At 43.9% G+C, this 121,896-nt stretch overlaps 5 protein-coding genes across 7 annotated transcripts; 2 read left to right on the top strand and 3 right to left on the bottom strand.

Annotated features, from left to right (window-relative positions):
* Window positions 1–1,063: 1,063 nt before the first annotated feature.
* LOC139563070 (leukotriene B4 receptor 1-like) lies at window positions 1,064–2,562 on the bottom strand. The gene has a single exon (XM_071381340.1). The coding sequence runs from the start codon at window positions 2,344–2,346 to the stop codon at window positions 1,288–1,290; it is 1,059 nt and encodes a 352-aa protein (XP_071237441.1). The 5' UTR covers window positions 2,347–2,562; the 3' UTR covers window positions 1,064–1,287.
* Window positions 2,563–2,692: 130 nt separating this feature from the next.
* Window positions 2,693–4,269, bottom strand: LOC139563069 (leukotriene B4 receptor 1-like). Its single transcript, XM_071381339.1, has one exon. The coding sequence runs from the start codon at window positions 4,242–4,244 to the stop codon at window positions 3,153–3,155; it is 1,092 nt and encodes a 363-aa protein (XP_071237440.1). The 5' UTR covers window positions 4,245–4,269; the 3' UTR covers window positions 2,693–3,152.
* Window positions 4,270–7,354: 3,085 nt separating this feature from the next.
* LOC139563279 (E3 ubiquitin-protein ligase AMFR-like) lies at window positions 7,355–21,313 on the top strand. 2 transcript variants are annotated; one of them, XM_071381825.1, is made up of 14 exons: window positions 7,355–7,620; window positions 8,202–8,589; window positions 8,695–8,787; window positions 9,145–9,309; window positions 10,464–10,616; window positions 11,319–11,359; window positions 13,858–13,990; window positions 14,582–14,715; window positions 14,965–15,075; window positions 15,255–15,457; window positions 15,647–15,753; window positions 17,611–17,745; window positions 18,023–18,210; window positions 18,739–21,313. In XM_071381825.1, exons 2-14 carry the CDS (start codon window positions 8,302–8,304, stop codon window positions 18,887–18,889), a joined length of 1,902 nt encoding a protein of 633 aa, XP_071237926.1. In that variant the 5' UTR covers window positions 7,355–7,620; window positions 8,202–8,301; the 3' UTR covers window positions 18,890–21,313. The 2 variants fall into 2 exon arrangements, with proteins under 2 accessions (XP_071237926.1, XP_071237925.1); XM_071381824.1 differs by having other exon boundaries at window positions 7,355–7,769.
* A 123-nt stretch (window positions 21,314–21,436) lies between these two features.
* Window positions 21,437–41,262, top strand: LOC139563280 (dipeptidase 2-like). Its single transcript, XM_071381826.1, has 11 exons — window positions 21,437–22,627; window positions 28,993–29,138; window positions 29,485–29,611; window positions 29,885–30,014; window positions 31,474–31,615; window positions 34,333–34,402; window positions 35,302–35,478; window positions 38,751–38,835; window positions 39,014–39,089; window positions 39,291–39,426; window positions 39,752–41,262. The coding sequence occupies exons 2-11, from the start codon at window positions 28,996–28,998 to the stop codon at window positions 39,974–39,976; spliced, it is 1,311 nt and encodes a 436-aa protein (XP_071237927.1). The 5' UTR covers window positions 21,437–22,627; window positions 28,993–28,995; the 3' UTR covers window positions 39,977–41,262.
* LOC139563278 (solute carrier family 12 member 4-like) lies at window positions 40,972–104,775 on the bottom strand. Of its 2 annotated transcripts, none has more exons than XM_071381821.1 (24): window positions 104,411–104,775; window positions 74,640–74,734; window positions 73,990–74,121; window positions 73,229–73,375; window positions 72,769–72,823; window positions 72,441–72,571; window positions 71,760–72,001; window positions 71,194–71,408; window positions 65,586–65,750; window positions 65,338–65,436; window positions 65,065–65,122; window positions 64,684–64,858; window positions 62,989–63,107; window positions 57,345–57,443; window positions 47,872–47,991; window positions 47,646–47,750; window positions 47,283–47,451; window positions 46,829–47,024; window positions 46,383–46,552; window positions 46,004–46,135; window positions 45,619–45,726; window positions 43,831–44,018; window positions 42,749–42,882; window positions 40,972–42,399 (listed from the first exon to the last, which is right to left on the bottom strand). In XM_071381821.1, the coding sequence occupies exons 1-24, from the start codon at window positions 104,547–104,549 to the stop codon at window positions 42,308–42,310; spliced, it is 3,285 nt and encodes a 1,094-aa protein (XP_071237922.1). In that variant the 5' UTR covers window positions 104,550–104,775; the 3' UTR covers window positions 40,972–42,307. The 2 variants fall into 2 exon arrangements, with proteins under 2 accessions (XP_071237922.1, XP_071237923.1); XM_071381822.1 differs by lacking the exon at window positions 104,411–104,775 and adding an exon at window positions 76,100–76,254.
* Window positions 104,776–121,896: the final 17,121 nt, after the last annotated feature.

Raw genomic sequence — 121,896 nt, 5'->3', positions numbered from 1 at the left:
ACAGATGTTTCGTGTAGACCGGAACAACAGAACTAGAGGATTTATACTTTCTGACTGAAAAAACATTTTTGTAACACTTATAATTAAGCAATAAGGCACGAAGAGGTGTGGTATATGGCCAAGATACCACGGCTAAGGGCTGTTCTTAAGCACGGCGCTTTGCGGAGTGCCTGAACACAGCCCTTACCGTGGTATATTAGCGATATATCACAAATCCCCGAAGTGCCACATTGTTATTATAAACTGGTTACCAACGTAATTAGAGCAGTAAAAATAGATGTTTTGTCTTACCTGTTTATAATGGTCTTTGAAACACTCAACACATTTTTTTAAGTGATTTTTTTTTTTTATAAGTATTTTTTTATTTAATAAACGCATAAAGGGCTCCCAAGTGGTGCAGCGATCTACGGCACTGCATCTCAGTGCAAGAGGTGTCACTACAGTCCCTGGTTCGAATCCAGGCTGTATCACATCCGGCCATGATTGTGAGTCCCATAGGGCGGCGCACAATTGGCCCAGCGTCGTCCGGGTTCAGCCTGGGTAGGCCGTCATTGTAAATAAGAATTTGTTCTTAACTGACTTGCCTAGTTAAATAAAGGTTAAATAAAAAATATAAATACATTTGGCATGGGGTACATACACATGTTCATTGACTTCAACTATAACAATGAAATGATCAGTATGAAGACAGTTGGAAAGCTCAGTATGACAGGAAGAGGCTGATATCTGTGGTTGCCATTATCATGAAGGCTAAAGCTGTGGGTGAAATATATTCTATCCAGATCAGGAGGGTCTAAAATAAATGTTGTGAGGCAAGGCTTCAAGATAAGCAGCTGAATACATACAGTACACTCAGTCAGAATACATACAGTACACTCATACAGTATACTCATATCATATAGCTTCAGACAAACATATACAGTGACACTATGTTCTTTTTTCTATGAAGCTCTTTTTTCTGTGGCACATGGAATATAAAACATTTGAGCATGAAATTAGCATTATACCACAACTGAAGAATGTGTCTAACACAGTGGGGCCTACATAGAAATATGTGTATATGTTAAAAAGTATTTCAAAAGTTTATTAAAATTCACTACAGGTAAAATTATATACAGAACCTATTTTAATGTTTTTATATGCATTATGTTTGACATAAACATTACTAACAATTGCTTTTCTACATTTTAAGTTAATTAACATATAGAAACAATGTGACAAATCAAACTTTGTAATTTACACACAAAAATCTTTATCAAAAACATATGATAAACATCGTTTTCAATCTCAGGAAGAAACATTTTCACATATATTTATAAGTACATCCATTTGTTCCTTAGGCTCTGTGACACACTGGGAGCTGTGGCTCTGTGTCTGAGAGATGCTTGGTCTCTTGGTCACAAAGGACAGTTCTTTAGTCCCCTCTCCAGGAGCTGTGCTTGAGATGTGCCGGAACAATTTCTGAATGCCTGTCTCCCTCAGGGAACTCCGGAACGTACGCGCCACAAACACATAGAGCAAAGGGTTGACCGAACTACTGATGAACACGAGCGCTCCAGCGATGAAAGTCATGGTGGTTCTGGCGCTCTCTATGCTCTCTGCAGCCTCGCGGTGGGACCCCTTGATGGTGAGGATGACGAGGGAGAGCACGTTGCCGACGTGGTGAGGGGTCCAGCATAATGCGAACACCACTACCATGCTTGCAATCAACCCCATGGACTTACGCTTGGACCTAAAGGTCATCTGTGCGATGCGGCTGTAGAGACAGCTGTAGCAGACGACAAGAATGCAAAAGGGGACAGCAAAGCCCACCAGCGTCTCCAGTAGAACACACACTGCCTCCTGGCCGTCTGAGGTGTAGTCCCTGTACAGGCAATGCTCCTCCCCAGGGTCCCCCTCCACCACCTGGGTGGGAAAGACCGGGGTGCTGAATAGGAACGCAGCAGCCCACAGAACAATAAGAACTTTATTCAAGGCCTTCTTCCTCTTCCAGCCGGCTGAGGCAAAGGGGTGTCGCACAGCGACAAAGCGCTCGACGCTCATGAGGGTGATGAGGAAGACGCTGCTGTACATGCAGGTGTTGATGACGTACACCATGGCCTTACAGGATGCCTCCCCAAACACCCAGGAGCGGGCCAGGGAGTAGATCCACAGGGGCAGGGTGATGAGCACCAGCAGGTCTGCAGCAGCCAGGTGGAGGATGAGCACCACGGTGTGGGAGCGCTGCTGGACGTGCCTCAGGATGGTCCAGATCACTAGCAGGTTCCCCGGGACCCCCACCAGGAACGACAGGCCCAGGATCACACAGGCCACCACTGTCCCGCCAGCAAACTCATCAGGAGCCATGGTGGACTCTGAAGCTGAAGACAGCTGATGATCGAACGGTTCTGGTTGATGCTGCCGATCGCCTTGCCTCACCTCGCCTTACGTGCCTTCTATCTGGTGTACATACTCAGACAGAAAAAAAGTGCTGCACCAGCAAGCTTTCACTTCCCTTTAACTTTGCTGAGGAGAACAGGAAAGAGGTTGGTTTTTCACAGAGCCATCATTCTGTGAGAGACATAGCACTGAGTCATCCAGTGGGTCCTTATTGTGGCACTGTCTGGAAAAATATATCTTCTGAGATATTTTAAGAGTTAAAACAATTGTATTGACCACAAATTACTTTTATTGAAGTGATATGAACTTGAGATCAGATTTTTTTCTTTTATTGTGATCAAATAGAGTAAGGCAGTATGTTATTTTATGTAACATGAATTTCAATACAAAATAAAGGTTAAATCAAATAAATCAAATAATATTCAAGGAATTGTAACATGACCATGAATAAATGTTATTTAAATTATACCACTTTGTGAGCAAATGCAATAGCTTTATTGTGTTAAATAGTCACAATTGAATTACTTGTGTGAGCTTTTCTCACCGTATTTCACAAGGACCACAACAATATCTACATTTTGTACCATGATCATAAAAATACAACTTTTAATCAAACTTCTAGATTCTAGACATATTTATTTCTCATCAATGCTGACATCTGAATCAATGATCAGGTCACAGTTTTCATTTGACATTTTAGTCATTTAGCAGGCGCTCTTATCCAGAACGACTTATCCAGAATGCTCTTATCCAGCGCGACCATCTCTGTAGTCCTACACGGTAGTTATGTCTGTGGTATTGTTGCAGTCTGGCCTTACTGAGGACATTATGTTTTCCGATCCTATTGTGTTGCCAGATCCTATTGTGTTTTCCGATCCTATTGTGTTGCCAGATCCCCTTAGCTTGGAGGAGGTGTGTGAGGAGAGTTCCTGGAACAGCCTGACCATGCGGGACTCCTGGAGACTGCCCTGGAAGTTCCTTGCAGCGAAGGAATAGAACACAGGGTTCACAGAGCTACTAATGAAGGCCAGCGCTCCAGAGATAAACACTATTGCAGTCTGGGCCACAGAAACAGGCACAGCATCATCTGGATCCTCTGTCAGGATGCTGACTAGGTCTACAGTGTTGAGGACATGGTGAGGAAGCCAGCAGAGAACGAAGGCTACCACCACACTACTGATCAGAACTGTCGACTTCCGTTTGCTGCTGCCGAAATGCATTGTCCTCAGGTGTGTTGCTACTAGACAGGAACAGACAGCCAGGGTGGAGAAGGGGACCACGAAGCCCACCAAGGTCTCCAGGCATAAGAACACCACCTCTTGGGCCACTGAGCTGTACTCCCTGAAAAGACACTGCTCAGTGCCATCGATCTCATCGATGGAGCTGGTAAGAATGGATGGGATCCCTAAAAGGAAAGCCAGAACCCAGATAGCCACTAGAGCCTTGTCCATAATTGCCTTGGTCTTCCAGCGCAACATCTTGAACGGGTACCGGATGACAAGGAACCGCTCGACGCTCATGAGGGTGATGAGGAAGACGCTGCTGTACATGCAGGTGTTGATGACGTACACCATGGCCTTACAGGACGCCTCCCCGAACACCCAGGAGCGGGCCAGGGAGTAGATCCACAGGGGCAGGGTGATGAGCACCAGCAGGTCTGCAGCAGCCAGATGGAGGATGAGCACCACGGTGTGGGAGCGCTGCTGGACGTGCCTCAGGATGGTCCAGATCACCAGCAGGTTTCCCGGGACCCCCACCAGGAACGACAGGCCCAGGATCACACAGACTACTGATCGCCCTACGATTGACATTTCATTAAACAATGCATCATCATCGTCTGAGATGGAGGAACCCGAGCTCTTCATTTTGCACTGCAGTCAACTGCTGTTTCCTAAGAAATAATGATTTTGTCTGGGGAGTACTTCCTTATATCACCCTTGGCCTCGAAAGCAGTAACAGTCACTTTACTTCTGTAATAAAACAAGGGTTTCTGTCTGAGTGTGACAGGAAAGCAATGTGGTTAGCTAGATGTGACAAAGAAAAATGAACAGGTTGTTAAATATTTGATGTATTTTTTATTGTATTTATTTTTTACAGTAGATTATGGATGCCTTCCCCATTACTGTTTATACAATAATTATTTTTAGTGCATGTGTTGGGCGCATTTTACAGTCGTGGCCAAAAGTTTTGAGAATGACACAAATATTAATTTTCACAAAGTCTGCTGCCTCAGTTTGTATGATGGCAATTTGCATATACTCCAGAATGTTATGAAGAGTGATCAGATGAATTACAATTCATTGCAAAGTCCCGCTTTGCCATGCAAATGAACTGAATCCCCCCCCAAAAAATCCACTGCATTTCAGCCCTGCCACAAAAGGACCAGCTGACATCATGTCACTGATTCTCTCGTTAACTCAGGTGTGAGTGTTGATGAGGACATGGCTGGAGATCACTCTGTCGTGCTGATTGAAGCTTCCAGTCTGTTATTCAAACTCAAAAGGAGGGTGGTGCTTGGAATCATTGTTCTTCCTCTGTCAAACATGGTTACCTGCAAGGAAACACGTGCCGTCATCATTGCTTTGCACAAAAAGGGCTTCACAGGCAAGGATATTGCTGCCAGTAAGATTGCACCTAAATCAACCATTTATCGGATCATCAAGAACTTCAAGGAGAGCGGTTCAATTGTTGTGAGGAAGGCTTCAGGGCGCCCAAGAAAGTCAAGCGCCAGGACCGTTTCCTAAAGTTGATTCAGCTGTGGGATCGGGGCACCACCAGTACAGAGCTTGCTCAGGAATGGCAGCAGGCAGGTGTGAGTGCATCTGCACGCACAGTGAGGCAAAGACTTTGGAGGATGGCCTGGTGTCAAGAAGGGCAGCAAATAAGCAACTTCTCTCCAGGAAAAACATCAGGGACAGACTGATATTCTGCAAAAGGTACAGGGATTGGACTGCTGAGGACTGGGGTAAAGTCATTTTCTCTGATGAATCCCCTTTCCGATTGTTTGGGGCATCTGGAGAAAAGCTTGTCCGGAGAAGACAAGGTGAGTGCTACCATCAGTCCTGTGTCATGCCAACAGTAAAGCATCCTGAGAGTATTCATGCGTGGGGTTGCTTCTCAGCCAAGGGAGTGGGCTCACTCACAATTTTGCCTAAGAACACAGCCATGAATAAAGAATGGTACCAACACATCCTCCGAGAGCAACTTCTCCCAACCGTCCAGGAACAGTTTAGATATTTTGGGTCTATGGCCAGGAAACTCCCCAGACCTTAATCCCATTGAGAATTTGTGGTCAATCCTCAAGAGGCGGGTGGACAAACAAAAACCCACAAATTCTGACAAACTCCAAGCATTGATTATGCAAGAATGGTCTGCCATTAGTCAGGATGTGGCCCAGAAGTTAATTGACAGCATGCCAGGGCAGATTGCAGAGGTCTTGAAAAAGAAGGGTCAACACTGCACATATTGACTCTTTGCATCAACTTCATGTAATTGTCAATAAAAGCCTTTGACACTTATTAAATGCTTGTAATTATACTTCAGTATTCCATAATAACATCTGACAAAAATATCTAAAGACACTGAAGCAGCAAACTTTGTGGAAATGAATATTTGTGTCATTCTCAAAACTTTTGGCCATGACTGTACATTGACCCCCCTCCACCCCCCCTTTTTTTGCACTAACTCTTGCACTGGCTCTACGCACACTCAGTAGACTCTACCCACACACACTACACTGACACTCCAACACATACACACACACACACACACACACACACACTACATACGCTCAAACACACAAAACACACACACACACACATGCATATTGACACCACACACTCACACACGCACACACACACTACATATGCTCACACACACAAAACACACACATGCATATTGACACCACACACTCACACATAGACACACTTTCACACTTTTTCACTCTCTTCACATGCACTGTTGCTACTCTGTTTATTATCTATCCTGATTGCCTAGTCATTTTTACCCCTACCTACATGTACATATTACCTCAACAACCTTGTACCCCTGCACATTGACTCGGTACCGGTACTCCTTGTATATACTGTAGCCTCGTTATTGTTAATTTATTGTGTTACTATTTTTCTTTTTTTCTTTAGCAATTTTTTTTCTTTTTAACTCTGCATTGTTGCAAGTAAGCATTTCACTGTAAAGTCTACACCTGTTGTATTTGGCTCGTGAAAAATAGCATTTTATTTGACATAGGGTTGACTCTTTTCATTGTTATTATTGATTTTTCTACTGCATTGTTGAGGAAGCTAGTGCATAAGCATCTGACTGCACCTTTTATACCTGCTGTAAACAGGGTTTGTCATGAATTAATCCAATTTTATTTTTTGATTTTTTTTGGATGGGTAGGTTACGTTCTAAATGTAATGTATTACAAACTTGTGATCAGTAATATAACTAGGATAACACAAACTCAGTAACATAATCGGATTACTTTCACAGTTACCAGTTACCTGTCCAAAACTGTAATCCTAGTTACATTACTTTTGGATTACTTTTTCAATAGAATAAAGATTAAAAGGATCCATCAAACTCATTTGGTGTGTCAAACTTAAACTTGCACCTTTTTTTTAATGTTGAATTTAAAGTCATTGAGAAACCAGAAAGATGTCAGAATTAATTTTTTGCAAACATCCTTTCTGAATAAAAAAGTAATCCAAGAAGTAATCATCTAGTTGTTCAAAAGTATCTGTAATCTGATTGCAATATTTTTGCTGGTAAAGTAAGTGATTACATGTAATTGTTTTTCCTAATTAGACATGTAATTGATTGCGTGTAATCAGTTACACCCCAACCCTGATTTTACTGGACAACTTTGCACTTGATAGACTTTTATTTTGAAAGTTGTTGTGATGACGCTCAGAATTTCATGTCCTGGGTCTCCAACATAGATTGTATATCTCCAGCCAGTGAGAAATAAACAAGATGTCATCAACATATGCCGCGTTCACACACTAGACGGAACTACGAAACTCGGAAATGTCCGACCTGCTTACTGGTTGAAGGTATACACGTGCCGCGGTCAACGACTTAGCAAAATGGAAATTTCCGAGTTTCCTAGTTCGGACAAGTGTATGAACGCAGCAATAACCACGGATCGGGGAATTTTAACGTAGTCTACTGTCAACCTCAACAAGAGGAAATTGTATTTTGGACATGAAGTTAGCTAGTTAATGTCAAATTGATTAATTTGTAAGTTGAGTGAAATGTCTTTGCTCAAATTTTAACCAGATTGGTTCGGTGAATTTCATAATCACCAGCTAGCTAACTAGCTAGTTGCTAATGCTAGCTAGTTAGCAACCTCTGCCGAGTACGGAAACATCAGACAGACTCTGGGACAGGTAACGTTAGCTAGCTAGAGAGTTTGGACTTTTTTAACTAGACAGCCAGCAAGCTAAAGTGCTAATTTATAAGCAATATCAGGTCCTCTATAGGAGTTTGTTTTATTTGAACTATACAACATTGGGTAGCTAACAGCTAGCTAGCTTCCATGCAACATTAGTCTAGCACTCACTAGGTAGCTGGACCAAAATGGGCGTTGTTTTGATAGCGGTAGCTAGTTAGAAAGCTAGCTAATAACAATATGAACTTAACTAGCACGTTTAGCTGCTCAGCTAGCCCTCTACAACTGTCTCTGGCCAGTGAAACAACACTGGAAACTAGTACTAGACAGAGAGGGCTTGTTGCTCAGGCTTACCGTTACACTAGCTAGCTAGTTCCATGCATTACCATTACCTACAGTAGCATTACTGATTTGTTTTCCTTCCCTGCAGGTTGTTGACAGAGCTAAAGTGTGGTGGAAATCAGTGTCAAGCCTATTAGGCCTAACTTCACAAGTCTTGTGTGTGAGACACCTCCAACATTAACATTCCAATGCCTCTGCTATTCCTGGAGAGGTTTCCCTGGCCCAGTCTGCAGACCTACACAGCGCTGAGTGTGGTTCTGCTGGCTGGAAGCATCTTCAGCGCCTACACTACTGTGACTGAACAGGGGTTTGGGGTTCCAGACATGGACGAGCCTCCACCACCTGCACCCTTAGAAGGGGATAATAGAGGCGGCCTAGGCCTAGAACATGTGACTAGCAATGATGTTGTGGGTGCAGATACAGAATTGGCGACCACTGTTATGTGGTACCTGGTCACTGACAGTCTCTTTGTATGGGTAAGTCTTATTCAAGATTGGCTCAATTCAGCCAAGCAGCAAATTTTGTTGTTACGTTACTTAGTTGTTACATGGTTGCTAAGTTGTCTGCTCTTCTCTACTCAGGTGTTGGTGAATACAGCTTGCTGTTCTCTGATGTTAATTGCTAAGATGATCCAGTACATGGTTTTTGGGCCCCTCCGAGTCAGTGAGAAGCAGGTGAGGCTTGGAGTTGTGGTGGTAACCTAATAACTGATATTTGGGATAATTTGATAAGCCTTGTGTGTACTCGCATGTCGACATGGTACTTGCATGTTTTCTCAAGTGTTTGCTTTTTGGTATGTCACCTTATTGAAGGTCAGGCATCTAACTGTGTTTATGTAAACTATAGTACAAACAAATGTCCACAAATAGTCCGCAAAACAAGATCTTATCATTGAAATCCACACGGGTGGTTTGAGTTTATTAGTGTAGTCTGACCACTCCATCCATGTTCTAATGTATTGACCTCTCCTCTCTCCACCCCTCTCTCGTCCCATCTTCTCTCTACTCCACTCCCCTCCTCTCTCTCCTCAGCACCTTAAGGACAAGTTCTGGAACTTCATCTTCTATAAGTTCATCTTTATCTTCGGGGTGCTGAACGTTCAGATGGTGGAAGAGGTGGTCATGTGGTGTCTGTGGTTCTCTGCCCTGGTCTTCCTCCACCTCATGGTCCAGCTGTGCAAGGACCGCTTTGAATACGTACGTCTCATCAACTTCTAACAGTACATTTATTGTCATTTAGCAGACGCTCTTATCCAGAGCGACTTACATTGGTGCATTCATCTTAAGATAGCTTAACACTTTACTGTTGGTGTCTTTATGAATGCATTCATAAAGCCTTTATAACAGCTATATAACAACATTTGTCATAAGTAGTTTTAAATAATTATGAGTAACGGCATGATATAAAGGTTCAATTCAATTTTTTTTTTTTAAATATATGTTATAAAACTAGTTAAATTGGGTAACAAGTGCTATTGCACAGTATGCATGACAACTTATTAGAGTACTGAATAAATAACTGAAATAAGGAAATTACAAAATGTAGATGGGCCCACCCACTGTACTGTAGAGAGAGCGACCTTGTTGACTTGTTTACACTGTAAACATATATACCTATGTTAGATGCCAGTGATATGACGCTGTTGGCTATACATTCAGTCACAGTGACTGCCATAGACTGGGTCTCTTTCAGGTCCAGGCCAGACCTATTAATAAGCCTAGTTCTTGCTGTATGTATGTAGGCCAGGGTCTTAGGTTTAGCTAATGTTTCAGTCACTTCATAGACTCAAACTACAGAGTGAGGGACTACAAAAAAACTAAGATGAACATTTAGGTAGTGTGCTGTAGCTATAGGAAAACAGAACATCACACCACATTGTGAAGAATGACATCTGTCTGAAATCAATGGGTGTTAGGTTTTCCCCGTATCATATCAGCTGACATGGCACCTGTTGGAATGCTGTACTTTGTTGCTGCTGTCTGCAGTAAAAGTTGGATGAAAGGCTGCATAACAAGCCTGTATGTGTGTCACTGTAGCTGTGTCAATATTGTTGTGTGTCACTAGACATGTTATTTGAGCATGTGTTAGTAGTACAGTATGGGGCTGCAGTGACACTGCCCAGATAAAGCTTACCTCTTGACCAAAAACATGCTCAACGGGAAAGTCTATTGAAAGAGTAGCCATGAAGTCTGCAACCACCCCTAAATTGTTATTGTGTGTGTCGGTCAGTCTTTGTATGAAAGTACAAGTTATATGTAGGTGTGCGTGTCTGTCTACATCTGTGACTAGTAATCTCTCTTTCTGAATGAGTGTATACAGTAGGTTAATGTGTACCTGTTCCCCCTTGCAGCTGTCCTTCTCCCCCACTACTTCTATGAACAGCCATGTGCGTGTCCTTACCCTACTGGTGTCCCTGCTGCTGGGCTGCTGTGGTCTTGCTGTGGTCTGTGGTCTGCTGGGTGCTGCACATGGCATGCACACCCTCTCCTTCATGGCTGCCGAGGTGAGGACCTGACCCTAAAGAGCTCACCAGCTTGTAGTCCTAATAAACGGAAATTAGTTACCTCTGGTTCATTCATAAATTCCTATGGGGAAAGAATAGGGTTTTGGAATAGACACCGAAAATAAGGTCTGAGGTTAACACAGACTTAGGATATGTTATACATTTTGTTCTATGAGAGAATATCAGTCAGTTAACATGACCTTTATGAATTATGAAGCCTTTATGTGCTTTTTCTGATGACATAAATGTTTAAAAATTCTCAAAAAGTGACGTTAGCTGATGAAGATTCTAATAGGAGATCTGATACGTTTTGTTCTAAGCCAATGTGTTTACCACAGACCTTATTTTAGGCGTTTATCTAAAAACCCTACGAAAACTCTGTTAATTTCCCCATAGACTTTGTCCAACGAACCATGGCAGAGTTAGTGCCTACAAAAAGACCGCCTTACTATTGCTCTCTATTGGGCAAGGAGTATTGGTGTAGACTAGAGCAGGGTTGGCTAAACCTCCTGGGGAGTTGGGACTACCATCCTGCAGGAGTTTGTTCCAGCTGTTTTTTTTTAATTGTAAGTTACAGTAACAAGGAGGTTTACTCAGTCACAAATGAGTATTACATCATTGTCATCAGTTACATTTGTTTCCCACAAAAAAAAGGATGTATAAAATACTTATGTATAATTCATGTCTTTCTCTGTCTTTCAGTGTCTGCTGGTCACTGTGCGGACTGGACATGTCATCATGAGGTAAGACCCTTCCTTGCAGAATGCAGACCCTCTTGCATTGCAACACAGATGACATAGCGGATCTAGAATGAACCAGTTCTAATATTATCATACTATTAGATGTGTTACCATGAGCACCTGTTGAAAGACTGCTTTGTGCTACAGAGGGTGATCATGATGACTTGCAGGCAGCTGTATTTCTTGGAGTGGTTCATTAATTAGTTATGCTAAAACATTATACAAAAACCCTGTAAACAGTAGCCAAGTGTATGAGTTGTTGCTTTGCTTTGTGTTGTCTGGACACCCATAGCATTAACCGCCTATCAGAGTCCAAAACGTGTACGCACAGTGTTCTAGAATATTGGACCGTTGGCTTTTGTACTTTTTGAATTCTCAACGCTGCTCAATCAATTTCTCCAACTGTCAACACATTAAAATGAATAGAGGAATGTGTGCGCAGAGCTGCGTTGGTTGGGAATTTTGGGGAGGTGCGCGTTCGGCCTGGCCCAGTGAGAGTTAAGCTAAATGATGATCTACAACTACTGATTAGCGCAAGCAAAAATAAGTTGATGTTGGTCTGGCCTTAATGACTATGGACTCTTATCCCCATCTGGCACAGTCGAGGACTGGTCACCCTATAGAGCCTGGTTCCTCTCGACAGTGGCAAGAAAGTATGCGAAACATTTGGAATTACCTGGATTTCTGCATAAATTGGCCATCAAATTTGATATGATCTTCATCTAAGTCACAACAATAGACAAACATAGTATGCTTAATCTAATAACACACACATTTTTGCATTTTTCTTGTCTATATTGAATACATCATTTAAACATTCACAGTGTAGGTTGGAAAAAGTATGTGAACCCCAAGGCTAATGACTTCTCCAAAAGCTAATTGGAGTCAGGGGTCAGCTAACCTGGAGTCCAATCAATGAGACAAGATTGGAGATGTTGGTTAGAACTGCCTTGCCATATAAAAAACACTCACAAAAATTGAGTTTGCTATTCACAAGAAGCATTGCCTGATGTGAACCATGCCTCGAACAAAAGAGATCTCAGAAGACCTAAGATTAAGAATTGTTGACTTGCATGAAGCTGGGAAGGGTTATAAAAGTATCTCTAAAAGCCTTGATGTTCATCAGTCCACGGTAAGACAAATTGTCTATAAATGGAGAAAGTTCAGCACTGTTGCTACTCTCCCTAGGAGTGGCCGTCCTGCAAAGATGACTGCAAAAGCACAGCGCAGAATGCTCAATGAGGTAAAGAAGAATCTTAGAGTGTCAGCTAAAGACTTACAGAAATCTCTGGATCATGCTAACATCTCTGTTGACGAGTCTACGATACGTAAAACAATTAACAGGAATGGTGTTCATGGGAGGACACCACGGAAGAAGCCACTGCTGTCCAAAAAAAACATTGCCCCACATCTGAAGTTTGCAAAAGTGCACCTGGATGTTCCAAAGTGCTACTGGCAAAATATTCCGTGTACAGATCAAACTACAGTTGAGTTGTTTGGAAGGAACACTATGTGTGGAGAAAAAATGGCACATCAACCTCATCCAAACTGTAAAGTATGTTGGAGGGAGCATCATGGTTTGGGGCTGCTTTGCTGCCTCAGGTCCTGGACAGCTTGCTATCATCGACGGAAAACTTTGGAATTAATTTTATCAAGACATTTTTCAGGAGAATGTTAGGCTATCTGTCTGCCAATTGAAGCTCAACAGAAGTTGGGTGATGCAAAAGGACAACGACCCAAAACACAGAAGTAAATCAACAACGGAATGGCTTCAACAGAAGAAAATACACCTTCTGGAGTGGCCCAGTCAGAGTCCTGACCTCAACCCGATGGAGATGTGGAGCATGACCTCGAGAGCAGTTCACACCAGACATCCCAAGAATATTACTGAACTGAAACAGTTTTGTAAAGAGGAATGGTCCAACATTCCTCCTGACCGTTGAGCAGGTCTGATCCGCAACTACAGAAAACATTTGGTTGAGGTTATTGCTGCCAAAGGAGGGTCAAGCAGTTATTAAATCCAAGGGTTCACATACTTTTCCCACCCTGTACTGTGAATGTTTACACGGTGTATTCAATAAAGACATGAAAAGGTGTAATTGTTTGTGTGCTATTAGTTTAAGCAGACTGTGTTTGTCTATTGTTGTGACCTAGATGAAGAGCAGATCAAATTCTATGACCAATTAATGCAGAAATCCAGGTATTTCCAAAGGGTTCACATACTTTTTCTTGCCACTGTAGGTTTCTTCCTAGGTTCCTACCTTTCTAGGGAGTTTTTCCTAGCCACTGTGCTTCTATATCTGCATTGCTTGCTCTTTGGGGTTTTAGGCTGGGTTTCTGTATAAGCACTTAGTGACAGCTACTTATGTAAAAAGAGCTTTATAAATACATTTGCTTGATTTGTGGTGTGTACAATTCAAAAGCATAGGTGCAAAAATGTCAAAATAAAAAGGCATTATTGTGACCAGGGCAGGGTTCTGACTAAGTCTGTTTCTCTGCAGGTACACCATTCACCTGTGGGATCTGAACCACCCAGGCACCTGGGAGAGTAAGGGCTCCTACGTCTACTACACTGACTTCATCATGGAGCTGTCTATGCTATCCCTGGACCTTATGCACCACATCCACATGCTGGTGAGTGACAGAGCCGGGTCACTACGGGCTGGTATTAGTAAGGGAACTAACCGACTGGGTAATAGCACCACCGAGAGGCCCACAAGATGGCTGACTGAACTAGCCTGAATTTAAAATAAGGGCTCTATCTCAATTTGTCTTTCTTCGATTCCTTGCATTCTATCTCCTCGCCTCCTCAACTGTATTGGAGGAGAAGGTCCATGGTGTCTCCTCTCAGATGATGAGAGTAATCGAGATGAATTGAGAGAGAACCACAGTATTCAGTTAGATGAGAGCTGAGTTTGATCTTAGAGCTGTTTTAACATTTGACTCCCCTCAGCTCTTTAGTAATATCTTAGAGCTGTTTTAACGTTTGACTCCCGTCTCCCCTCAGCTCTTTAGTAATATCTTAGAGCTGTTTTAACATTTGACTCCCCTCAGCTCTTTAGTAATATCTTAGAGCTGTGTTTAACATTTGACTTCCCTGTCTCCCCTCAGCTCTTTAGTAATATCTTAGAGCTGTGTTTAATGTTTGACTGCCCTGTCTCCCCTCAGTTCTTTGGTAATATCTTAGAGCTGTGTTTAATGTTTGACTCCCCTGTCTCTCCTCAGCTCTTTGGTAATATCTGGCTGTCTATGGCCAGTCTGGTGATCTTCATGCAGCTGAGGTATCTGTTCCATGAGGTGCAGCGCCGCATCCGACGCCACAAGAACTACCTCCGTGTCATCAACAACATGGAGGCCAGGTCTGTCTACTGACCAGCCTACTGATGGCTCTCACTGTCTTGTATTTAATACATCCCTACTGTTACTTATTAGGTGATGGGTGGTGTTCTTTCACTCTTAGCTGAGACTCAGTGTATGAAGCTGTAGCAGTGTGTGTGAATCTAGTCTCTCTGCTTTCTTATGACGGGCTATCTAGCTGTTAGCTATTTAGCTATTCATGAGACTAGTGCAGTTGTTGATCTAGATTTGTTATGCTCTGTACCTCTCAGGTTTGCAGTGGCCACAGCCGAGGAGCTGGTAGCCAACAATGATGACTGTGCCATCTGCTGGGACACCATGCAGACAGCACGTAAACTGCCCTGCGGACACCTCTTCCACAAGTAAGAGACTGACCCAGCCACCTTGGCACCTCTAAAATACCAGGAGTCATTATTTCCTCACACTTGATTGAATGTGGCATTATGTGGGTGATGTTTTGATTGACACTAAGAGTGTTGTGTCTGTACCTGTGTTTGCTGCGTGTCTGTGTACATTATCGTTCCTGTTTGCTATTCCTCAGTTCCTGCCTGCGGTCGTGGCTGGAGCAGGACACGTCGTGTCCAACATGCAGGATGTCCCTGAACATCAGTGGTGATGGAGGCCCGGCCAGAGGCCAGCAGCAGGGGGCTGGCCTCCCACTGGAGAACAACCTGGGCCCTGGGGGCCCCGCTGCAGACGCCAGACCACACCTCAACCAACACAATCACTTCTTCCACTTTGATGGTAAGGCCATACAGACTTGTTTTACAACACAGGTGATCTCACTGAATGGACTACTCTATTGAGTATGGTTGATGATGAGTTCTGGCATATAACATGTTGATAGTCACATAGACAGACATCACACTGTTAGAGACATTTCTTATAGTGCACATTTCAGGTAGTAATTAATGTGGTGATGTCTCCTCCCAGGCTCCCGCATCGCCAGCTGGCTGCCTAGTTTCTCAGTAGAGGTGATGCACACCACTAACATCCTGGCTATCGCTCAGCAGGCCAACAACTCTCAGCTCAACACCATGGTGAGTCACAGCCTTACTCTAATCCCCTCCCGGGACATCAGCATGTTTTTTAGTCCTGGACTAGGTTTAATCCTTCCAAGAGGTCTCGCAAGCATCATCTCACATACACATGGTTAGCAGATGTTAATGCGAGTGTAGCGAAATGCTTGTGCTTCTAGTTCCGACAATGCAGTAATAACCAACGAGTAATCTAACCTAACAATTCCACAACTACTACCTTATACACACAAGTGTAAAGGGATAAAGAATATGTACATAAAGATATATGAATGAGTGATGGTACAGAACGGCATAGGCAAGATGCAGTAGATGGTATCGAGTACAGTATATACATATGAGATGAGTAATGTAGGGTATGTAAACATAAAAGTGCATAGTTTAAAGTGGCTAGTGATACATGTATTACATAAAGATGGCAAGATGCAGTAGATGATATAGAGTACAGTATATACATATACATTATATTAAGTGGCATTGTTTAAAGTGGCTAGTGATACATTTTTGATCAATTTCCATCAATTCCCATTTTTAAAGTGGCTGGAGTTGAGTCAGTATGTTGGCAGCAGCCACTCGATGTTAGTGGTGGCTGTTTAACAGTCTGATGACCTTGAGATAGAAGCTGTTTTTCAGTCTCTCGGTCCCTGCTTTGATGCACCTGTACTGACCTCGCCTTCTGGATGATAGCGGGGTGAACAGGCAGTGGCTCGGGTGGTTGTTGTCCTTGATGATCTTTATGGCCTTCCTGTGACATCTGGTGGTGTAGGTGTCCTGGAGGGCAGGTAGTTTGCCCTCAGTGATGCGTTGTGCAGACCTCACTACCCTCTGGAGAGCCTTACGGTTGTGGGCGGAGCAGTTGCGGTACCAGGCGGTGATACAGCCCGACAGGATGCTCTCGATTGTGCATCTGTACAAGTTTGTGAGTGCTTTTGGTGACAAGCCAAATTTCTTCAGCCTCCTGAGGTTGAAGAGGCGCTGCTGCGCCTTCTTCACCACGCTGTCTGTGTGGGTGGACCAATTCAGTTTGTCCGTGATGTGTACGCCGAGGAACTTAAAACTTACTACCCTCTCCACTACTGTCCCGTCGATGTGGATAGGGGGGTGCTCCCTCAGCTGTTTCCTGAAGTCCACAATCATCTCCTTTGTCTTGTTGACGTTGAGTGTGAGGTTATTTTCCTGACACCACACTCCGAGGGCCCTCACCTCCTCCCTGTAGGCCGTCTCGTCGTTGTTGGTAATCAAGCCTACCACTGTAGTGTTGTCCGCAAACTTGATGATTGAGTTGGAGGCGTGCATGGCCACGCAGTCGTGGGTGAACAGGGAGTACAGGAGAGGGCTGAGAACGCACCCTTGTGGGGCCCCAGTGTTGAGGATCAGCGGGGTGGAGATGTTGTTACCTACCCTCACCACCTGGGGGCGGCCCGTCAGGAAGTCCAGGACCCAGTTGCACAGGGCGGGGTCGAGACCCAGGGTCTCGAGCTTGATGACGAGTTTGGAGGGTACTATGGTGTTAAATGCTGAACTGTAGTCGATGAACAGCGTTCTCACATAGGTATTCCTCTTGTCCAGATGGGTTAGGGCAGTGTGCAGTGTGGTTGCGATTGCGTCATCTGTGGACCTATTGGGTCGGTAAGCAAATTGAATTGGGTCTAGGGTGTCAGGTAGGGTGGAGGTGATATGGTCCTTGACTAGTCTCTCAAAGCACTTCATGATGACGGAAGTGAGTGCTACGGGGCGGTAGTCGCTTAGCTCAGTTACCTTAGCTTTCTTGGGAACAGGAACAATCTGAGCTTTGAAGATTGTTTTTACACCTGCCCTTCATCAACAGCTTTGGATAACATAGTGTTCTACTCCCCACAGGCCCATCAGATCCAGGAGATGTTTCCTCAGGTTCCCTACCACTTGGTGCTGCAGGACCTGCAGTTGACCCGCTCTGTGGAGGTCACCACCGACAACATCCTGGAGGGACGCATCGTGGTGCCCTTCCCTGCTCTGGTAGGTCCTCCAGTTCAGTGCATTGGGTATTTTGACCATGGTGGTCCACATATAGACCCCAGAAGGCCTACACTTTCCCCTTGTGTGTGATTGTACTGCCTCTTTCTGAGGATTAGGTAGAACAATAGTGAGTTCAGGATCTAGTCAAATGTGTTTAAAGGTGTATACATTTACATTTAAGTCATTTAGCAGACGCTCTTATCCAGAGCGACTTACAAATTGGATACTGTGGTGTTAACTGGTGTTGATTAAAGATGTCTTGCCTCTCCCCCTCCAGGCGGCTGAGCGTTCCCCCGTGCAGGTGAACCCAGGCCCAGAGGGGGCAGGAGCCAGTGGGGGGGTGGAGACTGCTCCCAGCGAGCTGAACAACCTGGAGGTCAGAGGGAGCCGCTTCTCCAAGTCTGCAGAGGAGAGACAGAAGATGCTGCTGCAGAGGAAGGATGAGCTGCTGCAACAGGCACGCAGGTACTGTACTGTCACCACCGGCAATACTAGACCAGTCTGTCAAACGAAACGGGTGTATTCAGTGAGGGGAAACCTTACCAGCTTTGCAGATAGAAATATAGCCTACCCTATTCAACTTGGCAGACAATCATATCTTATTACGCAATCAATTTCTGTCTGAATGTTTTGCAACGTGACCAGGCATCCTGAACAGGCCTCAGCTGACAATCTTTTCAAAATAAGAGTCTTCTTAGATAAGAGCAAACACCTGTTGCTGTCTTGGTGGTGGTTTCTTGTCTGTTAGGTCAGGGTTCAGTCACTGGCTCTTTTACTGAGTAACTACAGTAGCAGAATAGATCTATTGTAACTAAATGACTGAGATCACTGTCATGTTTATAAGGACACACCATAGCAAAAGTTTAGCAAAATTAAAGTTTCTTATCTGACTAGTTCAGACAGTTTCTCCCTGCCACTCTGTTTCTGAGCATTTCCTTCTGTTTCGTGTCTGCTGAACACAGCCCACATTGACCTCAATTCATTTCCCCACAGGAGATACTTGAGAAAGAGCCCAGAGGACGAGGAGGACCTGCCCACTCTGGAGGAAGACGCCCCTGTCTCAGACATGACCATGCTGAGACGCAGGACCATGGCAGCAGCTGCAGAGAGACGCATGCAGAGCCAACCAGACCCTGCTCCCTGAGACTATACTGGACTGTAAACTCCCACCTGGACAGTCTCACCTCGAACCCACACCTAATGCCCTTGGAGTGTCCACAAACTCCTCACGTCCCACCTAAGAGGCACCTCCACCGAAAGAGCTCTCTACGTTATATGATCAATGGAATTACCTAAATAAAAGCATTACATTACAAAGTGTTACAAGAAGCATGGGCTTTGGCTGCACATGGCACAGGGGCTCTGCTGTTTTAGGCTGCTCTAGTGAGATATGAGAACTGGGCCTTGGGAATGGTACCAGCCTCCCCTGAACTTTCACCAGGCACCAGAGGCTTAATTGGACATGGATCACCAGCGTTTTAAAGGAGTGGTGGGTGTCTGTCTGTTGAGTTTCTGAAGTGCACTGTAAAACGCCACCTCGCACACCTGTCATCACATAGCTCTAGCCCCCAGCTTCACTAGACTTACCTGTCATTCTCTTTACTGGCCATGATGGAGAAGGAAAGAGCATGGTGTCACAGTCCGAGGATGCTGCTGAGGTTAGTTAGGGTTTGTTAAGGTGCTGTTGCTACATACAGCTTATAGTGTAATGGAGTGGGACATAGTTTGTATTGGTTTTATTCAACAACAAAAATATTTGTGTTGTAATGGGCTGAGATTGATATTGATATCATGGGTTGGGTTGATAACAAACTGATGTTATTTTATAAAAATGGAGTGAAAACTGAATTAAGAGTAGGTTTAATAGATTAAAACATTGAAGCTTTTTTAAAATTTTAATTAAGAGAATGTCACTAGTATTACAGCCTCTTCGAAATATGAATGTACTTTATCCACATAATGCTGCAGAGAGAGAGTAGAAGAGTTTAAATTCTGGCCGTTGTGGAGACCTGGTTGTTAATGTGTTAAATGTCAAATATCCACCCAAGAAAGAACACTATCTAAATAGGAAGACGGAATAGTTTTGTATCCAGACAGACAGTAAAACTCACCAGTACAGAGTTATAGAATAGTGGATCCCTGACCTCTAGGTCAACCAGTGGTTTCTATCTGCAGTCTGTATACCTCTAAAACTTCCCAAAGTATACCTACACTGTATTAAACATCCATTGATAGAGGTACAGAAGACTGTATGGGCACAGAGGAGTTGGGGTTTGAATACTGTTGAACCTATCTGATTCACTCACTCACACTCCATTCCTACACTCCATGTACTGGTAGGTTCATTCTTGCAGACGATATGTAGACCTATGTGTTGGATTCTTGCAGACGATATGTAGGCCTATGTGTTGGATTCTTGCAGATGATATGTAGGCCTATGTGTTGGATTCTTGCAGACGATATGTAGGCCTATGTGTTGGATTCTTGCAGATGATATGTAGGCCTATGTGTTGGATTCTTGCAGACGATATGTAGGCCTATGTGTTGGATTCTTACAGACGATATGTAGGCCTATGTGTTGGATTCTTGCAGACGATATGTAGGCCTATGTGTTGGTTTCTTGCAGATGATATGTAGGCCTATGTGTTGGATTCTTGCAGACGATATGTAGGCCTATGTGTTGGATTCTTGCAGACGATATGTAGGCCTATGTGTTGGATTCTTGCAGACGATATGTAGGGCTATGTGTTGGATTCTTGCAGACGATATGTAGGCCTATGTGTTAGATTCTTGCAGACGATATGTAGGGCTATGTGTTGGATTCTTGCAGACGATATGTAGGCCTATGTTGGATTCTTGCAGACGATATGTAGGCCTATGTGTTGGATTCTTGCAGACGATATGTAGGCCTATGTGTTGGATTCTTGCAGACGATATGTAGGCCTATGTGTTGGTTTCTTGCAGATGATATGTAGGCCTATGTGTTGGATTCTTGCAGACGATATGTAGGCCTATGTGTTGGATGTCTTTGATAACTCTCTAAAGGCTTTTTAAAGTTGAGTGAGTGTTATGCATGAATCACAATGGAATGCTTTAGTTTTATTTTTACCCCAAAGAACATTGATCCCATGAACTTCCACATGATGCAGATTTCTTTCTTTGAGATGTGCATATTTCTGTGTGTTTGGTTGATGCAAAAGATTTCTCTCTTTCAGCTTGTTTCGTCTGTGGGATTGTAAGAAGTTTCTACTAACTGTGTTTCAGAGATGCACCTCTTGTCGAAAACAAAATACACTAGTCAGTTTTTCATTGATTCAAGCTATTGATCAACTCATATTTTCATATCCATGTCATATTTTTATATTCATAAGGGGTTATTTTTGAAACAATTGTATATTTGATCTAATCAAAAACATGAATTAATCTTTTGGACTGAGCTTTCCTCATATTTTGTGCCTAAATCAAGAATAGTTATATGGTTTGATTGTGTAAATAATGTAGTTTTTGTAAGGACTGCTCAAGTAACATCAACAAATGATCAATAATAAACAGCTTCTCTACAGCCAAACTAGCTTTTCTTTGCCTCCTGTTGATAGGCCAAGTACCCCTAGGGGTCCTAATACCCTAGGTTGGGAACCACTGCTATGGATATTGAGTAATCTCTTTCTAGACAGATGGGTTGCCTCCCACAATGTTACCACTGAGGGAGTTTGATTCAGCTGAACCGCAGTGCACCGGGCAATGCATCGAGGGAGGAGCACGCTTCTCAAATGGAACAGTAATCTGCTCCGCTCATGTCAACAAGGCAGCATGATGCATCGTTCAGAAACCTACATTTTCTTTAACCAATTTTTTTGCATTTTCTAACTTTTTCATTGGGAATGCATATAAAGTGTTTTTTTTATCAAAAGCAATACTTTTTGCATGTGAAAACAGAGTCCTAAAATGTACTCCACATTGCTTAACCTATGGCCACTTTTGTTTTGAGCCGACTCTGCCGTCGGCCAAAATGGAGCACCTGGCTCACGCCCGGGAGGCAGCCGGTTCCAAAACTAATGCAATCAACGCTAACCCGGTTTACCCGGGGCAGTCCCAGGGCATTGATCAAATACCCTCAGTGTTCCAGCATACACACACAGCTAGGTCTGGGATTTCTGAGATTAGGCTATGAGTACAATACTTAAAGGGGCAATCCTTAGTTGAAACAATAACAAAGTGGTCGCCCCCCTCTGTTCCGGTATAAAGCTCAAGGATGGGCCTAGATAAATGTAACCACTCTCAAATTCATAGACAGCTGTGGATGCAATATATGAAAATTATAGTTTTAAGCATGTTTTGAGGCTATACAGTGTTTTACATTTACAATGTTTACAGACATTGGTGTAAAGCAAGCTTATATTTTGGGTTCTGATGGGGTATGACAGTTGAATTAAGCTCATGAAGCATACATTATATATTATTTTTTAAATCAATGGGTACATATTAATTTATATGTACACCAAAATGTATGTGGCAACTGCAGATTGCCCCTTTAAATGGCTGGCCTCCTGGACACAGCTGGACTAAAAACATGACCAATGGGGATTTCCATTTAAATCATTTTTATTTCTAGGTCTATGTTTAGGCTAATCTGTCTCTGGAAAACTGGCCCATAGTGTTATTAGTTAGATTGGACAGTAGATGGCAGTAATCCCATCTCTATGACCGCACTGCGTAATGTACACGATCTATTCTATGCGTTACAGTACAATGTATTTCAGTTACTCACGTAGCCTACATCTGGGCGGAGGGAGCTAGAAAGTTCGCATTATTGAATTGTGATGTTCGGATTTATGCATCATTCGTTGTAAAAACCCGACCAGTTGTTCGAACAACTTGCACAGTGAGTTTTGTGATGCTAAAAATACTTTACTGTTTAAATAATTATGTTGCCTGGAATTACTGAAATATTATGTTTTTTTTATAGAATTTCCGTTATTTGTAGGCCTATTTGCATAATAGTTATAGTTGCCTAATGTTTACGTTCACTCGTTAAAACTGTTGACCCATTTACTGTAAAAGTTACTTTAATAAATATATGTTATGTTCAACTTTAAACGAACTACAATTTTTAAGGATTAATTAAGCCTTCATAAACCCGTTATTAAGCCAATAGGCCTATAGATGTTTAAGAAACCATTCCTGAAGCGAAAGTCAGCAGAATAAATAATAACTAAGCCGTCATCCCGCCTATGTTGCAGTAAAAAGCTGAGGGATACAGCTGGAGAAATGTAACCACTCTCTTATTCATAGACAGCTATGTATGCAAGGACTGACCATCCATGAAATCAACATTATACTTAAACAATAAGGCACGAGGGGTGTGGTATATGGCCAATATACCATGGCTAAGGGCTGTTTTTAAGCACAACGCAATGCAGAGTGCCTGGATAATGTAGAGTGCCATGGTGTATTGGCCATATACCATAAACCCTGAGGTGCCTTATTGCTATTATAAACTGGTTATCAACGTAATTAGAGCAGTAAAAATAAGTGTTTTGTCATACCGTGTCTGATATACCACGGCTGTCAGCCAATCAGCATTCAGGGCTCGAACCACCCAGTTTACCATGTAGTTTTAACCATGTTTTGAGGCTATATAGTGTTTGTTTACATTTACTCTATTTACAAACATTGGAGTACAACAGGCTTATATTTTGGGTTCTGATGGGGTACGACAGTTGAACTAAACTCATGAGGCATTCTATAAATGATATTCTTCAAGAATCAATCTGTACATATTGTAAAATCTATTGGTCGCTAAATCCGGAGAAATTACAGACCATGTAAAAAACTGTTGGTCACTAAATCCATAATGGGCTCCCGAGTGGCGCAGCGGTCTAAGGCACTGCATCTCAGTGCTAGATGCGTCACTACAGACCCTGGTTTGATTCCAGGCCGTATCACAACCGGCCGTGATTGGGAGTCCCATAGGGAGCGGCACACAATTGGCCAAGCGTCGTTCGGGATTGGCCGGGGTAGGCTATCATTGTAAATAAGAATTTGTTCTTAACTGACTTGCCTAGTTGAATAAAGGTTAAAAAAAAAAAATTTTAAATCTTTTTTTTAAATCTGTCTAGAAGGACCAAGTTAAAACGGTTGGCTGGTATGCCCTCACCCGTCTGAGCGGTCGGCTGTGAATGCCCTCACCCAACAGATTGGTTCGGTTCTGTCCTCTATGGTGCTGTCCAGTTAGAACCTGATTTTGAGGCCCATCACAGTACTCTTGACAGTCACCACCATACACACACACGCAGACACAGCTGTTTCCATTTGAAGAGGTTTATATGGTTTTCGTAATCTGATTGACGTGGAATCTTATTGTTGTGGTTCTATAAGACAAAGATTTGCACACATGTAAACAGTATTAGTTAAGGGTTATAACTATGCAAAATAAATGGAAATGGCATTACACATACAACATGTCTATAAAGGGCTATAAACATAGCATCACTATAAATATAAACTTAAACATTCACCTCTTGGAAAGAGAGAAACCAATTACTTGGCACAACATTCAGACATTCCTGTTCCCGTCAACAATACAAAGTTCTCCGAAACATGCGTCTTCTCTCTTCGGATGACGATAACATTCTGACCTGAGTCGGTGGGTACGGTGTTCAGAGTCCAGATGCACATTTCCAAGATGCAACACCTCGTACTGGTTGAAGATTTTTACTTTAAGGAGTCGGACGCCAATGATTTACTTCAGACACCGGACAAGGCCCAAATCCCCATCACTCGCATGAAGAAGAGACAGAGATATCGGGGGCGTAGGTCGTGGTGCCTTGTAAGGATTCGACGGCAAGTGGGTAATCCGCCTCTACCATCAGCCCTATTAGCCAACGTGCAATCATAGGATAATAAAATGGATGAGCACCGATCAAGACTAACCTACCAATGGGACATTAAAAACTGTAATATCTTATGTTTCACCGAGTTGTGGCTGAACGACGACATGGATAACATACAGCTGGCTGGGTTTTCCGTGCATCGGCAAGATATTACAGCTTCCTCTGGTAAGAAAAGGGGTGACGGTCTGTGTCAATATGTAAATAACAGCTGGTGCACGAAATCTAATATTAAGGAAGTCTTGAGGTTTTGCTCACCTGAGGTAGAGTATCTCATGATAAGCTGTAGACCACACAATTTACCAAGAGAGTTTTCATCTATATTTTTTGTAGCTGTCTATTTACCACCACAAACTGATGCTGACATTAAGACCACACTCAACGAGCTGTATAAGGCCATAATAAAGCAAGAAAATGCTCATCATGAGACGGCGCTCCTAGTGGCCGGGGACTTTAATGCAGGGAAACTTAAATCCGTTTTACCTCATTTCTACCAGCATGTTACATGTGCAAACAGAGGGAAAAAAACTCTAGACCACCTTTACTCCACACACAAGGATGCGTACAAAGCTCTCCCTCGCCCTCCATTTGGCAAATCTGACCATAACTCTATCCTCCTGATTCCTGCTTACAAGCAAAAACTAAAGCAGGAAGTACCAGTGACTCGCTCAATACGGAAGTTGTCAGATGACGCAGATGCTAAGCTACAGGACAGTTTTGCTAGGACAGAATGAAATATGTTCCGGGATTCATCCGATGGCATTGAGGAGTACACAACATCCGTCACTGGATTCATCAATAAGTGCATCGATGATGTCGTCCCAACAGTGACCGTATATACATACCCCAACCAGAAGCCATGGATTACAGGCAACACCCGCACTGAGCTGCCGCTTTCAAGGAGCGGGACTCTAACCCGGACGCTTATAAGAAATCCTGCTATGCCCTCTGATGAACCATCAAACAGGCAAAGCATCTATACAGGACTAAGATTGAATTGTACTACACCGTCTCCGTCGTTCGTCGGATGTCGGATGTGGCAGGGCTTGCAAACTATTACGGACTACAAAGGGAAGCACAGCCGCGAGCTTCCCAGTGACACAAGCCTAACAGATGAGCTAAATGACTTCTATGCTTGCTTCGAGGAAAGCAACACTGAATCATGCATGAGAGCACCAGCTGTTCCGGACGACTGTGGGATCACGCTCTCTGGAGCCGATGTGAGTAAGACCTTTAAACAGGTCAACATTCACAAGGCCGCAGGGCCAGACAGATTACCAGGACGTGTACTCAGAGCATGCACTGACAAACTTTTTTTTTTTTTTTTTTTTTTTTTTTAATTTTATCCCCTTTTCTCCCCAATTTTTCGTGGTATCCAATCGCTAGTAATTACTATCTTGTCTCATCGCTACAACTCCCGTACGGGCTCGGGAGAGACGAAGGTCGAAAGTCATGCGTCCTCCGAAGCACAACCCAACCTAGCCGCACTGCTTCTTAACACAGCGCGCCTCCAACCCGGAAGCCAGCCGCACCAATGTGTCGGAGGAAACACCGTGCACCCGCCCCCTCGGTTAGCGCGCACTGCGCCCGGCCCGCCACAGGAGTCGCTGGAGCGCGATGAGACAAGGATATCCCTACCGGCCAAACCCTCCCTAACCCGGACGACGCTAAGCCAATTGTGCGTCGCCCCACGGACCTCCCGGTCGCGGCCGGCTGCGACAGAGCCTGGGCGCGAACCCAGACTCTGGTGGCGCAGCATAGCACTGCGATGCAGTGCTCTAGACCACTGCGCCACCCGGGAGGCCTTCACTGACATTTTCAACCTGTCCGTGACCGAGTCTGTAATACCAACATGTTTCAAGGAGACCACCATAGTTCCTGTGCTCAAGAACAGAAAGGTGACCTGCCTAAATGACTACCGACCCGTAGCACTCACGTCTTTAGCCATGAAGTGCTTTGAAAGGCTGGTCATGGATCACATGAACACCATTATCCCAGAAACCCTAGAACCACTCCAATTTGCATACCACCCCAACAGATCCACAGATGACGCAATCTCTATTGCTCTCCACACTGCCCTTTCCCACCTGGACAAAAGGAACACCTACGTGAGAATGCTATTCATTGACTACAGCTCAGCGTTCAACGCCATAGTGCCCTCAAAGCTCATCACTAAGCTAAGGACCCTGGGACTAAACACCTTCCTCTGCAACTGGATCCTGAACTTCCTGATGGGCCGCCCTCAGGTGGTAAGGGTAGGTAACAACACATCTGCCACGCTGATCCTCAACACTGGGCCCCACAAGGTTGTGTGCTCAGTCCCCTCCTGTTTTCCCTGTTCACGCATGACTGCATGGCCAAGCACGACTCCAACACCATCATTAAGTTTGCCAATGACACAACAGTGGTGGTCCTGATGGTCCTGGTCCTGATAACCAACAACGATGAGACATCCTATAGGGAGCAGGTCAGAGTCCTGGGAGTGTGGTGCCAGGATAACAACCTCTCCCTCAACGTGATCAAGACAAAGGAGATGGTTGTGGACTACAGGAAAAGGAGGGCTGAGCACACCCCCATTCTCATTGACGGGGCTGTGGTGAAGCAGGTTGAGAGCTTCAAGTTCCTTGGTGTCCACATCATGGTCCAAACACACCAAAAAAGTTGTGAAGAGGGCACGACAATGCCTATTCCCCCTCAGGAGAATGAAAATATCCTCAAAAGATTCTACAGCTGCACCATCGAGAGCATCCTGACTGGTTACATCACTGCCTTGTATGGCAACTGCTCGGCCTCCGACCACAAGGCACTACAGAGGGTAATGCGTACGGCCCAGTACATCACTGGGGCCAAGCTTCCTGCCACCCATGACCTCTATACCTCTATACCAGGTAAGGCCCTAAAAATTGCCAAAGACTCCAGCCACCCAAGTCATAGACTGTTCTCTCTGCTACCGCACGGCAAGCAGTACAGGAGCACCAAGTCTAGGTCCAAAAGACGTCCTAACAGCTTCCACCCCCAAGTCATAAGACTCCTGAACAGCTAATCAAATGGCTAACCGGACAATTTTCATTTTTACGCTGCTGCTACTCTCTGTTTGTTATCTATGCATAGTTACTTTACCTCTACCTACATGTACAGTACCAGTCAAAAGTTTGGACACACCTACTCATTCCAGGGTTTTTCTTTATTTTTACTATTTTCTACATTGCACAATAATAGTGCAGACATCAAAACTATGAAATAACACATATGGAATCATGTAGTAACCAAAAAAGTGTTAAACAATTCAAAATATATTTTATATTTGAGATTCTTCAAAGTAGCCATCCTTTGCCTTGATGACAGCTTTGCACACTCTTGGAATGTCTTTGTGAGATGCAGAGTAGGTGAACAGATGATCTTTACATGTGTGGGTCCCACCGTGAAGCATTAAGGAGGAGGTGTGATGGTGTGGGGGTGCTTTGCTGGTGACACTGTCTGTGATTTATGTAGAATTCAAGGCACACTTAACCAGCATGGCTACCAGAGCATTCTGCAGCGATACACCATCCCATCTGGTTTGCGCTTAGTGGGGCTATCATTTGTTTTTCAACAGGACAATGACCTAACACACCTCCAGGCTGTGTAAGGGCTATTTGACCAAGGTAGGAAAGGGGTGAAGTGCTGCATCAGATGACCTGGCCTCCACAATCACCCGACCTCAACCCAATTGAGATGGTTTGGGATGAGTTGGACCGCAGAGTGAAGGAAAAGCAGCCAACAAGTGCTCAGCATATGTGGGAACTCCTTCAAGATGGTTGGAAAAGCATTCCATGTGAAGCTGGTTGAGAGAATGCCAAGAGTGTGCAAAGCTGTCATCAAGGCAAGGGGTGGCTACTTTGAAGAATCTGAAATATAAAATATATTTACATAGTTTTGATGTCTTCACTGTTATTCTACAATGTAGAAAATAGTACAAATAAAGAAAGACCCTTGAATGAATAGGTGTGTCCAAACTTTTGACTGGTACTGTATATATTACCTCAATTAACTCTACTGTGCCCCCGCACATTGACTCTGTACCGGTACCCCCTGTATATAGCCTCACTACTGTTATTTTATTGTTGCTCTTTAATTATTTGTTATTTTTCTTAAAAAAAAAAAAATACATCTTCTTAAACTGCATTGTTGTTTTAGGGCTTGTAAGTAAGCATTTCACTGTAAGGTCTACACCTGTTGTATTCGGCACATGTGACTAATACAATTTGATTTCATTTGATAGAGTGTTTATAGATTGTAGTTTGTTTAAAGTGGTAGCAAAAGTTAAAAGTACTGAACTAATTGAAGTTACCACGTCTTAAAATTATTTTATTTATAGAGTATGATATCGCGGATACTCCATAGAGGTGATTTTCTCAACCTGGGGACGAACTTGATGCTGTGTTTTCTCTGTGGGATGACATCGGGAGATCCTACAACAGGAAGTGCATTTGGCTTGATGACAAAATATCCTTTGATTGATGGGTAAGTAACAGAGGAAAGTTGTCTTAGTTATTCTGGTTTTCCTAAAATAGAGACAAGTTTATCCTACAGTATCCCTTATTATTGGTTGATGATATATCTGTCTGTTCAGAGATACATAGACATTTTTTGCCATACCATATGCAGCCTAAAATATGAATAGCTCATGGATTTTCAACAGTAAACTTTTAGAACTTCACCACCAAGTATCCAAAACAAGTGTGGTTCCAAATACAAATAATTATCATCTCATACTGAGTAATTTGATATATAAAAATGTCTCCTTCCAGCTCCACCTTGAGTCCCTCGCCTCTATTACATCTGACTGCCTCATCTCTCTCTCTCCTAGACATAATGACCTAGCTTTGATGCTGAGGATTCTCCACGACAACAGACTGAGTCAGGTTGACCTGCACAACATCAGCAAAGTGGCCACGGACATCAACAGACTCACAACGGGACATGTCGGCGCTCAGGTAGGTTAATATATGGTTAATAGTAGCCTAAGTGTGTGTGTGTGTGTGTTTGTGTGTGCGTGTGTATGCGTGTGCATGTTTGTGTTTGTGTGTGAGTGTGTATGTGTGTCCGTGCATGTGCACACTGAGTTGTACTAAAGCCATAATACCCTTCTAACTCAAGTGTTGCTCTCTGACCCCCTGCTTTGTCTCTGCCCCATCTGCTTTGTCTCTGCCCCATCTGCTTTGTCTCTGCCCCATCTGCTTTGTCTCAAACACCACTCATCTGATCAGGTGTTTGCAGCCTACGTGTTGTGTGGCGCCCAGGCGAAGGATGCTGTGAGGCTCACACTGGAACAGATAGATGTGATCAACCGTATGTGTACAGAGAACCCAGAACTGGAGCTAGTTACATCTGCCAAAGGTACAATATACCAGGGGTAGGCAAGTAGATTCAGCCGCGGGCCGATTTTTTAGGTGAGAATGGTTGTTGGCCCGTAACATAGTTATAATAATTTGTACACTGCAAATGGACCACAAATAGGCCCAATAAGAGATAGCATTTGAAAATAACAATAGTTTCATACTTTGATTACATTGAGACATGATCATGTTTCTTTTTTTATTTGTGGGAATACTTGGGAACAGATTTCTTAAGTTATTATATATTTCTTTCTGAATTCCTGGTGATTTTAGTATTTTTTCCCCCTCTGTGGTGCTTTGCCTTTGCCATACCAAGTGATGATGCAGCCAGTCAAGATGCTCTCAATGGTGCAGCTGTAGAACTTTTTGAGGATCCGAGGGCACATACCAAATCTTTTCAGCCTCCTGAGGGGGAAGAGGTGGGTGTGTGTGTGTACCATGTTAAGTCCGTAGTGATGTGGATGCCAAGGAACTTGAAGCTCCCGACCTGCTCCACTACAGCCTCATCGATGTGGATGGGGGCGTGCTCTCCCCCTTTTTCCTGTAGTCCACAATCAGTTCCTTACTGACATTGAGGGAGAGGCTGTTGTCTCTGATCTCCTCCCAGTAGACTGTCTCATTTCCGTCGGTAATCAGGCCTACTACCGTCGCGTTGTCAGCAAACTTGATGATGGTTTTGGAGTCGTGCGTGGCCACGTAGTCGTGGGTGAACAGGGAGTACAGGAGGGGACTAATCACACACCCCTGAGGGGCCCCTGTGTTGAGGGTCAGCATGGCGGAGGTGTTGTTGCCTACCCTCACCACCTGGGGGGCGGCCTGTCAGGAAGTCCAGGATCCAGTTGCAGAGGGAGGTGTTCAGTCCCAGGGTCCCGAGCTTCGTGATGAGCTTGGAGGGGATTATGGTGTTGAACGCTGAGCTGTAGTCTATCAACAGTATTCTCTCATAGTTATTTCCCCTCTTGTCCAGGTGGGAGAGAGCAGTGTGAAGTTTAATTGAGATTGCATCATCTGTTGGAGTGGGTCCCGGATGTCTGGGATGATGGTGTTGATGTGTGTCATGACCAGCCTTTCAATGCACTTCATAATTACAGATGCGAGTGCTACTGGATTATAGTCATTTAGGCAGGTTACCTTGGAGTTCTTAGGAACAGGAACAATGGTGGGCAGCTTCAAACATGTTGGGCTTCAAACATGTTGGGCTTCAAACATGTTGGGCTTACAGACTGGGCAAGGAGACACTTGCCAGTTGGTCTTCTGGCCCATAATTTACGCTCTCTGAAGTAATTTTATGGGTTTTCCAAATGGATCTTTCCACCAATATATGGAAATGCGTGGGTGCCTAAGTGGGTTGATGCCTGGTAAAAACATATTTCTGCCCAAATTACAGTAGTATGATGATAATGATGATGATGATGATGATGATGATGTGTGTGTGTGTATCATGTGTGTGTATTCAACAGAACTAAATGACACTAAGAGGATAGCGTGTCTGATCAGCATTGAGGGAGGTCATTCAATAGACAGCAGCCTGCCAACCCTGCGTATGTTTTACCAGCTGGGGGTTCGCTCCATGGCCCTCACACACACCTGCAACACGCCTTGGTGAGCACACGCACGCACGCACGCACGCACGCACGCACGCACGCACGCACGCACGCACGCACGCACGCACACACACACACACACACACACACACACACACACACACACACACACACTTATGACTTCCTCGCAGTCATCAAACGAGCAAAAGGACAATATAGGAATAAGGTGGAATCATATTAAACAGGCTCTGACGCCCGCTGCATGTGGCAGGGGCTACAGTCCATTACGGATTACAAAGGAAGACCAACCGTGATCTGCCCAACGATTCCTTTCTACCAGACGAACTCAATGCATTTTATGCACGCTTTGTCAGCAACAACATCGAGCCGGGGGTGAGGGCCGTCACCGACCCAGAGGACTGGGTGATCTCGCTCTCCTAGGTCGACGTCAGAAGAGTCTTTAATCAGGTCAACACCCGCAAGGCCACGCGCCTCGATGTTATTCCAGGGCGCGTTCTCAGAGCATGTGCAGAACAGCTGGCAGGCATATTCACAGTAGTTTCCAACCTCTCCTTGTCCCAGTCTGTAATCCCCACGTTTTGAGATGACCACAATCATTCCTGTACCTAAGAACTCTAAGGCTTCATGCCACAATGATTACCGCCTTGTAGCACTCACTTCTGTAATCATTAAGTGCTTTGAGAGACTGTTTATGGCACACATTATATCTACCATCCCAGCCACCCTAGACCCACTCCAATTTGCATACCGCCCAAACAAATCCATAGACGATGCAATCTCTATTGCTCTCCACACAATCAAATCAAATCAAATGTTATTTGTCACATACACATGGTTAGCAGATGTTAATGTGAGTGTAGCGAAATGCTTGCGCTTCTAGTTCCGACCATGCAGTAATATCTAACAAGTAATCTAACCTAACAATTTCACAACAACTACCTTATACACACAAGTGTAAAGGAATGAATAAGAATATGTACATAAAAATATATGAATGAGTGATGGCCGAACGGCATAGGCAAGATGCAGTAGATGGTATAGAGTACAGTATATACATATTAGATGAGTAATGTAGGGTATGTAAACATTATATAAAGTGGCAGCAGCCACTCAATGTTAGTGATGCCTGTTTAACAGTCTGATGGCCTTGAGATAGAAGCGGTTTTTCAGTCTCTCGGTCCCTGCTTTGATGCACCTGTACTGACCTCGCCTTCTGGATGATAGCGGGGTGAACAGGCAGTGGCTCGGGTGGTTGTTGTCCTTGATGATCTTTTTGGCCTTCCTGTGACATCGGGTGGTGTAGATGTCCTGGAGGGCAGGTAGTTTTCCCCCGGTGATGCGTTGTGCAGACCTCACTACCCTCTGGAGAGCCTTACGGTTATGGGCAGAGCAGTTGCCGTACCAGGCGGTAATACAGCCCGACAGGATGCTCTCGATTGTGCATCTGTAGAAGTTTGTGAGTGTTTTTGGTGACAAGCCGAATTTCTTCAGCCTCCTGAGGTTGCCGAGGAACTTAAAACCTTCCACCCTCTCCACTACTGTCCCGTCGATGTGGATAGGGGGCTGCTCCCTCTGCTGTTTCCTGAAGTCCACGATCATCTCCTTTGTTTTGTTGACATTGAGTGTGAGGTTATTTTCCTGACACCACACTCCGAGGGCCCTCACCTCCTCCCTGTAGGCCGTCTCGTCGTTGTTGGTAATCAAGCCTATCACTGTAGTGTCGTCTGCAAACTTGATGATTGAGTTGGAGGCGTGCATGGCCACGCAGTCGTGGGTGAACAGGGAGTACAGGAGAGGGCTGAGAACGCACCCTTGTATAGTGTTGAGGATCAGCAGGGTGGAGATGTTGTTACCTACCCTCACCACCTGGGGGCGGCCCGTCAGGAAGTCCAGGACCCAGTTGCACAGGTCTCGAGCTTAATGACGAGTTTGGAGGGTACTATGGTGTTATATGCTGAGCTATAGTCGATAGGAATAGGAATACCTATGTGAGAATGCTGTTCATTGACTACAGCTCAGCGTTCAACACCATTATCCCCTCCAATCTCGCCAACAAGCATATGACTCTGGGTCTGAAAACCTCCTTCTGCAACTGGATCATGGACTTCCTGACGGGCCGACCCCAGTTGGTGAGGGTAGACAACATAAGCTTCTATCCCCAAGCAATACAACTGATAAATAGCTACACGGACTGAGTTTACCTTGTATCTTTATTTACCTTTTTTTTTCATATTTTTGCTCTCACAGAGCCCTACACACTCACACACACTGTCACTCCAACACACACACACAAACACTCACTCCATAATTTTCTCACTAACATATACATATATACTGACTCTACACACCTGCACACTCACTCACATGCAAGCTGCTGCTACTCTGTTTAACTTATATCCTGCTGCCTAGCGCCCTTACCCCTATACATATCTACCTCTATCACTCCAGTATCCCTGCACATGGAAGTATGGTATTGGATATTACTTTTTAAGTATTTATTGTACAGTATATAGTATGCTTACTTATTTACTTTATTGTGTATTTCATATTTCTTATTCTTATTTCTTGTGTTTTTTTGTTTTTTTAAAACATTGGCATTGATTATTGCATTGTTGGGTTTTGAGTTTGCAAGAAAGGCATTTCACTGTACTTGTGCAAAACTTACAGACTCATGCACAATATTTGTTATATTTTGGTTTGACATCTTAGGTTCTTGCTACTGGGCTATAACACAGTATTTTTTTATTGCTTCAGGGCTGAGTCCTCCTCAACAATTTATGATGTCTATCAAAGAGAAAATGACAGCCTAACAGACTTCGGTAAGGTAAGGTGAACCTTTAACACTAAGTCTGTGTTCAAGCCAATACTTGTAGCCTACGCTGGTCACTTCAGGCGTCATACTGGAGCGTAATGACATTTCGGCACACTAACGTCTTCAGGGACACCTGAAGTCAACAAGCTGGAGAGGTTAGAACAAACTTTGTACAGTCAGAGCAGGTGGATCAGAAGCTCCGCCGGGGCGGTCCCTTCAGTCCTCTGATATACTGCTACACAGACCAGTTATATTTGCATGATTTACATGATTTATTATTCATCATTGGCTCCTGCATGTGATGGACCAATACCTCACGAGGCTTCCTCTCTTCAAGTTGAGACCTTGAAACTGAAATACCTGAAATAACTGAAACACCCAGAGCAATGTTCTGGGCGTACTGCCAAGTTACTTCTCAGTGATAGAGAGGATTCCTCCATACACGATCAGTCAGTCACCCACATGAACCCATCCAAATGGTTATTAGAAAAGCAGCATTGATTTGATACACAAACATAACATTTTCCTTCACAGTCTCTAGCAGTTGTACACAAACATTCTTGATCCTTGACGATTTTTAGGGAGCTGTGTAAGACTGATGTGATCCCCAGTCCCAACTGAGCGTTTTACTGTTTGAAGTGTTCACTGTTTGTAGATAATTGGCGCAAAGTGTTGTATGTTTTTCACTGTCAGCAGATATGCCCAATGGCGTACATAGAGCACGTAATATATAATTACTGGGAAACCTCACAGCAAGTGGTAACATGATCTTTCTGTTCTCTCTCTCTCTCTCTCTCTCTCTCTCTCTCTCTCTCTCTCTCTCTCTCTCTCTCTCTCTCTCCCTCCCTCCCTCCCTCCCTCCCTCCCTCCCTCCCTCCCTCCCTCTCTCTCTCTCTGTCTTTCTCTCTCAGGATGTGGTGAAGGAGATGAACAGATTGGGGATGATAGTAGACCTGTCCCATAGTTCCTGGGCCACAGCCAGGGCAGTACTGCAGATCTCTAAGGCTCCAGTTATTTTCAGCCACTCCTCAGCCCATGCCGTGTGTAACCACAGCCGCAATGTTCCTGATGACCTGCTCCGCGAACTGGTGAGACCCCTGGCAAGAACTCTCTCTCTCTGTCTGTCTCTCTCTCTCTAACACTCCTCCATCCCTCCTCCCTTTCAACCACCATCGGCACGGTCACTCATTGTGGGTGGCCTGTGTTTACTCCTTATCAGGAGAGTCTTTTGGAATTATATTTTGATGTTTCTTTAATCCACTTGTCCTTTATTTGCATTTCCTGTTTTACAGTGCCTTCAGACAGTGTTCATACCCCTTGACTTATTCTACATTTTGTTATGTTACAGCCTGAATTCAAATGGATTAAACATACAGTACCAGTCAAGAGTTTGCACACACCTACTCATTCAAGGGTTTTTCTTTATTTGTACTATTTTCTACATTGTAGAATAATAGTGAATACATCAAAACTATGAAATAACACATATGGAATCATGTAGTAACCAAAAAAGTGTTAAACAAATCAAAATATATTTAATATTTGAGATTCTTCAAAGTAGCCAACCTTTGCCTTGATGACAGCTTTGCACACTCTTGGCATTCTCTCAACCAGCTTCATGAGGTAGTCACCTGGAATGCATTTAAATTAACTGGTGTGCCTTGTTAAAAGTACTTTTCTCGAATTTCTTCCTTCTTAATGCGTTTGAGCTAATCAGTTGTGTTGTGACAAGGTAGGGGTTGTTTACAAAAGATAGGCCTATTTGGTAAAAGACCAAGTCCATATATGGCAAAAACAGCTCAAATAAGCAAAGAGAAACAACAGTCCATCATTAATTTAAGACATGAAGGTCAGTCAATACGGAAAAAGTGCAGTCACAAAAACTATCAAGTGCAATGATGAAACTGGCTCTCATGAGGACCGCCACAGGAATGGAAGACCCAGAGTTACCTCTGCTGCAGAGGATAAGTTCATTAGAGTTACCAGCCTCAGAAATTTCAGCCCAAATAAATGCTTCACTGAGTTCAAGTAACAGACACATCTCAACATCAACTGTTCAGAGGAGACTGCGTGAATCAGGCCTTCATGGTCAAATTTCTGCAAAGAAACCACTACTAAAGGACACCAATAAGAAGAGACTTGCTTGGGCCAAGAAACACGATCAATGGACATTAGACCGGTGGAAATCTGTCCTTTGGTCTGATGAGTCCAAATTTGAGATTTTTGGTTCCAACCGCCGTGTCTTTGAGAGACGCAGAATAGGTGAACGGATGATCTCTACATGTTTGGTTCCCCCCGTGAAGCATGGAGGAGGAGGTGTGATGGTGTAGGGGTGCTTTGCTGGTGACACTGTCAGTGATTTATTTAGAATTCAACATTCTGCAGCGACAGGCTATCCCATCTGGTTTGCACTTTCAACAGGACAATGGCCCAACACACCTCCTGGCTGTGTAAGGGGAGTGATGGAATGCAGCATCAGATGACCTGGCCTCCACAATCATCCGACCTCAACCCAATTGAGATGGTATGGGATGAGTTGGACCGCAGAGTGATGGAAAAGCAGCCAACAAGTGTTCAGCATAGGTGGGAACTCCTTCAAGACTGTTAGAAAAGCATTCCAGGTGAAGCTGGTTGAGAGAATGCCAAGAGTGTGCAAAGCTGTCATCAAGGCAAAGGGTGGATTTGTTTAACACTTTTTGGTTACTACATGATTTTTTCATAGTTTTGAAGTCTTCACTTTTATTCCACAATGTAGAAAATAGTAAAAATAAAGAAAAACCCTTGAATGAGTAGGTGTCCAAACTCTTGACTGGTACTGTATATTTTTTCCATCTACACACGATACCCCATAATGACAAAGTGAAAAACATGTTTTTAGAAATGTTTGCTAATTTATTGAAACTGAAATCCAGAAATATCTAATTTACAAAAGTATTTACACCCCTGAATCAATACATTTTTTAATCACCTTTGGCAGCGATTACAGCTGCAAGTCTTTCTGGGTAAGAGCTTTGCACATGTAAAATATTTGCACATTATTATTTTTTAAATTCCTCAAACTCTGTCAAGTTGGTTGTTGATCATTGCTAGACAGCCCTTTTCAAGTCTTGCCATAGATTTTCAAGCCGATTTAAGTCAACACTGTAACCAGACTACTCAGGAACACTCAATGTCGTCTTGGTAAGAAACTCCAGTGTATATTTTGGCCTTGTGTTTCAGGTTATTGTCCTGCTGAAAGGTGAATTTGTCTCCCGATGTCTGTTGGAAAGCCGACTGAACTGAGTTTTCCTCTAGGACTTTGCCTGTGCTTAGCTCTATTCCGTTTCTTTTCATTCAAAAAACTCCCTAGTCCTTGCCGATGACAAGCATACCCATAACATGATGCAGCTACCACCATGCTTGAAAATATGAAGAGTGGTACTAAGTGATGTGTTGTTTTGGATTTGCCACAAACATAACGCTTTGTATTCTTTGCCACATTTTTTGCTGTTTTACTTTAGTGCCTTATTGCAAACAGGATGCATGTTTTAGAATATTTTTATTCTGTACATGCTTCCTTCTTTTCACTCTGTCACATAGGTTAGTATTGTGGAGTAACTACAATGTTGTTGATCCATCCTCAGTTTTCTCCTATCACAACCATTCAACTCTGTAACTGTTTTAAAGTGACCATTGGCCTCATGGTGAAATCCCTGAGTGTTTTCCTTCCTCTCCGGCAACTGAGTTAGGAAGGACGCCTGTATCTTTGTAGTGACTGGGTGTATTGATACACCATCCAACATGTAATTAATAACTTCAGCATGCTCAAAGGGATATTTAATGTCTGCCTTTTTTAAAAACCTATCTACCAATAGATGCCCTTCTTTGCGAGGCTTTGTGGTTGAATCTGTGTTCGAAATTCACCGCTCGACTGAGGGACCTTACAGATAATTGTATGTGTTGTACAGAGATGAAATAGTCATTCAAAAATAATGCTAAACACAATTTTTGCAATCCGAGTGAGTCCATGCAACTCATAATGTGACTTATTAAGCACATTTTTACTCCTGAAATGATTTAGGCTTGCCATAATAAAAGGGTTGAATACTTATTGACTCAAGACATTTCAGCTTGTCATTTTTTATTCATTTGTAAAATTGTCTAAAAACATAATTCCACTTTGACATTATGGGGTATTGTGTGTAGGCCAGTGAAACAAAATCTCAATTTAATCCATTTTAAATTTGGGCTGTAACACAACAAAATGCGGAAACCGTCAAGGGGTGTGAATACGTTCTGAAGGCCCTGTATCTACATGGATGGAAGGTCACTGGAAGTGTGGAATGTTTTTTATGTTCTATTCTGGGTGTTGTTGTTTCAGAAGGAGAACGGAGGACTCATCATGGTTAATCTGCACAGTGGGTTTGTGGTTTGCCATGGCCAAGCCAATGTCTCCATCGTGGCTGGTGAGCAGTTGCCTTTGACTAGTGTTTATTGGCATCAAACAATTAAGCGCAAAATTGGCTGCCTTGTTATCAATCAAGACCTGTTTAGAAGACCAGTATCAAGAACATCAATAACATGTGTACACATGATTTATCTTATGATTATCTTATCTTCTGATATTCCTCTTACTTTTTGCAGACCATTTTACCCACATTAGGAAGGTGGTTGGATCTGAGTCAATAGGAATAGGAGGGGACTTTGATGGAGCTTCTAAGTAAGAACTTTTACCTCAGAGTAACAGCAGCACATTCAGCGTTAGTTCATTAATACAGCCATGTTATGCTCCAGCTTGAATGCTATTAGAATGACTCACTTTTTTGTAAGTAGGCTGGTAACAGATAGCAGCTGCATTTTAAGTGGCCTGAGGGTTTGAGTAATACATAGCCTGAATAGCCTTATGTTCTACTGTCTGAAGGTTTCCTCTTGGATTAGAGGATGTGTCCAGGTATCCCACTCTGATCCAGGAGCTGCTGAAGAGACACTGGACAGAGAACGAGTTGTCCGGGGTCCTCAGACACAACTTCTTACGTGTGTTCAAGGAGGTCGAGAAAGTGAGTGCTAAAGGAACAAGAGTGCGGTGTTTTTGCTGGTTATAAAGGCTCACTGCTACAGTGTGAGTATTGTATCAAAGCCCATCAAAAACACCCGCAGTAGTAACATCAAAGGAATGACAGGAATGAAAGGCATCTCTGTCTGGGACTGAATGTCCATCTGAGTACTTTGTGGTATGAAGGGAACTGAGAACTGGAAAAAGAGCCTTGTATAGTGCATGGAAAATCCCACTTGTTTTTTCTTGTTCAGTAGAATCACTGTCACAGCATCATAATACAGTGTAAACTTCTCTCTCTCCCTCCCTCCCCTCTATCCCTTCCCCAGGAGCGTGACAGGCAGAAAGCGAAAGGAACTCTCCCCAGTGAAGCTCAGATCCACTTGGCTGAGGTTCAGAACCCCTGCAGACTGGTACTCAGGCGACCTGACCACCAGACGACAAAGATGGAACAGATGTACTCCAAGGGCCACAGTGAACTGGTGGTCCCCAGGAGTCTGGTCTGGACCATGGTTATTCTAATCTCCTGCCTCTGTGTCCTGATGGACCATTAAGACTATAATATGGCCTTGATTCAATCAGATCCAGTGGTAACCCGTGTTGACCGATATCCCCATAGTGGATGTTTTGGCAGTATTGGAGGTGTAGCTGCAGTGTGAGCTGACAAATAAGTGTGTGGCTGCTCTTTTGTGTCACCAACCACTCCCTTCCTTATTATCCCTACGCATTAGATGTTCAAAAGGACAAAAGAAAGTGCAGGCTCTATCGACAATAGATATTATGAAATGCAATCCAAATGTTTTCATTTGGATGGGGGGGATTTATCAGTCTATGTAGACAAACGCGTTAGAACTTGTAATGTGGCTACATGAATTTCTAACGCGGCTGCATGGGATGGATATAAAGTCGGTGTGGTTTCATTGCATCCAATGACAGTGTCCCCGATAATGTAACATAAGGAGCAGTTCTAACACAGTTCCACCTTTGACACTGCCAAAACAACCGGATTTCGGCTAGCACGGATCTGATAGGAATTTAGGCCTTAGTGTTACTAAACTAGCAGTGCTTGACTTGCGCAGGAGCCCACTGGAGCTGAGTACCGGCACCTCAAATTCTCTACTGCTTGAGCTCGTTTTACTCTTATAGAATATTAGCTCAAAAATATAGTGGAGCTCCTGCACCTAAATATAAACAGTACTTGCACCCAAAATGAGTACCGGAACCTATTTAGTAGTACTACTAGTGTTGTATTACAATACACTATCCACTACAAACATGTTTCTCCGACAGTGACAAGCCTAGCTTTAACGTGTTTACTGTGTCACTTGCTTACATGTGATCTTCCCTACAAAGAACTTTACCAAATTTTTTAGTTTTCGTCATTTTGATCTTGAAGGAGTTGTATATTTACACAATGCTCTGCACGCACTTTATACTATATTACATTGAGTTTCATGTAACAATCACTTTTAACTCTTTTTACATATCTCATTCTAAAAATATCTCTGTGTTATGTTTGTTTAATGATACAGTCAAGGCCACAAGGTCATACTGAGGCATTTACAAACTATCTTTATTTCTCTGAGGACACAGACCTTGATGTCCATCACACAAACCTGGGTTTCACAATGAAACTGCTTCATAGAAAGACCATTTCATCTTAAAATTAACATTCATGTAACATTTTCTCACAAGTGTGTACAGTGAAACAGTATGTAACATGTTAATATACTGTAATGCCTCCTACAGTCATCTCAGGAATGTTGTATTCTGTATTCATAGGTTATATCGTATTTATTTTGCCTTTCTCTTAAGTAAATAATGCTTTGAGTTTTCTGTTTTTCTACCATCTTATTTTATGAACACATTGATATATCTGAAGTCAAGATAGTTCAATTCTGGTTGAATAGGGAAATTAATCATGATTTTATTGCTAAATTCAGATAAATACTGTTCGCCTTTACAGCACTTGCAGTCTACAGGCAAGAAAAGGAAATGTGTGCATCTGCTACTCTGTTCAGGTGGCCCTGTAAGTAGTCTTCATGCCTATAATAATGACTTTTGTACAGAAATAGCAGATTAAATGTAATGTATAATTGTCAATGAATTAAAACCTCTTCTCTTTCAACAATTACAAATCATAATCCAGTAAAATAATGTTTCAATACAATCTCTGGCCTCCACATTTACAAGCACTCTCTGCGCCATCTGTTGAAATACCCCAACTGGCATTTCATTATCTACAATCCGAAAAATCTTATCCTCATCGGGGGAAGGTTGAGAAAATAAATAAGAAAATAAATACAAACGTTTTTATTCCACCAACCATAAAAAGGTTGTGAAAAAAGAACTCAAATTGGCACTCTACACAGAGGCCTTCATACGGACCACCCAAGACTGTGCTATCTGGCAAGCTAATCCTTGATGAGGGAAAGCCCACCATAATTTCTTTGCTGCAAACAATACAAAAATACTGACTCAGTCGACATAGAAAATTCATGTTCGATGGATGTATGTGTAAAAGAAGCAGTTGTTAATGGTCTCCTATTGCAGAAATAGGTTTGTGAATGACCCAAGCTTTAGTTGCCTTGGCAATAAGGGATTCATGAGGGAATTATAGCATGTAATCTTTAAAGGCTACTGTCCTCATGGAAGGCAATACATTCCGCAGAAATGCCAGGCAAATTATTATTGCTTTCTGTGGTCCTCAAATTCCACAATAAAAGTCCTCTTAATTCCATCATTAATTGGCACAGTTTGTATGTACTGTATGTTGAGGATCGGCTGGATGCTGCTGTCGGTGCTGCAGTGCCCCCGGTGGTCGGGGTGGAATGTCTCCTTTCGAGGCAGTGTCGTGACCTGTGACCCGAGTGGTTTCTGATAGGTCAGGAGTAGATAGTGATGACCTCTCGTCCTCCTCCTCTCACCAGAAGCACTCTCTCCAGACCTTCCGTCAGCACCTCCAGAAACTCCATATCTGGTCCAGAGTTAAGCACTGTTATAACCAGCAACTCTGCATCACTGCACCTGTGATTACATCTGCAAATCTGTGTACGCAACAGATTTGATGTTCAGCTTAAAAGCCAGTAGTCTTTAATCTCGGGTCACATTGCCAAATCTTTCGTGTATGCTGGCTGGCCATCTACTCCTACTCATTCTTTCACCTTTAACACAACTCATGCTACACTCAACCCCAAATTACACTCCCTAACCCCATAATGAGCCCTAAATCATCCTAAAAAATGAAATATTGTACCACACAGACCACACGACCTCTAAGACCAGTGTTGTCCAGTACAATGAGAGCAGCTGTTAGTGAAGGATACAGTTCTCGTCTCCGTCTGTGTTGCGTGGCGGCCCCGGCATGTTGAGCAGCACCAGGCGAGCATCATGGGACTTGTTGACAATCACCTCGTTCAGCTTCACTGCCGTGTGCATCCGCCGCACATTTGACTGGTCCCTGGGACACAACCACATACAGATGTTACAAATGTAATCCAGAACATTCAATTATTTAAAGGGATAGTTCACCCAAATTACACATTGGTTTCCTTACCCCGTATGCAGTCTATGGACAACGAATGACAGCAACCCAGTTTCCCTGGCTCTGTTTCCACATGCTCACGTCATGGGACCGATATTATAATTTTTCACTCGTGTCCAAATCATCCGAAAGTATCTACAATTGATTTTGAACCTCAAAAAAGTACCGTATAGAAGTTTTGAACATGATGCGCAAAATATGTGAATATGGTTCCATGATTTTAATGGGATTTGTGCCACAAATGCTAAAACGTTAGTATGTGGAAACGGTGCCAAGGAAACTATACCAAAGCATGGATTGCTGTCTTACCTTGTACATAGACTGCTTACAGGGTAAGAAATCCAATATGTCATTTTGTAATTTGGGTGAACTATCCCTTTAACAATGCCGTGGACTAATGTTCAGATATCCAACAGTGGACAGCATGAACCAACTCAGTCATAAAGCAGAAAGACATCAAGTGCAGTCCACATAACAAAGCACACCCCACCCCGCCATCCAATCCATTGCATGGAATTTACAGACTCCAAGTGATCAGAATAACATATCACTAAAAGTAATTTACAGACAGAGTGATCAGATTAACATATTACTCACAGGAATTTACAGACAGAGTGATCAGAATAACACATCACTCAAAGGATGAACCATTCTCTGTCTGCAAGATGACAGAGGCAGAAAAAAGAGAGAGAGGAGATGAGGAGGAGAGAGTGAAGAAGGAAGACTAGCGAGAGTGGAATAACTCAGATGGGGCCGGATGGAGATTTTCCTAACCACGTGAAAGGCCTGGGGGTTTTCCTAGTCAGATCACATGTCTCAAGAAAAACTCTTGGCCTTCCAATAGACCAACAACAAGTGACTCACGGTTTGAGGCTCATGAGTTCTCTGAAGTTCTCTGGTGCGTTGTTCCTGTTCCTCCTCTCTGCCTCGTACTTCTCCTTGGTCCAGGTCATCTGGATCTTATCAGCTACAGGCTCCACCACCTCCTCCTCCTCGTCGGAGTACAGGCTTCCCATACGGATCAGAGAGTGTCTGTCCTTTACCAGCTGGGCCTATAGGGGGCAGAGTGCAGGCGATACAATGTCCTAATGTCCATACTAGAGTGACTTGAAATGCATGGCCATACATTGCTTTATTTAATGCTAGTGTAGATACACTAAATATACAAAAGTATGTGGACACCCCTTCAAATTAGTGGATTTGGCTATTTCAGCCACACCCGTTGTGGACAGTTGTATAATCGAGCACACAGCCATGCAATCTACATAGACAAACATTGGCAGTAGAATGACCTTACTGAAGAGCTCAGTGACTTTCAATGTGGCACCGTCATAGGATGCCACCTTTCCAACAAGTTAATCCGCCCTGCTAGAGCTGCCCCGGTCAACTGAAAGTGGTGTTACTGTGAAGTGGAAACGTATGCACTATTGTAAAGTGGTTGTTCCACTGGATATCATAAGGTGAATGCACCAATTTGTAAGTCGCTCTGGATAAGAGCGTCTGCTAAATGACTTAAATGTAAATGTAATGTAAATGTCTAGGAGAAACAACGACTCAGCCGCGAAGTGGTAGATCACACAAGCTCACAGAATGGGACCGCCGTCCTCGGTTGCAACTCTCACTACCGAGTTCCAAACTGCTTCTGGAAGCAACGTCAGCACAATAACTGTTTGTCGGGAGCTTCATGAAATGGGTTTCCATGGCCGAGCAGCAGCACCAGAAACTCATGCTACACTCAACCCCATCACAAGCCTAAGATCACCATGCGCAATGTCGAGCATCGGCTGGAGTGGTGTAAAGCTCACCGCCATTGGACTCTGGAGCAGTGGAAATGCGTTCTCTGGAGTGATGAATCACGTTTCCCCATCTGGCAGTCCAACGGACGAATCTGGGTTTGGCGGATGCCAATGAGAATGCTACCTGCCCCAACTGTAAAGTTTGATGGAGGAGGAATAATGGTCTGGGGTTGTTTTTCATGGTTTGGGCTGGGCCCTTTAGTTCCAGTGAAGGGAAATATTGATGCTACAGCATACAATGACATTCTAGATGATTCTGTGCTTCCAACTGTGTGGCAACAGTTTGGGGAAGGCCCTTTCCTGTTTCAGCATTTCCTTACAGAAATGGTTTGTTGAGATCAGTGTGGAAGAACTTGACTGGCCTGTATAGAGTCCTGACCTCAACCCCATCGAACACCTTTGGGATGAATTGGAACGCCGACTGTGAGCCAGCCCTAATCGCCCAACATCCGTGCCCGACCTAACTAATGCTCGTGGCTGAATGGAAGCAAGTCTCCGCAGCAATGTTCCATCATCTAGTTGAAAGCCTTGCCAGAAGAGTGGAGACTGTTATAGCAGCAAAGGGGGGACCAACTCCATATTAATGCCCATGATTTTGCAATGAAATGTTCAACGAGCAGTGTCATACTTTTGGTCATGTAGTGTATTGGTTCCCAGCCCCAGATTAAACCTACTACTGGGATAAATCACACTTTCAATGGAGATTCTCCAACTGAGCATGCTTAAATACAGGAGAAGACATCTGGTTCTGGGAAACCAGCTCAATATGTCCTTCACTGTGGTCTACAACTATTGTTATGTATGTTTGGTCTGACAGGTGTAATTCTGTGGATGTTTGTTGATGTGTAATATGTACCTCTCTTTCTCTCTCTGCGCTGGACAGCCTCATCTGTCTGAGCATCTGAGATCTCTGCTCCATCATCAGAGTCCTCTCATACGTGTAGGCCGAGATGTCGCTGTCATGCTGAAATGATTAACATGGTAGTATGTAAATATCTGACCTTTGAATACACTAAGGGGAGAGAAGTGATATAAAAATGGAAACTCTTAGTTGCATTGCATGTTTGACTCCTGGTATGAGGGACTTCTCTCCCCATCTCCACCATAATGACATAATTAGATTTAAGGAGGAACATCTCACACCATTTCCACCATCATTACATAATTAGATTTAAGGAGGTTCATCTCTCACCGTCTCCACCATCATTACATAATTAGCTTTAAGCAGGAACATCTCACACCATTTCCACCACCTCCACCTCTGCCTCTATTCTCAGCTGGTACAGGAACGTAGCCAGGTCCTTCTTCATCTGAATACTGTTGTCATCCATCTGGGCCACAGTGAAGATACGCATCTTACACTTCCTCCAAACCTGAAACACACACCATGGTAAGAATGGAGTAGTCTAGCAGTTAAGAGCCGATGTGCCGATGTGCCCTTGAGCAAGGCACTTAACCCTAATTGCTCCTGTAAGTCCCTCTGGATAAGAGCGTCTGCTAAAATGTAAATGTAGATCCTTTTCTGACCAACAAATCCATTCTTCTTTAGTCTCTCTCAAGTCATGGTGGCCAACAGTAAATTCTCCCAGAGTTTCTGCATTGATGTGCGCTGGTCTTTACCTTGTGCTGTTTGAGCAGGAAAGGTAGCAGCATGAGCATTCCTCCGTCATGGACGATCCACCACACATCGATGGTGCCGTCTGTGAAGCGTTCGTGGTTGCTGGGGTAGAAGGAAACGTTCTTGGGCACCATCAGAGCCAGGTGGGCTGCTGTGGTACAGCGGACTGTGTCTGTGGGGAGGGGCACAGAGAGGTAAATATGTTTACTTTGTGTAATATGTAATGTAATACAGTTCAATGCTGATGCTATCAGTTAACTAAAGAGTCAGCACGTAATGTTTCAAATACTATACAGGCTGAAGGACAGCACCATACCCACAGAAACATAGAGATGGCCAATGCTCTCATGGAGAAACTGGGATGAGGTTATGGTTTGGAATATTATTATGGGAACGGGTCAGATCCATGTGTAGGACCAGGCTAGTTTAAAGTAAATCAGAGTCTTACTAATGAATGTCTTCCATGCGCGGGGGTCTTCACTTTGCCTCCAGCCGTAGGGCCATCCCATCACCACTGTGTTGTGCTTCATGCCCCCCAGGCCACATGACTGGATCAGGTGGGCAATGCCCTCCCTCACCTTGGACGCCACAACCACCTGGCAGAAACCCTTCACCCGCTCGATCTCCATCATGTTCTTTACGGCCTGACGAGGTTGAGAGCAGACAATGCAGGTAATCATAAAGCTGGTAATAAACTCACTTATTCTTATTGGTGCAGAGGAGACAACAGAAATTTGATCTCTTTCTTATAGCTTTATAAAGTGGACTGTATGACCTAGCGAGGAAGGTAACAGCCTTCAAACAATCCTGAACTGCTTCAATAAAGCTACAGTACGGCAAAATGTATTTTCCTTGTACACACATTAGGCTATCGGAGAAATAAGTTACAGCTCTATCCCTACCTGTTCAGAGGCCTGTGTTTCTCCGTAGCTGTCCAGGAACTGTCCCTGGATGACAGAGCCCACTATGGTCAGGCCCTTCCCTGCCTTCAGCTGGGAGACAAAGGTCAACAGACGGGGATACTTCACATGGAGGTCCTCATCCAGCTTCAACAGCACCAGGACCTGGGGCCTGGAGAGTGGAGGGGCAAGAGAGACAAAGAACATGAGAATCTACCTGGAAGTACTAATAAACAACTAAAAAACAACAGTAGAAACTGTAAAGTGAGAGAAAGTACAGAATGTATGAAGAGGAAGAAGTAGTTATGCATATCTGAAGTTGGAGATACCGGATATCTAAGACTATGGATGAGGAAGGATGTTTACCTCCAGTTTTTAGTGTGAGGTGGTCCATGCTCCAGCCGTAGCAGAGAGTAGCGCGCAGCACTGAGGGACAAACCTCGTATCCCATCTCCCCACTCCTTCTCCGCTCTGAGAGAGAGACAGAGAGAGTGACAGCATCAGAATATATACTCTGGCCTAAATAGCTAACTCATACAGTGACCCATAGATATACAATTATGATATGAGACGGGTAAGAGTCCAGACATACCCTTGGTATTCAATGTACTTGTAGATCATGCCAGCGATGCACATGGCCACGATGGCATAATACCAGGAGGAGATGAACATCAGAGCCAGACACATACTCATACCCAGAAAAGACAGAGCCCTGTGGGGGAAACACACAGACATACTGTAGTATTCTTTATACTATACTATTGGACGCATGAAAGGAGCTGCAACAGTTGTGGTCGTTCCAAAAAGCACTGACAGACCTTACAAAGCTCAGTACCCTCTTAGAAAAGAAGCCAAAAAGGGTATCATTCCCATAGTGCATTAGTTGAAAGAGGCGCTCCGGTTCTCTGCCCGAATTCGCCCTGTAACACACCAATTTTACCTGCAATTAAACCATCTGGTGAATATCGTTGTGTGCAAGTGTCACGTTCCTGACCTTATTTCCTTTGTTTTGTCTTTGTTTAGTTGGTCAGGACGTGAGCTGGGTGGGCATTCTATGTTATGTGTTTCTATGTTGGGTTCATGTTCAATTAGCCTGATATGGTTCTCAATCAGGGGCAGGTGTTTTACGTTTCCTCTGATTGAGAACCATATTAAGGTAGGCTGTTCTCACTGTTTGTTTGTGGGTGATTGTTCCTGTGTCAGTGTTTGTACCACACGGGACTGTTTCGTTTCGTTTCGTTTCTGTTCGTGTGTTCCGTCCTGTTCGTGTGTTCATGTGTTTTGTTCTCAAGTTCAGGTCTGTTCACGTCGTTTGTTATTTTGTAGTTTGTTCAAGTGTTTTTCGTCTTCGTTTAAATAAACGTGACTATGTCTTTAAACTACGCTGCATATTGGTCCGATCCTTGCTCCTCTTCAGATGAGGAGAAAGAATCACCCACCAACCAAGGACCAAGCAGCGTGGGAAAAAGCAGCAGCAGCGATCGCAGGATTTCTGGACATGGGAGTAAATTCTGGACGGTAAGGGACCCTGGGCACAACCTGGAGAATATCGCCGCCCTCGTGAAGAGCTGGAGGCAGCTAAAGCCGAGAGGCGGTGGTATGAGGAGGCAGCACGGAAGCGAGGCTGGAAGCCTGTGAGTCAAGCCCAAAAATTTCTTGGGGGGGGGGGCTACAAGGGAGTGTGGCGAAGTCAGGTAGGAGACCTGCGCCAACTCCCTGAGCTTACCGTGGAGAGGGAAAGTACGGGCAGACACCGTGTTATGCGGTAAAGCGCACGGTGTCTCCTGTACGTGTGCATAGCCCGGTGCGGTACATTCCAGCTACACGTATCGGCCGGGCTAGATTGAGCATTGAGCCAGGTGCCATGAAGCCGGCTCAACGCGTCTGGTCTCCAGTGCGTCTCCTCGGGCCGGCATACATGGCACCAGCCTTACGCATGGTGTCCCCGGTTCGCCGACACAGCCCAGTGCGGGTTATTCCACCTCCCCGCACTGGTCGGGCTACGGGGAGCATTCAACCAGGTAAGGTTGGGCAGGCTCGGTGCTCAAGGGAGCCAGTACGCCTGCACGGTCCGGTATATCCGGCGCCACCTCCCCGCCCCAGCCCAGTACCACCAGTGCCAACACCACGCACCAGGCTTCCTGTGCGTCTCCAGAGCCCTGTTCCTCCTCCACGCACTAGCCCTGTGGTGCGTGTCTCCAGCCCATTACCACCAGTGCCTACACCACGCAGCAAGCCTCCTGTGCGTCTCCAGAGCCCTGTGCGCCCTGTTGCTGCTCCCCGCACTAGCCTTAAGGTGCGTGTCCTTAGCCCGGTACCACCAGTTCCGGCACCACGCACTAGGCCTACTGTGCGCCTCAGCCGGCCAGAGTCTGCCGTCTGCCCAGTGCCGCCTGCACTATCCGTCTGCCCAGTGCCGCCTGCACTATCCGTCTGCCCAGAGCCGCCTGCGCTATCCGTCTGCCCAGTGCCGCCAGCGCTATCCGTCTGCCCAGCGCCGTCTGAACTGCCCGTCTGTCCTGAGCCTTCAAAGCCGCCCGTCTGTCCTGAGCCTTCAGAGCCGCCCGTCTGTCCTGAGCCTTCAGAGCCGCCCGTCTGTCCTGAGCCTTCAGAGCCGCCCGTCTGTCCTGAGCCTTCAGAGCCGCCCGTCTGTCCTGAGCCTTCAGAGCCGCCCGCCAGACAGGAGCAGCCAGAGCCGCCCGCCAGACAGGAGCAGCCAGAGCCGCCCGCCAGCCATGACCTGCCAGAGCCGTCCGCCAGCCATGACCTGCCAGAGCCGTCCGCCAGCCATGACCTGCCAGTGCCGTCAGCCAGCCATGACCTGCCAGTGCCGTCAGCCAGCCATGACCTGCCAGTGCCGTCAGCCAGCCATGACCTGCCAGAGCCGTCAGCCAGCCATGACCTGCCAGAGCCGTCAGCCAGCCATGACCTGCCAGAGCCGTCAGCCAGCCATGACCTGCCAGAGCCGTCAGCCAGCCATGACCTGCCAGAGCCGTCAGCCAGCCATGACCTGCCAGAGCCGTCAGCCAGCCATGACCTGCCAGAGCCGTCACTCAGTCCGGAGCCGTCACTCAGTCCGGAGCCGCCCCTCAGTCCGGTGCCGCCCCTCAGTCCGGTGCTGCCCCTTAATCCAGTGGGGTTAATATGGTGGGTAGCCATTAGGAGGAGGCCACGGAAGCGGGGATTAACTATGGTGGGGTGGGGACCACGTCCAGAGCCAGAGCCGCCACCGTGGACAGATGCCCACCCAAACCCTCCCCTATAGGTTCAGGTTTTGCGGCCGGAGTCCGCACCTTTGGGGGGGGGGGGGGGGGCGGTACTGTCACGTTCCTGACCTTATTTCCTTTGTTTTGTCTTTGTTTAGTTGGTCAGGACGTGAGCTGGGTGGGCATTCTATGTTATGTGTTTCTATGTTGGGTTCATGTTCAATTAGCCAGATATGGTTCTCAATCAGGGGCAGGTGTTTTACGTTTCCTCTGATTGAGAACCATATTAAGGTAGGCTGTTCTCACTGTTTGTTTGTGGGTGATTGTTCCTGTGTCAGTGTTTGTACCACACGGGACTGTTTCGTTTCGTTCGTTCGTGTGTTCCGTCCTGTTCGTGCGTTCATGTGTTTTGTTCTCAAGTTCAGGTCTGTTCACGTCGTTTGTTATTTTGTAGTTTGTTCAAGTGTTTTTCGTGTTCGTTTAAATAAACGTGATTATGTCTTTAAACTACGCTGCATATTGGTCCGATCCTTGCTCCTCTTCAGATGAGGAGAAAGACGAGCGTTACAGAAAGACCTTAGAATAGTAAACGAGCACCCCTGGTGCCTAACACTGTTACCATTTTATCCCAGGTGCCTCCAGGTAGTTTGTTTTTTAGTAATTGATTTAGCTCATGCTTTCTTTCTTTCTTTCTTTTCTCTTCTCTTCTTTTGTTGATCCTGGAGGGAGTGTTTTGGTTCAGTATGTTGACCAGTTGTTGGTTTGCTCACAATCAGAGGAGATATGTCACGAGGACACTCAGGCAGTGTTGATTTTTTTGGGCAGAAAATGGTCATAAAGTTTCCCCCAGTAAGATGCAATTATGCCGGTTAAATATTTGGGTCATGACATTACTTCTGGGGGTCACGCCCTCTCCAAAGATAGATTAGAGGCAATTAAAGCTTTGCCTAAACCTGTTATGCCCTCTCCACTGGTTGATTAGAGGCAAATTGGCGAGTGAAGCTGTGGTCTGGACTGGTGAGATGTTCTGATATTGTAGCAATGTCTCTTCTAACCGTACATGTGCCCCATGTGGTGGAGGCAATTATTAAACAGGCAAAAACAGCTCATTTGATGCCTGCGAGACTGCTAGACTATCAGAACATTCTTAACCCTTCAACTCTTCTCCCTGCAGCAGAAACCGGTGAAGACCATGACTGTGATTTAGCTATTGAAGCTGACTGTAGCTCTAGGTTGGACTTGAGAGACACCCCATTAGACAATCCAGACTTTTATTTTTTTGTAGATGGGTCTGCCCAGAGAAACGTAAAAGGAAATCAATTAGTTGGTTATGCTGTTGTGACTGTTTTGGAAACTGTGGAAAGTGCTTGACTCCCCTCACACGTATCTTCCCAGGCAGCAGAACTATTTGGCTTGACCAGAGGTTATATTTTGGGAAAGGACTGCTCTGTTAACATTTACACTGATTGTAGATCTGAGTTCGGTGTTGTGCATGATTTTGGAACATTGTAGAGGAATAGAGGGTTTTTGACCTCGTCTGAAAAACAGATTGCACACAGTAATCTTGTTTGGTCTCTCTTAGAGGCGGTCCAGCTGCACTCCTCTGTTTCTATAATCAAGTGTCAGACGCATTCTTCCTCTAATGACAACATTCCTCTGGGGAACACTAAGGCTGACCGCGCAGCTACATTGGCTGATTCCTCTTCTGTTTCCCCCTCCTTCACATGGCAGCAGTTCCCGCTTCCACTAACCCTTTCTCTTTTAATGACTCTGCAGGCAACGGCTGATGCATCAGAGAAGGACGCCTCGGGTTTATGGCTGGATGAGTAGAGCAGACCAGCCATGCCCCGCTGTACTTTCCAATTCCTTGCCAAATTGTCACATGGTCAAGACCATGTGTCAAAAAGAGGGATGGTGGATCTTGTAGATAAATGAATAAATAAGGGAAAGGGGGATACCTAGTCAGTTATACAACTGAATGCATTCAACTGAAATTTGTTTTCCGCATTTAACCCAACCCCTCTGAATCAGAGAGGTGCGGGGGGCTGATATTGGTGTACAGTAGGTTTTACTGTGCTTGCAGGATATTTCTCTGGTGGTGGGGTTGTACAATGTTTTATTTGCATGACTAACAATGTTGAACCAAACTCTGAAAACAAAATTGTTTAAACTAATTGGTGAAACAAGCCTGACATGGGTAAAGGTGCTTCCATTGGCACTGAGTATGAGAGGCAGATCCCACACAGTCACTGGTCACTCTCCACACGAGGTGCTGACTGGCCATCCCATGAGGATGACTAATACGCCTTTTCTCAAGAACAGGGTGTCCCTGCAAGGAATGGAGGAAGACATGGGTGAGAATTGTGTCACCCTTAACAGTGTTCTTAAGAGACCTTTCCCCCGGGTGAAGGTGTCTTTGCCGAACTTGGCAGGTGGAGCTAAGCACTATTTCAACCCAGGTGATTTTGTGGTGGTCAAAGACTTCAGGAGAGACAGTTGGAAGGACCTCTGTTGGAGAGTGCCGTACCAAGTTCTTCTGACCACCTCCACTGTGAAAACCTGACAGAGGGTGAGATGAGTCCTGAGCCAAAATGACCAACACAGGCCTGGAGTAGTGCAGAAGAGGGTGAGATGAGTCCTGAGCCAAAGGGACCAACGCAGGCCTGGAGTAGTGCAGAAGAGGGTGAGATGAGTCCTGAGCCAAAATGACCAACACAGGCCTGGAGTAGTGCAGAAGAGGGTGAGATGAGTCTGAGCCAAAGGGACCAACGCAGGCCTGGAGTAGTGCAGAAGAGGGTGAGATGAGTCCTGAGCCAAAATGACCAACACAGGCCTGGAGTAGTGCAGAAGAGGGTGAGATGAGTCCTGAGCCAAAGGGACCAACGCAGGCCTGGAGTAGTGGCCCAGAAGTAGATTGTCATTAGAGAAGGAGAACCCTGCTGGGCCTTCATAACCAAGAGGATTGATGGAATGGCCACTACCAAGTGTTCTGATGAGTATGACTGTCTAAAGGGTCTGGGAAATAAAGCCTCAGTGTTCTGATGAGTATGACTGTCTTAACTTTAGGATAGGCGGCGCTGTTTTCACTTTGTAAAAAATCGTTCCCAAATTAAACTGCCTCGTACTCAATTCTTGCTCGTACAATATGCATATTATTATTACTATTGGATAGAAAACACTCTCACGTTTCTAAAACCGTTTGAATTATATCTGTGAGTAAAACAGAACTCATTTTGCAGCAAACTTCATGTTAGGAAGTGAAAAATCTGAAATCGAGGCTCTGTTCCAGGGCCTTCCTATTCATTTGCTTAATCTATGGATATACATGCACTTCATACGCCTTCCACTAGATGTCAAGAGGCAGTGAGAGGTGGAATGGGGTGTCTAGCTTGATCTGAGGCCGAACAAGAGCTCTTGGAATGACGTGACCACTTTTTGACCACTTTTCACCTTTGTTCAGCAAGGCGCGGGAAGGAACCCTGGATTGCGTTCTGAAAAGCTTTCGTTATAGACGGCTAATATCTCCGGCTTTGATTTTATTTGATAAATGTGATAATATCATCGTAAAGTATGTTTTTTCAATATCAGATTATTGAAAGTTTATCGGGAGTTTTGGCTTTTTCCGTTCTCTGCGTTTGGTGATGATGGACAGCTTCGTGCCACTTGGCTAGCTTTGGTTGCTAATTCGACAGGAGAAAAGGACATTCTAAAACCAAACAACGATTGTTCTGGACAAAGGACACCTTGTACAAGATTCTGATGGAAGCTCAGCAAAAGTAGGAACCATTTGATGTTATTTCGTATTTCTGTGGAAAATGTTTAGTACTATTTTCTGCCCTCATTGCAGGCGCTGTCTCGCTATAACGTAAGCTGTATGTCGTACTAAAGTTATTTTTAGAATTCTAACACGGCGATTGCATTAAGAACTAGTGTATCTTTCATTTGCTGTACAACATGTATTTTTTTGTAAAGTTTATGATGAGTTATTTGGTCAGATTAGGTGAGTGTCAGAAATATATCCGGAGATTCTGGGAAAAAGTTGCTACGTTTTCACAATGTATAACCACGGATTTCAGCTCTAAATATGCACATTTTCGAACAAACCATATATGTATTGTGTAATATGATGTTATAGGACTGTCATCTGATGAAGATTGTGAAGGTTAGTGAATAAATGTATATCTTTTGCTGTTTTTTTCGCTGTCGCTACCTTTGCGTTGAATGAATGCGGTTGTGTGGTTGGCTATTGTAGTAAGCTAATATAATGCTATATTGTGTTTTCGCTGTAAAACACTTAAAATCTGAAATATTGGCTGGATTCACAAGATGTTTGTCTTTCATTTGCTGTACACCATGTATTTTTCATAAATGTTTTATGATGAGTATTTAGGTATTTCACGTTGGTCTCTGTAATTGTTCTAGCTGCTTCGGTGCTATTTGTGATTGTAGCTGCAATGTAAAACTATGATTTATACCTGAAATATGCACATTTTTCGAACAAAACATAGATTTATTGTATAACATGTTATAAGACTGTCATCTGATGAAGTTGTTTCCTGGTTAGTGACTAATTCTATCTCTATTTGGTCAGTTTTGTGCAAGCTACCTGTGCTGTGAAAGAAATGTCTGTGCTTTTTTTGTATTTGGTGGTGAGCTAACATAAATATACGTGGTGTTTTCGCTGTAAAACATTTTTAAAAATCGGACATGTTGGCTGGATTCACAAGATGTTTATCTTTCATTTGCTGTATTGGACTTGTTAATGTGTGAAAATATTTTTTGAATTTCGCGCGCTGCCTTTTCAGTGGAATGTGGGGGGGCTAGACAGGTTAAGGGGCTAGACAGGTTAAGGGTCTGAGAAATAAAGCCTCAGTGTTCTGATGAGTATGACTGTCTTAAGGGTCTGGGATATAAAGCCTATTTTATAATTTCGGCGCATTACATATTCCTCTCAAAATAATAGACATTTAATGAGTGTGAAGCAGACAGTGAATATCCAACAGAAATGGTTAATAAATATAGAGTAACATTGTTAGGGTAGACTAAAATGCAAACAATACCTTCCAATAAGGAGAAAGTTATCATGTTTGTTTTGTTTGTTTTTAAACCTTACAATAGGGGTAAAAGCAGAGCATTGTTTGAGAGTGATCCGTGTGTATTAGCAGTAGTGATTGAGAAGGTTTTTCCTATTGGGAAGAGTAGAGGGGTCCTAGTTGAAGGAAACTGATATGGAGACTAGCATAGGTAAATAAAGACAGTCATAATGATAGTAAAATGGAAAGATTCATGGTACTCATGGTCTGTCAGTCGATGTCACATTTAATGTGTTGACAGTATGTGAATGGTAATATTAGTGGCTTTCAAATAGCAGTCTAATAATGCAATATCTTAGTAATTTGAAGAAATAAATGTTTCAATACAAGGTCACATGACTGACAGGGGAATTGAGCAATGGGACTGATATTATATTAGAGGCTGCCATCTGGTGTTTAGGTTAAAGATAAGCTTCCTGTGAACCAATAGATAAGCCGGCAGTAACAGTGAGTGGTACTCACTAAACTCAAACAGGCTGTAAGGAACACTGTAGGAACATTTGGGGCAGAGGTATGAATAATTGAATAAGATATGTTTTTGACAATTTTCAATTATTATTACTCAATTCGATAGTTTGAATATACCAGTGATTTAAATAAGAAGGTAATGTCATCTAAAACCAACTTTTTCCATTACGAGGAACACTGTCCGGAATTGGAGTAGATCCAAGAAAATGTTTTAGTATCGAATATTGAGCTGATAAGTCAGCACCAACTTTTTGAAGGCCCTAGGGGATTTGTTAAACAACAGGTTTTATATTTTTACTAGTTGATGTCCCAGGGACAGTTAATACAGAACAGGTCAATGCAACCCGATTGTGGTAAGAGCTATGGAAACAATGATTAAACCTTTAGAGATTTATTTACCTCTGGATCTACAGATCCCTTGTGTATGTGTGTGTATTTTAGATTTTACAACGCAGAGTGAAGGGGTTTGAAAGGATAAAGTGTCTGGTTTTATGTGTTGATTCCGCTTACTGTAATAGACGTATTTTGATAGAACCTCCTTTGATAGTTTAAGCCATAATCTAATACCTACCTTAAAATGTAACAATAATTCTCACAAAGTGATAAAAGGAGGGAATGTGAGGGAAAATGTTGTTGTCTGAAGAGCTAGCATTGAATTGTAAACAGCATCGCCTCTTACTCTATCTTGGCTTGTGCAGGTGACTGTGACTTCCTCCTCAGACCAATTGGCAGAACGCCCAGAACATTGTTCTGGGAACCAAAAGGAGTATCTCAGTTTCAAGGTCCCAGCTTTGAGAGAAGAAGCCTCGTCAGTCACATGCAGGAACCAATGTTAATAATGAATAATGTAAATCATGCTTATATAACTTATTTGTATAGCACTATAAAAGGACTGAGAGTGGAAGCCCTTTTCAGAGTTTTCATCAAACTTGGATTGAGAATGTGAACCTCTCCGGTCATGATAATAAAGATTGATTCCTTTACACTGAGTTCGAGTGGTGAATTTCCACGACAGGTGCTATACTTGTTCAGCTACTGAAGCTTATTACAGTGAATTACCTTCTTTCTAGGTTAACATCAGAACACCAGAGAACAAAATGCCTCTCTAGCTGGAGTCTGCATAAAGTCCTCCAGTCAGTCAACAGGATATTTTGATAAGCTTCCCAATATGTCACCTGAGAAAGCAAAGGTGATTATTCAAATGGAGTGAAAGTGTACCCACGCATATACAAATTAGTGTTACATCGCTCACATACAGTATGCACGGATACACAGCCACACACCTGTACTGTACTTACCAGTGGTAATATTTAAACCTAGGCCTCCAGTTTGGTGTCCGTAGTAAAGTCTGCACAGCACAGGCTAAGTTCACAAACAGATAGCACATCAAGAAGAACCTGTAGGAAAAAAATCACACACCAAAAAATGTAATTCAGTCCAAACCGATTTAGTCATTTAAATATATATATTATATATATTAATATATTCCAATATATTAATTTTGCAGTTATGTACTTGTTGCAGGATGTATAGGCCTGGTAGTCTGCTAAAATACATCTCAACTGATGGCAAAACACAGAAACACAAGAAAGTGCACTAGGTCAGGGGTTCCCAAACTTTCTCAGGCCCCCATTCCAGCATTGAGGAACATCCCGCACGTGCGCAACGTCTATTTCTATGGGCACAAGCACTGTTCATGACACAAACTGTTCACACCCCTCTTGTTGGCGTAGAGAATATTTTTCAGGTTTAAAGCTTATTTCCTGCAGTTCTATACATTATGCCATGTCTAATGTGTATTCATGTGATATTTGTGTGACTCGAACATTACTACAAAATCTATGGGCTAAAAAAACCTAGCTAAAAAAACAATAACTGAAATGGGCTAGTTGATCTGGACATTTCTGACACGTTATAAATAGCTGTCTAAGGTATTCAATGACTGACATGACAAGAGGAATACTGATGATGCACTACCCAATTTCAAAATTTTACCTTGTGCATTCTACTATTATAACTTTCAACAGTAAGTTAAAAGCCGGACTGAGTTCCTTAACATATATATTGTGGCAAAGAAGGGGGTCGAGTGATAAATGGAAGATATGTGAGAGCAGAACTAATAAAAGGGGCTCTGCCCGATCACTAAAATGACCACCCCGATCAGAACTACAGATCACAAAATGGCCGACTGCCAAAACTACAATTCCCAGAAGCAAGGGGAACCCTCAGAAGGTGTGGCCGACCCACAGATAAAGGGTCAAGACAAACCAGGAAGAGAGAGAGAGGGCTGGAAGGATCTGTGAACCATAGAGAAAGAAACAATATATATATTGGCTGGACTTACCGTGAATGAGCTGGACTGTTTTGGACTTACCTGTTGGCGTTTGGACCTGGACCTACCGAGAACCCGATTCGTGTACCGAACCCTGCTATCCTTGACCCTGCCTGCGGCCTGGGTGGACCAGGATGGAGAAACAAACACACAGGTACTGTCCTGTTCGAAAGAACTCTCATTCTGGGGTGATTTTGGTGACAGTTTCCCACTTAATTTGTGACAAACGTTCCTAACCTTGAAGAGGTTTGCCACACGTGGTGGAGAATGCGGGCAGGGCTTCTGGCACCATACCTGGCAGGGGACGCTCAAAAAGCGTATTTCGACCTGGAGTTGAAAGATGCACAGCATTACGATAAACTAAAGGGAGAGATTCTGACTAGACTGGGAGTGACCAATACCGTGAGGGCACACCGCTTCCACCAGTGGTCCTACCGACCTGGACAACCCCCCCGAACACAGATGTTCGTCTTGATTCACCTGGCACGGAAATGGTTGCGACCGGAGACCCATTCATCCGCCGAGATTGTCGAGACAATCTGTACCACTGTACTTGAAAGATCAAGAAACAAACATATGAGCAGGGTGAAGGTTGAAGGGAAAGAGGTTGAAGCACTGCTGGATTCCGGCAGTGTGCTAACCCTGGTCGTTGCAAACCTAGTGCCGACTCATAAACTGGATACAAGTCAGGATATCAGTGTTACGTGCATTCATGGGGATACCCGTCTGTACCCCACAGCCTTAGTGAGCATACAAACCGAGGACGGTCTGCTGGATTATGAGGTTGGCGTGGTCCCAAAGATGCCATATGATGTAATATTGGGTAGATACTTTCCTAACTTGCGAAGTTAGGCCAAAAGAACGGCATATTTGAGAAGCCAACAACCCTGACCAAGCAGGAAGTAGCATGTGGCCTTCAACCAAAGCCAAGAAAAGAGGTCTCCCAGGGGCCAACCTCACAGGTGCTAGTAGGGGAGGATGAGGAAGAAGTGGCAGACCCCGTTGATAACAAACAGCCCGGTACTAGTGGGGCTGGGGTCGATCTGAATCCAGAGGACGATTATCTAGAACCAGCAGACCTGGCAGGGTCCTTGACTAATTTTGGGACGGCCCAAAACCAGGATCCAACCCTGCAGCAAGCCAGAGCAGATGTGCAGGTCGTAGATGGTACTCCTATAAATGATGGGATGATGCCTAATAGTTTCCCCACTTCATCATGAAAAAGGGTTTGGTGTACAGAGTCTCAAAAATAGGGGTTGATGTGGTGGAAGAGTTGTTGGTCCCCACCCGGTACCGGAGGACAGTACTGGATCTAGCTCATGGGCACATTCTGGGTGGACACCTTGGTATCGATAAAACCCGAGACCGGATTGTAAGGAGGTTTTACTGGCCAGGAATTCAGGCTGAAGTGGCTCAGCATTGTGGAGAGTGCCTGGAGTGCCAGTTAACAGCTCCCCGACTAGCTGTTAGAAGCCCGTTAGTGCCACTCCCCATAATTGAAACGCCATTTGAGAGGATAGCGACGGATATAGTGGGCCAACTACCCAAATCTGCCAGAGGGTACCAATACATTCTGGTCATTCTAGATTATGCCACTCGCTACCCAGAAGCCATTCCCCTTCGAACGATGGCTTCAAAAAAGATTGCCAAGGAATTAGTGCTCTTGTTCACCAGGGTAGAGGTTCCAAAGGAGATCCTTACTGACCAGGTGACCCCCTTTATGTCCCGCCTTATGGCGGACCTTTGTAAATTGTGGCCGGTGAAACAGTTGAGGACATCGGTTTACCATCCTCAGACGGACGGGCTGGTTGAGAGATTCAACCGTACCCTGAAGTCAATGCTCAGGAAGGTAATCGATAAGAATGGGAAAAACTGGGATTGCATGTTGCCGTATCTGATGTTTGCCATTAGAGAGGTTCCTCAAACCTCGCTGGGGTTTTCCCCCTTTGAGCTGGTATATGGGAGGCACCCCAGGGGAATCTACGACATCGCCCGGGAAACCTGGGAGCACCAATCCATCACGGCAATGCAAAACAGGATAGCCACAGTCATGCCCATCGTCAGAGAGCACATGAGACAAGCACAAGAGCACCAGCGGCACACTTATAACCGGCAGGCTACCCTGAGGGAATTTCAACCGGGAGATAAAGTGTTAGTGCTGATCCCCACGGTAGAGTGCAAACTACTAGCCACATGGAAAGGACCATATGAAGTACTGGAGAGAATAGGAGAAGTTAATTATCGGGTCTGACAGCCAGGTTGACGGCCCCAGGAACAGATCTATCACATAAACCTGTTAAAAGCATGGAGAGAGAGAGAAACACTAATGGTCACATACCCCCCACACACACTCAGGAGACAGCCGAAGTAAATATTTCACCTACTCTGTCCCCAGCACAACTACAGGAAGCAAAGACCCTGATCCAGAAAAACAGAGATGTGTTTTACATTTACGAGCGACTTACAAAGGTACCCGGCCGAACTGAGGTTACGGCTCATGATATCGTTTCCCTACCAGGGAGAAAAGTGAGCATGAGGCCATATCAGGTACCCGAGGCTTGACAGGCTGCGATTAGAGCAGAGACGGAGAAAATGTTGGCAGTTGGAGTGATCGAAGAGTCACATTTTTATTTCACCTTTATTACCACCAGCACTAACCCGCATTTAGGACATTACAGGAGGCTCTCTGCTGTAATCCAGTGCTGGTGGTACCAGACTTTGAGAGAGAGTTTGTGGTTCAGACGGATGCCTCAGAGGTCGGCTTGGGAGCAGTGCTATCCCAAGAGGTAGAAGGGGTGGAACACCCCATCCTGTTTTTAAGCAGGAAGCTGGAACCATGGGAAACCAACTACTCAGTCATTGAAAAAGAGGTCCTGGCAGTAAAGTGGGCTCTAGAAAGCCAGAAATACTACCTGCTGGGGCGCCACTTCACCCTCATCAGTGACCATGCCCCACTAACCTGGATGCATAAGGATAAAGAGAAGAACGCTCGGGTGATGCGGTGGTTTTTGAGTCTCCAACCATTTCACTTTGACTTGAAACACAGAGCAGGGAAGGAAATGGGAAATGTGGATGGGTTATCCCGCATGCACGCATATTTTGCTGCGGTAGCCCGACCTAGGGGGCCGGATCAATGGTGGGAGATGTGTGGCAAAGAAGGGGGTCGAGTGATAAATGGCAGATATGTGAGAACAGAACTAATAAACGGGCTCTGCCCGATCACTAAAATGGCCACCCCGATCAGAACTACAGATCACAAAATGGCCGACTGCCAAAACTACAATTCAATTTGTGAACCATAGAGAAAGAAACAATATATATTGGCTGGATTTACCGTGTATGAGCTGGACTGTTTTGGACTTACCTGTTGGCGTTTGGACCTGGACCTACCGAGACCTACCGAGAACCCGATTCGTGTACCCTGCTATCCTTGACCTTGCCTGCGGCCTGGGTGGACCAGGACGGAGAAACAAACACACAGGTACTGTCCTGTTCGAAATAACTCTCATTCTGGGGTGATTTTGGTGACAGTTTTCCCACTTAATTTGTTACAAAAGCTCCTAACCTTGAAGAGGTTTGCCACAATATATATATAAAATAACTGGACCCACAGTTTGTGAACCACTGCACTTGGCGACCTTCCACACAAAGCCACTTGTGCTGATTGTGTACAGAGTACCTGGCTGGAATGAGGTGTTTCACTTGTGAAGTGGTTGTTAAAATGCAAGTGATTTGATTAAAGTATATTTTAGCAGACACTCTTATTCAGAGTGACTTACAGCAGCAATTTGGGTTAAGTGCCTTGCTCAAGGGCACATCAACAGATCATTTACCTAGTCAGCTCAGGGATTTGAACCAGCAGCCTTTCAGTTACTGGCCCCGCTAGGCTACCTGCCGCCCAAACTACTCCTCGGAGGACCATAATGGTTTTTAAACATCTGTGAGATGTTTATGGTTTAAAATGGTTTCTGGTTTATTAGCAGTGTTTGAGAAGGGAAGTCATCAAGAGTCTGTTTCCTCCCATGTAAGCTACATGACTTTGGCTGATGGGAGTAAGTTCAGCAATTAATTTTTTATTTTTTACCCCTTTTTCTTCACAATTTTGTGGTATCCAATTGGTAGTTACAGTCTTGTCTCATCGCTGCAACTCCCGTACGGACTCGGGAGAGGCGAAGGTCGAGAGCCGTGCGTCCTCCGAAACACAACCCAACCAAGCCGCACTGCTTCTTGACACGATGCCCACTTGACCTGGAAGCCTGGCGACCGTGTCAGTGTGCATTGCGTCCGGCCCGCCACAGGAGTCGCTAGGGCGCAACGGGACAAGGACATCCCTGCCGGCCAAACCCTCCCCTAACCCGGACAATGCTGGGCCAATTGTGCGCCACCACATGGGTCTCCCGGTCACAGCCGGCTGCGACCTAGAATCTCTAGTGGCACAGCTAGCACTGCGATGCAGTGCCTTAGACTTCTGCACCACTCAGGAGGCCCCAAGATCAGCAAGTTCACCCACAATATGATTTGAAATAATCCCTATTTTCCTGCGCTTAAATTATAATGTTTGATGTGTACATATGTGTGTGTTTAGTCTGTTTCGTGTGTGTGTGACTCACATGGAGAGGATGGGTGCCACCATGTCCAGAGAGGCTATGAGGATGCCCAGCTCAGCGATGAGCCCTGTCAGTAACAGTGCCCAGGTTGGCTCCCCATTGGCCTTGCCATGACCAAACACCTGCACCAGAAAAAAGAATATATATACACTTTATAAATACATTCTTTTTTTTTGTGATGGTTTGTTTTTTATTTGTTTTGTTTCTGGTTGATTGTTGTATTGTATTGTAGCCAATGGGACCGATCAATTATGGATTGAGTGGCCTTAAAGGCCCAGTGCAGTCAAAATTAAGTTTCCCCCTGTGTTTCATATCAGATTGTACAACAGCTGATGAAACTAACACTGTAAAGGTGGTATGTGAAAACATTTGATCAGTGTTATTTCCTGATAGTTACTGGTTGAAAATACAATCTACACAGGACCTCCTAATCAGCAGGTTTGCATGGGCGGGAGTGTCGGCTTGTCTGGTGACATCACCAGGCAGTAAATTGGTTAAAGTTGTAATATGTAACCTTTTGGGCGACCCGACTAAATTCACATAGAAATGTGAGTTATAGATCCGTCATTCACATTGAAAGCAAATCTAACAAGCGGTAAATGTGTTCTATGTGCGCTAATTTCTATGCTTCCAGTTCTTAAGTTTCTACTTTCTACTTTCAGTTTTGTACACCAGCTTCAAAAAGCTGAAAATACAATATATGTTTGGTTATGGAAAATATATTTCACAACGGTTTAGATGGTACAATGATTCTCTACACTATACGTGTGCTTGTTTTATCACATAAACTGAAATAAGGTGAACTAACTTTAATAGACCAATAACAAATAGAGTTCCAACCTCTCTGCCAATAACAGCTAGTTTTCAGTTTTCCCCTCCCCATTTGGACCACTCCCAGACAGTCCTGGCTAAATTCTTGCTTGAGAAAAATGTTTTTGCTAAAAAATCTATTTTTGTTGCTTTTAATGGAAAACTATTATTGTAAGGTACTTAATTGTTACCGAGAAATTATTTGTTATTGATTGAAAAACTGGTGCATTGGGTCTCTAAGTACTGGTCCTAGGCCAGTTTAACTGTATTTTTTTTAACCAGAATTTTCATGGTCGCTTAAGCTGATCCTAGAACAGGGTTACAGGATGTCCTTTTTATATAGCTAATCCTCTGTTACCAACAATAATTTACATGTGGGAATGCAAATGAACTCCTATGTTCAGCTTCATTCAAATGAGTAAGCAAAGACAACCACAACTATCTTGTTCACTGTAGTTTTTAGTTGTGTATCATAATGTATCTAATAGTAGGGCCACTGTGAGCACACACGGGCATAGAGCCGAGCAATGTATCAAGCAATGTGTACAAACAGTGGTGGCAGCTAGAGAAACCTTGAATTATGGCTGTGTTTTTCAGGCCACTAGCATCTAGTGCATTGTATAGAAAGTACACAGTGTGTATGTACAATACAGCTCCACCCACAAAGACATAAGGAAGGGCACTGATAGCCAGTGTATGATTTTTTTACATTTGAGCAGACACTCTTATCCAGAGCAACTTACAGGAGCAATTAGGGTTAGTGCCTTGCTCAAGAGCACATGGGCATATGTTTTACCTAGTCGGCTCTGGGATTTGAACCAGCAACCTTTCGGTTACTGACACAATGCTCTTAACCGCTAGGCTACCTGCCAAGGTGGCTGGTCCTACCCTGAGGAAGGGGATGATGTTGTCCTTGGCGATGGCCTGTAGGAGACGAGGGGCGCCGGTCAGGGACTGTAGTCCCGCCCCCACGGTGGAGAAGAAGGAGCCAATCACGATGACCCAGGGGGAGGGCCAGGACAGAGTCCCCACAACCAGGTTCTTACTGACTGCATCCCCAAACCTACAGGACAGGAGAGGACATGGACCTGTTAGCGGGGCCATTATCAATACCAACAAACACAGCATCTGAAGTTCTTTGCCATGCCAACAAATATAATTACAAGCTTGTACTGTATGTTGTTGAGAAGCAGACAGGCTATTGTCTGGACTTGAATGTATCTTGTGATGTCAAAGATGTGGCCTAATGCTACAGACAAGTTCACTTACTTGTCCCTTAGGACCGCTCCTTCAATACAGGCCCCAAACAGAACCACAGAGCTGAAATCTGACGGCAGGATGTTAAGGAACACACAGAAACACATGCAGTATGGAAGATGGATGTATCTAGACATTGAACAACTTGGGGAGAACACTGCCTATTGACATGGATGAGGAAGAGCTTGCAAGTAGGCATTTCACTGTACTGTACACCTGCTGTATCCTGTGCAAGTGACAAATAAATGTTGATTTGATTTGACTATTGACTCCATGAAAGGATACAGACAAGGGTAGTAGTGGTTATAGCCAAGATGGTTCCAATAGGGATGGACTTCTGAGCATCTTTCAGATCTCCTGATCTGTTGGAGCCTGCCATGATACCTACAGTACAGGGACATGAAGGACACATCAGTTACTGACAACTCTCAGAATGTTGACTCAACCAATCAGTGAACAAAAATGTCTCTGGGTTGCCAGCTGGTTTATTGGTCTGGTGTTGCCAGTTATGGCTCTGGGTTGCCAGGTCTTACCTGTGGCGGAGGGAAAGAAGATTCCCACCAGGAGTGTGAAGGAGGTAGCGATGTCAGCTGAGACGTACAGGCCGACGCTCTCCACAGCCCCGTGGACGTCTACTGAGGGCAGACCTGCCTTCTCCAAGATCTGACCTTTCTCCAGGTAGTCTCCCCACATGTTATCTAAAACATACATCAGGAACCAAGTTTATAGAAATGCTAGCATCCCATCCACAAAGTAAGCAACGTAATGGCATCCACCTAATGGCACGGCAACACCCACCAAAGCTCTACAGCATCACAAATTATTGTTATAATAACAGAAAATGTTTTACAAAGTATATAAATTCACTTTTTAGATAGACTTTGCATACAACATGTTTGTAGTGATTTAGCTATGTTTTACTATAATTACATGTCATCACTATTGTAAAATGGCGTAGCAGTCAGGCGTCTTTTGTCTTCGTCTTGTCTTGTCCCAGGTATATATCTATTTATATATTTTTTTCTTCGCATATTTTTTAAAATATTTTTCTTAACCCCAACTTCAACATACTCTCCTGCAACCCATCTCACCCAATGTGGTATGGATCTTCTATTTTTTTAACTTCAGAACCGGAACCCCAACAGAAGCTAGCCAGCTAACTAGCTACTAGCTAGTAGTCAGCTAGCCACTGCTAGTGGTCATCAGCTAACCTTTAGCTCGGACAACTCCTGCCAGTCTGCACAACGCGATTCAACCCAGAGTGTATCGGACTTCTTATTCTCCATATCCCCGGATTCCTACTGCAAGCTCTGAACCTCTTCAACTGGATCATCGCAGCTAGCTAGCTGTCCTGAAGCAAGCACCAATTAGCCTGGAGATAGCCTATGCTAGGCCCATTTCCCGGCTAGCTGAAGAGGTCCATCAGCCACTCCTTTGGCTACAATACCTATTTTGCCAATTGGCCTGGACCCCTTTTTATTGCCGATACGGAGCCCCGCCGATTCTTCACGACTGAACTACCGACGTAATCCGCCGAGGGAGTTTTTCAACTGGCTCCCCCGTCGCAACGTCCCCTGAATGCCCATCTGCTAGCCGCGGCCCGCTAGCTGTCTAGAGCACACCGGACTGTTAGCTGAAGAAGTCCATCAGGGGGGGCTACTATACCTATTTTGCCAATTGGCCTGGACCCTTTTACTACACGGAGCCCTGCTGATCCATCACGACTGATCTGCCGACGTAACTGTACGAAGGGGCTACAACTGACTTCTCCCGACACGACATCCCTCTAAGGCCCTTCTGTTAGCCCCGGCCCGCTAGCTGTCTGAATCGCCGTGTCTCCAGCTCGCCCAGCTACTCACTGGACCCAATGATCACTCAGCTATGCATGCCTCTCCCTAATGTAAATATGCCTTGTCCATCGCTGTTTTGGTTAGTAATTATTGCCTTATTTCATTGTAGAGCCTCTAGCCCTGTTCAATACGCCTTAGAGGCTCTCCCTTTAGTTCCACCGCCCACACATGCGGTGACCTCACCTGAATTTAAATGTTGTTTCTAGAGACAATATCTCTCTCATTGTCACTCAATGCATAGGTTTACCTCCACTGTATTCACATCCTACCATACCTTTGTCTGTACATTATGCCTTGAATCTATTCTACCGTGCCCAGAAACCTTCTCCTTTTACTCTCTGTTCCGAACTAGACGACCAGTTCTTATAGCCTTTAGCTGTACCCTTATCCTACTCCTCCTCTGTTCCTCTGGTGATGTAGAGGTTAACCCAGGCCCTGCAGTGCCCAGCTCCACTCCCATTCCCTAGGCGCTCTCATTTGTTGACTTCTGTAACTGTAAAAGCCTTGGTTTCATGCATGTTAACATTAGAAGCCTCCTCCCTAAGTTTGTTTTATTCACTGCTTTAGCACACTCGGCCAACCTGGATGTCCTAGCCGTGTCTGAATCCTGGCTTAGGAAGGCCACCAAAAACCCTGACATTTCCATCCCTAACTATAACATTTTCCGACAAGATAGAACTGCCAAAGGGGGCCTGTGCCCAAATAATTTGAGTTTCTACTTTTAGAAATCCACCTTTCCAGAAACAAGTCTCTCACCGTTGCCACTTGCTATAGAGCACCTTCTGGCCCCAGCTGTGCCCTGGACACCATATGGGAATTGATTGCCCCCTATCTATCTTCAGCGCTCGTGCTGTTAGGTGACCTAAACTGGGACATGCTTAACACCCCGGCCATCCTACAATCTAAGCTTGATGCCCTCAATCTCACATAAATGATCAATGAACCTACCAGGTACAACCCCAAATCTGTAAACACGGGCGCCCTCATTGATATCATCCTAACTATCCTGCCCTCCAAATACACCTCTGCTGTCTTCAACCAGGATCTCAGTGATCACTGCCTCATTGCCTGCGTCCATAATGGGTCTGCGGTCAAACGACCACCCCTCATCACTGTCAAACGCTCCCTAAAACACTTCAGCGAGCAGGCCTTTCTAATCAACCTGGCCCGGGTATCATGGGAGGATTATTGACCTCATTCCGACAGTAGAGGATGCCTGGTTATTCTTTAAAAGTGCTTTCCTCACCATCTTAAATAAGCATGCCATGTTCCAAAAATGTAGAACCAGGAACAGATATAGCCCTTTGTTCACTCCAGACCTGACTGCCCTTGACCAGCACAAAAACATCCTGTGGCATACTGCATTAGCATCGAATATCCCCCTGCGATATGCAACTTGTCAGGGAAGTGTAACGGCAGTCTAAGTCGTCCTCCTCATCGGACGAGGAGAGGCGAGAAGGATCGGAGGACCAATGTACAGCGTGGTAAGTTTCCATGATTTAATAACACGAAAACTAGACAAAATACATAACAACAAACGAACCAACCGTCACAGTCCCGTGTGGCACAAACACTGACACAGGAAACAACCACCCACAAAATCCCAACACAACACAAGCCACCTATATATGATTCTCAATCAGGGACAACGATTGACAGCTGCCTCTGATTGAGAACCATATTAGGCTGAACACAGAAACAGACAAACTAGACACACAACATAGAATGCCCACCCAGCTCACGTTCTGACCAACACTAAAACAAGCAAAACACATAAGCACTATGGTCAGGACGTGACAGGAAGTTAGGAACCAATATACACAGGCAGTTAGGAAAGCAAAGGCTAGCTTTTTCAAACAGAAATTTGCATCCTGTAGCACAAACTCCCAAAAGTTCTGGGACACTGTAATGTCTATGGAGAATAAGAGCACCTCCTCCCAACTGCCCACTGCACTGAAGGAAACACAGGAAACACTGTCACCGTCGATAAATCCATGATAATTGAGAATTTCAATGAGCATTTTTTTACGGCTAGCCTTGCTTTCCACCTGGCTATCCCTACCCCGGTCTACAGCCCTGCACCCCCCACAGCAACTTGCCCAAGGCTCCCCCATTTCTCTTCACCCAAATCCAGATAGCTGATGTTCTGAAAGAGCTTCAAAATCTGGACCCCTACAAATCAGCCGGGCTAGACAATCTGGACCCTCTCTTCCTAAAATGATCTGCCGAAATTGTTGCAACCCCTATTACTAGCCTGTTCAACCTCTCTTTCGTATCGTCTGAGATCCCCAAAGATTGGAAAGCTGCCGCGGTCATCCCCCTCTTCAAACGGGGAGTCACTCTAGACCCAAATTGCTACAAGCCTATATCTATCCTGCCCTGCCTTTCTAAGGTCTTCGAAAGCCAAGTTAACACACAGATCACCTACCATTTCGAATCCCACCATACCTTCTCTGCTATGCAATCTGGTTTCCGAGCTGGTCATGGGTGCACCTCAGCCACGCTCAAGGTCCTAAACGATATCATAACTGCCATCGATAAGAGACAATACTGTGCAGCTATATTCATCGACCTGGCCAAGGCTTTCGACTCTGTCAATCACCACATTTCTTATCGGCAGACTCGACTGCCTTGGTTTCTCAAATGACTGCCTCGCCTGGTTCACCAACTACTTCTCGGATAGAGTTCAGTGTGTCAAATCGGAGAGCCTGTTATCCGGACCTCTGGCAGTCTCATTGCGGGTGCCACAGGGTTCAATTCTCGGGCAGACTCTCTTCTCTGTATACATCAATGATGTTGCTCTTGCTGCTGGTGATTCTCTGATCCACCTCTACGCAGACGACACCATTTTGTATAATTCTGGCCCTTCTTTGGACACTGTGTTAACTAACCTCCAGACGAGCTTCAATGCCATACAACTCTACTTCCGTGGCCTCCAACTGCTCTTAAATGCAAGTAAAACTAAATGCATGCTCTTCAACCGATCGCTGCCCACACCTGCCTGCCCGTCCAGCATCCCTACTCTGGACGGTTCTGACTTAGAATATGTGGACAACTATAAATACCAAGGTGTCTGGCTAGACTGTAAACTCCCCTTCCAGACTCATATTAAGCGTCTCCAATCCAAAATTAAATCTAGAATCGGCTTCCGATTTTGCAACAATGCATCCTTCACTCATGCTGCCAAACATACCCTCGTAAAACTGACTATCCTACTGATCCTTGACTTCAGCGATGTCATTTACAAAATGGCTTCCAACACTCTACTCAGCAAACTGGATGCACTCTATCACAGTGCCATCTGTTTTGTCACCAAAGCCCCATATACTACCCACCACTGCGACCTGTATGCTCTCGTTGGCTGGCCCTCGCTTCATATTTGTCGCCCAACCCACTGGCTCCAGGTCATCTACAAGTCTTTGCTAGGTAAAGCCCCGCCTTACCTCAGCTCACTGGTCACCATAGCAGCACCCATATGTAGCACATGCTCCAGCAGGTATATCTCACTGGTCACCCCCTAAGCCAATTCCTCCCTTGGCTGCCTTTCCTTCAAGTTCTCTGCTGCCAATGACTGGAACGAACTGCAAAAATCACTGAAGCTGGAGACTCACGTATCCCTCGCTAACTTTAAGCACCAGCTGTCAGAGCAGCTCACAGATCACTGCACCTGTACATAGCTCATCTGTAAATAGCCGATCCAACTACCTCATCCCCCATACTGTTATTTATTTTATTTATTTTCATCCGTTGCACCCCAGTATCTCTACTTGCACACTCATCTTCTGCACATCTATCACTCCAGTGTTTAATTGCTATATTGTAATTATTTTGCCACTATGGCCTATTTATTGCCTTTACCTCCCTTATCCTACCTCATTTGCACACACCTTTTCTATTGTATTATTGACTGCATGTTTGTAAATTCCATGTGTAACTCTGAGTTGTTGTTTGTGTCGCACTGCTTTGCTTTATCTTGGTCAGGTCGCAGTTGTAAATGAGAACTGGTTCTCAACTAGCCTACCTGGTTAAATAAAGGTAAAGCAAATAAAAATAAATAAAAGTGGATGTGGCTCTGCTGCCCCCTAGCTAGCTGGCCCCCATTGGCTATAGTAATAGGGTGAAGTTGCCCCCAGATGCTAATCTTGGGTCAGTTATACATTTCCCCCCACTAATGGTTAAGGTAAGGACTGTGGCAGGGGGAAGCTGATCTTAGATCTGTATCCTAGACCCAGGAGCGTGGTAATAGCCATATCATTACAAATATGGTCCATCCTCTGACTTTGGTCTTTACCTCTGATGATGCCGCTGGCCAGTCCTGGTATTCCCTGTATCTCTGTAACGTTGTTCTGGTTGAAGTAGTCGTCACATTGAGGACTACTCATGTTGCCAGAGCTACAGAAGTTCCTCCACAGCTGACTAGGTACAGTCACATTGCCCTCTAGAGCCGTCTTACTACACACGTCAAACTGATCTCTCACCAATGTCCTGTTACCCAACATACAGATCCTGGAGAAAGAGGAATATTATTGGTTCTGATTATCAACAGAGTGATGATAACATGTCATGATAATGTGATGATATGTGTTTTCACTCTACTTTAGAACAGATATTAGCTATATTATAGCTACACTGAAAAACATTTACAGTATGCATACAGTAGCTAGAACTTTAGGACAAAGTTCAACAATGGAAATTGAATTTTATCTCCATTGACCATTCCAGCCAGCGGAAAAGCAAGTGTTTTTGCTTCCGTCGGGGACAAACTGATCATTAACACCAAATTAAATTCACATCAATTATACCATTATTCCCATTTCCTGTTTAGACAAAGAAGTAAAAAAATCCCCAGTGCCTTACGAGAAGTCGGGCGGTTGGAAAACGGACTTAATGGCCCCGGCGTAGATGGAGACGATAGAGATGATGACACAGGCCAGGAAGAGAGAGGCCAGCTTGTTGACGTATTTCACCCCCACAAAGACCACCACGGCCATGAGGCTGAGACAGATGGTGCCGTACACCCTCATGTTGTTGAGGATGGCACTGTCGCCCCCGTGGTGGTCGCTGGCGTGGAAGATGGCCGCCTGGGGAACCAGGTATTTCTGGGAGAGGACAATGACAACAGAAGTAATTAAGGTACACTTTCTGTGAGACACACACATTTAATACCTTATATGTGCAGTCATAATGCACTTATAATGGCTTCTACAACTCACTATACAGTAAGAGCAGAACAGAAGCCTTTCACTTTAAATGTATTTTGAGTACTCCGAATATATGAATATCAGTCATATACTACAGTCTACAACAGCAACATTATGTGGATCAAATGTTTGTTCAGCTAATGTTATTGGATCCCATTTTTACATGTAAGTTACTCCATCTCAATATGATTGAGTACATTGACCTATTTTACTGCGGTATATTGGTTGCATCCCAAATTGCACCCTATCCCTACATATTGCACTACTATAGGTCCTGATCAAAAGTAGTGCATTAAATAGGGAATAGGGTGCCATTTGTGAGCAGATGATAACTCACCAGGAAGATCTCTATAGCTCCCAGTATGTACATGCCAGCAGCGAAGGTTGTTCCCAGGTAGAAACAGATTCCTACAGCCCCCCCAAACTCAGCACCCAGGGAACGAGAGATCATGAAGTACGCCCCTCCGGCTACAACAAAGAACAGAACAGAGTTAACATGGATGAAACTGGTCAGAATAGACTGATGGTGTGATAATTTGTTAGTCATGTCATAAATTATATTATATTGTTAATATCATGTTTATGTAACTGTTACAACTAAAGTGTTTTAAGTGTAAAATGTAAGTTTGGATTCTCAGTCTTCAAAGCTTGTACTGTACCCTCACCTGGGACAACACCATTTGTAGCTATGGCACTCATGGATATGGCAGTGAGCATTGTCTGTCAAACAGGAGAGAATGTGAACACCATCAAATAAGGCCAGGCCAGTCAGTCTTTATGAGACCAATACACTCTGCTCTTTATCCACATAATAAACACACTTAGCAATAGAGGCATCACTTGTCATTGGACAACTGAACAGAATTCATCAATCATATTGGAAAGGTTGAGACATAAACCACAAATATATGACATGTTCTTTGGAGTAAACAGCAGGGTGTGGAAACTGCTGTGGGTTCTATTCAGCCTGGTAATATTAACTGGCTGACTGGCTGGTGACCCAGTTTTAACAGGGGGTTTGGCAAGTGGACAAGAATAGGGTGTCAATGGTCTTCTAACATTGCCAGACTGTGTGTGTGTGTGTGTGCATCCACAATGTGTGTGTGTGTGTGTGTGTGTACTAACACATGAGCAGCACATGAGGACAATGAGGAATGACTGGACGATGCCGGCTGTGCCCACGATCCACGTTAGGCGAAGGAACAGGATGACACCAAAGATGTTCTGTAGACAGGGCAGGTAGACTCCCATCAGCGTACCCATGTTGGGGGACTGCAGAGAGAGAGAGATGAAGTGAGACAAAGAGAGTGAGTGAGACAGGGCGAGAGAACAAACAGAACAGAGAAAGAGGGCTTACAATAATGAAAGAGAGACAGAGAAAGAGAGACAGAGAAATTAAGAAAGAGAACAGAGAGAGAGAGCGAGGGAGAGAGGAAAAATTCATAAGAATGACAATTTCTATCATTACAGTCTTAATCTAATCTCAATCAGGAAGGGAAAAGGAACCAAACATAAATAGTGACAGAAAGAAGACAGATGTGAGTGATTTGGTTGTTACGATAACTATGATAGTACTGCTGTAGTTTTCCATATTTGTGTGAGTAGTGTGTTTCAGTGTCTATGTTTTTGTGTGTGTTTCTGAATATGGTATGTAGCACAGATAGACCCACAGGAAATGACTAATTGATCAGAATTATTGATCAGGTAAAATATTGATCAACTCTCAACAGGGGGCCCACAGGGCACAAACAGGCACTAACACAACCCAAAGCACACGCATGCAAGCTCAGATCCAAACATGCGCAGAGACAGAGGGGTAGAGAGAGAGATACTAAAGCCTGTTTGAATCTCAAAAGAAGAGAGAGGTAGTTTTTGTGACTTCTGACCTTTGGGGCCTTCCTGAGTGACGTCTCTGTGTTCTCGGCCTCCTCGTGCTCCCTGGCTCCCTGGGTAATGTTGGTGTAGTTGACCAGCCGGCTGAGGAGGGACGACACCTTGGGACGGATGTCCAACTCCTCCTGCAGGACAGGGACAGCAGAACAGGGAACAGTTAGAAGTGGATGGGTACCTGATGTGTCTTTGGGGTGTAATAGCCTACAGTAAAAGGGTATTATAGTGCAGTGTAAGGAATTTAATTTGTATAGGTTGAAGGAGGAGTGGTGGTCTATCTAGTGATCGATCAATCTAGGCAGTTGAGATTAGCAAATACTGATGTTAAAAGGTGATATGTTATGTATAATCATGTCATGTATCAGTGTCACTGAGAGCCACTCTTAAAATAACTGTCCAGTGAAAATATCACTTTTATTATGTTAACTCACACCCAAATAATGTTATTGACTCATCCTATACTCCTATCTGTGGCCAAATCATAATTTGGAGAACAAACACCCACCAACATTCCAACACAAAAAAGCAGTTAACATATTTAATTACACTTTTTTTGGAAGGAAAACTATTTCACTCAAATTGTAATTAATTATAGGTCATATTTCCTAGAAATCTGGAAACACTGGACTGTTCTTTAAAGACAGACCTCAAACAAGGCCAGGTTCCTGTCATAGAAATCAGTCTTCCTGTCAGCATCTGCACTGCTGAGGAAAGGACTATCCTCCTTGTGATTTCCATGGCCTGAAAAAAGAGATAGAAGAAGAGAAATATAACATTTATAAAGTAGGCAAGAATAACATGTATAAATAAAGTAGGCAAGGATAACATGTATAAAGTAGGCAAGGATAACATGTATAAAGTAGGCAAGGATAACATGTATAAAGTAGGCAAGGATAACATGTATAAAGTAGGCAAGGATAACATGTATAAAGTAGGCAAGGATAACATGTATAAAGTAGGCAAGGATAACATTTTCAACCAGTACCTTGGTAAGATAAACAGGGGTTATTATAAAGTATGAAATGTGATAATGAGAGAGTCAGTTTGTGATCAGTTCCCATTCATGCATGCTGGTGCTCTATTGTAAAACAACAGTCTGTTTGTTTTCATCTCAACCAACACGTTGCAACATAAAAACACGAAAAATGACATTTGAGACAAATAAACTTTAGCAATATCTGAAAAGGTTACAGGAAAAGGGACGACTAATAATAACTACAGTACTATAGCCATCAAAACCATGCAACGATGCAACCCTGTCAACCACAGTATATACGGTCTATGGTGCTAACTGTGATGAATCTCCAAGTTAGTTCCCACAGTCTGCCTACAACCTACAGTATGACATCACTGTCTGTCTCAGTCTCCCACTCCCACGTTCAAAGTCATCAACCCCGGCAGCTGCTATGTGAGGTATACTGTAACCAGAGACCTGCGTCCTACACTATTATACTGCTTTTAATGTCTTTAGCATATCAGGCACAGAGAAAATAGGAAGGAATTCACTCAAACCCTCTATTGCAAAATGTTTCAACCCAGCATTGCTGATCAAGATTAATGTGATGTCATTAAACAAGATTGAGCAATTGAGCGACTTCTCTTGCATCACCAGTAAGCAAAGCATTCACCCAAAGATAAATTCATATCCAAACATCATCCAGGCAAAAACTAAAATCAATCAATGTTAAATAGAGCAGAGACGACAAAAAAGTTGCATTGTAATTTCTCACTGGTTTAAACTCTGTTCTCTGTTTCTCTTGATACATCAAGCTGAGGCAGGATATGAGCCTGGGGCTACTGCCAGTGCACACAGCATCTGTGTGATATGATAATATACGACACACAAACTAATCTATTTCTAGAAATTAGGATCCTGACCTTTGGCTCATCAGAGAGCATGACAAGTCGTCGAGTCTCTTCAAACAATATTTGCTTGCAGCCCAAATCCAACCGGTTACATTACTAACATCCTGAGCCACAGACAATTACCCAACTGCTGTACCCTATAAGTAGGGCAGAACACAAAACACACAATGCTAACTTCTCTCCGGCATCTATTCTAAAACTAGACCCATGCTGGTTGTGGTGCCAAGGTTCTCTACTTACCTGTCTCCGGTACCACAGTGTTCAGTACCTCAGTGCTGCTGAGGGTGACCATGCTGCCACAGTGTGTGCAGAGAGCAGTGTACTGTGATCTCTGGCTCGGGACATAGTCAGGCGCCATTCAGAACACACTGTCACACAGGGCAAACTGTCACTCACTGAGGGGCTTGGGCCAGAACACACAGCGTGAGGCTGCATACACACACACACACACACACACACACACACACACACACACACACACACACACACACACACACACACACACACACACACACACACACACACACACACACACACACACACACACACACACACACACACACACACACACAGGAGGGGGAGTGCACACACAGGAGCGAGTACACACAAGCAAGCACGCAGGCACAAATACATATACACTGGGGGTTGTAGAGCAGAGGCCAGAGCAACACACAGTAAGCATATGAAGATCTTAAAGTATTTCACAACTACGTACAACGCATAATGGCATCTCAAAATGATATGCTGTGAAACATTTTTTAAAAATGGCCCACTTAATCACTAATGATGAGGGAGTCAACTCCTCTTACCATTTCTGAGATTAAATGGGAATACGTGTGTAAAGACCTAACACTCTAGTATGATGTAATTGAAAATGGGCAGGGAAAGAGACAAGATCAAATCAATTCAAATACTGTCCTCTAGTGTCAGTTTGCTGTTAGTGCCATGTGAGAACATGACAGGAAGGATGTCACTGTGTTTGTGTTTACATTGCAATGTGCATGCCATCATAGCGTCAGTTCTAAACAATGACCGAAGGATGCTGAACTTGAAAACAACATATAATCCTTTATCTCTGTCTGTACTGTTTGTTTATATGTTTCCAAATGTCTCTTTCTCTCTACCACAACACCCTCCTCATGTCGGTCTTATTAAAAGGATGGAGGGTATGGGGACGGGGTGCCGTTTGTAAAGTTGAATGGTCCAGAGGGGGTTCTCCTGACCTGACGTTTGATGTCTAATTAAAACAGATTAAAGATTAACAGAACTGTTATGAACGACTCACAGAGAGCCCCCCTGAGTTCCACTGCGCTGAAAGAACAGCACACAGGGATTTACAACGACAGGTCCCAACAAGTCAACGAACAAACGGTGCCTCCACAAAAATGCCTCTGAGCCACAAGATCAAACGACTGCCAACAAAGTGAGACAGACTACCAACCCTGCCGAGCTTCCCGCCCCCTCCTGCCGAGCTTCCCGCCCCCTCCTGCCGAGCTTCCCGCCCCCTCCTGCCGAGCTTCCCGCCCCCTCCTGCCGAGCTTCCCGCCCCCTCCTGCCGAGCTTCCCGCCCCCTCCTGCCGAGCTTCCCGCCCCCTCCTGCTGTGCTGAACAGGCACCTCTGTCTGAACGCCTTGTTACTATTAGACAGCACATTACTGGCAGCACTCACTTTAGCTTTTTACAGAGAGAAATAGTATGACTACCCAAGTTTCCAAAGCTATCCAGACATATAATGAAGTTGTTTTATATGTGCTTGACTGAAGAGGTCTTTGAACTAGGCCTATTACTAGAATTGTCAAAATATCACTGGTGTAGTGAAGTTACAGGCCAACTTCCATCTGCAGAATGAATTTTGGAAGATCCTTCTTACTCTGTTTCTAGTTCCAACCGCTTCTTTCTTTGTCTTTTTACATTTAATACAAAGCAGACTATTAGCCAAGATATGAACAAATACCATATTTGCAGATTATTTTAAGCTTTAAACACACCAGTAAAACCACCACACATTTGGTTGCCATATTTTCAATGTGGTCCCATTCAAACAAAGGAAACAGGAAAAGGCAAGTCCAAATGGTCTAGTAAGCACTAGGGTGGGGCACCAATTGAGGTTGTGTCTTTTTGTGTAAAGGCCTGTGATCAGTGCTGCTGTGTGCCACTGTAAAAACAACCACTAAGACCAAAGTGTTCCTGACCTGTTACTTTCCTTTCAATCAATAAACAATCAAGAGAAGAGCGGTGAAGTCCACCTAATGGAAACACAGGCTGTATCTGCTTGAATATCTTCTCCCTGATAGATATATACAATGAACCAATACCCTAGACTAGAGTCTGCCTGACACAGCACTATACCCTAGACTAGTCTGACTGACACAGAACTATACCCTAGACTAGAGTCTGATTGACACAGAACTATACCCTAGACTAGAGTCTGCCTGACACAGAACTATACCCTAGACTAGAGTCTGACTGACACAGAACTATAACCTAGACTAGAGTCTGCCTGACACAGAACTATACCCTAGACTAGAGTCTGTCTGACACAGAACTATACCCTAGACTAGTCTGAATGACACAGAACTATACCCTAGACTAGACTCTGCCTGACACAGCACTATACCCTAGACTAGAGTCTGCCTGACACAGAACTATACCCTAGACTAGAGTCTGCCTGACACAGAACTATACCCTAGACTAGAGTCTGATTGACACAGAACTATACCCTAGACTAGAGTCTGCCTGACACAGAACTATACCCTAGACTAGAGTCTGATTGACACAGAACTATACCCTAGACTAGAGTCTGCCTGACACAGAACTATACCCTAGACTAGAGTCTGCCTGACACAGAACTATACCCTAGACTAGAGTCTGCCTGACACAGAACTATACCCTAGACTAGTCTGAATGACACAGAACTATACCCTAGACTAGACTCTGCCTGACACAGCACTATACCCTAGACTAGAGTCTGCCTGACACAGAACTATACCCTAGACTAGAGTCTGCCTGACACAGAACTATACCCTAGACTAGAGTCTGATTGACACAGAACTATACCCTAGATTAGAGTCTGCCTGACACAGAACTATACCCTAGACTAGAGACTGCCTGACACAGAACTATACCCTAGACTAGTCTGACTGACACAGAACTATATCCTAGACTAGAGTCTGCCTGACACAGAACTATACCCTAGACAAGACTCTGCCTGACACAGAACTATACCCTAGACTAGAGTCTGCCTGACACAGAACTATACCCTAGACTAGTCTGACTGACACAGAACTATACCCTAGACTAGAGTCTGATTGACACAGAACTATACCCTAGACTAGAGTCTGCCTGACACAGAACTATACCATAGACTAGTCTGACTGACACAGAACTATACCATAGACTAGTCTGACTGACACAGAACTATACCATAGACTAGAGTCTGACTGACACAGAACTATACCCTAGACTAGTCGGACTGACACATAACTATATCCTAGACTAGTCTGATTGACACAGAACTATATCCTAGACTAGTCTGACTGACACAGAACTATATCCTAGACTAGTCTGACTGACACAGAACTATACCATAGACTAGAGTCTGACTGACACAGAACTATACCCTAGACTAGAGTCTGACTGACACAGAACTATACTCTAGACTAGTCTGACTGACACAGAACTATAGCCTAGACTAGAGTCTGACTGACACAGAACTATACCCTAGACTAGAGTCTGACTGACACAGAACTATATCCTAGACTAGTCTGACTGACACAGAACTATATCCTAGACTAGAGTCTGACTGACACAGAACTATATCCTAGACTAGTCTGACTGACACAGAACTATACCATAGACTAGAGTCTGACTGACGCAGAACTATACCCTAGACTAATCTGACTGACACAGAACTATACCCTAGACTAGAGTCTGACTGACACAGAACTATACCCTAGACTAGTCTGCCTGACACAGAACTATACCCTAGACTAGAGTCTGACTGACACAGTACTATACCCTAGACTAGTCTGCCTGACACAGAACTATAACCTAGACTAGAGTCTGCCTGACATAGAACTATACCCTAGACTAGAGTCTGCCTGACACAGAACTATACCCTAGACTAGAGTCTGACTGACACAGAACTATACCCTAGACTAGTCTGACTGACACAGAACTATACCCTAGACTAGATTTGGATTGACAAAGAACGATACCCTAGACTAGTCTGACTGACACAGAACTATACCCTAGACTAGTCTGACTGACACAGAACTATACCCTAGACTAGTCTGACTGACACAGAACTATACCATAGACTAGTCTGACTGACACAGAACTATATCATAGACTAGTCTGACTGACACAGAACTATACCATAGACTAGTCTGACTGACACAGAACTATATCCTAGACTAGTCTGATTGACACAGAACTATATCCTAGACTAGTCTGACTGACACAGAACTATACCCTAGACTAGTCTGACTGACACAGAACTATACCCTAGACTAGAGTCTGACTGACACAGAACTATACCCTAGACTAGTCTGACTGACACAGAACTATACCCTAGACTAGTCTGACTGACACAGAACTATACCCTAGACTAGAGTCTGAATGACACAGAACTATACCCTAGACTAGTCTGACTGACACAGAACTATACTCTAGACTAGAGTCTGCCTGACACAGAACTATACCCTAGACTAGTCTGACTGACACAGAACTATACCCTAGACTAGTCTGACTGACACAGAACTATACCCTAGACTAGAGTCTGACTGACACAGAACTATACCCTAGACTAGTCTGCCTGACACAGAACTATACCCTAGACTAGTCTGACTGACACAGAACTATACCATAGACTAGTCTGACTGACACAGAACTATACCATAGACTAGTCTGACTGACACAGAACTATATCCTAGACTAGTCTGATTGACACAGAACTATATCCTAGACTAGTCTGACTGACACAGAACTATATCCTAGACTAGTCTGACTGACACAGAACTATACCATAGACTAGAGTCTGACTGACACAGAACTATACCCTAGACTAGTCGGACTGACACATAACTATATCCTAGACTAGTCTGACTGACACAGAACTATACCATAGACTAGAGTCTGACTGACACAGAACTATACCATAGACTAGAGTCTGACTGACACAGAACTATACCCTAGACTAGTCGGACTGACACATAACTATATCCTAGACTAGTCTGACTGACACAGAACTATACCCTAGACTAGTCTGACTGACACAGAACTATACCCTAGACTAGAGTCTGACTGACACAGAACTATATCCTAGACTAGTCTGACTGACACAGAACTATACCCTAGACTAGAGTCTGACTGACACAGAACTATACCATAGACTAGTCTGACTGACACAGAACTATATCCTAGACTAGAGTCTGACTGACACAGAACTATATCCTAGACTAGTCTGACTGACACAGAACTATACCATAGACTAGAGTCTGACTGACATAGAACTATACCCTAGACTAATCTGACTGACACAGAACTATACCCTAGACTAGAGTCTGACTGACACAGAACTATAACCTAGACTAGTCTGACTGACACAGAACTATACCCTAGACTAGTCTGACTGACACAGAACTATACCCTAGACTAGAGTCTGACTGACACAGAACTATATCCTAGACTAGTCTGACTGACACAGAACTATACCCTAGACTAGAGTCTGACTGACACAGAACTATATCCTAGACTAGTCTGACTGACACATAACTATACCCTAGACTAGAGACTGACTGATAACTATACCCTAGACTAGAGTCTGACTGACACAGAACTATACCCTAGACTAGTCTGACTGACACAGAACTATACCCTAGACTAGTCTGACTGACACAGAACTATACCCTAGACTAGTCTGCCTGACATAGAACTATACCCTAGACTAGAGTCTGACTGACACATAACTATACCCTAGACTAGTCTGCCTGACACATAACTATACCCTAGACTAGTCTGCCTGACACAGAACTTTACTCTAGACTAGAGTCTGCCTGACACAGAACTATACTCTAGACTAGTCTGACTGACACAGAACTATACCCTAGACTAGTCTGACTGACACAGAACTATACCCTAGACTAGTCTGACTGACACAGAACTATACCATAGACTAGTCTGACTGACACAGAACTATATCATAGACTAGTCTGACTGACACAGAACTATACCATAGACTAGTCTGACTGACACAGAACTATATCCTAGACTAGTCTGATTGACACAGAACTATATCCTAGACTAGTCTGACTGACACAGAACTATACCCTAGACTAGTCTGACTGACACAGAACTATACCCTAGACTAGAGTCTGACTGACACAGAACTATACCCTAGACTAGTCTGACTGACACAGAACTATACCCTAGACTAGTCTGACTGACACAGAACTATACCCTAGACTAGAGTCTGAATGACACAGAACTATACCCTAGACTAGTCTGACTGACACAGAACTATACTCTAGACTAGAGTCTGACTGACACAGAACTATACCCTAGACTAGTCTGACTGACACAGAACTATACCCTAGACTAGAGTCTGACTGACACAGAACTATACCCTAGACTAGAGTCTGACTGACACAGAACTATACCCTAGACTAGTCTGCCTGACACAGAACTATACCCTAGACTAGTCTGCCTGACACAGAACTATACCTAGACTAGTCTGCCTGACTCAGAACTATACCATAGACTAGTCTGACTGACACAGAACTATACCTAGACTAGTCTGACTGACACAGAACTATACCCTAGACTAGTCTGACTGACACAGAACTATACCCTAGACTAGTCTGACTGACACAGAACTATACCATAGACTAGAGTCTGACTGACACGGCACTATACCCTAGACTAGTCGGACCGACACATAGCTATATCCTAGACTAGTCTGACTGACACAGAACTATACCATAGACTAGTCTGACTGACACAGAACTATACCATAGACTAGAGTCTGACTGACATAGAACTATACCCTAGACTAATCTGACTGACAGAACTATACCCTAGACTAGAGTCTGACTGACACAGAACTATATCCTAGACTAGTCTGACTGACACAGAACTATACCCTAGACTAGTCTGACTGACACAGAACTATACCCTAGACTAGAGTCTGACTGACACAGAACTATATCCTAGACTAGTCTGACTGACACAGAACTATACCCTAGACTAGAGTCTGACTGACACAGAACTATATCCTAGACTAGTCTGACTGACACATAACTATACCCTAGACTAGAGACTGACTGATAACTATACCCTAGACTAGAGTCTGACTGACACAGAACTATACCCTAGACTAGTCTGACTGACACAGAACTATACCCTAGACTAGTCTGCCTGACATAGAACTATACCCTAGACTAGAGTCTGACTGACACATAACTATACCCTAGACTAGTCTGCCTGACACATAACTATACCCTAGACTAGTCTGCCTGACACAGAACTTTACTCTAGACTAGAGTCTGCCTGACACAGAACTATACTCTAGACTAGTCTGACTGACACAGAACTATACCCTAGACTAGAGACTGACTGATAACTATACCCTAGACTAGAGTCTGACTGACACAGAACTATACCCTAGACTAGTCTGACTGACACAGAACTATACCCTAGACTAGAGTCTGACTGACAAAGAACTATACCCTAGACTAGTCTGACTGACACAGAACTATACCCTAGACTAGTCTGACTGACACAGAACTATATCCTAGACTAGTCTGACTGACACAGAACTATATCCTAGACTAGTCTGACTGACACAGAACTATACCATAGACTAGAGTCTGACTGACACAGAACTATACCCTAGACTAGTCGGACTGACACATAACTATATCCTAGACTAGTCTGACTGACACAGAACTATATCCTAGACTAGAGTCTGCCTGACACAGAACTATACCCTAGACAAGACTCTGCCTGACACAGAACTATACCCTAGACTAGAGTCTGCCTGACACAGAACTATACCCTAGACTAGTCTGACTGACACAGAACTATACCCTAGACTAGAGTCTGATTGACACAGAACTATACCCTAGACTAGAGTCTGCCTGACACAGAACTATACCATAGACTAGTCTGACTGACACAGAACTATACCATAGACTAGTCTGACTGACACAGAACTATACCATAGACTAGAGTCTGACTGACACAGAACTATACCCTAGACTAGTCGGACTGACACATAACTATATCCTAGACTAGTCTGATTGACACATAACTATATCCTAGACTAGTATGACTGACACAGAACTATATCCTAGACTAGTCTGACTGACACAGAACTATACCATAGACTAGAGTCTGACTGACACAGAACTATACCCTAGACTAGAGTCTGACTGACACAGAACTATACTCTAGACTAGTCTGACTGACACATAACTATAGCCTAGACTAGAGTCTGACTGACACAGAACTATACCCTAGACTAGAGTCTGACTGACACAGAACTATATCCTAGACTAGTCTGACTGACACAGAACTATATCCTAGACTAGAGTCTGACTGACACAGAACTATATCCTAGACTAGTCTGACTGACACAGAACTATACCATAGACTAGAGTCTGACTGACGCAGAACTATACCCTAGACTAATCTGACTGACACAGAACTATACCCTAGACTAGAGTCTGACTGACACAGAACTATACCCTAGACTAGTCTGCCTGACACAGAACTATACCCTAGACTAGAGTCTGACTGACACAGTACTATACCCTAGACTAGTCTGCCTGACACAGAACTATAACCTAGACTAGAGTCTGCCTGACACAGAACTATACCCTAGACTAGAGTCTGCCTGACACAGAACTATACCCTAGACTAGAGTCTGACTGACACAGAACTATACCCTAGACTAGTCTGACTGACACAGAACTATACCCTAGACTAGAGTCTGACTGACACAGAACTATACCCTAGACTAGTCTGACTGACACAGAACTATACCCTAGACTAGTCTGACTGACACAGAACTATACCCTAGACTAGTCTGACTGACACAGAACTATACCATAGACTAGTCTGACTGACACAGAACTATATCATAGACTAGTCTGACTGACACAGAACTATACCATAGACTAGTCTGACTGACACAGAACTATATCCTAGACTAGTCTGATTGACACAGAACTATATCCTAGACTAGTCTGACTGACACAGAACTATACCCTAGACTAGTCTGACTGACACAGAACTATACCCTAGACTAGAGTCTGACTGACACAGAACTATACCCTAGAATAGTCTGACTGACACAGAACTATACCCTAGACTAGTCTGACTGACACAGAACTATACCCTAGACTAGAGTCTGAATGACACAGAACTATACCCTAGACTAGTCTGACTGACACAGAACTATACTCTAGACTAGAGTCTGCCTGACACAGAACTATACCCTAGACTAGTCTGACTGACACAGAACTATACCCTAGACTAGTCTGACTGACACAGAACTATACCCTAGACTAGAGTCTGACTGACACAGAACTATACCCTAGACTAGTCTGCCTGACACAGAACTATACCATAGACTAGTCTGACTGACACAGAACTATACCCTAGACTAGTCTGACTGACACAGAACTATACCCTAGACTAGAGTCTGACTGACACAGAACTATACCCTAGACTAGTCTGACTGACACAGAACTATACCATAGACTAGTCTGACTGACACAGAACTATACCATAGACTAGTCTGACTGACACAGAACTATATCCTAGACTAGTCTGATTGACACAGAACTATATCCTAGACTAGTCTGACTGACACAGAACTATATCCTAGACTAGTCTGACTGACACAGAACTATACCATAGACTAGAGTCTGACTGACACAGAACTATACCCTAGACTAGTCGGACTGACACATAACTATATCCTAGACTAGTCTGACTGACACAGAACTATACCATAGACTAGAGTCTGACTGACACAGAACTATACCATAGACTAGAGTCTGACTGACACAGAACTATACCCTAGACTAGTCGGACTGACACATAACTATATCCTAGACTAGTCTGACTGACACAGAACTATACCATAGACTAGAGTCTGACTGACACAGAACTATATCCTAGACTAGTCTGCCTGACACAGAACTATACCCTAGACTAGTCTGACTGACACATAACTATACCATAGACTAGAGTCTGACTGACACAGAACTATACCATAGACTAGTCTGACTGACACAGAACTATATCCTAGACTAGAGTCTGACTGACACAGAACTATATCCTAGACTAGTCTGACTGACACAGAACTATACCATAGACTAGAGTCTGACTGACATAGAACTATACCCTAGACTAATCTGACTGACACAGAACTATACCCTAGACTAGAGTCTGACTGACACAGAACTATATCCTAGACTAGTCTGACTGACACAGAACTATACCCTAGACTAGTCTGACTGACACAGAACTATACCCTAGACTAGAGTCTGACTGACACAGAACTATATCCTAGACTAGTCTGACTGACACAGAACTATACCCTAGACTAGAGTCTGACTGACACAGAACTATATCCTAGACTAGTCTGACTGACACATAACTATACCCTAGACTAGAGACTGACTGATAACTATACCCTAGACTAGAGTCTGACTGACACAGAACTATACCCTAGACTAGTCTGACTGACACAGAACTATACCCTAGACTAGTCTGACTGACACAGAACTATACCCTAGACTAGTCTGCCTGACATAGAACTATACCCTAGACTAGAGTCTGACTGACACAGAACTATACCCTAGACTAGTCTGCCTGACACATAACTATACCCTAGACTAGTCTGCCTGACACAGAACTTTACTCTAGACTAGAGTCTGCCTGACACAGAACTATACTCTAGACTAGTCTGACTGACACAGAACTATACCCTAGACTAGTCTGACTGACACAGAACTATACCCTAGACTAGTCTGACTGACACAGAACTATACCATAGACTAGTCTGACTGACACAGAACTATATCATAGACTAGTCTGACTGACACAGAACTATACCATAGACTAGTCTGACTGACACAGAACTATATCCTAGACTAGTCTGATTGACACAGAACTATATCCTAGACTAGTCTGACTGACACAGAACTATACCCTAGACTAGTCTGACTGACACAGAACTATACCCTAGACTAGAGTCTGACTGACACAGAACTATACCCTAGACTAGTCTGACTGACACAGAACTATACCCTAGACTAGTCTGACTGACACAGAACTATACCCTAGACTAGAGTCTGAATGACACAGAACTATACCCTAGACTAGTCTGACTGACACAGAACTATAGACTAGAGTCTGCCTGACACAGAACTATACCCTAGACTAGTCTGACTGACACAGAACTATACCCTAGACTAGTCTGACTGACACAGAACTATACCCTAGACTAGAGTCTGACTGACACAGAACTATACCCTAGACTAGTCTGCCTGACACAGAACTATACCCTAGACTAGTCTGACTGACACAGAACTATACCATAGACTAGTCTGACTGACACAGAACTATACCATAGACTAGTCTGACTGACACAGAACTATACCCTAGACTAGTCTGACTTACACAGAACTATACCCTAGACTAGAGTCTGACTGACACAGAACTATACCCTAGACTAGTCTGACTGACACAGAACTATACCCTAGACTAGTCTGCCTGACACAGAAATATACCCTAGACTAGAGTCTGCCTGACACAGAACTATACCCTAGACTAGAGTCTGCCTGACACAGAACTATACCCTAGACTAGTCTGACTGACACAGAACTATACCCTAGACTAGAGTCTGCCTGACACAGAACTATACCCTAGACTAGAGTCTGCCTGACACAGAACTATACCCTAGACTAGTCTGACTGACACATAACTATACCCTAGACTAGTCTGCCTGACACAGAACTTTACTCTAGACTAGAGTCTGCCTGACACAGAACTATACTCTAGACTAGTCTGCCTGACACAGAACTATACCCTAGACTAGTCTGACTGACACAGAACTATACCCTAGACTAGTCTGACTGACACAGAACTATACCCTAGACTAGAGTCTGACTGACACAGAACTATACCCTAGACTAGTCTGCCTGACACAGAACTATACCCTAGACTAGTCTGACTGACACAGAACTATACCATAGACTAGTCTGACTGACACAGAACTATACCATAGACTAGTCTGACTGACACAGAACTATACCCTAGACTAGTCTGACTTACACAGAACTATACCCTAGACTAGAGTCTGACTGACACAGAACTATACCCTAGACTAGTCTGACTGACACAGAACTATACCCTAGACTAGTCTGCCTGACACAGAAATATACCCTAGACTAGAGTCTGCCTGACACAGAACTATACCCTAGACTAGAGTCTGCCTGACACAGAACTATACCCTAGACTAGTCTGACTGACACAGAACTATACCCTAGACTAGAGTCTGCCTGACACAGAACTATACCCTAGACTAGAGTCTGCCTGACACAGAACTATACCCTAGACTAGTCTGACTGACACATAACTATACCCTAGACTAGTCTGCCTGACACAGAACTTTACTCTAGACTAGAGTCTGCCTGACACAGAACTATACTCTAGACTAGTCTGACTGACACAGAACTATACCCTAGACTAGAGACTGACTGATAACTATACCCTAGACTAGAGTCTGACTGACACAGAACTATACCCTAGACTAGTCTGACTGACACAGAACTATACCCTAGACTAGAGTCTGACTGACACAGAACTATACCCTAGACTAGTCTGACTGACACAGAACTATACCCTAGACTAGTCTGACTGACACAGAACTATACCCTAGACTAGAGTCTGACTGACACAGAACTATACCCTAGACTAGTCTGACTGACACAGAACTATACCCTAGACTAGTCTGCCTGACACAGAACTATACCCTAGACTAGAGTCTGCCTGACACAGAACTATACCCTAGACTAGAGTCTGCCTGACACAGAACTATACCCTAGACTAGTCTGACTGACACAGAACTATACCCTAGACTAGGTCTGACTGACACAGAACTATACCCTAGACTAAGTCTGACTGACACAGAACTATACTCTAGACTAGAGTCTGCCTGACACAGAACTATACCCTAGACTAGTCTGACTGACACAGAACTATACCCTAGACTAGTCTGACTGACACAGAACTATACCCTAGACTAGAGTCTGACTGACACAGAACTATACCCTAGACTAGTCTGCCTGACACAGAACTATACCCTAGACTAGTCTGACTGACACAGAACTATACCATAGACTAGTCTGACTGACACAGAACTATACCATAGACTAGTCTGACTGACACAGAACTATATCCTAGACTAGTCTGATTGACACAGAACTATATCCTAGACTAGTCTGACTGACACAGAACTATATCCTAGACTAGTCTGACTGACACAGAACTATACCATAGACTAGAGTCTGACTGACACAGAACTATACCCTAGACTAGTCGGACTGACACATAACTATATCCTAGACTAGTCTGACTGACACAGAACTATACCATAGACTAGAGTCTGACTGACACAGAACTATACCATAGACTAGAGTCTGACTGACACAGAACTATACCCTAGACTAGTCTGACTGACACATAACTATACCCTAGACTAGTCTGCCTGACACAGAACTTTACTCTAGACTAGAGTCTGCCTGACACAGAACTATACTCTAGACTAGTCTGCCTGACACAGAACTATACCCTAGACTAGTCTGACTGACACAGAACTATACCCTAGACTAGTCTGACTGACACAGAACTATACCCTAGACTAGAGTCTGACTGACACAGAACTATACCCTAGACTAGTCTGCCTGACACAGAACTATACCCTAGACTAGTCTGACTGACACAGAACTATACCATAGACTAGTCTGACTGACACAGAACTATACCATAGACTAGTCTGACTGACACAGAACTATACCCTAGACTAAGTCTGACTTACACAGAACTATACCCTAGACTAGAGTCTGACTGACACAGAACTATACCCTAGACTAGAGTCTGACTGACACAGAACTATACCCTAGACTAGTCTGCCTGACACAGAAATATACCCTAGACTAGAGTCTGCCTGACACAGAACTATACCCTAGACTAGAGTCTGCCTGACACAGAACTATACCCTAGACTAGTCTGACTGACACAGAACTATACCCTAGACTAGAGTCTGCCTGACACAGAACTATACCCTAGACTAGAGTCTGCCTGACACAGAACTATACCCTAGACTAGTCTGACTGACACATAACTATACCCTAGACTAGTCTGCCTGACACAGAACTTTACTCTAGACTAGAGTCTGCCTGACACAGAACTATACTCTAGACTAGTCTGACTGACACAGAACTATACCCTAGACTAGAGACTGACTGATAACTATACCCTAGACTAGAGTCTGACTGACACAGAACTATACCCTAGACTAGTCTGACTGACACAGAACTATACCCTAGACTAGAGTCTGACTGACACAGAACTATACCCTAGACTAGTCTGACTGACACAGAACTATACCCTAGACTAGTCTGACTGACACAGAACTATACCCTAGACTAGAGTCTGACTGACACAGAACTATACCCTAGACTAGTCTGACTGACACAGAACTATACCCTAGACTAGTCTGCCTGACACAGAACTATACCCTAGACTAGAGTCTGCCTGACACAGAACTATACCCTAGACTAGAGTCTGCCTGACACAGAACTATACCCTAGACTAGTCTGACTGACACAGAACTATACCCTAGACTAGTCTGACTGACACAGAACTATACCCTAGACTAGTCTGACTGACACAGAACTATACTCTAGACTAGAGTCTGCCTGACACAGAACTATACCCTAGACTAGTCTGACTGACACAGAACTATACCCTAGACTAGTCTGACTGACACAGAACTATACCCTAGACTAGAGTCTGACTGACACAGAACTATACCCTAGACTAGTCTGCCTGACACAGAACTATACCCTAGACTAGTCTGACTGACACAGAACTATACCATAGACTAGTCTGACTGACACAGAACTATACCATAGACTAGTCTGACTGACACAGAACTATATCCTAGACTAGTCTGATTGACACAGAACTATATCCTAGACTAGTCTGACTGACACAGAACTATATCCTAGACTAGTCTGACTGACACAGAACTATACCATAGACTAGAGTCTGACTGACACAGAACTATACCCTAGACTAGTCGGACTGACACATAACTATATCCTAGACTAGTCTGACTGACACAGAACTATACCATAGACTAGAGTCTGACTGACACAGAACTATACCATAGACTAGAGTCTGACTGACACAGAACTATACCCTAGACTAGTCGGACTGACACATAACTATATCCTAGACTAGTCTGACTGACACAGAACTATACCATAGACTAGAGTCTGACTGACACAGAACTATATCCTAGACTAGTCTGCCTGACACAGAACTATACCCTAGACTAGTCTGACTGACACATAACTATACCATAGACTAGAGTCTGACTGACACAGAACTATACCATAGACTAGTCTGACTGACACAGAACTATATCCTAGACTAGAGTCTGACTGACACAGAACTATATCCTAGACTAGTCTGACTGACACAGAACTATACCATAGACTAGAGTCTGACTGACATAGAACTATACCCTAGACTAATCTGACTGACACAGAACTATACCCTAGACTAGAGTCTGACTGACACAGAACTATATCCTAGACTAGTCTGACTGACACAGAACTATACCCTAGACTAGTCTGACTGACACAGAACTATACCCTAGACTAGAGTCTGACTGACACAGAACTATATCCTAGACTAGTCTGACTGACACAGAACTATACCCTAGACTAGAGTCTGACTGACACAGAACTATATCCTAGACTAGTCTGACTGACACATAACTATACCCTAGACTAGAGACTGACTGATAACTATACCCTAGACTAGAGTCTGACTGACACAGAACTATACCCTAGACTAGTCTGACTGACACAGAACTATACCCTAGACTAGTCTGACTGACACAGAACTATACCCTAGACTAGTCTGCCTGACATAGAACTATACCCTAGACTAGAGTCTGACTGACACATAACTATACCCTAGACTAGTCTGCCTGACACATAACTATACCCTAGACTAGTCTGCCTGACACAGAACTTTACTCTAGACTAGAGTCTGCCTGACACAGAACTATACTCTAGACTAGTCTGACTGACACAGAACTATACCCTAGACTAGAGACTGACTGATAACTATACCCTAGACTAGAGTCTGCCTGACACAGAACTATACCCTAGACTAGTCTGACTGACACAGAACTATACCCTAGACTAGTCTGACTGACACAGAACTATACCCTAGACTAGAGTCTGACTGACACAGAACTATACCCTAGACTAGAGTCTGACTGACACAGAACTATACCCTAGACTAGTCTGCCTGACACAGAACTATACCCTAGACTAGTCTGCCTGACACAGAACTATACCCTAGACTAGTCTGCCTGACTCAGAACTATACTCTAGACTAGAGTCTGCCTGACTCAGAACTATACCCTAGACTAGTCTGACTGACACAGAACTATACCATAGACTAGAGTTTGACTGACACAGAACTATACCCTAGACTAGTCTGCCTGACACAGAACTATACCCTAGACTAGTCTGCCTGACACAGAACTATACCCTAGACTAGTCTGTCTGACACAGAACTATACCATAGACTAGTCTGACTGACACAGAACTATACCATAGACTAGAGTCTGACTGACACAGAACTATACCCGAGACTAGAGTCTGACTGACACAGAACTATACCCGAGACTAGAGTATGACTGACACAGAACTATACCCGAGACTAGAGTATGACTTACACAGAACCAGTGTCTACACCCAACACAGTTGGTGACATGCAACCTTGCTGGTCCCAGACAACGGTCAGAATCTTCTCATCTCTAAGAAAGGCACCGTGAGCATCAGCATCAAAAGAACCCGATAGATGTTCTGGACCCAGATTCACAGAACACTTCTAACACAAAAACTTAAGAAGTTTATATATAAATGCCTAGAATATTTCAATTTTGGGGAATCTCTTATAAAATGGGTTAAAATTATGTATAGTAACCCTAGGTGTAAAATAGTAAATAATGGCTACATCTCAGAAAGTTTTAAACTATCTAGAGGAGTAAAACAAGGTTGTCCACTATCGGCATATCTATTTATTATTGCCATCGAAATGTTAGCTGTTAAAATTAGATCAAACATTAATATTAAGGGATTAGAAATCCGTGGCTTAAAAACTAAGGTGTCATTGTACGCTGATGATTCATGTTTTCTTTTAAAACCACAACTAGAGTCCCTCCAGGGCCTCATAGAGGATCTAGATACCTTTGCTATCCTCTCTGGATTAAAACCAAATTATGATAAATGTACCATATTACGTATTGGATCACTAAAAAATACACATTTTATATTGCCATGTAGTTTACCAATTAAATGGTCTGACGGAGATGTGGACATACTCGGTATAAAAATCCCAAAAGAAAGAAATGATCTCACTCCAATAAATTTTTATAGAAAGTTAGCAAAAATAGATAAGATCTTGCTACCATGGAAAGGAAAATACCTGTCTATTTGTGGAAAAATCACCCTGATTAACTCTTTAGTCATATCACAGTTTACCTATTTGCTTATGGTTTTGCCTACACCTAGTGACCTGCTTTTTTAATTATATGAACAAAAAATATTCCATTTTATTTGGAACGGCAAGCCAGATAAAATTAAAAGGGCCTATTTATATAACGAATATGAATTCGGAGGGCAGAAATTATTAAATATTAAAGCATTAGACCTCTCACTAAAGGCATCAGTCATACAAAAGTTATACTTAAATCCAAACTGGTTCTCTAGTAAATTGGTACGAATGTCTCATCCTATATTCAAGAAGGGCCTTTTCCCCTTTATTCAGATTACACCTGCTCACTTTCGGTTGTTTGAAAAGGAGATAATCTCCAAAATATCCTTATTTTTTAAACAAGCCTTAGAAAGTTGGTTGCAATTTCAGTTTAATCCACCTGAAAGGACGGAACAAATAGTACAACAAATATTGTGGTTAAATTCAAATATAGTAATTGATAAAAAAACTGTATTTATTGAAGAAATTTAAAAAAAAAGGTATAATTTTTGTGAATGATGTCATAAATAGGACTGGTGGAGTTATGTCACACATGCAGCTAACACAGACATATGGAAATGTCTGCTCTACCCAAAATTACAACCAATTAATTGCAGCATTACCACAAAAATGGAAGAGGCAAGTAGAAGGGGAAAAAAGTAAGGAACTTGTATGTCGGCCCTGTATTAAAGAACATAAATGGTTAAAGAAAAGTGTGATAAATAAAAATATATACAAATTTCATTTAAGGACCAAAAAACTGACAGCTGTGCCATATAAATTGCAAAATAGTTGGGAAGAGATTTTCGATGTACCCATTCCATGGCACATGGTTTATGAATTGATACGCAAAACAACGCCGGATTCAAAACTTCGAATTTTTCAATTTAAATTACTGTACAAAATTCTTGCAACTAATAGAATGTTATATATATGGGGTATACAATCTTCCCAGCTCTGCAGATTCTGTTGTGAGGAGGCAGAGTCATTAGATCATTTATTTTGGTATTGTCCATATGTAGCTCGTTTTTGGTCACAGGTCCAGGAATGGCTGAAGAATTGCAACATTTGCCTAAAACTAACGCTACAGATAGCAATACTGGGGGATTTGAAAAGCCATAGTCAATCAATCAATAATATAATAATTATTTTAGCAAAAATGTTTATTTTTAATTTACAATCTATAGAAGCTATGAGAATAGGAAGGTTCAAGTCTTTTGTGAAGCATCACAGCACAGTTGAAAAATATATGGCAAATAAAAATCCGAAATGGATGATGTTGGAAGATAGATGGGAGGGGTTGAGTGGAACTGAAGGGTGGGACTAATAACAAGATAAACAATGTAGGGCATACGGGATCTGTGAAATGTGTATAGGTGCGGAGCTTTTGTGAAATAGCACAGTTACAAGTGGAAATAAAATTGGATGGACAACAGAAATAGAGGAAGGACTAAGAACAAATAAGAGAGAACTATTGTAAAGTGGACTGTGTCTGTAAGATGGGTATAAGATGTATAAATTGAAGGTAAAAGCAGAAGTGTTTATTAGTTTACTCCAATTGGGGGATCGGTGGTAGGGTGCGGGGAATAATAATAAAGGTATATTCTTTAAAAAAGTATGTATGTCTATATAGGTATGTGTATGTATATATGTGTATATGTATGCATGCGTGTATGGATATATATATTTACCCAAAAAAATATGGGGGATTGGAAATGATGCAGACAATTACATTGGAAGCAACATTCTTTCCGCAAGATTAAGCTGATCCAACCCCCCCCCAAAAAAATAAAATAAAATAAAATAAAAATAAAATAAATAAATAAATAAAAAAACTTAAGAAGCTTCTTAATAAAGATAAAAAGTTCATAAGACAATTCGTAAGTGCAATTCCTTAACAATATCTTAAGATTTCATTTTTTTCTTACAGACTTCTCAAATATCTTCTTGTGAACTTCTTACCGATCTTCTTAAGTTTGCCACTAGGCAACCAATCTAGCTAGTAATGACAATCATCCTAGCATATTTCAAACTGAGATTACTGTTCTAAAACATGTTCTTCGGTTGAAAACAACCAATACTGAAAGTTTCATATGAAGTTTGTGAATGACTTAAACATGCTCAATTGCTTTCATTAGCTTAATCTCTCACTGCCCTGAGTTTAAGACAAGGGTTTAGGCATCTTGGAATTAAAAATGTTTCCAAGAAGAAATCCAAGAAAATTATTTTCAAGAATCAAATTTCTTCAACTTTTTTCTTAGGAAGAAACTTGAGAACATTTCCAATAACTTTATTGAGGAATACACATTAAGTATAACTTTAGGAAAAAATTGCACTTAAGAATACATTTCTTCTTAATAAGGTTGAATCTGGGCTCTAGACTCTGGAGTTGTGACTTTTCAGTGGCTAACCATTTATATAACCAATAATGCAAAAGAAAGCAAGAAAACTTCAACATGTCAGCAATCACCAAAGCTGCTTATCCATGAAAAACACTTTGTCACCCTATTAGCTCATTCGGTATGAAAGCCTCTTTGCTAAACTTCTCCTTAAATGAACATTTAAAACTTTATTAAGCAGCAGAGAAGTCATGCAGCTTAGACCTCTCTATGGCTCTACCTCGTGTGGTTAGCTGGCAGAGATGCTATTCTGATTAGTGCTGTTCAAAGGCAATGTGTGTGTGTGTGTGAGAGAGAAAGTGTACATGTTTTCCTACATTATCAGAATCACAATGTCCTGACAACTCACCAGAATGTCCTGACAAGGTAGGAAAACAAGATAAAAAATAAATTGTTCAAATGCCATTTTAGGCTTAAGGGTTAGGTTTAGGGTTTGGGGTTAAGGTTAGGTTTAGGGGTTAAGGTTAGGGTTAGGTTAAGGGTAAAAGTTAGTAGGATTTTGAATGGGAATAAAATAGTCCCTGAAAATTCACGAAAACAAGACTGTGTGCGCGTACATGCAAGCACAGATTCAAACGCACGCGAGATAGAATGCCTAAACGTGAGTGTGTGTATGTGAGTGAGCATTTGGGTGTGTGTAAGAACACTAGTCAGCTAGCTACAGTAGCTGTCAACACTGGTTAGACTCTCAACGGACACCAGGGTCCACAACAGAGATGCTGCTAGCCTGCTACTGTACCAACCAACACTAAGGTGGGTACACAACTATACCAGATCCTTAGGCAGTTAAGTTACATTTGATTTGATACTGTAATAGTGTGTATTGTATAATAACTTGGTATTAGTTTGTCTAGCTCATTTGAACTGATCCATGATCTGCTTGTATACAGCCTCGTTATTGTTTTTATTGTGTTACTATTTCCTTTTCTATTTACAAAATATTTGTCTTACTTTTTAACTCTGCATTGTTGGGAATGGCCTCGTAAGTAAGCATTTTCCTGTAGTCTACACCAGCTGCATTCGGCACATGTGACCAATAAACTTTGATTTGACTTGTCCTTACACATTTATAAAGGATGGTAAAGTGCTCAACTAAGTCATTGTGAATATATACTTCATATTTCATAGTTAGAAATGTGTCTACTTAGTCACTGTCTGGACCGTGTTAATAATCATACAAACAACAATGACTGACTGATAAGATGTTAGATTGTGTTTAATGACACTGGAGAAAAGAAGAGGAAGAGGAATTTGTGGATCCAGTTCTGTTTGATATATTGTTTATCAGATGAACTTAATCAGATGAATTGTTTCCTTACCACTAATGGGGAAATGAAGTTGAGATTCATTTTAAAACTAAAAGTTGCACATGCTTATCAGCGGGTTGGTTATAAATTTCAAAGCACAGCCATCCAGTCTCTGTAGCTCTTTCAAGTACGCTATAGGCCACTCTTTCTCTCAAATCACATCAAATCAAACTTTATTTGTCACATGCACCGAATACAACAAGTGTAGACTTTACCGTGAAATGCTTACTTACAAGCTCTTAACCAACAGTGCAGTTCAAGAAAAGTTAAGAAAATATTTACCAAGTAGACAAAAATAAAAAGTAATACTAAAAAGTATCACAATAAGAATAACAATAATGAGGTTATATACAGGGGGCACCAGTACCGAGTCAGTGTGCGGGGGTACAGGTTAGTTGAGGTAATTTGTACATGTACTGTAGGTGGGGGTGAAGTGACTATGCATAGATAATAAACAGTGAGTAGCAGCAAAACAGTGAGTAGCAGGGGGGGTCAATGTAAATTGTCCCGTGACGATTTTATTAATTGTTCAGCAGTCTTATGGCTTGGGGGTAGAAGCTGTTGAGGAGCCTTTTGGTCCTAGACTTGGCGCTCCGGTACCGCTTGCCGTGCGGTAGCAGAGAAAACAGTCTATAACTTGACTGGAGTCTCTGATAATTTTATGAGCTTTCCTCTGACACCGCCTGTTGTATAGGTCCTGGATGGCAGGAAGCTTGGCCCCAGTGATGTACTGGGTCGTTCACACTACTCTCTGTAGCGCCCTACGGTCAGATGCCGAGCAGTTGCCATACCAGGCGGTGACGCAAAGGGTCAGGATGCTCTCGATGGTGTAAGTGTAGAACCTTTTGAGGATCTGGGGACCCATGCCAAATCTTTTCAGTCTCCTGAGGGGGAAAATGTTTTGTCGTGCCCTCTTCACGACTGTCTTGGTATGTTTGGACCATGATAGTTTGTTGGTGATGTGGACACCAAGGAACTTGAAACTCTCGACCCGCTCCACTACAGCCCCGTTAATGGTTTCCTGTAGTCCACGATCAGCTCCTTTGGCTTGCTCACATTGAGGGAGCGGTTGTTGTCCTGGCACCACACTGCCAGTTCTCTGACCTCCTCCCTATAGGTCGTCTCATCGTTGTCGGTGATCAGGCCTACCACTGTTGTGTTGTCAGCAAACTTAATGATGGTGTTGGAGTCGTGTTTGGCCACGCAGTCGTGGGTGAACAGGGAATACACTGAGGGGCCCCAGTGTTAAGGATCAGCGTGGCAGACGTGTTGTTGCCTACTCTTACCACCTGGGTGCGGCCCGTCAGGAAGTCCAGGATCCAGTTGCAGAGGAAGGTGTTTGGTCCCTGAGTCCTTAGCTTAGTGATGAGCTTCGTGGGCACTATGGTGTTGAACGCTGAGCTGTAGTCAATGAACAGCATTCTCGCATAGGTGTTCCTTTTGTCCAGGTGAGAAAGGGCAGTGTGGAGTGTGATTGCGTCAACTGTGGATCTGTTGGGGCGGTATGCGAATTGGAGTGGGTCTAGGGTGTCCGGGAGGATGCTGTTGATGTGAACCATGACCAGCCTTTCAAAGCACTTCATGGCTACCGACGTGAGTGCCACGGGGCGGTAATCATTTAGACAGGTTATCTTCGCTTCCTTGGGCACAGGGACTATGGTGGTCTGCTTGAAACATGTAGGTATTACAGACTCGGTAAGAGAGAGGTTGAAAATGTCAGTGAAGACACTTGACAGTTGATCCTCGCATGCTTTGAGTACACGTCCTGGTAAACCGTCTGGCCCAGCGGCTTTGTGAATGTTGACCTGTTTAAAGGTTTTGTTCACATCAGCTACCGAGAGCGTTATCACACAGTCATCCAGAACAGCTGGTGCTCTCGTGCATGCTTCAGTGTTCCTTGCCTCGAAGCGAGTATAAAAGGCATTTAGCTTGTCTGGTACGCTCGTGTCACTGGGCAGCTCCTGTCTGAGTTTCCCTTTGTAATCTGCTATGGAGATGAAGATATACTGATTGAGAGGACTGAAGTGAGATTGTGGATATTTTTGATATATACATAAATTGTTCAATTACTGTCATCTAAAAAATAAAGACAACTATTTCCAAATTCACTAGTAATATTCTTCAGAATTCTGAATTACTGAAGTATTTTTCATCACAGTTTATTTTTCTTCAAGTTTTTCAGAACATCTTGAGCTACCTAGGAGAAAGTTATTATTTTGTTGTTATTATCTACCCTCATCCCTTTTTTTCTTATGGTTAGGGTTAGTAAAGGGTGATTACAGCACAACTGTAACGCTCGTCGTTAGGAGAAAGAGAGGAGGACCAAACTGCAGCGTGGTGAGTATTCATATTCCTTTTAATGAAAACCGAAATACTCGAACAAAACAACAAAATAACGATAAACGAGAATAAACCGAAACGAAACAGTCCTGTCTGGTGACATACACAAAGACACAGGAAACAAACACCCACAAACCAAAAGTGAAACTCAGGCTACCTAAGTATGATTCTCAATCAGGGACAACGATTGACAGCTGCCTCTGATTGAGAATCATACCAGGCCAAACACAAAACCCCAACATAGAAAAACACACATAGACTGCCCACCCCAACTCACGCCCTGACCATACTAAATAAAGACAAAACAAAGGAAATAAAGGTCAGAACGTGACAACAACAGTGAGGGGCAGAGGAGCACTGTACAGTACAGATGTAGGATCTTAATTTTCACCATCTACAGCAGAAAAAGAATCCTGCAGCAACAGGAAATGTGAATTATTACGTGGATTATAATTCATGAACATTCTTGTAGGGGTTGATAGCTTTTTCTTTAGGGCAAATTTCAAAGTGGAAATTACAAACTTTAGAAGCCTTTTTAAAACTCAAATACACTACAAGTTTGTATATCCTGCTGTGCAGGAAAATTCTCCGCAACAAAAGAGTGATCAAATTAAGATCCTACATCTGTACAGAGGAGGGGGGCCACCAATTGGAAAATCAAATTGACACAAAATTGGCACAAATGGCGGATTCAGAAACAGGGCAGACAGAAACAGCAACAGGTGAACATTCTTTGGATACAGGTATAACAAGGCAAAGTGACAAATAGATACAACATAATTGCACATCAGGTCATGACTTTCTTCAGAGAGTTGTGTTAGGTAGGTGTGTTGTTTTTGTGCATGCTGTTAATTCCTCAAGTCAAGCTATTATACAATACAGTGACACTCTCCTGAAGACTTAGGGTTAGTCCCAAATTGCATCCTATTCCCTGTATAGTGCGCTACTTTTGATCAGGGCCCAAAGGGGTCATTATATAGGGGATAAGGTGTCATTTGGGACACAGTCTTTGAGGACTGTTTGTCTTTCAACAGAAGCTAATACACTGTAGCAGCCCAAACAGGAGAGATGGGATTCATTGTTACCGGGCAAGCTAGAGGCTGTGGAAAACATAGTTATTCCCTACATAAAGGACTGCCAACTCCCACTTTAAAATAGCCCAGTTTGTTGTTACATGTCTCTTATAGCTCTAACCCCAGGGGCTCCAGTAGAATAATACAGCTAACCCTACCAGCAGTGCTATGCTATAGCCTCTCAGGGAGACAACTGTAGCTGTAGCTAGTGGGGTTGTGTCCTACAATGGTACCCTATCCCTATAATAGTACACTACTTTGACCAGAGCCCTATGGGGAACACAGGGTAATGTGTAAGCCACTTGGGACAGCAGAGCAGAGTACACCCATGAACACTCTATAGTGCATTATTTGTATGTCGTTTTCTCAGTCTAAAATCACATGTTTAACAGTTCTAAATATAGGAGCTTAGTCACCACTTCTATCAAAGGAAGCATTGATGTGATAGGAAGTAAAAAATTGCCTACAGATTTACAGAAAGAAACGGTTGTGAGAAAATATTGTCATGTAACATGAATGTATAGAAGAAATGTATAGTGGAAAGGCCCCCTCATCAACACAGCCAACTAGCTATCCTTATTCTACTACAAATCAGTAACTGACACCGGTCTGCAAGCCATCCTTTACACTTCAGCTTCCCTTCATGATAAATTCTTCTGACTGACTCTTTCTGTCACTGGTCTCAGGGTTCAAATTAGCAGTCCAGCTGTCCAGAGCCCATCGGTCATCCCTCAGTCCACACACACAGAATCAGCTGTCTGCAGAGTGGGTGTTTATCTCTATGAGGTTTTAAGCCTATCTATGAAGCATGTGGGACAGAATGACAGGAATGGACACTGTTCTCCTGAAGACAGGCTGGGAAGACCCAGGAAGGAAAACAATGATTCTCCCCTTACGTAATCTACTGTTCTGTTCTGTACTGTACAGTTCAGTATGAGGCCAACTGTTTTCTGTATAGAAGACAAAACTAAAGATTCCTTCAATAGTGGATTAGATTACAGCAAGGCAGCAATACTGTAGGACATGATGATAATGCTGATGCAGACATTCACTCAGACATACTCTCTCACACACATTCACTCAAACACACTATTTCACACACACAAATTCTCACAACTAATTCGGTCATGCGCAAATGCGGCCTAGCCAGATATTGCACAGTGAATAAACTGACTGGCTGACTGACTAGAACTGACTGACTCCTAGCTAGCTACCACTCTAGTGGATGGCTTCTCTGGTACAATGGCCACAGTGTGTAGTCCAGTCCAGACCAGCTCTGGAGAGAGCAGGGCGATTAGCCTGGAACAGAGTTAGCACTGTGACTGTGACTGTGGCTGTCTCCCTCCTCTCCTCCACCCTCTCTACCCAACCATACCAGACCCACACACCTCCTCCCTCCATCACACCATCTATTATAGCCTCCTTTACTTCAACAATCTCCTGCCTCACTTCACCTCACCTCCCACTCCTCCTTTTCCCACAAACACATATGCAACACTCCACCCAAGATAATAATATACATTTTACTCCTTCCTAGTCATCTGTTTCCATCTCACTTCCTAGATGTTATTCTTCCTGTCAGTAGGAAATGGTGACATAGATCTCTCTCTCTTTCTCTCTCTCTGGAAACCCCCACTGCCTGAGAGAGAAAGACAGAAAGAGAGATTAAGAGGAAGAAGAAGGTGAGAGTTCACAGTCATCTCAAAACAGGCGTGTGCAGAAAGAGAGAGCTCAACAGGCTTGGAGAACCATTCTGGGTCATTTCATGCCATCAGCCCCTCTTATGGACAAAACATGAACTGCCAGTGATAACACATAACAGCTGTGTTTTTGCAAACTGGGTTAAATTGAGGTTGCCTGTGAACACTAGATTGTGAACACTAGATTGTGAACACTAGATTTGTGTTGTTTCACTTTGTATTTCAGTTTGTTCCCAGGCCAAAATCCAATCCAACAAAACAAGCTGTGAATGAATTCCATACATTCCAGGAATATAGAGGAGACTTTAGGCAAAGATGTCCCGCATTCTCCCTGTCCACGCATTCTCCCTGCCCACGCATTCTCCCTGCCCACGCATTCTCCCTGTCCACGCATTCTCCCTGTCCACGCATTCTACCTGTCCACGCATTCTACCTGTCCACGCATTCTCCCTGCCCACGCATTCTCCCTGCCCACGCATTCTCCCTGCCCACGCATTCTCCCTGCCCACGCATTCTCCCTGCCCACGCATTCTCCCTGCCCACGCATTCTCCCTGCCCACGCATTCTCCCTGTCCACGCATTCTCCCTGTCCACGCATTCTCCCTGCCCACGCATTCACCCTGCCCACACATTCTCCCTGCCCACACATTCTCCCTGCCCACACATTCTCCCTGCCCACACATTCTCCCTACCCACGCATTTTCTGCGGGAGAGATAAAACTGCTCAACCAATAGTAACTATCTTGGAAACAATAGTAATTCATCCCAGGCCAGAACATTGAGCACCCACTTCCTCTATAACTCAGAACTGTGTACACGCCCTGTGATGGTGGTGTATTCATTACCCTGGCAGTAATGGATGGAAGGCCAGGCAGGGGTAGGTCTGTGTGTCCGGCCGGCCAGCCTGTGGTTGTGTGTGGGTGCTTCATTACGAGGCAGCTCCCTTTTATTAAAGCTCTCCTTTCTCTCCCTCATACAGCAGACTCACGCCTGGTCGGTTCCCATGTCAGCCTTGCATATCAGCAGTCTCATATAATCCTGCCCCCTGGCTACAAACTCCTCTCCTCTCCACCTAGGAGTGGTTTATCCACTTTCTCATACTTGATACAGAAGCAAATTGAGAAACTGAAAGAGGGACTAGAGCTAAATATACAGCCGAGATAGACTGAGAGAAAGAAAAAGCGGTTTCTCACTGGTTTAACAGCCTGCTCAACCCCTGTGTGTGAAAAGAAATAAACGCTTGCACAAAGAGTGCTCCATCTTTTGTCAGATGGAACACTTGAGGCCTAAGCAGGGCTGGTCCCCCTGCATCTCCGCCCCTCTACCCCCTCCGCCTCACCCCCCACCTTCGCCCCTCCAATTATTTTCCCTTTGTCACCACAGACATATTTGGCATGAGGGGGCTCATGATGGGGTAATCTTCCTGAGTCTGTCCTGAATCTCTGAAATCCCACAATAACACCCCCCAGAAAATTCCCTGAGCTGTCAAAAATAGGCTGGAGAACTGTCTGCCAGGAAAGTAAATCTGCCAGGTAGGTTGGAGGATTGCCATGGTAAACATACAACCAGCTGTTCTGTCCCAGCCAGCCCCCAGGACAATGTAAAGCATTCCCACAACTTCTCCTCAGGTCACACTCATAACAACACACTATAGAAAACATCTCATTAACTTCACACTTCTAGACAGTTCTCTCAGTAAATAGGACAACCTGCTTATAAAGAGTTGAGGAACAGTTGTCTGTCTGTTCTTCTAAGCAGTTCTTAGTTAACAAGACAACTATGTTGTTCTACTTTGTAAAGAGTTGAGAGGAACAGTTGTCTGTTGTCTGAGAAAGAGTGAAAGAGAGAGAGAGAGATAGAGAGAGAGACTCACCATCAGAGCTGACAGTGTCTAGATGTCCAGGGTGTCCCCCCTGTCCTGTGTCTCTGTAGTCCACCCAGTTAATTCCTTCCAGACTGTCATAGTTGGACGTAGCGCTGTCCTCCACCGGTACCACTGTGAAATTGGGCATGTTTTCATCCGCTGGTTAGGCCTGCCACTAATAATCCTCAGTATCTCCGGATAGGCTTTCAGCAGCTAGCGGTTAGCGCTGTCCTGCCAGCCTTGATCAGCCAGCTGAACTCCCAGGCAGTCAGTCCTACTAATCTCAGCAGCATTCCACTACCCTGCGCTCACTTCCTCTGAGCACATTACCATACCATGGCCCTGCCCCTCTACCAGCCCCGGCCCCAACCAGGCCGGCCTCCTGGGCTGCTTGTGTGAATAAAAGAGATGTAGCCTGGGATACTCAGTCTGGCAAGGGAGGAGAGGACTCTGAGACACAATCAGTGTCCCACTGTCGTCAGCACCACTGACTCATATCATATACTCAGTGGTCATATACTGAGAGAGAGGCAGAAAAGGGGGACAGCAGGGAGACCCATTCTATGGATATGTTGTTAATTGACTCTCTCCACACTGAACACTCTCTCTCTCTCTCACACACACACACACACACACACACACACACACACACACACACACACACACACACACACACACACACACACACACACACACACACACACACACACACACACACACACACACAGTTCTCTGTGTATGTGGGTCTTTACCAAAACACACAACTCTGAGACGTGGCAGTTTGGAAAATAATCAAATAAACCACGTGTTTGTTTGAGAGAGAGTGAGAAAGAGACGAAAGAGAGAGAGAGAGAGAGAGAGAGATAAAAGAGACGAGGGAGTGAGAGAGAGCGAGACGGAGAGAGACGAGAGAGAGAAATAAATAAAAAGAGAGATGAGAGAGGGTGTGCCAGAGAGAAAGTGTGTAACACAGCCCCTGCGTTTGGCATAAGCAGAGGAAAATTTGACACAGTGAACTACCCAACTCTCCACCTCCTATTCCTACAAACAACATAATGCTGATGTCATATCAGCCTTTGACCTGAGGAACAGACAGCAACATCCTCTGTATTCCTAAACTGTATAGGCCTACGATATAAATTATTCTGCTTTCCTTTTAGGCATTATAGCTGTAATACAATACAGTAAAATTATACAGTACAATTACTGTATACAGTAAAATAAACATGAACGGAATCTTTACAGCGTCTTTACCACAACGACCCAACCCAAAGCATCAGTAACAGACTGCAGCTGGAAGAAAAACCTCATGCGCTTTCATGTCTTTGGCACTCCTCGCTAAGGTCCTCTTTTACTTTCCAAATCTACCTTATTTAAAAAATTAAAATATATATATTTCACCTTTATTTAACCAGGTAGGCCAGTTGAGAACAAGTTCTCATTTACAACTGCGACCTGGCCAAGATAAAGCAAAGCAGTGCGACAGAAACAACAACACAGAGTTACACATGTGTTACGTTCCCCAGTTTCTGTGTTGTAGTTTGTATTTGAGTGTGTGTGTTTCAGGAGATGGCTTCCTGAAATTCTCCCCAAGCAGCTGATTGGTCGGCCCCAATTGATGATTGGAGAGCTGACCCCGCCCCCTCGTCAAGATACAGCTGTCTCTAATTACCATTGCCATCTGAAGCTAATAAAGCCAGTGTTCTGTTGTTCAGAAGAGAGAGATGATAGGCAGGCTGAGAGAGATGATAGGCAGGCTGAGAGAGATGATAGGCAGGCTGAGAGAGATGATAGGCAGGCTGAGAGATGATGGGCAGGCTGAGATCATTGCAGGCTGAGATCATTGCTGGAGAGATTGAATGTGATATAGATCATTGCTGAGAGAAGGTTGATGGCTGAGGGTTATAGCATGTTGGTCGTTGGTATGTACTGTGTTAGTTGTTGCTGGGAGCAGTTGGTATGTTCTGTGTGAGATTGTTACTCAGAGATTATTTGATGTCCTTTATTTCTTAGTTTGTTTGAGAGATTGTTTGATATTCTGTTTCATTTGTTCCCAGGGGGGAAGGGGAAGGCACCTAGGGAGTGCTTAGGCAAGAGGCCCGCGGGCATACATATACCCATAGTATATTGACTGTCTAGGCACACTAGGTAAGACCTGGGCGGACCACCCCACTGTATTTTGGTTAGTGCACCAGGTGGTGCTAAGATAGGTAGTGGGAGGCGTGCGTAACAACATGGGATAAACAAACGTACAGTTTATAACACAATAGAAAATCTGTATACAGTGTGTGCAAATTAAGGAGGTAAGGCAATAAATAGGCCATAATGGCGAAGTAATTACAATTTAGCAATTAACACTGGAGTGATAGATGTGCAGATGAGGATGTGCAAGTAGAAATACTGGTGTGCAAAAGAGCAGAAAAAACAAACAAATATCGGGATGAGGGAGGTAGTAGGTTGGATGGGCTATTTACAGATTGGCTGTGTACAGCTGCAGCGATCGGTAAGTTGCTCTGACAGCCGATGCTTGAAGTTAGTGAGGGAGATATAAGTCTCCAAAGTCAGTGATTTTTGCAATTCGTTCCATCCATTGGCAGCAGAGAACTGGAAGGAAAGGCGTCCAAAGCAGGTGTTGGCTTGGGGATGACCAGTGAAATATACCTGCTGGAGCATGTGCTACGGGGGGGTGTTGCTATGGTGACCAGTGAGCTATGATAAGGCGGCGCTCTACCTAGCAAAGACTTATAGATGACCTGGAGCCAGTGGGTTTGGCGGTGAATATGTAGCGAGGACCAGCCAACGAGAGCATACAGGTCGCAATGGTGGGTAGTATATGGGGCTTTGGTAACAAAACGGATGGCACTGTGATAGACTGCATCCAATTTGTTGAGTGGAGTGTTGGAGGCTATTTTGTAAATGACATCGCCGAAGTCAAGGATCGGCAGGATAGTCAGTTTTACGAGGGTATGTTTGGCAGCATGAGTGAAGGAGGCTTTGTTGCGAAATAGGAAGCCAATTCTAGATTCCAATTTTGGATTGGAGATGCTTAATATGAGTCTGGAAGGAGAGTTTACAGTCTAGCCAGACACCTAGGTATTTATAGTTGTCCACATATTCTAAGTCAGAACCGTCCAAAGTAGTGATGCTAGGCGGGTGCGGGCAGCGATCAGTTGAAGAGCATGCATTTAGTTTTACTAGTGTTTTAAGAGCAGTTGGAGGCCACGGAAGGAGTGTTGTATGAAATCAAAGCTCGTTTGGAGGTTTGTTAACACAGTGTCCAAAGAAAGGCCAGACGTATACAGTATGGTGTCATCTGCGTAGAGGTGGATCAAAGAATTACCAGCAGCAAGAGCAACATCATTGATATATACAGAGAAAAGAGTCGGCCTGAGAATTGAACCCTGTGGCACCCCCATAGTGACTACCAGAGGTCTAGACAACAGGCCCTCCGATTTGACTCACTGCACTCTATCTGAGAAGTAGTTAGTGAACCAGGCGAGGCAGTCATTAGAGAAACCAAAGCTGTTGAGTCTGCCGATAAGAATACGATGATTGACAGAGTCGAAAGCCTTGGCCAGGTCGATGAAGACGGCTGTACAGTACTGTTTTTTATCGATGGTGGTTATGATATCGTTTAGGACCTTGAGCGTGGCTGAGGTACACCCGTGACCAGCTCGGAAACCGGATTACATAGCGGAGAAGGTACGGTGGGATTCGAGATGGTCGGTGATCTGTTTGTTCACTTGGCCTTCGAAGACTTTAGAAAGGCAGGGCAGGATGGATATAGGTCTGTAACAGTTTGGGTCTAGAGTGTCTCCCACTTTGAAGAGGGGGATGACCGCAGCCGCTTTCCAATATTTAGGAATCTCGGACGATACGAGAGGTTGAACAGACTAGTAATAGGGGTTGCGACAATGGCGGCAGATAATTTTAAAGAGAGAGGGTCCAGATTATCAAGCCCAGCTGATTTGTAGGGATCCAGATTCTGCAGCTCTTTCAGGACATCAGCTGTCTGGATTTGGGTGAAGGAGAAGCAAGGGGGGCTTGGGCCAGTTGCTGCAGCAGGTGCAGAGCTGTTGGCTGGGCTAGCCAGGTAGAAAGCGTGGCCAATCGTAGAGAAATGGTTATTGAAATTATCGTGGATTAATTATTAGATTTTTTTTACCTTTATTTAACTAGGCAAGTCAGTTAAGAACAAATTCTTATTTCCAATGACGGCCTAGGAACAGTGGGTTAACTTCCTTGTTCAGGGGCAGAACGACATATTTTTTTACCTTTATTTAACTAGGCAAGTCAGTTAAGAACAAATTCTCATTTCCAATGACAGCCTAGGAACAGTGGGTTAACTTCCTTGTTCAGGGGCAGAACGACATATTTTTACCATGTCAGCTCGGGGATTCGATGTTGCAACCTTCCGGTTACTAATCAACACTCTAACCACTAGGCTACCTGCCGCCCCAAACACTGTCGGTGGTGACAGTGTTTCTTAGCCTCAGTGCAGTGGGCAGCTGAGAGGAGGTGCTCTTATTCTCCATGGACTTTACAGTGTCCCAAAAGTTATTGGAATTAGCCTTCGCTTTCCTAACTGACTGTGTATATTGGTTCCTGACTTCCCTGAAAAGTCGTGGGGACTATTTGAAGCTAGTGCAGTGTGCCACAGGATGTTTTTGTGCTGGTCAAGGGCAGTCAAGTCTGGAGTGAACCAAGGGCGATATCTGTTCTTAGTTCAGAATTTTTTGAAAGGGGCGTGCTTATTTTAGATGGCGAGGAAGGCACATTTGAAGAACAAACAGGCATCCTCTACTGACGGGATGAGGTCAATATCCTTCCAGGATATCCGGGCCAGGTTGATTAGAAAGGCCTGCTCGCAGAAGTGTTTTATGGAGCGTTTGACAGTGATGAGTGGTGGTCGTTTGACCGCGGACCCATAACGAACGCAGGCAATGAGGCAGTGATCGCTGAGATCCCGGTTGAAAACAGCAGAGGTGTATTTAGAGGGCAAGTTGGTCAGGATGAAAACTATGAGGGTACCCATGTTTACGGATTTGGGGTTGTACTTGGTAGGTTCCTTGATAATTTGTCAGAGATTAAGGGCATCTAGTTTAGATTGTAGGACGGCCAGGGTGTTAAGCATATATCAGTTTAGGTCACCTAACAGTACGAGCTCTGACGATAGATGGGGGCAATCAATTCACATATGGTTTCCAGGGCACAGCTGGGAACTGAGGGGGGGTCTATAACAAGCGGAAACAGTGAGATTTATTTCTGGAGAGATGGATTTTTAAAAGTAGTAGCTCGAATTGTTTGGGCACAGACCTGGATAGTAGGACAGAACTCTGCAGGCTATCTCTACAGTAGATTGCAACTCCGCCCCCTTTAGCAGTTCAAACTTGACGGAAAATGTTGTAATTGGGGATGGAAATTTCAGAGTTTTTGGTGGCCTTCCTAAACCAGGATTCAGACATGGGTCGGACATCAGGGTTGGCGGAATGTGCTAAACCAGTGAATAAAGCAAACTTAGGGAGGAGGCTTCTGACGTTAACATGCATGAACGCAAGGCTTTTCCGGTTACAGAAGTCAACAAATGAGAGCGCCTGGGGACACACAGGGCCTGGGTTAACCTCTACATCACAAGAGGAACAGAGGAGTAGGATAAGGGTACGGCTAAAGGCTATCATGTAGTAAGCTTAACCCTACAGGTAATTCCACAGTAATGATGCTGAGAATCCAATATTTCACTTTAAAATGTATGTCAAACAAAAAACAATGATGATTACCAAACTTTGCATCTGCACTGTTCTTCAAATACATGTGTTTTTGTAAAATTTTCTTTGGAAATTGTTAAAAGTAGTCATTGTGCCTAGAGTTGCATGGTTTGTTTAACTTTGTAATCATAGTTTTTTGTTTGACATAAATTTAAAGTGAAATGTAGGGTACTGTGACATTAAAGTAACATTGTAAATTAAAGGTGAGAATATGAAGGCCTACTGTACATATAAATGGCCTACTAATACATTTTTACTCATAATCCAGAACAGGCCATTTTAGTTGTGCGTTTCATGGCATCTATTTAAGATATCAGGGGAACTAACCTTAAATAACATCATCTCTTTCCTTCCCTCTTTCACTGAAAACCAGAAGTCCCCAGGAAGACAGATCACAGGGCCTACAGCAGCCTGTAGGCCCATTAAACGTCCTATTTTAAGTCATTTGAGCTCTACTCTTCTTCTCTCTTTGGACTTCTGGGGCCTTTGTAGAAAACGGTGTCACAGTTGGTAGAGCATGGCACTTACAAGTTGCAATACCAGGGTTATGGGTTCAATTCTCGTTGGGGTCACTCAAGACTCACCCGTACGGAAATGTTTGTGCTCACTCAATACTGTAAGTTACTTTGGATAAAAACATCTTCTAAATGGCACATACTATTATTATTATATTATGTAGTGGGTGTCATGGGTTTACATATTTACCCCCTTCTATCTGACAGTTTTCAGTTTATGGTTCACAGTTCAATGACTGTGTTTGGAAATGAAACGGAGTCTGACTTTCTTGCGTAATCCAGGCAATGCTGGCAATGTCACATATCGTACTTTGGCCTGCCTAGTAACAATTATAAGCAGAACATTGTGTCTTTAAGTTCAATTCAGTAATACAGAATCTGTTTCAATAGACCTTTTTGGGTCAAAATATCAGACCTGAGTCCAAATACTAATTCAAATATCTCAATTACTTTCACATACAGTGGGGAGAACAAGTATTTGATACACTGCCGATTTTGCCGATTTTCCTACTTACAAAGCATGTAGAGGTCTGTAATTTTTATCATAGGTACACTTCAACTGTGAGAGACAGAATCTAAAACAAAAATCCAGAAAATCACATTGTATGATTTTTAAGTAATTAATTTGCATATTATTGCATGACATAAGTATTTGATACATCAGAAAAGCAGAGCTTAATATTTGGTACAGAAACCTTTGTTTGCAATTACAGAGATCTTACGTTTCCTGTAGTTCTTGACCAGGTTTGCACACACTGCAGCAGGGATTTTGGCCCACTCCTCCATACAGACCTTCTCCAGATCCTTCAGGTTTCGTGGCTGTCGCTGGGCAATACGGACTTTTAGCTCCCTCCAAAGATTTTCTATTGGGTTCAGGTCTGGAGACTGGCTAGGCCACTCCAGGACCTTGAGATGCTTCTTACGGAGCCACTCCTTAGTTGCCCTGGCTGTGTGTTTTGGGTCGTTGTCATGCTGGAAGACCCAGCCACAACCCATCTTCAATGCTCTTACTGAGGGAAGGAGGTTGTTGGCCAAGATCTCGCGATACATGGCCCCATCCATCCTCCCCTCAATACGGTGCAGTCGTCCTGTCCCCTTTGCAGAAAAGCATCCCCAAAGAATGATGTTTCCGCCTCCATGCTTCACGGTTGGGATGGTGTTCTTGGTGTTGTACTCATCCTTCTTCTTCCTCCAAACACTGCGAGTGGAGTTTTGACCAAAAAGCTCTATTTTTGTCTCATCAGACCACATGACCTTCTCCCATTCCTCCTCTGGATCATCCAGATGGTCATTGGCTAACTTCAGACGGGCCTGGACATGCGCTGGCTTGAGCAGGGGGACCTTGCGTGCGCTGCAGTATTTTAATCCATGACGGCGTAGTGTGTTACAAATGGTTTTCTTTGAGACTGTGGTCCCATCTCTCTTCAGGTTATTGACCAGGTCCTGCCGTGTAGTTCTGGGCTGATCCCTCACCTTCCTCATGATCATTGATGCCCCACGAGGTGAGATCTTGCATGGAGCCCCAGACCGAGGGTGATTGACCGTCATCTTGAACTTCTTCCATTTTCTAATAATTGCGCCAACAGTTGTTGCCTTCTCACCAAGCTGCTTGCCTATTGTCTTGTAGCCCATCCCAGCCTTGTGCAGGTCTACAATTTTATCCCTGATGTCCTTACACAGCTCTCTGGTCTTGGCCATTGTGGAGAGGTTGGAGTCTGTTTGATAGAGTGTGTGGACAGGTGTCTTTTATACAGGTAACGAGTTCAAACAGGTGCAGTTAATACAGATAATGAGTGGAGAACAGGAGGGCTTCTTAAAGAAAAACTAACAGGTCTGTGAGAGCCGGAATTCTTACTGGTTGGTAGGTGATCAAATACTTATGTCATGCAATAAAATGCAAATTAATTACTTAAAAATCATACAATATGTTTTTCTGGATTTTTGTTTTAGATTCCGTCTCTCACAGTTGAAGTGTAACTATGATAAAAATGACAGACCTCTACATGCTTTGTAAGTAGGAAAACCTGCAAAATCGGCAGTGTATCAAATACTTGTTCTCCCCACTGTACATTCGAAGTAAGTATTCAGATATATTTTATTTGAAAAGACAAGTAGTTGAAAATGTTTATGTATTTGGAAAGTATTTGAAATACTCAAATACACTGATTCAAATACACTCCCATGCAGGTATTTGGAAATAGTATTTGAAATAAGTATTTGAAAATCCTGTCATATACATTTTGGCAGACTTTTTCGTTTTTACAAGTAACCATTAAAATACTCCAATAAAGGTACTTGTTTTGGGCTGTGTATTTGAACATATTTTAAATACCAGATACTCAAATACATATGTATTTGAACTCAGGTCTGCTAAATATACATTGACAAAATATTACTCCGAATGAAAGCGGTGGTCCTTTGTAGAACATTCGGTAGCACTTTACTTTACAGAACGGAATAAAGTGATTACATGGAACAGTATGGTAACAAGTTACTCACAATTCATTCATTCAGTAGTATTACCCAGCCCTCTAAACTAATTGTCACCTCTGTGTCTCCCCAGCTCCCCATCAAACATTTCCCAGTTCTTCACACAGACTCTCTCTCTCTCTCCAGTCTCCACTGACAGAAGCCTTTGACATAGTAGAGAAGTTTTTCCTAACTACTCGCCTATGTTGCATTTACCATGCCTGTCCTGGAGTGTAATTGCCACCGGGATGCCAGTGAAAGGCCATATAAGGCTTTGCCCCAGACGGCACAGTCCCAGCCCCTGCTCCAGCCCCAGCCCCTGCTCCAGCCCCAGCCCCAGCCACTGCTCCAGCCCCTGCTCCAGCCCCAGCCACTGCTCCAGTCCCAGCCCCTGCTCCAGCCCCAGCCCCTGCCCCAGCCACTGCTCCAGCTCCAGCCACTGCTCCAGCCCCAGCCACTGCTCCAGCCCCTGCTCCAGCCCCAGCCACTGCTCCAGCCCCAGCCACTGCTCCAGCCCCAGCCCCTTCCCCAGCCACTGCTCCAGCCCCTGCTCCAGCCCCAGCCACTGCTCCAGCCACTGCTCCAGCCCCAGCCACTGCTCCAGCCCCAGCCCCTGCCCCAGCCCCAGCCACTGCTCCAGCCACTGCTCCAGCCCCAGCCACTGCTCCAGCCCCAGCCACTGCTCCAGCCCCAGCTCCTAGGCACAACCCCAGCTTCAGCTCACTGTGTGGCACATGTCAAACTCATTCCTTGTACTTGATTGATGAGGTCACTAATTAGTAAGGAACTCCCCTCACCTGGTTGTCTAGGACTTAGTTGAAAGAAAAGAAAAAGAAAACCCAGCAGACACTAGGCCCTCAATGGAATGACTTTGACACCCCTGGTGTACGTAAGTGCGGCGTCAGTGAACACTAGGCAGCCAAGCAGCCAGAGACAGACGCATTCAGCTCGCTCACTCACAGTGACCCAGTCATGGGGAAAGAGTTCCTGTAAACAGGGGTCAGCTTATGTACAGACATTCACAGCAGGAAGGGACTTGACTAAAGGAGCTGCTGGACATAGTTCTCCACTACACAATCTCTTGTATAGACCTAGTGTAGCATTTTCTCAGGGTAGAGCAGAGATATGAAAGTGTGCTGTGTGATGTGGTGCAGATCAGGGGGTTAGAGCAAGGCCACTGTAAACTTATGGTTAGAGTGCAAACAGAAGCTTTGAACAAGCAGCAAAACCATGTGTGGGAGATAATTGATCACACACGAAAGCATACTCTCGACACAATTTACTCTCACCTTTACTCACCTTTCTTCATTTGATTTGGCAGACCCAAAAGCTCTTGATTAGTTGTCTGTGTCATCTTCTAGCGCCCTCTTTTGGATAAATAACAAAGTACAGTACCTTGACAATCCTGAATGAATTCTGTGCATAACAGATATGTCTAAAGAAAGGCCCATACTAAAACAAACTATTGCTTTTAGACAACAAAGGCTTGTTTTATCTTTAACAAGATTAAACAAACTCTGGGAATTATGTCATACAACTGACACTACCAACTGAGAAGTAAACTTCAAGCAATGTTTACCATAGGTGAGACTAAAAACCAACTGTTGTGAACACACAAGTCTACATGCCAGTGGGCAAATCTATTCAAAGTGGTCAAGAGCATTTCCCCCCCAATAAGACTTCTACATCATTAACAGTAAGCCTAGAGGTCAACAATAGGACTTGTACATCATTAACAGTAAGCCTAGAGGTCAACAATAGGACTTCTACATCATTAACAGTAAGCCTAGATGTCAATCGGTGTTTAGTGTAAATCCCATGTCACAACTTTGAGTTAAAAATGCAGTCTGGGATTTTAAGCACAACAAATTTGTAACATATGGTACGAATTGGATTCCTAACATAATATACGAATTGAAAAAAAAATTCGCCAACATATCACGCGAAATGGATGACGTAATACACAATTGGATGACGTACTGTAGTACCTAAGCATTCCAGAGAGACATCAGGGATTGCAACGTGCTCTGCTTCACGGAAACATGGCTAACTCAAGGGACGCTAACGGAGTCGGTGCAGCCAGCTGGTTTCTTCATGCATCGCGCCGACAGAAACAAACATCTTTCCGGTAAGAAGAGGGGCGGGGGGGTATGCCTTATGATTAACGAGAAGTGGTGTGATCATCATAACAACACACAGGAACTCAAGTCATTCTGTTCACCTGATCTAGAACTCCTCACAATCAAATGTCGACCGCATTATCTACCAAGGGAATTCTCTTCAATCATAATCACAGCCGTATATATTCCCCCCCAAGCAGACACATCGATGGCCCTGAACGAACTTTATCTGACTCTTTGTAAACTGGAAACCACACACCCTGAGGCTGCATTCATCGTAGCTGGGGATTTTAACAAGGCTAATCTAAAAACAAAACTCCCTAAATTCTATCAGCATATCGATTGTGCTACCAGGGCTGGAAAAACCCTAGATCATTGTTATACTAATTTCCGCGACGCATATAAGGCCCTCCCCCGCCCCCCTTTCGGAAAAGCTGACCACGACTCCATTTTGTTGATTCCAGCCTACAAACAGAAACTCAAACAACAAGCTCCCGCGCTCAGGTCTGTTCAACGCTGGTCCGACCAATCTGAATCCACGCTTCAAGACTGCTTCGATCACGCGGATTGGAATATGTTCCGCATCGCGTCCAACAACAATATTGACGAATATGCTGATTCGGTGAGCGAGTTCATTAGGAAGTGCATTGACGATGTCGTACCCACAGCAACGATAAAAACATTCCCAAACCAGAAACCGTGGATTGACGGCAGCATTCGCGTGAAACTGAAAGCGCGAACCACTGCTTTTAACCAGGGCAAGGTGACCGGAAGCATGACCGAATACAAACAGTGTAGCTATTCTCTCCGCAAGGCAATCAAACAGGCTAAGTCCCAGTACAGAGACAAAATCGAGTCGCAATTCAACAGCTCAGACACAAGAGGTATGTGGCAGGGTCTACAGTCAATCACGGATTACAAAAAGAAAACCAGCCCCGTCGCGGACCAGGATGTCTTGCTCCCAGACAGGCTAAACAACTTTTTTGCCCGCTTTGAGGACAATACAGTGCCACTGACACGGCCCCCTACCAAAACCTGCGGGCTCTCCTTCACTGCAGCCGAGGTGAGTAAAACATTTAAACGTGTTAACCCTCGCAAGGCTGCAGGCCCAGACGGCATTCCCAGCCGCGTCCTCAGAGCATGCGCAGACCAGCTGGCTGGTGTGTTTACGGACATATTCAATCAATCCTTATCCCAGTCTGCTGTTCCCACATGCTTCAAGAGGGCCACCATTGTTCCTGTTCCCAAGAAAGCTAAGGTAACTGAGCTAAACGACTACCGCCCCGTAGCACTCACTTCCGTCATCATGAAGTGCTTTGAGAGACTAGTCAAGGACCATATCACCTCCACCCTACCGGACACCCTAGACCCACTCCAATTTGCTTACCGACCCAATAGGTCCACAGACGACGCAATCGCAACCACACTGCACACTGCCCTAACCCATCTGGACAAGAGGAATACCCATGTGAGAATGCTGTTCATCGATTACAGCTCAGCATTTAACACCATAGTACCCTCCAAACTCGTCATCAAGCTCGAGATCCTGGGTCTCGACCCCGCCCTGTGCAACTGGGTCCTGGACTTCCTGACGGGCCGCCCCCAGGTGGTGAGGGTAGGTAACAACATCTCCACCCCGCTGATCCTCAACACTGGGGCCCCACAAGGGTGCGTTCTGAGCCCTCTCCTGTACTCCCTGTTCACCCACGACTGCGTGGCCATGCACGCCTCCAACTCAATCATCAAGTTTGCGGATGACACTACAGTGGTAGGCTTGATTACCAACAACGACGAGACGGCCTACAGGGAGGAGGTGAGGGCCCTCGGAGTGTGGTGTCAGGAAAATAACCTCACACTCAACGTCAACAAAACAAAGGAGATGATTGTGGACTTCAGGAAACAGCAGAGGGAGCACCCCCCTATCCACATCGACGGGTCAGTAGTGGAGAAGGTGGAAAGTTTTAAGTTCCTCGGTGTACACATCACGGACAAACTGAATTGGTCCACCCACACAGACAGCGTTGTGAAGAAGGCGCAGCAGCGCCTCTTCAACCTCAGGAGGCTGAAGAAATTCGGCTTGTCACCAAAAGCACTCACAAACTTCTACAGATGCACAATCGAGAGCATCCTGTCGGCCTGTATCACCGCCTGGTACGGCAACTGCTCCGCCCACAACCGTAAGGCTCTCCAGAGGGTAGTGAGGTCTGCAGAACGCATCACCAGGGGCAAACTACCTGCCCTCCAGGACACCTACACCACCCGATGTCACAGGAAGGCCATAAAGATCATCAAGGACAACAACCACCCAAGCCACTGCCTGTTCACCCCGCTATCATCCAGAAGGCGAGGTCAGTACAGGTGCATCAAAGCAGGGACCGAGAGACTGAAAAACAGCTTCTATCTCAAGGCCATCAGACTGTTAAACAGCCACCACTAACATTTAGCGGCCGCTGCCAACATACTGACTCAACTCCAGCCACTTTAAAAATGGGAATTGATGGAAATTATGTAAAAATGTACCACTAGCCACTTTAAACAATGCCACTTAATATAATGTTTACATACCCTACATTACCCATCTCATATGTATATACTGTACTCTATATCATCTACTGCATCTTGCCATCTTTATGTAATACATGTACCACTAGCCACTTTAAACTATGCCACTTTATGTTTACATACCCTACAGTACTCATCTCATATGTATATACCGTACTCTATACCATCTACTGCATCTGCCATGCCGTTCTGTACCACCACTCATTCATATATCTTTATGTACATATTCTTTATCCCTTTACACTTGTGTGTGTGTGTAAGGTAGTAGTTGTGGAATTGTTAGGTTAGATTACTTGTTGGTTATTACTGCATTGTCGGAACTAGAAGCACAAGCATTTCGCTACACTCGCATTAACATCTGCTAACCATGTGTATGTGACTAATAAAATTTGATTTGATTTGATTTGACATGAGCACCACTTTCAAAACTACTGTCTGAAATTATACAAAAGTTCTGGAGCATCACTTTAATGTTATGTGAGCGTCGCTAACTCATTGATCAAAATGTTGTTCATTGTTGTTCTCGCCATTCTCCACCCTGACTCCTAATTCGTCAATGGTCACTGCGGGCATAGAGAAAATCGCAATTGCATACTCCTCGAGTCCTCTCTCCTTGCCTCCTTCTCAAAACCCATTGGAGGAGAAGGTCAGAGGGGATGGACTTCTGGCACTCTCATCCAATAGGTTTTGAGAAGGAGACGAGGAGAGAGGAAAGAGGGCGCAAGGAGTATGCAATATTGCGATATTCCCATAGTCTCCTGCCAGAACAATAAACAGGTGCGCAGTTCTAAATTAACCACTAGATGGAGGTATTTACATACACTTTATCATGTTAAAACCACACATCTGTTAGAGAAGAAAGGGTTTACTCACTCAACCACAGAGTATCTTTGACTCAACTCAACATGTATAGCAGTTAGATTGTAATATTTCATTGAACTAGTAAATCTGGGACTTTTAAGATGAACTTAATGCTCCTCGTTGACATTACAGAGCAGTGCAGTCAGGAGCTGACAATGAACAATAGATGGAGATCATGGTGTTATCCAGTACTAATATGTTTCATTCAGTAAAAAGTTTTGATAACATAACACAGCCTGGGGAAATAATTATTCAAAAGATGAAGGATTTGGAATCTAGGAGCGGTCTAAATGTCTGGATCATATTGGTTCTCATTGTTTTCTTAAATGAAATGGAACCTATACTTCAACATACAATACATAAGAGAAAGTCATGACAAAAGTAACAGGTCTAGATCATAGCTGTGACTTGTCAGTTGATAACTGTCTACATGATGTCTGTTGCCCTAGAACGATGCATGAAGAGTGTCTACTACCCAGATGCAATTTCTCTATCTCTTTCTCTCACACACACACACACACACACACACACACACACACACACACACACACACACACACACACACACACACACACACACACACACACACACACACACACACACACACACACACACACACACACACACACACACACACACACACGCGCACACACACACACACACACACACCTCCAGATAAATGATGGGGACCAGGGTACTTCATTAAAAGCCTGCTGTTAGACAGACCGTGATTGCCAGCTGTGATTTCTACCTTCAATTGAATTTAACCTTTTCAAATGTACAGAGCCCATTTAATTTTAATCACAATTCAAATCAATTAAATCACATTGTTGTTGTCTTGTCTGGTGTTGTTTTTCTCCTACTCTCTCTCTTTCTCAGTCTGTTCTGCATCTCTCTCAATATTACCGTATCCATTCCAACCCTACCTGGGGGTAAACCTGTCTGGTTAGATTGCAGGCGATCAGTGTTTGTAATCGGGTTTGGTCTCCTCTCCTGCAGAGATGTGGCTGGTCATTGGGGCTGTGACTGGACCGAGCGGTCAGACAGATGAGAGGCCTCAGTGCTGGCCAGGGCCATAAAGAAAAGGTCATCCCTGACAGCAACAACAGGCTAATTGACACGCTGCAATTGAATGGCTTTTATTTATCTCACCAGGAAGGTAGGAGGAGTCAGATGGGCGCGTGTTCTCCTTTGCGCTGACGGCTTAATAATACAGACAACAAACACTGAAAGATGAACTTATGTGTTTCACCCTTTTCTTGCCTGGAGGTTCCCACTAAGAACATGTGTGCCGAGTGTCTGTCAATCAATCTAGATGGGTGCTAAACACTGTAAGTAGTAGGACACTCCCTTGACTGTAAAGGACAGTGACCTAGTGTCTATCTGAGTGTATACACATGTTGATTCATGTGTTGATATTTAAGATGGAGCCTAGGAGGTGCTGTACATCTATGCCCCCCTACAGAGTCCACCACCCCCCAGTCAGGCATTGCACATAGAGGTGTGACATAGAGTCACCTCAAAAATGATTGACACCCTTGATAAAGATGAGCAAAAAAGACTGTATAAAATAAATTATACAAATACTGAGCTACAGTGGGGAGAACAAGTATTTGATACACTGCCGATTTTGCAGGTTTTCCTACTTACAAAGCATGTAGAGGTCTGTAATTTTTATCATAGGTACACTTCAACTGTGAGAGACGGAATCTAAAACAAAAATCCAGAAAATCACATTGTATGATTTTTAAGTAATTAATTTGCATTTTATTGCATGACATAAGTATTTGATACATCAGAAAAGCAGAACTTAATATTTGGTACAGAAACCTTTGTTTGCAATTACAGAGATCATACGTTTCCTGTAGTTCTTGACCAGGTTTGCACACACTGCAGCAGGGATTTTGGCCCACTCCTCCATACAGACCTTCTCCAGATCCTTCAGGTTTCGGGGCTGTCGCTGGGCAATACGGACTTTCAGCTCCCTCCAAAGATTTTCTATTGGGTTCAGGTCTGGAGACTGGCTAGGCCACTCCAGGACCTTGAGATGCTTCTTACGGAGCCATTCCTTAGTTGCCCTGGCTGTGTGTTTTGGGTCGTTGTCATGCTGGAAGACCCAGCCACGACCCATCTTCAATGCTCTTACTGAGGGAAGGAGGTTGTTGGCCAAGATCTCGTGATACATGGCCCCATCCATCCTCCCCTCAATACGGTGCAGTCATCCTGTCCCCTTTGCAGAAAAGCATCCCCAAAGAATGATGTTTCCACCTCCATGATTCACGGTGGGGATAGTGTTCTTGGGGTTGTACTCATCCTTCTTCTTCCTCCAAACACGGCGAGTGGAGTTTAGACCAAAAAGCTCTATTTTTGTCTCATCAGACCACATGACCTTCTCCCATTCCTCCTCTGGATCATCCAGATGGTCATTGGGAAACTTCAGATGGGCCTGGACATGCGCTGGCTTGAGCAAGGGGACCTTGCGTGCGCTGCAGGATTTTAATCCATGACGGCGTAGTGTGTTACTAATGGTTTTCTTTGAGACTGTGGTCCCAGCTCTCTTCAGGTCATTGACCAGGTCCTGCCGTGTAGTTCTGGGCTGATCCCTCACCTTCCTCATGATCATTGATGCCCCACGAGGTGAGATCTTGCATGGAGCCCCAGACCGAGGGTGATTGACCGTCATCTTGAACTTCTTCCATTTTCTAATAATTGCGCCAACAGTTGCAACAACTGTCAATTGTCCTGTAGCCCATCCCAGCCTTGTGCAGGTCTACAATTGTATCCCTGAGGTCCTTACACAGCTCTCTGGTCTTGGCCATTGTGGAGAGGTTAGAGTCTGTTTGATTGAGTGTGTGGACAGGTGTCTTTTATACAGGTAACAAGTTCAAACAGGTGCAGTTAATACAGGTAATGAGTGGAGAACAGGAGGGCTTCTTAAAGAAAAACTAACAGGTCTGTGAGAGCTGGAATTCTTACTGGTTGGTAGGTGATCAAATACTTATGTCATGCAATAAAATTAAAATGAATTGCTTAAAACTCATACAATGTGATTTTCTGGATTTTTGTTTTAGATTCCGTCTCTCACAGTTGAAGTGTACCTATGATAAAAATTCCAGACCTCTACATGATTTATATGTAGGAAATCCTGCAAAATCGGCAGTGTATCAAATACTTGTTCTCCCCACTGTATATTGTATGCTCAA

Source organism: Salvelinus alpinus, chromosome 33 (assembly GCF_045679555.1).
Source record: "Salvelinus alpinus chromosome 33, SLU_Salpinus.1, whole genome shotgun sequence".
Lineage (NCBI taxonomy): Eukaryota > Metazoa > Chordata > Actinopteri > Salmoniformes > Salmonidae > Salvelinus > Salvelinus alpinus.
This window is presented reverse-complemented; position numbering and strand designations above follow the sequence as displayed.

What these genes read in the sequence shown, in the direction of transcription:
- LOC139563070 (XM_071381340.1), bottom strand. Translation starts at nt 2,346, where the DNA reads ATGGCTCCTGATGAGTTTGCTGGCGGGACAGTGGTGGCCTGTGTGATC.
- LOC139563279 (XM_071381825.1), top strand. Translation starts at nt 8,302, where the DNA reads ATGCCTCTGCTATTCCTGGAGAGGTTTCCCTGGCCCAGTCTGCAGACC. An exon ending in TCTCCTTCATGGCTGCCGAG is followed by an intron (nt 10,617 to 11,318) that starts GTGAGGACCTGA and finishes TCTGTCTTTCAG; the next exon opens with TGTCTGCTGGTCACTGTGCG. An exon ending in TGGTGCCCTTCCCTGCTCTG is followed by an intron (nt 17,746 to 18,022) that starts GTAGGTCCTCCA and finishes CTCCCCCTCCAG; the next exon opens with GCGGCTGAGCGTTCCCCCGT.
- LOC139563280 (XM_071381826.1), top strand. Translation starts at nt 28,996, where the DNA reads ATGATATCGCGGATACTCCATAGAGGTGATTTTCTCAACCTGGGGACG. An exon ending in ATGACCTGCTCCGCGAACTG is followed by an intron (nt 35,479 to 38,750) that starts GTGAGACCCCTG and finishes TTGTTGTTTCAG; the next exon opens with AAGGAGAACGGAGGACTCAT. An exon ending in GACTTTGATGGAGCTTCTAA is followed by an intron (nt 39,090 to 39,290) that starts GTAAGAACTTTT and finishes TACTGTCTGAAG; the next exon opens with GTTTCCTCTTGGATTAGAGG.
- LOC139563278 (XM_071381821.1), bottom strand. Translation starts at nt 104,549, where the DNA reads ATGCCCAATTTCACAGTGGTACCGGTGGAGGACAGCGCTACGTCCAAC. An exon ending in CGCATGGAAGACATTCATTA is followed by an intron (nt 46,553 to 46,828) that starts GTAAGACTCTGA and finishes CCCTCCCCACAG; the next exon opens with ACACAGTCCGCTGTACCACA. An exon ending in GCGCAGAGAGAGAAAGAGAG is followed by an intron (nt 44,019 to 45,618) that starts GTACATATTACA and finishes TGCCCCCTATAG; the next exon opens with GCCCAGCTGGTAAAGGACAG.
- LOC139563069 (XM_071381339.1), bottom strand. Translation starts at nt 4,244, where the DNA reads ATGAAGAGCTCGGGTTCCTCCATCTCAGACGATGATGATGCATTGTTT.